This window comes from Botrytis sinoallii, assembly GCF_014898435.1.
Source record: "Botrytis sinoallii strain Bc 23 chromosome Unknown BSIN_043, whole genome shotgun sequence".
Lineage (NCBI taxonomy): Eukaryota > Fungi > Ascomycota > Leotiomycetes > Helotiales > Sclerotiniaceae > Botrytis > Botrytis sinoallii.
Genome location: NW_024066070.1, coordinates 41,120 through 159,141, shown reverse-complemented (window position 1 = coordinate 159,141; position 118,022 = coordinate 41,120). Strand labels below are relative to the sequence as shown.

Below are 118,022 nucleotides of genomic sequence, written 5' to 3'. Positions count from 1 at the left end.
AAAAAAATATTAATTATTAATAAATCGTTTCATCTATCTTTTGTTAAAAACTCTTTTTTGAAATTTAATTAAATTAATAATTATAAAATTATTTATTATTATAAATCTATTTATATATAAAAGAAATTAGTAAAAATATTAAAGAAAAAACTAATATTAAATATTAATATACTCTCTTTATTTCATGAGATTTTATAATAATTTATACAGTATCATAATTAATTAAAATAATTAAATAGGAAATTTTATAATTTATATATCAAATCAAATTCTAAATAAAATTGAGAAATCAAATAATCAATTTTGTTTCAAATATAGAAAATGATTAATAATAAAGAATTTCAGTTTGTAATTTTTTCTTATTAATAATGATATTCTAGAATAGTTCATTTTTTTTATTTTTGATATATTAATAATTAATTATATTATATCTTTTTATAATATAAAATATTAATATAATTTTTTATAAAAAATCAAAAAGAAATTCAGTTAAAATTTTTTAAAGGAAATTCTACATCTATAATCTATTGAAAAATATAATATAAGATAAGATAATTATATTACTTAAGATTCTATATATATATATAAGAGTTGAGGCCCCAGCTTATCGCATACCACCTGATTTCGTAACAAATCCATACAAAAAAAGTCGTTTTCTCATATCAACTAATTTCTTTTTATAATTTATACAATAATTGAAAAATGATTTCGAAATCTTATATATAAAAGACTACTATATTGTAATCTTAAAAATTAAACAGATTATTTTTGATATTTTTTTAGAAAAAGTTGTAGGATTTCAAAATTCAAAATTTTTCAAATTATTATATACGATACTTTTCCTATATAAAAAAATCGATTTTTTTGAAATTTTTTTGAAATTCTAACTTTGAAAATCTACAATTGTAATAAAAAAAATATCAAAAATAATTCATTTTTTTTTCGAATAATTTCAATAATTTAATATAATATATATGATATCAATATCAATAATTTAATCTCTTTATTTATTTAAATAATATATAATTCAAAAATTGAAGAAATATAGGTTTTTGATATGTTTTCGGTTAGTGTGCGATCAGTTGGGGTCTCAACTCTTACTATATATATACTAAGAGCGAAACCTCAACAAAAAGCTATTGAAGATTTTACAAAAGTTTTAAATTTATATGTAATTCCTATACAAATTTAAAAATCGATATTTTGAAGTTCCAGATCTTAATATAACAAAATTCTAAAAATCAGAAATCTGTAAAATAAGTTCAAGAGATTCTGAATTATATATATATATATATAAATTTTTAATAAATTCTATTCATAGATAAATACCAGAATTAAAAATTTCACTTTTGATATAAAAAGATAGCTTAAAATGAAAATAATTAGAAACTAGAGTATTCGATTTACATATTAATAAAATTCTTATTAAAAATATTATAAAAGAAATTCATATTTTATATAAAGAGATTTTTATTTACTTTAATATTATTAATAATTTTGAATATAATTCTTCGAAAACCAAAACAAATTAAATATTTTAAAATAATTCTAATTTATCTATATAAAAAAGTTAAATATAATATTATTGGAATTTTTAATATCTTATTAAATATGAATTATATTGTAATATAAATACTTAAGATTTGTTAATTAACGATTTTTTCTAAAATAATTTATGATTATTATTTAATATTTAGTTTTTTTTCTAAATTTAGAAATTTATCAAAATCATTATGTTTTTCAAAATACATAAAGTGAATTTTTTTATAATAATTTGTTAGATTTGTTTTCTATATTTCAAAAGATTTAAAAAGAATTATGATTTATTATTTAATATAGATTATATTAATCAATAATATTTTTTTAGTTCATTATATAAAAAAAACCCTTTTCAAAAAAACTATTATAAATTCAATAATTTACTTTATTTATGATACAAAAACTATTTTTATTAAAAAATTGGAAACTATTATAAATATGTTAAATATTACAATATCAATTTGGAATATTCTTATAATGAATCAAAAAAATTTCAAGTATTTAATATTATATTAAAAATTACTAATTAAGTTCAAATAATAATTTCAATAATAATAATTATTCTCTCTTTTATCAATACTAAAAGACTGGTAACTGACTGTTTATTTCTGATGAGGAGAAGTTGTTATATCAAATCAAATGCCTTAAATCATTTAATTCTATTCGATATAATGTTTCTGTTATCAAAAACACTGTGTCGGTTGCTCGGGTGTGTCTTCGTCTTTGGTAAACCAAATTCCAATCCTTGTATACTTGTATCTAAATGACCAAATAAAAATATAATAAAGGGTTTTTTTTCAAACGAAATATATTTATATAAATAGAGATTCTTATAACTTTACTATTTATTTATTCCTAAAAAATATACTCAAACTTTCTAGAACCTTAAATATTATTAGTTCTATCTCAATTTAACAGAAAAAAAATTATTTAAATATGATTCTAATTTCGTATATATATAAATTACTTTTGAAATAATTAAATAAATTTATAAGCTGAATATATTTCTATATTTCTTCAAAGATTTCTAATATTAATATTATATTAATTCATTAAATATTAATAAATATTATTATTACTACTATTATTATATATATACTCAGACTAGAATTTCAATATTATTATATACACACTCAAAATAGAATTACTAATAAATTTATAAATTTATTAGGTTTTTTCAAATTCCTCAAATTCTCGAGATTTTTTAAATCTTTCAAATCTTTTAGATTTTCTAATTTTTTTAGATTTCTCAGATTTTTTAGATTTTTCAGATTTTTAGATTTTTTAAATTTCTTGAATTTTTTTAGAATTCTTACATTTTTTTAGATTTCTTACATTTTTTAAATTTTTCAGATTTTTTAGATTTTTTAGATTTTTTGAATTTCTTGGATTATTTAAATTTCTCAAATTTTCTTAAACTTCTTAGATGTCTTAGATTAAACTTAATAATATCTCTAATTTTCTTTTCAAATTAAAAGGCAAAAGGAAAGTGAAGTATATAGACAGATATCGATTATTACAATTAGACTTGTTATCCTCAGACTTTCCAGCTTTATATTTATTATTAGTAGACTTTTTATTATTAGATTTATCATTATTGGAATTACCATTATTGAAATTATTATTATTAGATTTTATCATCAGATTTATTATTATTAAATATTTTATTGAAACTTGGTTAAAAGTTTTTCAAAAGTTCACAATAGATTTACTCCGTTAAGACAGTGAGTGTACAAATCACTCTTTCAAAACCTTTAGATCTCTAAGTAGTTTCCAAATCCCTATTTAAACAATAGAAATCTTCTTGAAACTCAGTATTTCGAGAACTATATAATGGCAAATATAAATATCGATTCTATATAATATTACAAATGATGGCAAATTACTTTTATATCTTTCAAAGGTCTTTTAATTTTTTTTATACCTCAAAATGAAGTAGCGATTATTTTATTTTATACCCTTTAAAATTTAAATAGATTCTATAATAAAATCTATATCCAAAATTGTAGATTCTACTTTACAATAATCCTTTTTTTTTTACAAAAAATGGGAAAATAATATTATATTCATAAAGTTCAGTTCAATATAAATAGAATTCTAACTTTTTTATATAGAATCGTTTTTGTTAATTATAAAATCCAGTTTATAATAATCATAATAGAATACTAAATAAATAGAGTTCTATTATAATAATTTAAAAAACTTGAAATAAAATAAAAGTGAATTCAGAGTATAGGATTAATTAAATGCCTTTTGAAGGGTATGAGAACAATTTGCTATAAAAATAATTTCAGAAGGTACGAATAAAGTTATGATGACTTTTAGCTACAAAGACTGTAAGAAAAAGCTTATTTATATAAATATTTCAAAATAATAATTCACTATGGTGTATAAATGATTTACTCATATTTATAATCGTTTTCCCTCATTGAAAATTCAAATATAGTATGATTCCGAGCTTTTTCCAATTTCGTTATAGATTATATAATTAGAATTTGTTATTAAAATAATAGATACCTTATAGAAATTCTCTAGATCTCGCTTATCTTACTTTTAATTCTTGAATTTTCTAATTATTCATATTTCCAATATATATAATACAATCAATAAATCTTTCAAAATAAATTATTAAACCTTTCAAATTTTATAATAAAGATTCGTTCGGACTGTATAGATATATATTACAAAGTTACATTCAATCATATTAAAACGTGTTAGTTCTAATGATGAGTTCTGGTGTTATTTAGATGATCAGCTATTATCTGTATATAGTGACTGTAGTATATTTGTAGGCAGCTCAAAATGTAAAGAGGATCAAAGCTATTCCATTCAAAGTTACATTCAAAGTGCTTTTTACTGTCATTAGAAAGGCATGGCATCTCACTGCAACTTGTGTTGACTCTGCCATCTCACCCAATCAACTCTTCATTCCTCTCCCTCTTCTACTTTCACTTCCCTTCCTCCACTTCTACTAACCCTGATAGACGAGAAGAAGGACCAAGTAAAGCCAGTTTTCAATCGTTTCAATCTCAAGTCGAAGATGCCTCTTTAGTTAATGAGCATTCAATTCCATTTCCAACCCCCCATTACACATTCTTAATCCAATTTTCACCCGGAACAGAAACCCCATCAAAAGCAAGCACAAATTTAGCCCCTCCCCAACCAACTGAGCTCCCCATCCATCCTACCCCAACAATCCCTCAATCAATCCGCACCCGGAGTTATCACGTGTACACACCCGCGCCCATTCAAACCTTAGGGGTGAAGATTCTTAACTCATTCATTACATTATCAATCTTGAGACCATTTGCCTAGATTCAATGCTCAGTATAAACACAACCCAATCCGCTTTCCTTGCCGTCCATCAGAACCCACTTCTGGCAGAGATCTCTTGCATACCATGTGTCTGTTTGATAGCCGGAGTGTGCGCTTAGAGGGCATAATACACGCTTATCAACATGCATACACCTCACGGATCTCTCAGTACCCCAATGTCAAGTAGTGGGTCCTCGGGAAAAGGAGGGGCAAAGAAGCGACGGACGGTACGGAAAGAAATGAAATTGCACACAAAGAACCATGTAGAAAATCCATAGAGTGGGGTGCATTTCGTATATTTCATTCGTTGATAAGCAACTTGTGAATATCTCTTGAAATCCAATCTACCAGAAGGGCACAAAAGATGACAAGTACTAACTAAGCTAGCTAATGTATTGTGCGGGGGTTAAAAGAAAATAGGTAGCAGGTAGCAAATCAAATGCTGGAAAAAGAGCCCCATTCAATCCTGTCAATCCAGTCCATATACTCGTAAAACCCGTTTAGTCGTGAATCCATCCAGTCGTCAAGTAACATAGGAAAAACAACAGGCAAACATCGGTATTCCGATGCACAGGTATCATGTGAAGGAGCCCAGACCGCAAAGATAGATGCAAGTAGATAGTAAAAACCAAAACCAAATAGAAAAGTGATGCATGCAAGTGAAACCAATATCCATCTCCAACAAATTATAAATTCCAACCCATATCGTCAAAGCCATTATCGTCAAAGCCATTAGTATCCATATTCCATCCACATGATTGACTCGCCTTCTGCGAGCAATGTTCAAACCGCAAGCAACACCCAGCCAAATCAAGCCCCATAACTACCATTAAATGCAAAGATGAAAACACCAGTAATTTAAAAACACAAAGGCGAAGCGAAAAAGTGCATGCAAACTGGTAACCAATTCCTTGTTGCTTTGCCTTAAAAACTGTAAGAAATTCTCCCACACTTGAACAACAAATTGCTCATAGAACAACAGTATAGATTCCTCATTGTCCGAGATCCATGTTGTATTCATCCTCTTCTTTGAAGCCACCAATAGAGCCAGGACCGCTACCTCCACTATTGTGTCCACTCCAGTATTGACCTGGACCACCCATACCAGTTTGACCAACATCTGTACTGCTATGATTGTCTGGGCTCAGAGAGTTGTCGAGCTGAGAGAAGTTGGAGCCACGGTCTGGTTCACCTCTATAATCGGTATGTTTAGGTACCCTTAAACCTGTGCCTGGACGTCGGGTGTATTCGAAACTAGCTTCACCATTCTTCGTCATAGCATCCATCAATTCGGTATGCATGCGCTTCTCATCTTCAGTTTTCTCGTATGGCCATGTTCCTCCCAACTCAGCGATAAGATTGGCTAGATCTTCCATTTGTTGAGCTTGATGATGACACATCCACATAAGATCTCTGGTCCAGCTTACGGCACCATTAAGAATGTCACCCTTATTTGGACCCTTGTCTTTTTCCTCGATCGGAATACCGGTAGTAATATTACCTGTGGCCCTCCTGGCACCAGGGCCAGCAAGACCCGAGGTAGCTTGGGGAGGGCTTATTCCATTTGGTGGTTGTGATACAGCCGTAAGGCTTGGAGACAAAGGAGAGTTGTTCATAATGGCCTTGCGTACTTTCTCATCCTCAAGTCGATGCAAGGGAACAAGATGACTCAATTCCTGAATGCGCTCGTTGATGTTATCTCGCCTTCTTCTCTCAACAAGGTTGTGTGATTCCCGTCGGCGTCTTCTCTTCATTTCTTGGGATTGTAAACCAGGTGCATTCGCTGCGCCGTGACCATTGTTGAGTTTGGTTGGCATCGAAGTACCCTTGAGAATGTCGGAAATTTGAGGATTTGGATGAACTCCTTGGATAGGCGAACCGAACTCAGAACCTGGGAAGGAACCAAGGCTATTAGGTGGCTGATCCCATTGATTAGACGAGGTTTTTTGGTGTCGGTGGGCATGATTGGTGCGAATTGGCTGAGAAGGAAAGCTAGAGTGATCCGTTGATCCAATATTGAGAGATGATATCACAGGAGTTTTCGGTGTCAGTGGACTTCTAGTGCTCGATTGCCTTCTTCCAGATCCCACTTGACTCAATCTTGGCCGTTGTTGCTTGGTAAAGTTGCTGTCTCCAGCTCCATTATGCAAATCCCCACCATTTAATGGCGAACCTGCATATGAAGCAGGGGACTGCAGCGACGAGCCAAAGTTGTGTTGGGTCTGCATATGCCTAAATTGCGCATGGTTGAAGTTGTGGACAAAGGGACTCTGGATAGGATCGCCATCTGGAGTATTCGAATAGCCATTCATGTTTGGGTCAACAGCCAGGCCATTTCCATTATTGCTTGCATAGATGTTGTGTCCGTTGTTGAAGTCGAATTCCATGCCAAAGTCTTGACCTCCGTTCTGCATACCGCCATGAGTGTTCAAGGTGTCTAGACTATCTAGCAATTCGTCATCGCCAAAAGTCGAGATGCCCTTTGAGAAGCTTGCGCTTGGGTTTGATGGCTGAGTTGTGAAGTTGTTCTGGAACGAGGTACCGTATCCACTGTTTGGAATGGCCATGGCATTACTGCCAACATTCAAGTCATTGGGATTGATGCTGCCTCCATGGGAACCGAATTGATTGAAGTGTGTCTGCGTAAGACCGAAGCTTTGTGGGTTCGACATGAATCTTTGGTTGTGGGAGGAGAAGAATTGATCATCCGGCTCGTCTTTGATAAACGGGCTTAATGCACCCGTGCCAGCCATTTTAGCTATTTTGACGCCTGACTATAAGGTCTTTGAGGAATTTATATGTCTTGTACGTGGTTGTTGGTTTGTATTTGTACCTCTTATGAACAAAAGGTGATCGTTATCTATGTGTGTGACAAACGGTAGCCACTGTCAAAGGTTCAAAAAAGCCAATTTCGAATGAGAAACAAGCATATCCCCAGATTTGCCACGGAATTGATACTATGCTTGTAATTACCCTACAAGATGACAAGATATTTGTTCGCATAACCAATGGTCATGCTTTATGACCACAATGCATAACATAGTATTCTGTTTGCCAAGTCGTCATAGGGGGGGAACATGCATAATGGAAAAGGATGCGCACTTACATGCGGCAGACGGTGTCGAGTTTTCGAAGATGTAAGCGGCAATGAAGCTGATGCTGACTCCTGAGTGAATAAATCCTATCGATCGTCTTGTAATCCTTTGAGCTTTGTTGTTGGATAAATAAGGGCCACGACGGTTATGTGGTCTTTGATTTGGCTGATAAGGTAGGTAGGGCGAAGTGATAGGTTTATTATCGCGAGGGGGCCTTGTCCGATAGATTGTTAGTATTCTATCTTTTTTCTTCCTTTGATGAGTCCTAGCAAGGTAAGAAAAGATGGGAGAAGAATGAGAGAAGGATAATTGAGTTGTCAACCCAAGAGGGGAAGGAAGGTTACCTTTTCTAGAGTGCGCTAGAAAAAGGCGGAGAAGTTATGATTGGGGAGAGGAATTTCCCAAAAATGTGTGCCAAAACAGCCGTTGTGTGGGATAACTCACGATATTTCGTTGAAAGGCGGTGGGGGGAGGGAGGGATAACCTTTTCTTTCTAGCTCTCGGTAGTGATGGCCGAGGGTTGCACGGGGTGATTTCTAATGACTGATTGATTTAATAAGTCGAAGAACATTTAATTTCTTTTGTTGAGAATGAAGATTCGAATGTTCTTGTGTGATGAGACCAAAAGTCGAGAGGAGAGAAGTTCCTGTAAGATGTCGATGGAGGAAGAGGGCGAGGAGGATTGTTTCTGTGAGAAGGCAGGAAATAATTAAAATATCCTTTATTGAATGAAATCTTTTTTTAGCGCAGCGCAACGCAACGCAGTGTGAGAGAAAAGAAGACTAAGATTGAATAATTGTTTTGAGTTTTTTCCCCTGAAATTTCCCTAAAGGTTCAAGTGTGAAGGTTAGAATTGAATCGTACTAGGTTGAGGTTGAGGTTGAGGCGTAAATTGATTGCGAAATTGGATGTGCAGTGGAGTGCAGAGAGAGGAGGGAGGGAGGGAGGGAGGGAGGGAGGGAGGGAGAGAGGGAGGTAACAAGACTTGAGGATTTGGATTTACCTAGGTATTCCGTCGTCTGTATTCCGTACCAAGTATTAATTCACTAGATTCGAATCCTTTCTTTTTCTTGACCGGATTCCTCTTCTTGGCCTCTTTTTCCCGTTTCTGAATGGATTTATTGGTTCGGATTCCTCGACAGTGAGTGAAATGAGATTTTCCTTCCTTTCTTTCCCTTGTTCTTTGGAAATCCGGGGTGGGATGGTCGGTCAATTCGGGACTTGGCGTAATGTAATGACGAATGAACCGCGTCTAGCGATGTCAAATCTGGAAATGGAAGAATTGTTCGGTGAATTTATTGATTGACGAAGGGAAAGATACTGTAGGTTGTCGGAGAGGTATCGGATAGTTATCGGATTGCGTTTTGATTCGATCTCCTTGATGTTTCGCAGGAATGTAGGTGGTGAGTGGTGAGTGATGAGTGGTGCGTGGTAAGTGGTACCTTGCTGTATGTATGTATGTATATGTGAATAATTGTAGGAGAGAGTGGGAATGAATTATGTGGTTTATATGTATATGTGTGTGTGTGTATATGTTGTCGATGTGACTACATGAGTCAAGCAAGTATTGATAGGTTTAGAGGAAGTTGATCGGGTCGGGTCCCAAGCTTCTTCTTTATAGATACCTGGTAGAAGCAATTGAGGGGCGATTTCGCTGGAATTAATGGCATAGAATTCCTAACTCGATGTGGAATAGATACCAGCCTTATTATTATCTGTCATATAGAATAGCAGAAATGAATAAATCGCAGAAGGGTAACTCGTCTTTCGATTATTCTGTCCTTCCTTAATAAGTACCAAGGCGATCAAATGCTCGCGTGTAATAATTTGACCGACCGAGAGGGAAAGATGGATGGACTTTCGAAAATGTAGGACAATCTTTCTCCCAATTAGTTTTCTGATTGGGTCAAGAAGAGCGAGGGCTTCTTTATTAATTCTTGTCAAACGTGGTACTGGATGTATATTTTTTGCTTTTGCCAATTCAACGAATGAAATAGCTGGGAAGCTAAGGAAAGAGAGAGGAGCAAGCAAGCAAGCAAGCAAGGGGAAGGAAATTGGGAGTCAAGTACCGTATTTTCCAAGAATATGGAGCTCTTTGCGAATCAAAATGGCAAAGAAGGAATGCAATTTATTATTCCGTCGCCAAAATGCTTCCAAGGAGCTTATTTTGAATGGCGGGGTAGATAGTTGATAAGGATTAGATAGATAGATACCCAGTCGATAAATAGATAGATAAATAAATAAATAAAGCAGATAAATGTCTCCTCCGCAAAATCCGATAATGTTGCAATCAAGGTTCGTAGTGGAAGAAAAGGGTCAAAGGATCTAGGTAGCAACGGAAGCCAAATCTTTATCGGCAAGAAAAGGCAATGTTCGTTTCCCTGTTTCCTTGCTTCCGTGAGAGAGTAGGAGTGAGATCCAGAAAATCCAACAAATCTGATATGTCGCCGACAAGACCGGCAAGACGTGTATTAGAATGGAGTTCAGCCTGTCCGGTGAAACGGGTGCAAGCTTCCACTTCTGAAAAACCTTGAGGAATTCGGCCGTTGATACAAGCAAATGAGATGAGATGGTACGACCGAAAGTCTTACACGATTGGGTAAGACGGGGTAAAATAGGTAGGTAGTCCAACCCAATATCGAAGAGAGGAGTGAAGTGAAGTAAGGTCGATCGTAAGTGTGTAGTATCGTATGTAGCTTGTAGTTTGTAGCTTGTAGTACCAAGACCTCGGCTGGAAAGGTAGCGAAGGATGGGTGATATCAAAGTTGAGTTTGAGGTTATTGATTGATCTTGTAGCTGTTTGTGCAAGTGTACACAAATGTTATGCAGCCAGTATAAAGGACTTCAGGCTGAATACCTAGGTCGTAAGTAGGTAGGTAGAAGAAGTAGACGGTGGCTCAAACTTCGGTAATTTGGTTGGAAGAAGTTGAGAGGTTCAGGAGGCGAGGATATCCTTTTATGTTCTTCACTCGTGCATACAACCTCAAGTCACTTGACTTTGCAGAAAGGTTTGAAAGTAGTCTCTACCAGGTTTTCCAAGATTTTATTAAAAGGTTGGGGAGGTTTCACTCAATCATCAGAAGTAAATGGTATCGAAGACTCATACTTTCCCATCCTCTCGAACCTAGCGAACCACCATCCACACCTTTTCATGCCTCTTCACACCCTCTCGCTTCTACATTTGCAGCTTTACAACCTTAATCAGATCTATTGATCCATGTCCGGTATTTGCTACCTTGCCCAAAAGGATTGCAATGGAGGGTTGAATGTCTCAAAGTTGAACCACACGCTAATACGCAAGCTCGATAAGGTATGTGAGGTAGGGAATCATGCAAGACTTGCGGGATTCCTATGGCCTTGAAGAGGAATAGGCTACGATGCATTGTACTGTATGTAGGTAGACATCTACTCTAAGACTGTGCCACAGTACTATTTTCGGATACAGATATTTCGTACTCCTCCTGCGCGTAAATGTATAATAGAAGACCTAGTACAGTTGCGTCTTTCCACTTAGTTCTACTTCCATGGATTCAGATTTCACCAGATCTGACGACACTATACGCTACTAGGTGAATAAAATACTGTGTGACCTGATTATCGTAGCTAAATCGTTCTTGTCACTCATTAACTGGACTGGCTGGTTCGTCAAGGGCGTCTGTGTACCGGTACATTTCCAAACCCCCTACCGACTAGCGGCATATTATGTGAGATATTTTAGCGTCGGAGCAACAACTTCCCATCATCATAAGCTTTCCCATGATTGCCTATCAACAATCCCACCTACACCCAAACCTGACTCTTCCACCACCATCAGCGATAAAAGGAACCCACCATAATAAATCCAAAATAAAATACAAGGGCTTGTCGCATACAACTTGAGCTCAAAGCTAAAAGAGCGCTTATTGCTCTTCATTCCGATCAATCCTTAGGAGCTATACCACCACACCCCATTCCTGCTGACTGCGACAAACTGTCCTCAGATCCCACCTTCATCAGACATCCATTATTCGATTTCATCATTAAGAGCCTCTAGAGTGGTCACGAGGAGATCTTTCATTGCATAGAGATATTCCATTCAACCAAAACCCTGTCCGTTGAATAGGTCATTGGACACCCCTTTTCAACATTTGCAAAGAAACCAGTCGCATTCTTTCCACGAGGTCGATTAACGCACGACATACCTGCAGACGAATCATACTGAGTAGGACATAAACGGCCGTATTTTCTTCAACAAAATACCCCGAATCGATTGCATCTCTTCGGTCCATCTCTAAACTAGGTTCTTGAACTCGGATCAATTACCTACCTTATCTTGAACATTCACGGCATCTGCGAAAGCAACGACGGGGGTGGGGAAACAATATCAGTACTACATATAGCCATAACTACCGAAAGATCATCGCGACCATGGCTTCCTCCTCTTTCAGAGATTCCATGAATTCCTTAGGCTGGTCGCGTCGCGACCCGGACCTACCCGTAAACACTGCTCAGCAGACCGGTGGCCTATTATCCTCGATAAAATCGCTGAATCCATTTGGAGATAGTGGCTATGTTCGACTGCCTACCACAGAGGGTGCGGGTGCGCCTCTGCCTGGTCGAAATCGCCGCGAAGAAGAAGAAGGATGGTTTGCCTGTAAGTCAACCTACCTAACTTTCTCACTTCCCCACACGTTGCACTGTCCCTGCATCCGCCGCCACCTGGTACGACGTACAGTGGCGTCGTTTACCAGTGTGGCTTGACTGTCTTTTTGTGTTACTTCTCAAAATTGCTTATTTGAAGACTGACTGACTATTGATTTTCTCATACTCAGTGAGTAGGTGGGATCGACTTTTATTATTTGCTGGGTTTAATATCGGCGCATTGGCCTGTTTTGTTATTTGTTTCGTCTTATTCCCGTACTTGATCGTTCTTCCAACCAAGTTTGCGATTTTGTAAGTCTCACTTTCCTTGCCATCTGAAACACATGTCCTGCAAGTTTCGACAAATACGAGTCGCAGTACCCCAAACCTTTAGCAATATCGCGTCCATGCAACTACGCGTCGGGCATTGCGTATGGAGCAAGTTTGTCGATCAGTCATGATACTACTCAAGCATCAATGAATGGTTTGAGACTTTGAAGGATTACGAAGTTAAGATATATACATCTACACCCTCAAAACTAACTTGGAGCGTGTGACATCTAGATGGACCCTAGGTTCAATGCTATTTCTCGCATCATGGGCCGCGATGATGGGCCCGTGGACGTACATGAACCACCTGATATCAGCGCCACGCCTTCCGTTTACCGCGACCTATTTCGGATCTATCGCGTTGACACTATATTTCAGTCTAGGCGTAAGTATTTACATTGATATCTCTTCCCACCATCTTCTCATAATCTAATCTTGTGTGCAGCTTCGAAGCAAACCGTTGACCTTGATCTCGGCGATTATCCAAATAATCTGCTTGACTTGGTATCTGGTCAGCTACTTCCCAATGGGCTCTAGTGGTCTTCGACTGGCGACGAACTTTGGAGTTAATAGAGCAGCTGCGTGGATGTCAGGTTAAAGCCGCGCAACCAAATCAGGCATTCCCTTGAAGCGGCAATTTTGTAGATCTAGCACATACCCATTTTCGTGCCATAGTAATTATTTTGACGTCTCTTTCTATGAGGTTTGTATCAGTGTATCAGTGTATCAATGTACGTATCAAATGATGTGGATATGTCGGGAGTTATCCATGAACGAAGAGAAGCTTTTGTAGCCTTTCACTTGTATGCAGCATCTCGTTTGAAGGACGTGACATGATAAGTTCTCTCGAGTTATGTAGTGGTACCGACCTTCTCTCTGCGTATATGCAGGAAGAGGAGTGGTTGCAGACGATGGTGACACAAGATCTTCCAAATGCTTGCAAGTGTATGCGAGTCGACCAAAAGGACATGTATCGCTGGCGCGGAGGTTACATTTAAGGGAAAGCGCTCGTCAAAGAGGGATCTCAGATGTCGTCATTTGCAGATTAGATAGTTGGCTTCACGAAAACGGGGAATGAGAGATATCGTGAAGAGAGTGTGGGGTTCGGTAACCCGGTGATTGGGATTTGCACTTTACGAATGAATATCTCGGAGCTTGCTCCTTCGTCTGAAGATTCTCTAGAATTGCGGTCTGGATTTTGGTAATGTGATGTTGCTTCATGATAGGTAGGTAACTAATGTGAGATCACTTTAAAGTTTGAACCTTAAAGCACGGATGGATATAAATATCATCATCGTGGAGACGTTACTTCATGATAAATGAGATGGCTTGACATCTTTGAATCAGAAAGAAATGAGATGGCTTTGGGACTCTGAATCATAAAGTACCAATGTAAATGTAGTCATCATAGGTCTATGTACTTTCGCTATCGTATATTTAAGAAGATGTTATCACCTCAAAGATCTACACACAACTTTTTTTTCACTACAGATCTACCAAGTACATTCACCGCTTGTATAGTGTGTAGCCTACATTTCTTTCCGTAGGGCTGCTGAACTCTTTCAATGAGACAATCAGATGCAAAGATAGATCATCATAATTCGACAGCATGAATTTTTCATATTGGTACAATGGGCCAGAATGAGGGGGGGGCGGGCGTGGGCATGATGATTGCCAGACACGATCAATGATACGGTGGCGATGACCAGGTGGATACGATACCATTATCTCGATAATGGAGGGGTAAATTTATTGGTGTGGATACACTGACTTACGCCCGCACACCTTTCCTCCATTTTTTGGATGCGATGTTTTTTTTTTTTTGGTAGGCGCGAGATCCAGCTTGATTGATTACAACATGGTCATTTCGATACCGAATTCCAGGTCCAGAAACTCCGGTGCTATATGTAAGTAAGTATGTATGGAGCAAGTACGTATGTAAGACTTGCTCTGGTTTCAGATTTCTCGGGGAAGGGATGTACGGCATGTGTGTGGTTTTTTTGTGGGGGAATGAAGAATGAAAGGTGGTAAGTGGAAGTTCATGAATGTGAGGTTAGAAGAGAAATGGGAAGGTTTAGAGAGTCGCCAAACCTCTCCAATGACAAGGCGGGAAACCAGATCCACTCTTGTATGCAGGTAAGAGAAAGAGGAAATCACCTAGGTTGACATTGACAAAATTGAATGAAGATTTTCAACCCCTCATTACATTGTGGCTGGACTTGAAAATGGGGATGAGGGTAGGGAAAAGAAGGGAAGGAAGTATTTACCTGGTTATCTTCGGCTACTTATCAAAGTTGTTGTTATAATAAAGTTGTTACAAAGGGATGGCATCAGATGTTTATTGATGAACCGCAATAGCAATGGCAATAATGACAATAATGACAGTACATGAGCAGCAGCGTCATTTCATTCAATAAATAGTATGACTTTTTTCATTCAAGTAGGTAAATATATGGTGATAGTGTGATACTCGAGTACAACTATCTCACGTTTGTCGAAAAGAGTGAAGATGTAAAAGCATTGTTCGCACGCTCATTTAAACGACCTCGGGAATCCAGGTACTTCGACCATGGCAATGAAACACGATAACATCGATGCGAGTGTTTTATGTGTTAACACTCGTAGTAATCATAATGAACTTATGTCATGTTGGAATGGCCATTTTGTATTGATGACTGCAGGTGGCCATCATATTGAGTGCAGATACTTATTAATACTGGGTTTATAGCCCTGATGACTGAAGTGCCCAGGTAGGCTCTACGGTGGGCATATCGTTGATTAGATAGGAAGGAGGAGGGGAAAGATGGACGAAGGTAATGTAATGTTTGAAGTCTGCAAGGCTTTTCCCTCTGACTACCAGTGACCAGTGACCAGTGACTGGCTGTTTGTCACCAGTTGAATTGAATCTGATGGGCTCACAGAGGGAACAATGTATCGCGAGTAACATTAAATGATTGATCCACTACCGGTTCCTACCAGGCCAGGTAGCTTGAGCCTACCTAGGTACAATGCATAACCGGGTATATATATATACAGGTAATGTGGTAATGTACCTAGGTGATGTAATGGAATGGAATGATATGTATGATATGTATGATATGATACCTATGATATGATTGATGATTAATCCATATTTCACGCAGAGACCGAGGTTTGCATGTATACATTGTGTATATATCGTACATATATATATATATACATACATACATACATACATACACACACATATATATAATATGCCTTGAGGCAATACCTAGATCTGGTAGATGTGTACTAGGTAGTTATTTCTGGATGAATGGACTGCTGTCTGTTATCCAAATATCTATATAGGCGGTAATCTATATACTCGAATACATTTACATATATACACTCACACACATACATTCACATACATACACTCGCATACAGAATCCGAATTATCTACAGTACTAATAATGCCATCTCAATTCGAGGGAACAACATAATCATATTAGATCGTATGTACTCGTATAATAAATAATATAATTGAATATCTTTGGCTGTGACTTTTTCTCTCCAATTCCAAAATCACACCAACGGAACTTTCACCCCAAAACCTTCCGTGAAGCGGTTCACTTCAGCCTTCATCATAGAAATTTATCATCATTTAACACTTTGAACACTTAAATTTCTCAGCCGAGAAAATTAAAATCCACTAAATACTGAATCGAACAAAAAATTATTCCCTTCCATTCAACCCTAAAGAATCTGCCTTCACAATTTTAATCTCCATTTTTTTTTCTTCCTTCAACCTCTTCTTCCCTTTCGACCCATTTGGTACCTCTTCTCATAAAAGTGGTGTAGAGAACAAAAGGTCTTTTCTCATTCGAATACTTACTTTTCTATTCCAAAAAGAAAAAAAATCTTTACTCTGAGTTTAGAACGACAACCTCAAAATAAGATTTCATAGGCAAAGAAGACAGTAAACTGACTGTAATAAAATTGTCAAACTCTGGGGATCTTACAACACTGCTGGCTTATTTTCTCCGAATTTGAATAGTAAAAGACTGATCTTACAGGATTGATCTTCTGCTACTTCTATTCTCTTCGAAAGGTGCGTGGGGGAATTTCGATGTTCTATTTATGACATTTACTTTTGTGCGGCTTTACTTCTGCGCCATTGCAGATCAGACTACTCGAAGAAGCTGCGTCCCATGTCATATTGATTCGCAGAATTGGTCATATCATGTTGGAATCATACAGCTAACATTCTACAATAGATCATAGTTTCCATTCAGTTGTTCGAGCTTACTTTCGCGTTGCCGCCAGCACCACCTGTGCCATCAAACAAATCTTCCGTTTCGTTCCACGAGTTACTGCCCACAGTTCATAAAACGTCGAAACTTGTCAAAGGATCGGTCCTTGATTCCTTTCTTGCATCTTCAAGTAATTTCTTGGACTTCGATACTTTGCGAAACTTGCGCGACGAAATAAGTCTTCACAATCACGCAGATACCCCTCATCCACTACAAACAAGGTTTCAGCAGCGATCACCAATCCTCATTTTCGCGGTCTGCACTGAGTCGCTTCGATATTTCTCGAGACGTGATATCTGATCAGCGCATCGGGATAGAAGTGCGGAGAGGTCGAGTCAACCTCTCCGGACGTCCATACTGAGGTTGAAACTTTAGTCACCTCTGTGTATCTACTTCAAGTATTACAGGTACCCATTCGCAAGAATTGGACTTGCTTGATTGAACGAAAGAGTCATACTTTTTGTGATACAATTCATAATGTCATCGGCAACATCGAAATCCGAGGGCACCCCTACCCCGCCTACATTTTCATATGCGATGGCCGCAAAAGGTCGCGTAACTTCAACTGCAAATTCCGCCATGCAATCAAGCCAGGCATCAGCTTCTGGTGTCAGCACACCTGCTAAGGAATCGAATTCCGTATCAAATACACCTTCAGCATCGGTGAATGGGGCAGCAGCATCTGAAAACGGAGATCGAAATACCAATGGTTCCACCGAAGTTCCAAGTAAGAGCGATCCGCTAGGAGTTGGATTAAGCACAGATGCGAACCCAACATCACAAGTAAGCGCAGGTTCCATTCCAGAATCGCCAAGTGTGGTTGCTACTTCGAATGCAACAATACCAAAGGAGGAGGAGCTCGCTTTGAACGTAGCTGCGGATGATTCTGAGCAAGGATGGGAGAAAGCTGGGCGAAATAGAGAAGAAAAGCCTTCCCCGGAGGCGATCGAGGGCAGAAAGTCTAAAAAGTCCAAGAAGCAAAAGAAGGACGACAAGGAGGCAGAAAAGGAGAAAGAGAAAGAGAAAGAAAAGGAAGAAGTAAAGGTGCCAGAGGTTCCTCTGGTACCAGCTCCGCCTCCGGCTGTAAATTTCTGGGAGCAGCGCAAGGAGGCACAAGCCGCAAAGACAAAGTCGAGCCCATCAATACCTCAAATAGCAAACTCCTTTGGCGAAACCTCAAGTTCCACTCCAACTCCAAAAGGTATCGAATCTAGACGAAAGGGAAAGGCTTCTGTTGAAGATGAAAAGGCATCGCAGACTGGCAAAGATTCTGTCTCAAAGCAGGGCCAAAAGAAAGGTACAGATAGTCTGACTAAGGGAAAGGAGGATTCAACCAAACGACCTGCAAGAGGCAGTAGGAGCTCTGAAGATAAAGACAGGAGTGCTACCAGTTCATTGCCCCCTCCAGTCGAGGACTCTTTGGCATGGCCAACACCGGAAACTGCATTAGAAGAGGAGAAGCGAAAGCTTCAAGAGGAAGACAAAGTAAAGAAGGATGAAAAGGATGAGAATCCCTCCAACAAACCAAGGACGAAGGAGAAGTGGGTCCCAGTACCATATACTCCATCAGTCACATTCAATACCCCGCTACCTGTTCGAGGTGGTCGAGGACGAGGTGGTGCTCGTGTAGGTCGTGAGGGTGGACGTACCAGTCATGTGCCAAATGGTACCGCTGGAGAGAAGTCGCCAGGAAGTGTCACTAAGCCTGCCGAGTCTGGTGAAGAAGCCGAAAAACGTGGGGTCAGATCATCATCACTTCCACCAAACTCTTCCAAGAGACTTTCAAATGAAGATGAAGTCAGTCGTGATGCACGCAAGCATACACCAAATGCAGAGAAATCAAAGGGGGGTGCCAACAAGAATGAACCTGTATCACCAACTGACACTGGGCGAAGTTCAACTTCTCCGCAAACCGATAAGGATAATCAAACCAGCCAGAAAGGACAAGGTGTTGGCGAAGGACAATTCCCAGCAAGATCTGGCTTTGGTGACCGCAGAAACGATGGCTCCGGAAGCTCTGAATTCAAAAATGGAAGCAAGGATCAGAGAGCTGAGGGTCGAGCAGAAAGAGGCCGTGGAGGTTATCGTGGCAGAGGCGCTCACAATACTTTCGCCAATGGCCATGCTTTTGCCAGTGGCCATAACACGATTCCTCCTTACCAAGGGCGTCAAAACTCAACACCATACAGTCCCCCACCTCAAGGACCCTTCAGCCACCAATACGCACAAGCTTCTTCCCGTGGCCGTGGTAGCTCGAGATCACAATCTATTCCAAATGTTGCCATGTATCCAAGAGGTGGCTATACGAATGGTAATCAACAGATTCCCGCTCTTCAAACCATGTACGACTATGTACCAATGCAGGTCATGAGCGCTGTGCCATACGGTCCTTTTGACGGCCAGTCTGCTACTGTTTTGTCAATGGTGAAGATGCAATTGGAATATTATTTCTCGATAGACAATCTTTGCAAAGATGTCTTCTTACGGAAACACATGGACTCTCAAGGATTTGTGTTCCTACACTTTGTGGCCGGGTTCAAGAGAATCCAGTCTCTTACATCAGATATTGACATGTTGAGATACGCTTGTCAACAGTCTACCGAGATAGAGATAGTCAAGGGCGAGGATGGTGTGGATAGAATTAGAAGACGCGATGGCTGGGATCAGTGGGTCATGCCATCTGAGGAAAGAGAAGAGTCAATGAAGCACAATGATGGGCCAACTACACTTATTCGCGACAACCATGGGCCACCAAGCCATATGGGCCAAATGATGATGCCAGGTCAAGAGATAGGCTCACCAGCCTTCAGCCCCGGTGGAAATGACTTCATGCGATATGGAAACGAAGCCACCCAAGCGCCTTTGGCCAATGGCAACAATACCCACTATCACGAAGAAACACCACTTTCAGCTGCCGTCCCTAACTTTACTCCTGGCCTGTTACCTTTAAACGGAAACACCGTTCCTTCGCCCGATCCTTTAGCACCAGAAACCACGTTCACCGATGAACAGATCGAGGATCTAAATTTAGTGTTTGCACAATCTTCCCGTAAGACGAGCGATCAAAAACCCGCCAGACACCCATACCACAACTCGTCCTCAAGAACTTTCTCCAATGGGTCAATTGATGGTAGGTCCATCAATGAGGAGTTGTCCGAAGAGCGCCAAGGTCGACCCTTGGTCAATGGGTCAAATCCACAAGAAAGGTAAATAATTATATGCCACCCTGATTTCCACGTTGATTTGCCATTCTGACTCGTGTCATTTTAGCTCCTTAGAAGGCAACTTGAGGGCAATGTCTCCCCATTCAAACTACAGCAATGCCCCAACAGTCATGTGGGTCAAGGATCAAAGACGACAAGCAGCCATCTCCGAATCCAACACCATTGAAAAGTATGCCGTCTTCCGTGAGAGAGCAACCAGACTCCGAGAAGCCAGTCAGCCTGGTGAGACTCATACTGACATGGAGCTTCTTTACAAGTTCTGGGCCCACTTTTTGTGCAGAAATTTCAATCCAGGCATGTACTACGAGTTCCGCAAATTGGCGCTTGAGGATAGCCATAACAATGCTTCTACCGGAATGGAGCAATTGATTCTTTATTACGATGAAACCCTCAACAACAAAAAGAAAACTATCAACGAGGTCTTAGCCGGACATTATGTTGATGTTGTCAAGGGTGACGATTCTCCAATCCAGCGATCCGCATTTGCGAAACTTCGAACTTCTTTACGCAACGGTGCTCTCGATTTGAAGAGCCGAAAGAGGATCGACAATCTGCTAGATGCCAAGTTGAAAGAACTACTTGAGCAATAAATTCCCTTCCTAATCTTCTCGATTTCTGTCTCGATACCCTCGTAGCTTGGAGTCATGCTTGGCCACCGACCTTGAAGTTACGTACGTGGTTTAACATCTATGTTCTACCTATATCACTTTTACCAATTAGCCCCATATCTTCTGAATCGCTTTAACGTGGCACGACTGTTCATCGCTCCAATTCTGCAACGTTGGCTTTCGCTCGTATGACATGTAGCGATACAGATATTATGATCTGAACAACTTACGTTGACTGTATTTACGAGTTTTGACATGTGGTTTCTACGGCGTTTAATAGGAGCTATCAGAGGATTGGAGATCTCTGGGCATCAACTACAACTTGAGCTAAGAAGCTTCAACCTTTTTTTTCTCGGCAGAGTATTGGGTGGGTATGACGAATGATATGGCTTTCTCCTTCATTCATGTTTTGCTTTTTACATGTTCATATTCTGGCATAGCCACGGCATACTTTTTAGTTTCACCACCACCAAAAGTCTTCGACAGACACGTTGTCAGTCGGGCGTATTGCTTTTTACGAGAAAAATTTGGGTTTTATGCACGCGATTAATGGTTACAGAAAATGGCTTTTACACTTTTGGCATGTGCAATTGGCAAATACAAATTACATGTTGCATCCTCTTCTTTTGAATGATAGGAGTGAGGCAACCAACCAATTGTTCGTTACATAAGATAGAAAACACAAAATTTGCTGCTACTTTGTACCATAGAAAATTTGATAGCAGCTCTATCTTATATTTGATTGCAGTGTTGACATATGCTGTGTCATGTGATTTTGATGAACCAAGGGTTTAATAATGTCAGGCTTATAAGTTCCTTGTGATATGATATGATATGATATGTTGAACACGCAAAATGGCAGCAGCAATGGTGCACTGAGGTTGGTGAGTTGGTTGGTTGTTAATGTGCCTTCCATGTTTGTCAAATCTTGAAGGGAAACTTTTAATGAACTTTGTTTGATCTCAGTGTAATACATTAACCATCCATCTCCCCCGTCAAGAACCTCACAAGAATAAATCAGTTTTTACAAGTTGTCCCTTAGTACGCCAGTTAAGTTCATGTATTGAAGACCATCACATTGGATGCTCACTACCTTTTCAACAATCTCCAACAATCTCGAGTCTTCCTTTTTGAACCACCTTAACATCTCTTCCCACATGTTCTCACCAATTCAATTTCATAATACACAGGATTTATACTACTGATCTGATTCCAAAAAAAGAAGAAGAAGACAGAATCCGGATAAAGCTATTCATCTTCCAGGAGTGTCCTCCCCCCTCGAACTTTCACTTTCTTTTTGTTTACTTGGTCAATGAAAGACAAAATAAGAGAACAAATCTTTGCCATTGAAACAAGAGCGCCTTGAGGTTCACCTTATTCTCTTGTATGATCCAAATTTCAATTTTCACTCTCCTTTTATTTCCAAACATTAACGTCCTTTCAAATATTTGTCTCACCAGCGACAACTACGCCAATTGTTGATATCTATCAACAGTTTCCTTTCAATCATGGATCCCTCAACCAACAATGGCTTTCTCCTTTCTGGTGAGCTTGATATCTTCAAGAACAAACTAGCTACTTTGAAGGACAATGGTAAGAATCTGAACATCGAGGATCTCGCAAAAGAACTGTTCGGTCTCACCTTGGAAGACGCATCGAATGATTTGGGCATTCGTGATGGTCCCAATGGAGAACGTCCCACAAAGGCATCGCAGCTGTTGAAAGTTTATTTGATTCTGTCGGATGAGGAGTGCAAGAGAGTTGTGGAGCTCCGCAGCAGGGTAAGATATTTTTCGTTGACTCTTTAAGATTCATTGCTTCAGTGCTATCTTGTGCCGTATTAATTACAAACACGCGTTGACTTACAGACCATTGAATTGAGCCTCTCTACTATTATTCTTCATCTCGTTGATTCAAGTTCATGTGCGGCCACTGATTAGCGTGTATAGGGATGGCATGACAAGAAAGAAGACGGCGATGCGCACTTCAAACAACAACGAGAGCGCGCCGACTCAACCACACCAGAGGGTGAACGTGGCTTTTACAAGATGATGCAACAAATCGGAGAAGAAATGCACAACGCTCACAGTATCTTCAACATACCTTTCGTCCCAGATGGCCAGGTCAACGTACTCGATCTCTGCATGGCACCTGGAGGTCACACTGCAGCAGCTCTCGATTACCGCAATAGCTTCAAAGCATATGCCATCACATTGAACCCTGCTTCTGGCGGGCACAATGTTATGATCGACACGAGCCGCCTCCAGGGTCTTAGATACTGTGATATTACAATGTTCACGGAGTTTTGTCCAAACGGTAAAGACATCCCGAGGATTTAAAGTCAAAATTTAGTGACATCAAGCCCTACACGTTTATCAAATATCATCTTGTGTTTGCCGATGGCAAGACTCTTCGTACGCATGATCGCATTAAGGACACCTACAAGGCCAACCTTAGTAAGGAAACAGTACGATTACAAACTTCGCAACTGATTCTTGCCATGAATAGGATGCACAATGGAGGTACTTTGGTTATGTTATTACATAAGATTGACACATGGCACTCAGCATTCATGTTGTATACATTTTCGAAATTTGCTAAGGTTGAAGTATTCAAGCCTGTTAAGAAGCATGCTACAAGAAGTAGTTTCTACATGATTGCGAAAGATATTAAAATCAATCATCCAGAGACAATCAAGGCCATTGAGGAATGGAAGGAAGACTGGGTGAGTCCATCAATTTTTTAGCTATCATACTATATTATCTTGCCCATGAATTCGCGAGATGACTCTTTGTGGAATTTTATTATATCAACACGACTAACAAATTACCTACAGTTTTATGCCACATTTGGAGGTCCAGATAACATGGGTTTAGCCAAGGAGGAGCCAACAAATGAAATAGTTCAAGAACTACTGACTGAATTCGGACCAACGCTGATCGAATTGGGACACAAGGCTTGGATGATCTAGGCGAATGCATTGAGTCACACTAGTTACGCAGGCTCAACGACTGATGGTAAGCTTGAGAGAGTTTCTGGTGAAATTAATGAGATAAATGAGAAGCTTAACTTGGAAGTGAAGGTCGAGGAGATTGCCGTGGGCTTGGAGAATTTGATGGATAGTGAAAACGCAGCGAGGCTTGGGAGATTGGTTGAATGATATTAGTCGGTTTTAGCATTGCTTTCATGTTACTTTGTTTGCTATCCCGGGAGTATTTACTAAGATCACTCTGCGTTGCCTTTAGGAGTCAAACAAGGGTTAAGAAAGCGGATTTGGTGTGGAATAAAGGGCGTTTTTAGGGATCATCATGAGGGCTTCAAAATGGAACGTGGAATGGGATATTCTCCAACTGGTGGCAGAGGAGCTGGCTGCTGGTCAGTGGCCAACGATGGTCAAGTTATTCCTGGTGAGAAAGCAAAAATCGATGATGAGGCTACCGCTCGTTGCGACACCAGTACTAATGGGGACAATCGAGCCATTTTCATGATGGGAACTTAGTGTGTTGCCATACTTGTGACCGATTGACTTGTTCTGGGGTGGTTGAATCTGATTTGTGTGTCAGGATGACTGGAATCATAATAGGACGGGCGAATAGTTGGTAATAATCTGTTCAACTGACATGAATATCAGTCTTGCATGTATATTCGAGCAATACTGTCAACTAATGTGAGATTATGGGATGGTGATCGCTATGCCACGTTGATTTGCAAATTAGTAAGCCTAATTCAGTTGTATGTTGTAACTGCACTTGTATCTATCAATTGCAGTGAGGCAGTCATTCCCCAAAATCTCCAGATATCTGGAAACTATACTTGGATCCCTGATACCATGAAAGTTTATCACCTCTCTGATCCCATAGGAACGCTATCTCTGAGTACTGCTGTCTCTACAGGATTGATGAGCATTCAAGAAGTCCATTCTCTGCCAGTTATGCTTGATCTGGAAAAGACGAAATACCTTTGAGTGCATTCGAAGAGACTTGTTCATTTCAGGTGTTACACAAATTATTCTACAGCATTGAGAATGGCTCCCAACCTGGGCTGATTATTATTCAGTGATACTCCGATTCTTGATTATGGATGCTCTACCACAAACACAACCTTGACCGGGAAGTTTGCACTTGTTCAGCGAGGTGCACGCACTTTTAATACCGAAGTTAAGCATCTTGATGCAGGTGTATTATCTTATGTTGTGTTTTGTTACGAATATTCTGGTTTCTGCAATAAGATTTCGTTTGGTGTAATCATTGACTGTCACTCCATTAGATTGGAGTTATGGAAGTGCGACACTGTACCCTTATTTAACTTTGGTTGACCAATAAGGTGGCGAGTTTTCAGAGATCTATGGACTTCGCTCTAATGCATATGTGTGATGAAATTGCTGGGGAGATATGTAGTAGAAGAAGTAAATGTCTACCCTATGAATCATGCAAATCTTATCCTGAGCGAACATAACCCCTCTCAACGACACTACGAAATTTGCGAAAAAGTATACTTTCACAGTCACGAACAATGGCAGTGAGGTTGAGATATTTTGATCAAGTGACGATCCCACTATCAACATCTATGTCTCCACCACCGACAAAACAATCGCTTTGGCTATCTTCCCTTTGTAAATTGACAACCGTGAAGTCCTCCCGCGCGATCCTCACATCTTCATTCTTCTCTCTCCTCAAAAGAACAGACGGAGACCCCTCTCTATTACCCTATCATCTAGTCTCCTTATCGTCCAAGTCTCTAGGTATCTATAGTAAATTCGCGAAAATAACTTCTTCCACCAGCTCAAACGAAATGGAATTTATCAAGTTCCTCAGGAGGCCGGGATAGCACCTTTTTTTCTCCCTCCTCTCTCTATAATGTCGTTCTGGGCTTCGTATCCCCCAAATTCCTGTGCTTGTACAACCATCAATTCGGGAAATGTAATACCGATTGATATGTCTATGAAATTTATGGACAACAGGGCTGAGAAAGAGAGGTGGGTATTTGAGGCTGGGAAATGAGAAGTATTCAGTGCACGGAATTTCCAGATGAGGCGAGAACAGGAAAGAATAATTTGTTGGAGAGAGGCAATGATTTTTATTAATTGATAGTGAAAGGAATGTTGGTTTGAGCTGTTCTCTCAAATATTGAGAACAATCGTACACTCGTACAAATCGGATGTCCCGTTCTTGGCAGAATGTGTATGTTAAGCGAAGCGAAAAGGATCAAAAGTCCTTATTCAAGCTGACGATAAGAATTTCTCAGAGGCATATATCACTTGGAAATGATACAGATTATTCAAGATTGTCTGATTGAATGTTCCTTTGCCCAACCCCAATGCTATTGAACAGCTATCCTATTTTATGAACAAATACAGAGAGGGTAAAAATCACTCGATCGATATTCTCGAGAGTGCATTTTCCTTGAACGCCGCCGTTCAACCCTATTTTCCTCCCATAATGAATTACCCAATCCATCCCCATTGAACGCCATCATCAATTCATAAATTCGTTCAACCTTGTCCCGTTCGCCTATCCATAATTTTAACCGACAAATCCCTTCTAGCATCTACACTCCAGGTTGGAATAATGTCACTAATCCCATCGCAGCCGCTGCTGCTACACCCCCAATGAGAACCATTTCAGCAGCACCCCAGAAATTGCCTCCTATACATTTCGCTTGGAAACCTGTTATCATGCCCGTCTTGACATATCCAAAGATGAATAGTGTTATCACCATAACCCCGACAGAGATATATAATCCCTCGGCAACCGTGGATACCAAAAAGTAAGGCAGTAAAGGTAGTAAACCACCGAGGAAGTATCCCATCGAGATCGTAAGAGCAGATGTAAAAGCGCGGGATGTAGCAGGTTCTTCTTCACAATATTGGAACTGCATTATGTAGTCGGTGAGAAGCTCTGGGTGCATTTGAGCAAGATGAGTTGATTGGCCGGTGATAACTTCTTTGGGAAAGTCGTAAGGTTCATACTCTTCCATGAGATCGTTTAAGACGCCTTGAAGATCGGTTTCTATTCGTTCGAGGGTCTTTTCTCGTGTAGCATGATATGATGCACTAATGTAAATATTAGTCAATCTGATCTCAAATTTGATGACACTCCGTTGGCCCTCCGTGCCGTGGAGGCAGACTCATTGATGATGACAACTTCATTCCTTCACTGGATGCAATTGTGGGGTAAACTCACAGTTCACTCTTAGCAGCAAGATATCCACCCAAGCCCATAGAAATGGCCCCTGCAATCAACTCGGCCATTCCTCCCCCTATAACGATTTTCGAATCGTTAAAAGCCGACAATCCAGCCGTCAATGCAAATGGGACTGTCAACCCATCACTTAAACCAATGGTTGCATCCGAAATAACTCTCGCATCGATTCTCCATCCCTTCTTCTTTGAGGACTTCTCTGATCTGGAATCTTGAGATTCTAAATCTAAAGTACTTTCATCATCATCGTGAGTCCCGTCGACCGACCCGGAGTTGGAGTTCGTGTTGCTATTTGGTAAGAGAGGTTGTCTAGATGTAACGAAATCGATCTTTGGTACTCCTCGTTCTCGACTTGATTTGGGCGATTTGGGAGTGACGGATTGATAGAAAAAGATATTTTTAAGGACAGCTAAAACCATGATTTCGGTTGGGGGTGGTGTGTGGCTTTAAGTTGTGTTGGGTTTCTTCTGAGGAGACGTTGTACTTGACTTGTGATGTCATTCAACGAAGATATGTAGTAATTACCTAGTACTATCTCCTACAATTGTACATTCAAGGGAAACGAGGTTGATGGTTCTGATATCAAAATGGAATCGAATTGAGGTTGTTCTGATTCTTGATCTCCAACTGTTTGAGAGGTTTGTACCTTTGGTTGTTGGTATGTATGATTGGACTGATTTTCTGGTTAAGTTTTGGCTCAAGAATTAGAAGTGAAATGAGAGGAACTTCTTGGATCTTTATATGTGTTGGATGGATGGATGGTATGGTGGTAGTTATATTCTAGATGTCATTCCCTACCTCTTCGGAAGCTACCAGGTATTTAGGACAACATCTCCATTTACATTCAAGGATTATCTCAGTTGGTTTGATAATTAACCACGGGCTTGATTCAAAGGTTTCTAAGCTTGTTTGAATATTTTAGGATCTTGCTGACCATTAATTACCTTGATTCTGATTCGTCCAACGTGGGTAATATCTCAACAACGATTGGTCGGTTGGATGATGGATTGATTGAAGAGTGTCGATATCCATTTGACGGGGCTAATAGATTGTTGGTTAGTCTCGAGTTAGTTTCCTTCTACTTTCTTTGTGCATGGAGTATTTCCGTCTGATTGCGCTTATCCCAAAGGAGATAAGAGGGTATAATCTTCCAAAAGCGGGGAATTCGGCGATAGCGATACCAATACCGACCGTACAATCATTGAAAATGTACCATAGATATGGAGGCATGGAAAGCTTCAATTGGAGATGGTGATATCCCCTATATCTCTTTGGAGTCACCAGGAACTGGAACTGGATTTGACGTTGCTTTCTTCCCTTCCATATTTATTCAATTGATCATTTCTATCCAAACTTTTCCTGCTCTGGTTCCTTGACTCCATGGTTCATGGTCCAAGACACCCGTGGACAACACCAGCAATGTCCACCCTTAACACAAACGCTTTGATCAATCCGGAGCTTCAAATCAGAACACAAACTTCAGGGTTTTCAGATGTCTAGCAGCTAGCTTCTCCAAAACCCCGTCGTGGTTGCTAATATCCGTGGTTTCATTGGCCGTTTCAACGGCTTTATTACAATGTCGGTGACTGGATTGGTTGAGAGCATTCACGCACACAATTTCAAGCTTTCTATGCCGCAAATAAGGATGGGACGGGCGCGAAAAAGTGGCCGAGAAGGCTGACACATCCGTCCTTTCTAGAACATTTTTATTATGAATTGAATTTTTTATATCCTTACCGCTGCAATGCTATAGCAAGACAAGACTAAAAGTACGGTCCCGAGATAGATGCTAGGGGAGGGGTGTCACTCCGTAACTCCGAAAGGCCGGAGGTCATGAGGGGGTGCAATTGTTCGGATTTCACTTGTAAGATGACGGAGATGCATAAAAGAGGGAGAGTGATATCATTAATGCTATATGTATGCAAGTTCCTCTAGACATCTTAATCCTCCAATATCGTTGCTTGCCCAGGTGTCTCTCGATAGTTCCCTGATGCCACTTCATTCCTGATTTGCCACTGGAGAGACGTGGCAGAGAAGTCTCTCCATGTTGACGTCTGTCTTCCTATCCATCCTAAGCACCGCCTTCTCTCTTCGCATACTCCTCCTCGATTCTTTCCTCGTACAGTCTGTCCGCCTCTAGTTGAGCCTCGGTCTTCTGTACTGTCTCGGTAGATTGATTTGAGGTGTCGGCCGTAGTGGTGTTTGGGGCCGCATTGGCTGTGGTTGAGGGGGTTTCGGTAAAGGATGGCATTTTGTGTGAGGGGTTGTGAATGATTGAGAGTGTCTTTTCTGTATCTTCTGCCTGGTAATGATCTCTTGTAGTATTAGAGAATAAATGTAGTTGCTGTATGATAATAAAACGAGCTCGAATTCTCCATGAAGAGCACCCTTCTTATGTGCCAGGTGTGGCGGTGGCTGTGCACTGTGGCACGAATTTATTATGTAATAATGAATGATATTTTCATTCCTAGTGCTTCCTTTCGAGTGAAATCGAGAGTCTCGCCCTCCATGAATCCCCGATTCCTTCCGCTGGTATCATATGATGATGCGTTAGTTGACTCCATTTGGTCTTGTAGCCTATAGCTATTAGACCCATGTTAAATAAAACTCATACATGTACATATCACGAGCGAACAATGAGGAAAGCCACTATGTTTTATATCCTGCGAGAGGAATTTTTAGTTGTATGTACCCAAGCTTCTCTTATAAACAGCCTTACAACACCAAGAACTCGATGCTTATGTACAAATAGGTATCAATCATCGTGGTCCTATTCTTACTTTCACCTATGTTCGCCTGAAGTGTTGTCTTTGCGTATCTCTCCCTTGCTTCCATTCGATGCTGAGTAGTGACCTCTCCATCTTGTATATGATTGACTTGACTCCTTCTCGCCATTATACGATTGACTTGACTCCTTCTCGCCATCCTGTATATGATTGACTTGACTCATCCTGAACAGGCCTGTGTAGTGCTGCTTCGTCGTGTAGTTCTTGTCATCCTCATCTGGAAGTGGCATAGCGGCGGCGTCCCCCATCTCCTCGTGGTAAACCTTCAAGAGCTTCTTGTAGAAGTAACTTCGCCTTGATGGAGCTCTCAGTACCAGAGATCAGGTTATATGTCAGCCTATGTAGTGGATACAGTGAGCGGTATCTCTTTGTCTGGAGCGCGAGGGTCTCTTCTTCGATATTGTGACCTTCTCGCACTGCCTTCAGTATCGAGGCACCAAATTTTCCGAGACCACCTAAACGAGTTGATATGATTCTGCTGTCAAGACCGGTATATTCATTGCTTAAAATGTAAAATAAATATGGTCTGCTCGTTGAATGCTGTGCAGATACTATGGGAGTGCTAGGCAGGTGGCCTATCTCATAGGCGCCGCTTTCTCTGCCGAAGACTTTGGTCTCGTGAAGCCAAGAGCTTTGGGAATACCAGCCAAGACCAGCGTCAACAAACTCTTCATCAATCCCATTCTCTTCAATGAAGATGTTCGGAAAAGAAGAGAGGGACTGCACAAGTTGCTCGAGCTGCTTCCCAAATCTTGCAGTTGGGACTGTATACATACTTTTGGAAACTGTCAACGAAGAAACTCGAAAGGGTTCAGGATCTTCAATGATGCGGAGCGGCGCTAAAGCTATGGGTACACATGAACTCCGGTGGCTTTTTCGAGACCTGAAACTGTACTCTTCCAAGCATGATACGGGCAGCTTCAGAGAGGACATGTAAAACTGAGTCGTTACAGCTTGTTGAAATAGTCTAGCGGGATGACAGAGACCAGTTTTTCTTCCAATATGGTCTGTGCAGTATGTTCCTAACAGCGGTAACACACCTTGGCATGAATATTCCATCATGACAATCGATCTTTTATTGTACAAAGTGCGATGAGGGTAGAGATACAAAGGATGAGATGCACGTTCGAGAGAGTTCGAGGCGAAGTGGTGATGTAGTTTAGATATTGTGAAAAAAGAGATTTATGGCTAATTGTGATGGGATTTGTAGTATCCGGAAATCTTTTAAAAAAATAAACAGCAGGTCAATAATGAGCTGAATGGAAATGAAGTTGAGAGAGTTGCAAGCTTATTATGAGTTCAACGAGATTACTATAGGGCATGGAAAGTAAGGTGGTAGCAGATCCTCCTATCAACAAAGAATTAATTCTCTGGTGTGACAGCTCATTTTCTCGTCCGTGTCACAGCAAACGACGAGCGGTGTGTAGCAATAGGTCTAGCAAACAGACTTGAACACGGAAGGTTGCAGCTAATGGTCGAAACCAAAGCCACCTCCTATTTGGACAAAGATAGGTAGGTAACTTGATGTAATCTTCAGATTACTGCTATCTTACTTCGGATTGAAAACTTACGAAAAGTTAATTTACTGATCATTATGATCATTATATCGAGAATGATGGGGGAAGGTCGGAAATCATGCCTGAGATTCGTACGTTTTGAATACCACAATGAGGAATGTTATTCCTGAGCCAGTAGCTTTTGCTGCATATCTCAAAGTGACTTCCCGTGAGTTGGCTTTTTCAAATCCCTCATCATGCAGCTTAAGAGTTGCCTTCCGTTCGATTTGTAACGAATGACGCTTGCGTGTTTGTAGCCTGTGGAAGATAACCCAGGTATCTATGACCTAATTGGTTTTAATTGCATGGGGTATAGCTTTAGTCGTGTAGCCCTTCGATTGCACCTCATTTACTGACTCGTATCGCTAAAGCTAAATATCCGGGTCAGATATTCAGAGCCACAGGAAGGTAACCAATGTATGGAAAAGATCTTCTTAGTTATAGGGACGGAGACTTATAAGCGAGTCTGAAAATTTGAAGCATTTATGATACATGATACAGAAAATGTGATCAAACTGAAACTAGCTATCTGAAAACAATTTCTTGGAATGTAAACCATCCAATATCTAGATGGCAAAAGAAGAGAGCCTCATCCCGTCCCGATATCCCAGGATAAGAGAATGCAAGAACAAATGTATGCATAAAAGCAGCCTGGATCCAGCAAGAAGTACCACAGTAGACTTCACTATAAGCCTCAATGAATCATTTGATTGGTAAGTACTCTTATTGGTTAGAGCTCCAGGCGGGTAAACCGTCATACTCTACTCCACATTAGTGAAATACCAAAGTGTATACTGGATCATTATTTGCCCATTTGAAATTGGGATGATATTTGTGTCTTGAGAGCAGACAAAAGGAGACTCATCTCCTTCCTACCTGTGAAGTTTTCCTCTTTTGATCCTCAAGAAGTTCAAAATATCATACGAATTCTTGCAGATCTTTCTCATCAGCCGATTTTGGACGCACAGGATCTTTTCTGTTACCACAGCATTCATATCATCCATTTCTTGGAGCGTTTGACTTCTTTCTCATTGTTCATTGGGATCTCTAGAATACTCTTGAAAACCAAACATGACTTTTCAGGAAAGGAAAGAAGGAGCAAGAAATTACTGCATTTATATCTTTCATAACCGCTTCCCTCAGTCCATTGCACAAATGTGAGCAACAGAATATAAGATATTAGTTCCTTCCGTTCTAATGAGCTTCTACCCATGCTTGTATCACACCCCTCCAAGAAATATTCTAAATTCATATCTGTGTTCCACCAACCGCCAAAGATGGTTCTGACGACGGTTCACTTCTAGCCCAAGAGTCCGTACCACCACGTTTCTCTCCTGTTCCTCACTCTTCACGACATCACTCTTCACGACATTACTGTCCACAACATCTGTGCCTACTTAAGCTCTCTCAATAAAGTTGCAATGAACCAGAACATGAGTAATGAACTACACATTCTCCAGTTTGTACTCATGATGCACCAACTTCCAAGTGTGCAGAGCGAGCAGAGCGATCAGGACGTATCATAAGCGAGGTAGGAAATGCGAGAAATTACAACGATATCCCAAGCACGAGATAAAATCATCATGACTATCAACTGTTTATCTGATCTCATCTTTGGCTTCTTAAGATAGGTACAACCATCCCATTTCATTCCTATAGCAAATATACTCTTTCATTCCTTGTAACGCTTGTATCTTTTCCCTTCACTTCAATCCCCCGCCCCCGAACACAACACTCTCCCGTAGCCACCACCCAAATTATGACTCACAATCACCCATTCCACCGAATCAGAGTAAACCACCCATATGCAAAAGTAGATGCATTCTCCTCGCGCTCGCTCATCACATGTAATAAACAATTAAGCAAGCAACCGCGTGCGCTCGAATCCGCCAATATATGTATGTGAGTTGATTTGCAAACACAAGCCGTATGATAACCATAAAAGCCAAACCATCTACTGTATCATCCATCCATCGCCGCGACGATAAAAAGCACCCAAACGCCCCTCCGTCCACCCCTCAGTCTTTTCATTCAAGATTATGCTACGAAAAAATCTCTCCGTTGGCTTCTACGCTCATAGGGCTTCCTCCGTTGTTTGCCAACGCTCTTGGATTCCTCCTCCGTGGCTTGAGTCGAGCACTCGCACTGGCGCCACCAGGTGCAACATCAATACCCTCATCACTATCCTCAGCATGCTCCAGCGCATATGCGGTCGCTTCATCCAACTCTCTAACCTCATCTGGTCGTTTCCTCAACCAGCCCATTCGAGGACCACTTCGCGCTCTCTCTGAAACCTTGAATCCGTAAATTTTAGGTTCGTAGACTTTGCCTTTGCCGAGACCAGGTGCAAGGTTTGATGCATTCATGCCGTTGATCTTTTCCTTTTCTTCATCGTTGGAGTGTTGTAAACTTCTGCCTCCATGCCCACTCAATGCTTCTAATCCCTTCTTGCTAATATCGTAATCGGGGAATGTGAGGAGAAAGAGCGCCCCAAAAGTTCGTCCAAAGTAGGCACCATCGACCGTCTGGAATCGGGAATTTGGAGGAACGTATACGTCGAGACAGGAGGGACAGAACAATTTGACGGTGTCTTCACCTGGTACATCAGATAATCCTACGGGTAATGTGCGGACTTGTTCGCAATGTGTTCGTGGACAGACACCAAAATGGGCAAGGTCGTACTTCTCCGACATTTGTTGTATACCAGCTCGAGAACAGATAAATCGTTGATGGATAAGACCATAGAGCATCTCTGCGGAGGATTCTATAATTGATAGATCGCTTGCCATTCGTTGATGTCTTCTTTCGGCTGCAGCTTTACGTCCTGATCGATCTTCGCCCTCAATAGATGCATCCTCATCCTCATCCTCATCCTCGTCATCTTCGTCCTCATCTTCTTCTGGCTCGACATCTAAGATCATCTAATAATAGGTTCACGTTAGCATGTTGTCAAGATACATGAGTTATGTATTGAATTACCTCGAGTGCTTCCTTATACATAGCTACTTGTGTTTGTAAACCTGTCAAATTGAAGTCATCCTCTATGAATTCCTCCGATATCTCTGCAAAGTATTCATGTCCCAATAATGCGCAGAAAGAAGAGATCCAAGATTCTGGAGTACCAGAAGAGGAAGACATCTTGTGGGGGGTAGCTGGGTAACTTCGAGTAAGTTAGGTTCAAGTTCCAAACCCAACCTGTTGTTGAATGTCTGTTGAAAATCCGTGACAACTAGTATCAAGATTGACGCAGCAGGCTTGCCAGTTGAGTGAAACCGAAAAAGATGTGACGTGAAGTTTATGACCGCTCCAATATACCAGAGCTCGTATGCTTCGTAGGAAAGGCACTCTTAATGACGCGGTTGAATGTATCGCACTTCCTATATTGATCCAGAAACAGTCGTGTATACTGGCAGAGACTATCCAGTAGGAGGTATCAACGTGGAGCTGTGGGTGTGCGAGTTGCAGATTACTTGGTACTTTAATTAGGTATCCCACTCGAGAGTATTCGTTGTATTGCGCTGGTCCGTCTTTGCGCACGGTATGTTGTTGAACTGGTTTGATAGGGGGTAAATGCTATGTATTCTGATGATAGAATTTCTTCAAATTACTCTCGATCACAATTTGAAGATTCGTGGTTTGATGTGGTTGCGAGGGAAAGTCCTTTCAGCTTGTATCTTCCAAAGTGGAAATCAACTATCGACCGCTGTTGACCTTTTTATCAAAAGCCTCGTCTTCGAGATTAAACTTCAGCTTCAGGCATCTACAACCCCGCTAGGCAATCATTTCTGAGCCTTTCTAAGCCGAGGTCAGGCCGATCACGTGAGGAACTTTTTGGTTTGCTTTCAATCACTTTAACAGGCAAGAAATCATTTCGAGTTTAAACTACAGTAGTCTGATTGTATCTAGAAATAGTTTCGCGGATTTGAACGTCGAGAACTATTTTCATATGAGTCTTCGTATTCCCAAACTCCATCCTCTCATGCCATTTTGCAGCGCTAGAACTCCAAGACAATGCGTCAAATGCTTCATAGCTACAACTCTCAATGATACGATGGATACTTCAAGTAGCGTATCATCATGATAATTCACCAAGCAATAATCGATTCTCTTTCCTCTCTTGTACCATCTTTGTTCTGTAAGGATCTCTTACACTTGACCATAATATAACGATCCGGCATATGGAAATCCACAACTACTAATTGAAAGCGCTTATCTTCTGGTACCATCCAGACCCTTTCTTGTCGAGGCATTGGAAAGTGTTCTCTGATGGGTGGTGTAAGAGCTTGAGCATATGGCGAAGGAATTTGTGGCACTGGACTCTGCCTTTGTGATAAATAGGGTGCAAAGTTTTCCTGGATCAAGTCTCTATCCTCAATCGTTTCGCCATTGTTCCAGCATCCTGGCGATAGAACACCATTGTGAAATTGTACCGATCCCCCATTTTGGAAGATGTGGTTGCCGTAGCCTGGCTGTTTGTTGGGAGGTTCGAGTATCCCGGACACATCCAATCCATCTTCTTCGCAGCTCATTATCCACCGGCCAATCCTAGCACTTAGTACACCATCCCACATCCCTTCCTGCCTTGGACTTCTGAAAAGCAGATCAATTGCCTTTCTTCTGATGCTTGGTTCCCTACATTTGGTCGCTACTACATGTAATGGCGGAACAATCCCGATATCGAGGCTAAATCGTGATGAATTGATAGCCGAGGGATTCGCCTCACATGTTGTAACGAGCTTTTCCGCAGCTCGAACTATGTACCGAAATTCATTCAGGAAAGAATCATAAACCATTTCTGAGGAAGATGTGACAGCCGATAGTGTTATGGCTGTGGCCTTCAGATGGGCGATAAGGACAATAGCGGCCTGATTAAGCACCTTTCCTTCAGGGGATATAGATAAGCTCAATATAGGTTGGAAGGCTTGCTCGAATTCATCTAGTCCTGTGACATAATCTGCATATTGCCGGGCTATTTCGCTAGGAGTATCACTTTTCGCACTAGCAAACTTCCTGTCGAAAAGTGTTCTTCGATAGTATTGAAGTGTTCGGTCCATTAAAAAGTCCCAACAGTGCTGAGCTTCAGAAAAACTTGTGAATACTTTTGGAATGGGAATGTGATGTGCAGAATGAATGTCCCAAAGTAGGGGGGGAATACCCGGTGTCATACCGAAGAACACTACGATAAGAAGACAGTCAGCATGTGCCAAAGTATAAAGTTAAGAAGAAAATAGAATTGTCCAGATCTGTTCAATCTTGGTTGGACCGAGAAAAACAGAAGCACACTTACGTCCTTGCCCATCCAGGCGGACGAATGCTTGTATTATAGTTTCCTCCAGGGTAAAGTCGTTGTTTAAAATGGGAGGAGTAGGACTTCTCGATTGAAGAGGCCGCTTTCGAGGATTCGTGAGCACAGGTGGGGACTGGGAAGATCTATAGGTAATAGGCGGTGGTGTATTACCCATGGAAGGGGGAGTATGAAGTGACTCTGGAGTGCAGATACTGGAAATTGAATGGTTGGATGATGGCCTTCTGCCAGGGATTGCAATTGGCATCGCAATGTTGGGCTTTTGTTGTTCGCTCGGGGATATATATTCACTGGGTGTTTGGTACGCACTCGGATAATCTTGAACCGGTGTACCTGACAGAGAGCGTTGCTGTTCCAATGTTAAGTTTGACTTGTAATGTGATGGAATGGTCATGGCATCTAGTCGTGGACTGTAATCTCTTTGTGGTGGTGTGGGTGTCCTATCTATCGTGGGGGTATGCGCAGGTCGAAGTGGCGGCTTTTCAGTTTCCAGATACTCTTCGATATGTGATGAGATAGTGGCTGATTTGGAGGAACCATCCATACCTGGCCGACTGTGAACTTTGGCTATAACCTTATCAGTCTGGGGGTTCGTATTGAACCCTGCTGAGATCCGCCGCGGAATCCAGGGTTTCGATCCAGGCTTTCCAGCATAATAACTCCTCAATAGCTTCAAGCCTCCATAAGTTTGCTGCACCGACGAAGCATAACTTCCTTGTATGGTTTCAAAGCAAACAAAAAGTAAACATGCCATAAGCGCTGTTCTCAACTGAGGACCATTAGAGGTAGATATGTACTGGTTCAAAGCTTGAATGGCCTTGAGATGTTGTATGACGGCAAATTCAAGATGCCTTTTGTTTATATCTTGAATGACGTTAACTTTCAAATGTGGTCCAGGTGCTTCTTCAATGGCTTTGTTAAGAGCTGCAATAGCGATTACTGCATGTCGAATTGAAGTGACATTGTGACTCTCTCGAAGAATAATGTGATTCCAAAAGGTGGGATCAAAGAAACCAGGCAATTGATACGCTGTTCGATCACAGAAATATTGGAAATACCGGCCTTCCTGCTCTGTTGCTGCAAGAGAAATACTTGGAGTATAAATATCTGCCGTTGGAATTCTAGGTTGGATTGGCATCATGTTTCCTCGTGATCGAATCTCGTGAGCGTATCCATCGCATGTTCGACCGAACTTTTGACATCGAAGACATTGTGGTTTCGTTTCTGTTGATCATTCGGAAGGATTAGACGTAAATTATGTAAATTTCTAGTAGCTTCGAAGGGAAAATTAAGATGCTGCTCAATTCTGGTACCTTGAAGGAAATTGTGAAAAGTCCATTGAATTTAGAATTACGAAACAACTTACCGTCACATTTAACACGACGAGCCCTGAGAAATCAATGTCAGATATCTGCGAATATATGCCCAAGAAGTAGAAAGGTAGACCAGAAGGTACTCACTTGCATGTAATGCAGCCTGACTTAACTTTAGGTTTGCTCGCTCTAGCTCTTTTGGACGGTCGTGATCCATCGTCCCAAGTCGATTGCCGTTCCAAGTCGTCGGGGTTGGTATCCATGAATGAGACTTTAGAATCCCGTTTCATCGAAACCTGTGTAATCGAAGATCTGGAAAGCGCCATCACAAGGCAAAAACCAGTCTGGAGTGATGTGTTTGATGGGATGTCTAATTGGACATAGGCGAGAAAATGACATTGGATTTGAGGACTGAATATACATGGAATAATTGTTGTTGTTTCTTGAAGTAGTACCTTTCTCTTCCATGACGATATCCAAGAATGAATATAAGGAAGAAATGATGTCCATGATGAACTGTTGGGGTCCTAATTTGATGTATCCAAAGGGTCGCTAGTTCATCGGACCCACCGATAATCTATTGCAGAACTGACCACTGAAGAGTAAGATCTGAAGCCCTGTAATGATCGTTAGTAGACCCGAATTCCAGGCAGAGCATAGACCACAACGTGGAAAATGCAAACAAGCCCCGCGCTCCAGACTGCCGAACGTCACCCTACACATGCACGATCCGGGCGGAGCAATGCTCTCTGTGGCTGGGTGAAGTTGTTCTCACATATTTGCAAGGCTTCTATGGTATAAAGGGAGAGTTCATCATCAGCCCTGTGGGATAAGTAATCGTCGTTTGTGGCTTTGAAAGCTACTAAGGCAGCTACAAAGTAGGCACATGTGTAACATTCATGGGGTCTAGAATCAAATAGCATATTTTGATTGAAGCATCGAAGAATCACCCTGGGATTTGTGCCAGTTGTCATAGCTGATTTATGAATTTCATAAAATCGCCAAATATTGGAAACGAGCTTCCCCGCTCGCCCATACCCTGACATTAACAAATAAATGCACTGATATCGAAGTCGAGAACGCTCTAATTGGCCCTTTATACGGTATCGCACGATCATTCGTGGAAAAGGGGCGCCCCGGTAATTTAATCACCCTATCACCCTATCATGCTTCATACCTGCCCTTATTAGATCCGAAGAATAGTTGCCAAAATTGAGCCGCAGGTTACAACGAGCCTGATCCGATGTGCATGGCAATCGTGATGATGTTATAATAACGATCGATATCATGATGATGTTTGAGAGGTCGTTTACCTTCCAATCCAAGGCGTCCATACCCGATGGTAATATTTCTGGAAAGGCAATTAGAAACCACTGTTTGCGTAAAGTTGCCAATCAGAATGCTGACATCAGATGTTCTGTACATAAATGTGCGGCGATATGCCCGATGCTGTGCAAGCCTCTTGATCGGTATAAATCAGCCACAAGCGGGTAACCATCCATAATCACATCTGAGGACCCAAGGCCGAAATTTCAAAAACTTGGGATAGCGATTGGTAAGGCTGATGATATTCCGGAGTGATCGAAAGTTTCGAGAGGGAAAATGGTTCCTATTGGTAGATATGACGGAAACGGCTTCCAGAATCGTGTCAGACCTCCGCGTTTCATCACCACATTTTACCCCAAAGAGAAGTATTGATATTTGACAGTGGGATGCCTATGAATCCTCCATGCACGTCGTTCTTAGAATCTGACATTACCGAAGATCCAAGAAAACCTGGTAAGCTGTAAGGATATCATGAATAAAAATAGTATGGTGCACTTTTGCACTCAGTCACTGAGGTATGAAAGCACAGGTCGGTCGAGCAAAGAGACATCGAAAACCTTGATTATCATGTGTTCTGACTGAAGTACAGGAACTCCTAACTTTGCTGTGCGAATTCAATTGACAATTAGAACTATCGAAGACCCACGTCAATGCAAATGACGAATCGGGGACCAGCCAGCACGGGCTCAGCCGTTGTATATCCAAGCCCTTGATCAATAAAGTTATGTGGAGTCGTGGTCCCATTCAAGTCTATAACGAACAGGCCTTGGAATGTCACATTCGTTGATAAGGTAGCAATGCTTCAGGATTGCAATGAGACAAAGTTTCCCGGCTACAGTTTCCTCCAGGCAACTTTCTCAAAACTTTCAAGAGATGATAAATGCCAGGGTCGTTTGCAGATTCATGGCAAGTCTTTTAAAATTGCTCCCATGAAGATATTAGATCGGGGAATTGAGAAATTTACTCTCTTCCTGGATACCAAATTCCAGTAGTATCAAGAGGGACACGCGCAAGTAGTCAGGTTAGTTTCAAGGCTCAAGCAGTACGTATGTCTAACCTCCCGAGACAGTTCTGACGTAGGGAGATAGGACGGAGACAAGTGTGAACAAGTGTGTTCCGTTCCCGAAAAGCGGAAGATACCTTGGTTAGTAATCTCCGAACGTGTGAGTAGAGGTGTATTAATGCTTTTAAGGAGCCAAATCGACTTGCAAATGCTGGTGTTGGTAATATCAGATGTAAATGCTGTGAGGACCTCGGAAGCAATGAATCTTTCTACTCGAGTAATGATTGGTGATTGATTACCTAACTCTTCTACCGGCTGACATATCACAATTGGTCACAAAACTTGCACCATTTTTTGTGGGACCATTGCCTATTAATTATAGCATCATCGTCTAAGCTGATATTGAAGAAGTATATTTTCTGCATTTACCAGCAACTCAATCATCTTTTCACACATTGACTTTAGAGAACAAAAGTCTATCAAATTCTATACTCAAACCATTACAAAAAGCTCGTGATCATGGCTGACCCCTCTCTCTACACCTATCCTTCACCTCTTGAAGGCTATGAGAACTTGGCTCCTCTTGGAACTGACGTATCACCTGATGGAAAAAGTCTTTTAAACCCGGAGACTGGAATTAAGAGCAAGAGTTATGAGAAGTTCACAGAGCCTTTGGATCGTGGAATCCGGGGCGCGTTGTAGGTTTTCGCTAATGACCATGCGCAATAAAAACGAAGGCTAAGAGGATCTAGCGATGTACATATCTATCATTTCCAGAAGAACAAGGAGCAAGCCAAGTTTGCCAGAGAATTGTGGGAGAGGATTAGAAGAGAATGTAGGATTCTATCTCTATAGTCAGTCCCGTGGATTGTTGCGTTCGTACTGACTCAGGATATAGTTCCGGAGCTTCGCATCTATAGATTCTGGGAAGAACCAATTGGACCTCATCCTGTTGCTATGTTCGAAGTGAATATTTTCACTCCGCAACAATTTGGCGCTTTCATACCTTGGCTGGTGATTAACAGGGGTCCGTTGAGCGCGTTGGTTCACCCAAACACGGTTGATGAGAAAGGAGAGGTATTAGATGAAGAGAGAGACCATACGCAGAGAGCGATTTGGATGGGAGAAAAACTTCCACTAGATTTGAGTTTGTTTAAGAAGCTAAAGTAGCAGAAAGCTGCACAATAGGAAGATATTCTTGGTTAGGGATAATGAGCAGCAGGAAATATCTGTGCAACTGAAGGTTAATTTGCAAAAGGGGAATGCAAAATCATTAGTGACAGAAAGGAGAATGTATTTAGATACCATGTACTTCACCTGAACCACCAATTTACCGATACGTTAATTCCACTCTCTGAACTTCTTATGCTATGCCACCATCCTTTTGGTATGAACAACGCATCCCCGGGGCCGACCTCTACCTCGAAACCCTGGTCTGTGACCTTTTCTCCCCAAATACGATCCTCAAGCAGAGATCTTTCTGGACCTTCCATCATCTCCTCACCTCTCATGCTGGCAATTCCCGATGCACCAATACTTTGTTGTACATTATGATATATCCCCACACCAACTGCTGGTGGAAATAATCGGACTCTTTTCTTGCTCACCAACTGTATGAAGAGATTCGGATTAGGATCTTTGTGTAATGGTGTATAACTTGTTGATATACCCATCCATATATTAGCATCGTAAACATCGCCTTTCCCAGCTTCTTTCACCAATTTGGGTGTAGGCAAGTCTCGTTGTAATTCTGTCGGCAGATCCGCTATTTGAGCCTGTGCAATGTAGAGCGGGAGAGAGTATGCCGGATGAGTGGCTGCTAGAAATAGAGAAAATGGTGCGTAGAAATGATAGAATGACTTTTTGGAATCGTAAGGCTCTAGTGATTGGCGTAATTGCTCCGAAAACAGCATGTGGTATGTATTGCTGGGCTGCATAAGCCGCTCGAGTCGCTTCCGCAAGGCGCCAGAGTCGACTGTCAATTCGTAAGGGAGGACAGTGTCTGCGAAGCTATGGAGATATTGCGATGGCAGAAGAGTGCTAGTCTCAGCAGGTGGAAGCACTTTTGCAAATTGTGACGAAGGAACGTGCTCGAACCATTTCGCAACTACATTCAAAGACTTTTCACTCCCTGAGATCGTCGATAATTTGTCTTCCACGGATTTCATGAATATAGGCTTCATGGGAATGAAGGCTTCTTGTCTGAATTCATCGAGGTTGACATCGTCAAAAGAGGAGTTGATTGTTTGAACGGACGGTAGACTGTGGTATTTGCGCACGGCAATTGATGATGAGAGTCCTCGTTTGCATTTTGTTGTTTGACATATTGTACTAGTTAGACGCAATCGCATGTTGTGTGGTTGATGGTCTAATAATTGTCACCATGCAATTGAAGATTGACATTTTTTTCGTAGGGATGACCTTAGCACGGCACTGCAAGTTTGCGGCCAATGCACATGCTAAACTGACGGATAGCACAGACCATTTGAACTAGCACCACTGGCTGGCTCGGGCCGCTCGGCCGGTAATAATTAATTAATATAGTATTACGTAAGTCTTCCTTCTGTCAAAATAATATCTCTCTTCATAACCTCTGTGATTTGAACCTTTCTACTCATCAGGAAATGATGTCTTTTGCTCTTCGAAACATGTGTGTCTTGCTCACAATTAATTCTCTAAGTCTTTGTTGTGAACTTGAGAAAAGATTTACTAAACGGCTTCCGCTTCTCTAAAGTGATGACATATGCTATTGAAGTATTCATATATGCATGCGGTGCTGACACCTCGGCCCGCACACCAAGCAGAGACACGAAGGTCGTATCAAGTGGCTGGCTGAATGCCGAAGCTTTCTCGCAGACCCCGCGCGCGAGAAGACCCTTTCTATTTCCTATTTAACCTTTAAAATAACATGATTCTTCGTCATTGTGTCAATTAGGACCTTCCACAAGCTCAGCTCCTACTTCTCATCAATTTCGACATACTTTGGGAGATCGCCCGATCTACTGTGTCAGTGAAATCCTTCGTCTACTCCTCATTGAAGCTCTGGGAGAGCCATTTACTAAATTTTCGGAAGTGAGCCGAATTCATACGGGTATTTAGGTCAAAATGTCTACTCAGACTAAAAGAAATGTCAATCCTGTCGTAATTACCCCTGCCTATCCTTCTTGCAACGTTGCAATATAATAACAGCTAACACACATTTCATCCATTTATAGTATGGGAATATTGTCCGGATCAATCATGAAGCCCACGAGTATACATATTACCCCATTGCTATCATCGGTGCTGGTGAATCGGGTATTGCTATGGGATGTCGTTTGAAGGAACTCCTAGGGTTTGATCAGTTTCGCATATTTGATAGGCAATCGGGAATCGGGGGAACATGGTGGATCAATCGCTACCCCGGAGTTGCTTGTGATATGTCAGTTTCTCGCCCGATGAGATTATATTTGACAATAGATTCATGCTGACACTATATGATAGACCCTCAACATTCTATTCATTCTCGTTCTGCCCCAAGTACGATTGGTCATGTTTTTTTCCAGGGGGCGCAGAGATGGCCGAATATCTCCAGACTGTTTGTGAGAAGTATGCAATTGTGGATAAAATACAAGTCAATACCGACGCCAAAGAAGCACGCTGGCTTGAGAACGAACAAGTTTGGGAAGTAACATTACAACACTTGATGGTTGGTGCTGGAGATTTGAGTGAAGAAGATCGAGCACTCAAGGTCAAAGAGCAAGGCCATAGTGCCGTTTATACCTATGAAGAGAAGATTCGATGCAAAATCTTAATAAGTGCTGTTGGAGGACTCGTTCAACCAAAATCTTGGCCCGAGAGTATCCCCGGAAAAGATAATTTCAAAGGAGAGATTTTTCACTCCGCTCGTTGGCGATTTGACGTCAATCTCAAGGACAAGAATGTGGTGGTTATAGGAACTGGTTGCAGTGCAGCACAATTCGTGCCGAAACTCGTGACTGAGTATGGTGCGAAGTCAGTAACTCAACTAATGCATTCTCCTCCATGGGTTTCACCCAAAGTCATCCCGCCACTAGGAGAGAATTTGTGGAATAAATGGTCACCAACATTGAACACATACGTACCCGGGTTCAATAAAGCCATGCGTTATTCGTTAGGCGCAGTGCTTGAATATGATTTTCGAATATTCCGATCCGGCTCTTTCGGCGAGAGAGAACGTAGAAAGTTGGAGGCTGAATGTTTGGCTTACATGAAAAGTAAGGCGCCCGAGAAGTATCACGAGATTTTGACTCCAAACTATGGAATTGGTTGTAAGAGGAGGATCTGGGATCCGGAATGGTATGCAGCTCTGAATGACCCGAAAATTCATCTGACAACGCTTCCACTGAAGAGCCTTGAAGAAGATACTGTGACTTTGGGACCTGGTCGTAACTATCCACCTGAGAACGTAGCAAGCTCCGTACCAACGGACAAAATTACCATTCCTGCTGATGTTATCGTTCTTGCAAATGGGTTCCAAACAACGAAATGGTTCCATCCATTTAATGTCTACGGCAAGGAAGGAAAAACATTACAAGACGTATTTGAAGAACGGGGTGGTCCTCAAATGTACATGGGGACTGCTATGGATGGATTTCCAAATTTCTTCACTTTGCTTGGCCCGAATTGCTTTACTGGTCACACATCTGTTATTTATACTACAGAAAGTATGGTGACTCAAACCCTCAACTTTATCAAGCCTTTGCTCAATGGCAATATTGCCAAGTTAGAGGTCAAACAAGAGGCTCAAATGAAGTGGACTACTCAAATTCAGTCTGCCTTGAGAAGTATGGTGTGGGCAGATACTCGTACGAAGAATTGGTACCTCCGTGATGATGGATGGAATTCGAACACTTACCCGTATGACCCCTTTTTTTTCTTACTCCCATCTATGAACTAATCGGTTACAGATACACTCAACTTGACTTTTACTATCGCTGTTCGTTCCCAACTTGGAGACACTGGAACATTGCATATACGCGGAAAGGCTTCCTCAAGAAATGGACTAAGAGAACATTTGTTCTTCTGGTTTGGACAGTAGCTTTTATCGATATTTATAAGAAGAGGACGTCAGGCGGTGGGTTGGGATTGAATGAATCACTAAACAGATGGTTCAAGAAAGGTCTTTTGGTGACAGCTTCTACGCTGACAAAATTAGCAAAGAATATACAGTAGTGGGCTGTAATAAATTCTATCACACATTGTGAGAGCATTCATTTCAAACGCATAAGGCATATTCCAAATTCAACTCTATCAAGACGAGCCTACTCGCGTGGTGAAAATGAGAGATATATACTTATGCTGCCACCACCTGAATTCTTATATACTCTGAATCTTGCAACTTCAGAATGATTTGATTTATGGAACTTGAAACTGTTCTTGTGGAATGAAAACACGCCAGTGCCTATGACCATCCTTGAACATCTAGAATCTTCATTGCTGCTTCTTCTTGCCGAATGAATTTCAGAGCAATCCTTGATGCACAGCTCTAGAGATTGAACACGTATAGACCACTGGACGTGAACAATCGTTGTTATCAAATTCTTAGAGAAATTTATCTGCATAGATGACCGCTCAATTGTCCCTCTTGGGGTGAAGCATTACTTCGGCAGCTAGGTATCTCGATATGTAATTCTAAGCGCTCACTTGTTCACGAACACTCAACGAATGCTTGGATCAAGATTTGAATCAAACTGTACAAATTATCAGTGCATGATTGATTGGCATCATGTCATGTCACACTCCCACTTTGCACGGCCTCTACGGCTCAATTTGAAAGTCCAATATCTTGCAATACAATAAGTTCTGGTTACCATGTACGAAACTGTTTATTCTTAATTGTTTAAGTACTCAAAAACAGTCTGAAATTACTTTTCCTTCATATTCGGAACAACCACATCATGAACAACATTTTTATCTGCAACTTAAGCCATCTTATTTACCGAACTCGAAAATCTAATCGCTAGAAGATCTTTCCACACTAGGGTGAAATCTTCCTTACTGTCTCAAACATCGATCAATAAACATGTCAGATATCGTACGCCTCAATGAGGCTCTACAACGCTTGGATGATCTACGAAGGCGTAACCGACCCAATCAACGGCGAATTTACAACTTACGACACACTTCTGAAGCTCTTGACGCTAACGTATCCTCGCGTGCAACAACTGGTTCTGGAACTAGAAGATTTTCTCTCACCATCGTTAATGAGACTAAATGGATCCGGGAATGTCGAATAGTGCGTGAGGTTGTGTATGCTAGGACACAAAAATTACTACGCCAAGAACTATCGGCAATACAGCGAGATCAGGCTGAGACGCTGGAACCAGGGGGCACTACAAACGACGAGCCTACATCACTCACCGGTGATTCTCCCCAGAATTTAGAAAGTCTCGGGTCTGACACAGGCCAGGATACTCATATCAAAAGTTTAGACTGGTATTTTCGCAAAGCTTTGGTCGATGCGTCTCTTCGTCCTACTCAGAAGCCTTTGGAGGAGATAGACCCGTGCTTTTGCGGTGACCCATACGCGATTGAAACCGCCAATGGGGAATATTATGAAGCTGTCAAAATGCCAAGGTGCTCGCATATTTTTGGACGCTCTTGTATTGTAATGTGGCTTCAGGATTGATTGATTGATTGATTGATTGATTGATTGATTGATTGATTGATTGATTGATTGATTGATTGATTGATTGATTGATTGATTGATTGATTGATTGATTGATTGATTGATTGATTGATTGATTGAATTTACGTCCACCTTCAGTCTAAGACTATATAGGACGACTAGGCCTTAAGGGCCTAGTAGATAACTTTTTATTTTACAATAATAGGAATAAACAATTTGGGGAAGTGCAAACGAACATTGGGGACCTAAGCCCACTTACTATACGTATAACATATAGTAAGACTTGTGTGGCTTCAGGAGAAAGATACCTGTCCGATGTGTAGGCAAAAGATTGTGATACTACCTTTGGAATGATGGCCTTGCAATTGTGTGAGCACTGGGTATTAAGAGGGGCCTTGACTCTTCACCTCAGTCGCTAGATAGAAAAAGAGGTACGAATGAAAACTGGGAGTGGACCTTGTATAGCAGGTTTGCATGGAAAATTGCGACTTAAGCGTTTATCTGGCATAGGGAGCTGGGAAATATAGATCTTTTAACTAGGATGTTATTTAGGAAATTCATTTGCTGGCCATCAGCAGAGAAATATTTGGATTTGATTATTAAGAAATTTTTAAATTTTTTAAAATTGACCGCAGAGTGTGAGACTGAATTAGCGGGAGAAACCGGTGATAATCTTTCCAATGAGAAGGGAAGGCTAGATCATCATAATCGTCAAGTACTTCTTTTAATGGAGACAGATTCGCGAGTCTGAGATTCTCGCTACTTATATATTCATGCCTATGGATTTCTCTTAATCGCTGCATGCTGAATTAGACACTAAAGCATGATCTGGTTTCCCATTTCCATCAAAAGATGGTTGCTATCTGACTTTCACTGTGAAAATTCTTAGCATCTGAACTAGTGATAAAAGAATGGAGTTGGAGATGGAATTGTTCGCAATACGAATAGTACGGCCATTAAAAGGTTATTCATACGTTTCAAAATTGGTGACTGAAGCTGTATCGATGAAGCCGCACCTCAACACACTGTATTGCAAAGCTCCCGTATTGGTGAGTGATGTACTGATTTGATTCCTAGCGTCTATATTATCGCTATATATATCATTCTCTCGTTCGTCACATCCCACTTCATTAGAATCCAATCAACTATTTGAAAGACCCCTATATCAAATCACCGCGAATCTTTCCATAACTTTGACAATTCACAACAGCATCAAAATCACCTACATAGATCTACCATACAGCTTTGTAGACGTTTAGTGGTGTATTTTGTTACTTTTCTAAAGTACGAGGTTCAATTAGAGAAACCGGTACATACAACAGCGACTGAAATATCAAAAAGTATCAGCTACTTCAGAAAATTACCCTCTAGAGACGCTACTCACTCCAGCAGCCCAGTATAGGGATTTCCACCAGACTGAAACCGATATAACCTCGGTATAATACTACCAATGAATCCACTTGACGCAGCACAAGCGGAAGGCGCAGCTCCTATCATCATCATCGTAGAACGCGAAGAAGGAAACGCGGCGGTCCATCTAGATCAATATTATTTTCTTGGTGACGATTTACGATTGCAATTGTCAAATACAGGAGTACTACCAGATAGCATCCCACTTTCCTCTCTCCCAGCAGACGTCGCTAATCGCATGCGACAAGAAGCACAAGAAATTGAAAACGAGAATATCCCCGCCCTTGAGGATCCGGAACAGAGAAGCCTTGAACTAACGAATATGCCTACGTCTTCGGAGAAAAAGGGTGCAATCAGAGCACTTCTGAAACCAGTCAAAAGAGACACAGATGAACTAAGTCCTTGTTTCTGCAACGAACCATACGCAGATGCTACGGCGAAGATAGATAACAATTCGCACGAACCAGTGAAGATGCCAGATTGTCCACACGTTTTCGGGAAATGTTGCATCGTACAATGCTGGGCGAAAATAACCCCTCGACTTGCCCAATGTGTAGGAAAGTGGTTCATTTACCAAGCGATAGACCAGTAACGCGAAATGTGATTGACGATGTTTATAGCATCATTGACTATATTTTCTGAGTCGGAAAGACGTGGTAGATGGGGAGGAGCAGAGTAGATAGCCACTTGATAAGCGAGATAAATTGATTAAGTGGTGGATTGTATCACATTTGGGGCCAGCAGACGGAGGGGGTTCGCATTATTCAACTCTGAATAATAAAAAGCATACCCTCCATGTCACTTGATAAAATCCAATGAAAAGCTCTCTTTTGCTATTATTCTGTTTACGTGATTATGATATCTGAGACCTTACAATTTGAGCCAATATAGCCATTAGAAAATATATCTAGATTTCTTGGCATTATCGATCACATGGCTCGTTAACCCCCTTTGAAAATTGTTAGCGAGTAAAGACGACAGAAAGCTAGTACAAAGACTTTCTAGAGATTAGGTGCGGAAGGAGAACACAATCAAACTTTAGATACGGTTATGATACGTCAAGAGTAAATTATTGGTACGGCAATACTACATTAAAAGTAAATTTTGCGCCGTAGCAATTCCTAACTGCTACATTGTATGAGCAGTACCATGAACAGTACTATATTGTAGGATTCAAGAAAGGTTCATGACGCTAGCACACTAGTACTGGCCATACTAGAGCTTCATTTCATATATAGGCAACAGAAAGTTCTTCCCAAAAACATCCATTCTCTTTCCCTATCTTTCTTCTACATATTAACATCTACAATAACATCTTGACCATCTCTATTTATCTGGACTCGAATTCTTCAAGAGACTTTTAATCTTTAGAAACCTTCAAAACATCTCCACTTTAACTTTTTTTTTAACCAACTCGTTCACCATGACTAAATTCTCGGATTTCTTTCGTGACGTCGGCGGATCCATCACTGGCGCTTTCTACATCAAGAGCGGCAGACGCAGCCACAAACCTACCAGCACCAAACGCCCAGACACTCCTCCCTGCTATCAAGATCTTTTTGGACCATTGACTCAGGTTCCAACAGCCTTGGACGCAGCTGCAGAGCATGAAGCCTTCTTGATGCGAATCGCTCGCGATCCATCAATCCTTGAGCACAATCCAGACTCGGAGGGAGATTTCCCACAAGAAACATTGTCAGACCGAATGGCACACGACCCATCAACCAGAGAGCGCCGCGTACGCCCGAACCGAATCACAAACCATATTCCTGTCGCTTCTCGCATCTACTCAATGTTACCGCAGGTAATCATTCCTGTTTCACAAGCTGAGGTACAGCCGCGCGAAGCCACTCCTCCACCATATGACCATAGTGATAACTTGGTCATTCCAGAGCCAGAAGTTGATACTGCTGAGCCATTTTTACATCTTGTCGAGGAAGCTATCACAGCTTCATCTCCCCAAGCCAGAGCAGTTACTCCTGAGCAAGAAAACACTCATCAGGAAGATACAATTGCCTCCCATTCTGGCCATCAATCAAGAGTCAATACTCATCGTTCATCCCCAGGTCGCTGTATGAGTTCTAATAATACCGAAGATGCTCAATTACCACCAAGAGTCGTCAGCAACCCGGAGCCACGAGCCTCAGTATCCAGACTTCCAGTTGCAATTAGATCCACTTCATTGCAAGATAGATCCACTGCTACTCATCACCCAAGCTCGCGACCAGAGCCTTCTAGCTCACGCCGAGTTGGAGGCCAATCAGCTGCTCGCGAACATGGTGAAACATCTCATGTGCAGCCAAGAGCTGTTAGTACTCCCCAGCCAGCCGCACGATCATTTATCCCAGTTGCTGTTAGACAATATTCAACACAACCAAGAAGTACCCATGATTATGGAGATATCATTCAACGCCATGCACGTGTATCGGATCATCATACTAGCTTGGTAAGAACCACAGAAAGCACAGCGCAACAACTGCCAATGCCAAGACAGCGACCACATCTTGTTGTTGCGCAAGATGAGTCGGATGAATTAACAGGAGAAGAAAATCCTGTTGAGATCCAAAATTTCCTGGCTCGCGATCGATCTGCCTCTGATAATGGCCACCAAAATTCTCAGGGTGCTTCATCTTCAGGAGATCTTACCACTTTAAGATCAGGACATGAATCTCATCGGGATACTGCATCCGGTACTCAAGAAGATCATCAACGAAGCGCACGCAGCAATGAATCCGATACTAGATCAAGAAATGAAGCTGTTCATTCTGACAGATCCAGAGATTCCAATGTCGGATTGGATACACAGAATAGACAGCCCAACACAAATGTCTCTAGGTCTGGATCTTCTGAAACTTTAAGACCTCTGCCTGAGCAACGTGATCCAGTTCACCCAGGTATCACCTCTCCTCTATTGATCGCAGAACTTCACCATGGTAGAGCCAACGGAGCAACTAGACCAACAGTTATTGGTCAACATCTTGCTGAGCAACTTGATGCCGCACGAGCTGCACGTGGCCTACCTAGGTCGCCACGTATGTGGGATATCCCTACACCAAATGATGAAATCAGCAATCCTGTTCATCCGGCAGACTTCCGCGAAGGTGGGTATCAACCAACTAATAGGGACCCAATCTCACGCGCAGAGCGTCCACCTGCTCGGTCAAATGGCACAATGCATGGCGAACACAGACAACGCTATGCGAGACATCAAGGCGCTATTGATAGTATGCGCAGTCGAGAAATGGAATTTGACCAAGAGCTCAAAGAGATCCGTGAACAGGAGAGACAGAGAGCCATCCGAGAGGTAGAGGAGAGAAGACAACACGAGAGAGAGAGAAGACACAGAGAGAGAGCACGCAGAGCAAGAGAGAAGAAAGAGCGCCAACAGAGAGAAAGAGAGGAGTTGAAGGGAAAGAGATCAGATGCCGTTGATAGTATTCTCCAACCCATCCATATCGATCGTTGTTTCTGTTTTGAGGAATTCGGAGATGGTGGCTCGCCCCATGAGCGTGTGAAGTTGGCGCACTGTACACACGTTTTTGGAAGAAGTTGCATCAAGGAGTGGTTGATGAAGAGTGATACCTGTCCAAATGTGTGGCTGCCCACTCTGCTCTGAGTGCTTTGTCGCAGGAGGCACGAGCATTGAGAACTCTTCAAGAGGAATAGTAAAGGTTGGGGAGGATCATTCAACGAACGTAATCTGGGCGGGGTTGATAATGATGAGTTTAGGCAGATGCGTTCGGTAGGGGGGAATTGAAACTCTGGGAAGGTAGCTTGCGATGGCTTTCACGAAAGGTTTTCTACCGAGTTAGCGCTTGCTAGAAACCTGAAGCTACCGATTTATTCACAGTGGGGTTTAGTGATGGAGAGGGAAATGACTCATAGTTAAGTATATGAGAATAAGATCGACGAAATATCTTCTTTGATATCGACATCGTTTCTGTCGTTTCTGGATCATGGAGGTGAAAATCGGTATGGATGTTGATACCAATTTTGACAGCACATTATGGCTTCACTGGGCCTATAACAGTTTCTTTGCACTACTTTCTTCTTTAGGATAATTTGCAAGCATCTTTTGAGAAAATTACTTATATGCATGTGAATTAGACACAATGACTTCTTAGAATTACAAAGCTGCTCTAAAACTACCTAGGTAGCTAGGTGTCTGTGAATTTGTGAATTATAATTGCTTTTTCACCTTGTCGAACCAATAAACAAGCTGAATACTTCATATCACAAGAAAATAGATCATGATGAATATAAAAAGTAAAACAGCTTTCCAGAAGGGAAACTCAAAGCATGAGTACATAGTAGAAAACGTTGTTGAAAAGATCAACTGATGTGAGCTTGTGTAATAAAGATTAGGATTAGCGAAGCAACAATTAGATTGGGGAATGAAAGACACTATTTTTCATCTTGATTATACAATGAATTTTGGGTATAAATAGCTTACAGTTGCTGAGAATAATGGAATTTTATTATTGAATGCACTTTATGAAGTATATAAAGAACTCATCGCTCGAACTGAATGCCTGATATCTTTCATATCTGTTCTTCATGGCCTCAGAATGAAGACTGCCAGCAACTGCCCTAGCTATGACTTCTTATTGTCCTCATAGCAGCCACTAAAGATACTGTAACTTTAGTATTACTTGAGCATATTGCGGGGAAATAGTGAGATCCAGAATATTTATGTCTACAGAGGTAGTTACCCGTTTAGTAGGATATTTACAGAAATTATTTTCTCAAAGATTCAAGTCCACTACCTAGGCAAATTTTGGCATTATTTAGATGAACCTTTTTGAGTGAAATTCTCAGACTCATAAGTGGTTGACCTGCAACTTGTAGTCTTTGAGATGCTCAATTTTTATACAAACATATAAGTCGGTTAACCGATATCCCTACTATGTGCACGGCCCTACTATATGCACGCTCTTATTATTTATATAAAATGTTTATATTAAATTGAATTAAAAATTAAAAAAGCAATGAAAATATTTGAATCTAGAATTGAGATAATTTGAATAAATTAATATAACATTTGAAATAAAAATCTGAAATTCAGAAAGTTTATAATACTAATATTAATAAATAAGATATTGAATTTTTATATAAGAAATATTTACTATTAATATATCTTATAATAGAATCGAAAATATAAGTTTTATTTAAGGAAATTATGAAATTCTTTATATTATAATATAAAGTAATAGAAAAGATTAAACTTTTTTATTGAAATTCTGATAGTTTTCGAAAAGAAAATTTATAAGAATTAATTATTAATAAAATAATGAATTTATAATATTTGATTTTATTTTGAATCATATAATGATAATAACTTTCAAAATAAATATAAATATATTAAAATCTATAATTTATTAATATTATATTTAATTAAAGATTTAAAAATGAGTATTAAAAATTTAGTTTAATATAATATTAATTATAATATAAGCTTTTTATGGATTATTATTGAAAATTTGATTTTTAATAATTTTTAGTTAAATATGTTTCATTTTAATATTAAAGAAAAAAGTTATATTAATTGATTTTTGATTTAATAAAAGATTTAAGTATTTTAATTTTTAGGATTTATTGATATCAAAATGATTTCTATTTAGATTTCCTTTTTTAAAAATTAATTTAATAATATTTTAGATTATAAAAGCTTTCTTCTTGAGATTTTTCATATTATAATAATAATTTTCATAATCAGAATTTCATTATATATCATAAAACTAAGATTTACATAATTTCAAAAATATAATTTTAAAATAAAGATTTATTTAAAGGATTTTTTTTTTGGGATACGATGACTCTCACCTGTACGTGGTATATCCTACAAAACCTTCGATCGTTGCGATCGGAGAGCTAAATAGAGTCAGCTGGAGCCGGATAGTGATTATACACTAATCGAAGGCTGTACTGAAAGCGAAGATATATATAGCTAATCATCAAAGAGTGATCGCGAAGGATACTCGGACCAAAAAATTATCAATAAAACGGAAATGAAAACCATTCAATAGTAAAAAAGAGATGAGAGCGGATTGATACGGAATCATGCCTTTACAAATCTGTATAAAAGCAAAACCAAGTATATCACAACAAAACATTTGTAAAGCAAAACTAGCCCTTGAAATAGTAGATAATGAAGCTTTTATAATATAACTGAGTCTAACTGAAACCTATATTAAAAAACAAAACTGATATTCTTAATTTAACAAACAAAAATCGATAAAACACCTTTGGAGCATTAGTGTGCAGAGTTTTTATAATCTAATAATATATACAATCTATAGATATACTGAATCAAATATGTTATAACTAATAAGGGAAGTAATAGAAAGTATTACAAAGGCTAGAATAATATCTATTAGGGCCGGCGGGGAATATATATAAAATAGGAGGAGGAATGTTTTTAGTATCTTATCTCCAAGTACACAAAAGCAGTATAGTAGTGGAGGAGTTTCGATATAGAAAGGATACTTTTAGTAAATCATATTCGACAATACTCGATTGGTATTATAGCAATAAAGGATTTCAGGTAGAAACCAATTCTACAATATACATATATAATATATTCCTAGTGCTCTATTTTCAATTATAAACTATACATTAGGAAAATAGATTTTATAAGTAAAGCTTTAATTAGTAGATTGGAAATATTATAAAAGGACTATCTAACTAGAAATCTGAAATAACAAGTCTGTAAAACATAGTTGGTCTTATTATATAGGAAAGATTTAATAAGGTAATGCGAAATGGTTACTAGCTGTGAGGTATAGCATATAATAATAGTGATAATGATACTATTTATATAGCTTGAGAGGATGGATATGTATATTGATTTATAATCGGATATTATAGGGCAGAGGGCATAATAAAGATATTAGATAGGCTTAAGGAATAAATAGGAATGGAGGTATAAAAAAATGATTTTAATTCTGATTAGAATTTCTGAAGGTAATTATATAATAGGTGGTTTAATATAGTTAGAAGATTCTATAGAAGTTTAGTACTAATAGCTTTATCATAAGTAAGCTGGGAAAGCATCTGTAGATATAGCGAACCTACTTTGTATTATAATATATTCTAAAAAGTAGTTATAATATAATTCATTTCTGTCCCCGTGGTGGACCGACGAGTATAAGGAGGCACATCGAACATACACACAAGCCAGGAGAACTAGAACTGCTGACGGAATGGCAACTGCCTAGTAGGACCTACAGAGAGTTATACGAGTATTGAAACGAGTCTATTGGATTAAATATTTAAATAATATACAAAACGATCAGGAATTATACAAAGTTATGAATTAATATAAGCTAACCCTAGAAGTAGATTTCAAAGCCTCTCTTCTAATGATTGAAGGCTAGAAGATTATTGATATTAGGGAAAAAGCTGAAGTACTTTTTATAACGATATTCGATTGCTTTAAAGTATTGGATGATTTATAGTATAATTCTTTATAGGAATAGGGCTGTTAGATGATTTTATTATAGAAAAGAACGATTATTATTGTCAGAAATAGACAGCAAGTTACGCATAAGGAGTAATATATTGAAATATGTATATCCAATCTATATATCCGGGAAGTCCAAAAAAGGAATTTTATAGTGGTATGCACATACCACACACGTGCTACACATGTGATTTCCAACATTCTCCTTATAGTAGGAATCTATTATCTAAATCATATAAACTCTTTATATATATATATTTGTGAAGAGCCTTATTAACTCCTGCGACAGTGTCAATGTTCCAGAGTTGTCTGTGGTGTCTACATCTCCAGTAGAGTTCGACAGCTTTACGATTTAATATCGTATCGCAGTACAAGAGTACTCTTTATCTGAATCCTGTTTTCCCTGTTTATATCAGGTTGGATCCAATCCATCTAGTAATTCGAATATCAATCTGCTTTCGTAAAATCCTCTTTGTATATATACTAACGAATTACTTCGAATTTATTATCTTCAGATTGTAGGGTCATCTTTTTAGTATAGTAAACAATCTAAATCCAATCTCATGTAAACAAACCTCCAGCTTATCTGTTACCCTATATGGTTTTCTTAAAATGATCAATTTGGTTAATTTGGTCAATTCATAATAAATTGACCAATTCGACCAATTTGGACAATTTTTGATAAATTCGATAGATCTGGTGAATATAGTGAATCTGATGAACCTGATGAAATTGTTGAAATAGGTGTATTTGATGATTTTTATCAATTTGATCAATTTGGTCAATTTAATCAATTTGGTCAATTGGTCAATTTAATCAATTTGAGTTAAATCAACCAAATCAATCAAGATGACTGATTTGATCAAATACAACTATTGACTCTCTTTGACGCATTCGTATTCAGCATTCCAGATCCAATTCTAGACCTTTTCTATAAATTATAAAGCCAGAGTATGTGAGCTGTTTTATAAGGATATCGGCTATCTATTCAGTTCCTGGAATCTATACGATATATAGTCTTTTAGTATCAACCATATCTTTTCAAATATATGCCATCAAATATCAATATGCTTTGCTTTACTATAAAACTTATTCTCTTACATCCAATCAACTCCACTAGCATTATCGCAATATAAAGTTAGGATAAAGGGCTTTTCCTTAGAGCATTCTCCTAATCTTTTACTAGCTTTTCTATTCAAACTAATTCTTTTGCATTCTTGTTTATTGCTATAATCTTAGCTTTTATTGTATAAAGAGATATCGATTTCTGTTTTGTTAAAGACTATATTATAGCTCCTTTATATCTGATGAGAGCTATTCCTTAAATAGATTTCCTATCAGCTACAGATCTCCAAATCGAATCTGTATAAGCTCGATATTCGTATACAAGCATATTTAATCGATTTGAATAGATTATGTCTATTGAATATATGCTAATAAGATATTGAAGCAAGTGTTTTGCAAGTACTAAATAACTTTCCTCTGGTGTATATATAATACAAGCAAGCTGGCTAATAGTGTATGCTATATTAGATCGAATACAATTCGAGAGATAGATAATACTATCAACAATCTGAAGATATAATATTATATCGTTTTGACAAAGAAATTCATTTTCGTTTGCATCTTGTACAACTATATCAGGAGGTAAGAGTAAATCTTTCATATCAGTAAGATCAATCCCAAATCTTTGCAAAATCTTTTTTATATAATTCGATTGATGTATCTTAAGTGATTAATCTCATTGATATTGTTCTATTTGAATATCTAAAAACATATTGGTTTCGCCTAAGTCTTTGCATTTCCATCGACTTCCGATCGTCTTTTTCATCAAATTCACATTGATACGATTTCCTATTATCAGCAGATCATTTACATATAATAGGATATACACTCCCTTTCCTATAAAAAGATTTGGATCTACTATCGATTCTTCAAGTTCAATCTCTTTAAAGAATTTTCGAATTATAGTTCACTAAACTCTTGGTATTTGTTTTAAATTATAAAGTGACTTTTTCAATTTGAAATATAATTTGCTTTTGAGTTTAATTTCAAGAAAGATTTCTTTGAAAAATTTTGATATTTCTATAAGGATTTCTATATTCGTTAGTTTATTATTTAAGAAAGTAATATCAATATCCATATTATCAATCTCTAGATCTTTTATTATAACTTTTGTTAATAAAATACACAATATCGAATACCTTACTACATCAACAAAAGTCTCTTAATAGTCTATTCCATATTCTTGAAGATACCCCTTGATTATTAGTCTTGTTTTTCTTCTAGCTAACTTACCGAAATAATCTAGTTTATTTCTCAGAACGTATCTGCTATTTAATAACTTTCGGCCTGTAGGTACAGCTCTATTTATGATTTCGAAGGTACTATTATCCTTGAGACTCTGTAATTCATTTCTGATTGCTTCTATCTATACTTGGGCGTTCCCTTATATAATGTTTTCGAGCTCTACTGATTCCTCAAATATTGAATTATAATTATTAACTAAAAAATCTTCAGAATATATAGAGGCAATATATAATGCAATTACATACTAAACAACCTAATTACTAAAAATCTTTCTCAATTATTTCTTATAACTTTTATTCAAAATATTTCAAACTAAAGTAATTATCAGAACAGACCTAGCTTTTGAAATCTCTATAACTATTTATACTCTTTGTCTTGAAAATAGAGGTACTTATACATTTTATATTAAATATCCAGTTCTCTATAGTTATCGTTACTATAATATTTGCGAAAAATAAATCCGAGCTTTCTCTTGCTTATTTTGGATCTGAACTTTCTTTTGCTTATTAGTATATATATTTTCTTATATATTTTTTTATATTATCAATTGCACTCTTCTTTTGTAGCCTTTTACTTATTATATAAATAAGGTTTCCTTTTCTTCTTTATCCCGGGCAGTTTTGGAATACTCTTTCTTTGAGTTCTTTAAATGAATATCTATATTTATTGAAATCAGTATCTACTGTTCTAGTAATAGTTTTAATATAAAGATTAAGAAGGCGATAGATTTTATTTCTATTCATTCCAATTATAATATACTTTCCTTTAAGTACTCTAGACTCGAATTTTTTAATTATCAGGTCTAATTGCTAGGGATTCCTGGCCTATACTTTATAATTGAATATCCTGAGCTTCTTAAAGTCAGACTGTCTGCTGTATATAGTCTTATATAGTGTTATCGATATAAAAAGTGTTTCTGTTTCTTCAAAAGGTAATACTTTGATAAATAATCTGTTTTTCAGATATACAATATGTTTGATGGTGAGTTTTTATATATTAAGTTTGATATCTGATTCGCTTAATAGCAATCTCGCTGTAGTATTAATATCTTGAATCTTTTTTTCGACTATTCTATTTATAAAATACTTTCTAAGAGATAAGGGTTCGAATATCAATCCTCTCTTTTCAATCTCTATTTGAAAGGATATTCCAAATTCATCTTTCTTGTTGTTTGCTTTAATAATAGTAACCTTATAATTGAACTCTTTCTCAATCTGATTGATGAGATTTATTAGTATAGGTATAACAGTCTCTACAGATTTATTCTTTGTGAATTTAAGCCAAGTTTCTCTTATTGTATTATCAATAACTACAATAAAGTATTTATTTTTATTTTCAGAAGGTTCTTGAATTCCTGATAGATCTATATATAAGCATTGTAGTTTTGTAAATATATGGATAGCTATGTGTTTATTGAAATGCTTATTCATTCTCCCTGTGAGACAAGGCTTGTAAGCTTTTCGATCAGTACTTTTCTTTCTTTTAGTGTAGTACAACTCATTTGAAGCTTTCTTTAGCTTATCCATCTAATTGTAGTTGAGATAATCTAAGCATTAATATATAATCTCAGCTTTATTGTTATTCGTATCAATCTCTTCTGTTTCTGAATTTGTATCCACCATATATACTTATTAAATAAATGATTATCGAACGATATAACTACTATTGACACATCTTACAGCTATTTCTAGCTAACCATTTTTCCAGCATAACGCTGAACCCCCTTCGAAGATGACTTTTCTATCTATTTCGGTAAGTGTTCCAACTGAAATGAGTTGATTATTCCGAAAGTCCTTGATATACCAGACATCTCTCAATATAGAGTTTCCAATAATGACTGTTCCGTATGCAATACTTATAGAATATATATTGTTCACAGTTTTGATTTTTTGTGGAATATCCCATTATACAACATTAGAGAGATTTTCAATAAAACCAGTAAAATGATGAGAGACTCCCGAATCAAAAATCCATATATTATTTTGGACTTTGATATATATTACAGTATTAGGATATAGGAAACTAGTATATTTGTCTGCTATAACTATTTGTACAAAACCATCATTCTTAATATTTTTATTTGAATACCAGGCTTCTCTGACTTTATTGTACTCCCAACAAACATCTTGCCAGTATCCTTTTTTCTTATAGAATTTGCAAGTATAAGATCTAGCCTTGATAGTTTTACTAAAACTTAGCAAAGTATTATTACCTTTTTTAAGTATATATTTTCTTCCATTCCTATAATATTCTCTATATCCTTTTCCGTTTCTTTCTCAAGCTCTCTTATTATTTTTTCCTCTTATATTTCCTTGTATAGTATTAGCTATTGCTGAATGACTTATTGTATCTTGAGGAATTCTCTCAGCTTATTATAGAGTATATAGTGCATCTCATATATTCATATTTGATGATGTAATAAAGTTTCGCTATGTTTATCAGATTTCTATATCTAGTAGTATATTCAAAAGATAAAAGTAGATCTCTATTTCGGATAAAGATTGTGTTATTACAAATAATTTATATTAATAATCAAGAAGTCAATCAAAGAAGAATTAAATCGTCTCTGTTTTAGAATCGAATTGCTTATGGATAAATTATTGCTAGAGATTCTGAGTATATTGAAGATTCGCATTATTATTAAATATTAAGAATTTCGCCCAGATTTCTGTAATATCTTCTGCATCGATTGTATACATAAGTTGAGAGTGGTATATAAGAATAATATAGGAATTAATGATAGAGAATACAATTCCTGCTTTTTTATTCCATTCAGCAATATCGGCTCGATTGTTTGCTAGTCTTATACTTCTCCTTGTGCATAGGGATAGTGCAAATACTGTTATTATAATAGTTTGAATAGTTTTATAAAAGTCTATCTAGTTATAACCGTTAAAAGTGATTAGTGTTTCCCATTTTGTTTGAACTGTATCGATAGTGGTCTTGCTTGTTATGATATCAAGAGTGAAAGTAGCTGTAAAGGAATGAGAACTCGAAACTTAGGGGATATAGAGGTATAAAATGAAGTTTATAATGACGCGGCACTCATAATCTGTCAGAAATAGACAGCAAGTTATGTATAAGGAGTGATATATTGAAATATGTATATCCAATCTATATATCCGGGAAGTCCGAAGAAGGAGTTTTATAGTGGTGTGCACGTGCCACATACGTGCTACACATGTGATTTCCAACAATTATAAAGGAAATGGAAAAACATATAATAAAAGTCAGGAGTATATTATTCAGAATCGATCAAGCAATTGTTTGTTTTTTTAAGGTATGCTGGTCTAGTATAAAGAGTATAATACATGAGATTTTCGTAGCCTGCTTTAGGTTTAGCTATTATTTTAATAAATAAAACTTGTTGAAATAATTATATTATTCAAGATTAATAAGAAGGATAGAATGTTTTTGAGATTGTGGAGGTTGATTATATTGATATTGTATATTGAAAAAGGATTAGAAAGATATATTGCTAATCAAATTGTATGGATAGCTATAAGATATAATATTATTAGCTTTTAGTATTGTAGAGTGTTGTTGAAAAAAGCTGGTATTAATCTTATAGTTGTCTTCACCCATAATGCTGAGCTTGTTTTAGTAATTGGCAAAGTGGTTATACTAGTAATAATGGATGTATAAGGTATTTATAATATATTTTTTAAAAGATGGCTTCTATAATATATAAAGAAATAGGATTAGTTTATAGTGTTCTTGCGATTTGTTGATTCATTTCTAATTGAGAGATGTGTGTATATAAGGCTTGAGGGGATTATAATATAGGATTTCCTAGTTGTATATGATATTCCTTAGGGATTGCTACTTTCCTTTATTCTGTATATTCTCTATTTTGCTAAGCTTTTCAATTAAGATAGAGTATAGTGTTTTGGATATATTGATAATATAGCTATATATTATATGTTTAAGGATCTATTCATAAATATATATATACTTTACTGAACCATTCGATATATCCTACAATAGAAAAATCAGAATAAAATCTTTTTGCTTTGGAAAAGTTTGAGTTATTTTATATATCGAGGAAATATGAAATTGCAAATTTGGTTATAAGGATAAATCAGGATCTAATCATTATACTGATCTTTTTAAGGCTTATCAACAAAATACAATCAATCTTACACTAGCTTAGCATCTTTTTTGATTAGTATTTAACATTCCTATAGTATATCAAAATGCACATTGCGAAAGCTATATGTGCTGCATCCCACATTCAATCAATAGCTTATATAGTCTACAAACTATCTGCAGTTTGCCTACGAAAAGCGATCATTATCTATGTATTTCCTGTTGTTCTTTTCAGTTTTGAAGTATGGTTTGATGGGCTATACAAATAACACTCAAATGCAGGCTATATTCCGGTTGGCATTAGGATTAAAAAATACGTTGATTTAATTAGCAAGATGATTTATAATATGGTATGGGGAGCTTTATTTGTTTACAAGACGATCCCAACGATTGTACTCTTTATAGAAGCTAGTCTTCTAACTGAAATTGTTGTATTAAAGTAAGCCAGATTGAGGTTCGTGTTTCGGCTTTAGATAGTGGATATATAATATTTACTTATAAATCAATTGAAACTATATATCAGAAAGAAAGGATAAGGTATAGATACTCTGAAAGATTCTAATATAAAACTGTAAAGAATAGAATGGGCGATTTCTGCTATTAAGTGCTTTAGACTTTTATAGCTTTACTTCTTTTCCGAATGTTGTATTGATTTAATGAATAGTATGGATAAAGAGGATGTCATAAAAGCATTCAAGGAATAATGGGATTTAATCCCTTAAGAAAACTATTTTATATTTTTAGATAGGTCTGAATAATACAATGAACACAGTTATTGTGTAGGGTATGGCTTTATAATCTATTATAACAAATAACAGATCGATAATAGCTATGGCTGTGTATGCGAATAGTTATATATTTTTGATGCTGAAGTAATTAATGTATAATAAGGATTAAAATACCTCCTAAATATTATTGATTGCTTTTATTAAAAACGAATATAGTTATGTATTGATAATATCTCAATAATCTGGGGAATGCGAGAAAGCGTTGCTACCTCCTCTTAATAGATATATTATAAGTATTATCAAACAATAAACACTACAATATTATAATCAAATAGTTCTTTAAGCATATTGAGATTAAGAGCAACGAGGCAACCAATTGCCTTACTGATTAAAATACAATTGAACTACTTGACCCTAATTCATTCTATCTTTTCATAATCAGTAGCTCCTACTTTGTTTTTATATATTAAATATTAGCATTTTGAGAGTAGATAGTGAAAAGAAAAAAAAAATCTAATCTCCGAAACGTATAATATATGGAAATCGGTATATAATATCTCGAAACCAGGAAGTTTCAAGTTTTTTTGTAGAATATTATATAGATTTATAATAATACAAACCGGATATAGTGACTTTGCAGCCTATTATATTAAATTCAATTACAAAAATAGTACAAATATCTGTATATATGGGATTGAGAAAAGTCCACTATACTTTTTTCAATATTCAATCAATAATCAGATGTACAGCAATTAACCACTTATATCAAATCGATTTCGATCCGAATGGAATGCGATAGCATATATCAACCGTATCCTGCGAATATAATATAACTTTACTAATCTTCTCATTAAATCCAGATTCTATATTAGGATATGCTCAAACTATGCGAAACTATACGAATTCCAATCTATTCCAATATCCCAAGAATAAGTTCTCCATTTTAATCAACCTAAAACCTATACCAACCAGTTATAAGTGCTCCGAGCGCTCTCCTGATCAATAGCGATCAACCTAATTATCCGCTGATATTTGGATGATATACAAAACAAGATTTTCTGAAATAGAACTATAAATTCTTAAACAAAACAATCGTAAGATCACCATAAGCGATACTGAGCGGGGGAATACTAGAAGCAACAAGCCCCTGATTAACTAACATTATACTACTATAAGCAGCTGGAATACTAGCAGCCCATAGGCCCGCTCCTTAGTACATCTAGAATACCCCTTGGGAAGTCAGATATTAGATGTTAATCACTATAAATAAATAAATAAATAATATTTAAAGGATTTCTTTTAATTGATCTATAATTTATATATTTTAATATTCAATAAAATTTATTTCAAAAAGATTATAATATTCGAAGCTTTAGTATTAAATATAAAATTTAAATTCATTTCAAAATTCATTTTAAGTTTTTTTTAAAACAATAAAAATAATTAGAAAATTCAATAATCTATATTAAACTCAATTCTTATTACTTTTTTGATTTTTTTTGATTTCTTTATAAGAATATTAATATCAAAGAATCTATTAAAATATTTTCTAATTTTATAAACAAACTTTAATATATTCTTTATTGAAATTTATATTTTAAAATTATATATTCTTTTTATTTTATTATTTAATTGGTTTCTATTTTAATAATTTAAAATTTTGAAAAATTAAAATAAATAATATTATTCAATCCTCAAACTAAATTTTATTTTATTTTATTGATTTTTGAAATTTAAATTGATTTTTATTTTAATAATAAAGAACGTGCATATAGTAGGGACGTGCACGTAGCAGGGATATCGGTTACCCTACTTTCGGGCCACCAGGGTTTTGGGCCACCCTTTCACACCAAAAATCACTTTTTAGGCCTATTAATATCTCTATCAATATATAATATAATTTGATAAAAAAAATATATATATAATTTAGATCATTTTAAGCCTATTATAAAATTCTTAGATATTTAGGACTATTCTGGATTGAGAGCTAAAGGTTCAAAATATCGATTTTCAAATTTGTATGGGAATCATATACAAATTTAGAATTTTTATAAAACCTTCAATAACTTTTTAATAACAATTATTAAAAGAAAACTATATATTTTTTTGAAAGATTTGAACTTAAATCTATATAGAAATTCAAAAAAAAAATTAAGAAAAATTAACCGATATAGAGATATAGTATACAGTGAGTTTAGAGTAATATAAATAATCCCTCGACAAAAAGACCATTATCCTCCGCAAGGAGCCCGGCTGGTTCAGTAGTAGAGTGATCGGGCCACTCTCCCATTGTTCTACGACTTAAGGCTATAGCAATCTGATCCATATGGATCCACTCTATATGTCGCCTTATAGGCTACCTTAGTGTAAACCTCTTAATACAGCTCCACTGAGCTCTAACAATCTACCATTAATCCTAATAGAGCTTTTCTATTATAAACCGTAAAAGCGATCGATCGAATACTAAAGAGGAATTGATCCCCCCTCCAACCACCATCACTACACCTATGCGCCATTCTGCTATTCAGCGGAACCATTATTCCAGCTGCTTCTCTCGAGCAGTCTAATAGCCGAATCCTCCGCTCCTATAGAGTACTATTATACATATACCTACTTCTTTGAAATAATATATCTATACATACTGCTCCTATCTATATAGTTTTATAATAGAAGTAATCATATAATCAAAACGCTTTTCTCCATAAATAATAGGAAGTGTTAGAAATATAGAATCGATCAAACAGTCCTATTTACAAACATTACACTAGCTTATTTAGAATATATAAAAGGAACTAGGTTTACCCTATGAGGTTTTACTAGCATACACATTAGCGCCTTTCTGTATTTGTAACTCTAAATCTAGCCACATCTTTCATACCCCTAGGGAGGTCCCCCACAAGACGTTAATCACTATAAATAAATAAATAAATAAATAAATAATCCCTGTCATTTTGAGGGTATTCCTATAAATATTTATTTATAAGAAATTTTCTATTTTTTCTGAATCTCTTATATTAAAAATACTATAAATTTATAATAAAATTTCATAGTTTATTTTTAGCAATTTTTATTAAAAAGTTATTAAAGATTTTATAAAAAATTTCAATTTATATGTGATTCCCATACAAATTAAAAAATCGATATTTTAAAGCTCTAAATCTCAATACAGAAAAATCCTAAAAATCTAAAAATTTCAGAATAAGCTTAAATCAATCTAAATTATATGTATATAAATTTTCAATGTATTCTATTTATAAATAAGAAAGTTAGAAATTTCATTTTTGGTGTGAAAAGTGGTCGAAAAGTGGCCCAAAACAGGGGTGGCCCGAAAGTAGGGTAACCGACTTACGTGATTATTTCAAGCTCGGAACGGCAAGTTCAAATTTATACATAAACATCTTCGTTGATATCTAAACTATATCATATCTAATATTTCGTATATAAAATTCATGATTATGCAAAGTATCTCTTGAAATCTAAGATCTTCTTTGTGAGCTATGTTCAAATTTTTGGTCACTGATCTCCTAACCCCCTTGAGTATTCACTTTCATCTACTCACTTTATCAGCAAGAATACAAACTCTTGCATACTTGTTTCTAACATAAAAGTTGTCCAATACATAGCGTCAGAGCTTTGGCAGACTGCTGTATTAAAAGTCGCTTGTTTTATATCGAACTCTTTTTGTGATATTTAAGGATCATTTGTTATGAGTGTAATACTTCCATCTTCCTCACAAATATCTCTCATCATAACATTGTTCTGACTTAAAGTATTCAACCATCGACTGAACACTTCATACTCTCCTGGCAGCTCAAAAATTGTTCGAGATATATCAAATCTACAATAACACCAGAAAATTAAACTGTTTCCACTCTTCAACTTTCGAAACTCTACACACAGAAATTCCCATCATTATGTCTTCTGGGCAGAGTAACATTTCGGCCACTGAGGAGGTAGAAAGATCTGGGCAACAAAACACTTCTGGAAATGCTGGATCTTCTGTTGTTGAATCACTCGCTCTACATGAAAATATTCTGCAAGATGAGGCTCCAGCAGATACTACTTCTTATGACACTCCTGAAGATACCGAGAGTAGTGACCCTGCCAACAACGAAGAGCTTTCGGGTGGCCTTACCGATGACGATAGTTCAGGCACTTCTTTACAAAATGTTGTGCCACAAGAAGCTGCTGCTGAGGATGTGGAGTCCATTAATGCTGAGATCTGGTCCCGATTTAATCGGTATATTCGAACCAGGTTTCCAAATACCCACATGAATAATCAGCATGTAGTGGAAGCTCTCGTGCTCTTCAGGCAACAACTGAACGATCGTAATGGCAGTGGCACCACTCCAGCATCGACAATTGATATTCAAGACGGAATCCCGGTTCAAACGATACCTATAGAAATAATATATGATTTCCACTGTTTATACGCGGGCATTAGACCACGTCATTCTCATGCAGATATCGAAGAAAATCACAGAAACCAGGCCATCGACGAGCTTTTGACTCCAGTCCTTATTGATGAAACGCAAACGGAATCGGTACCATGCCCAATCTGCAACGAAAAATACGACTCAAGTCCAGAAAATGGTGCTTCTCATGGCGCTTGCATGGTACCAGGCTGTAAGCATGTCTTCGGGCGGGAGTGTATCAATATGTGGCTTAAAGAAGAGAAAAAGAGCACTTGTCCAATGTGCCGCGGTAAACTCGACATTCCCACTGACTCTTCGAATGTTTACGACTATTGAGTGGACGTACTACATCAGAATTGGAGAAAGTGAAGAAGCTATTTAGGGAGGATAATTGAAAATGTCAGCTATTCCACAGAGTTGATAAGCATTGGTAATCTCAGAGGCCACTTGTAGCATTCTGGTGGGATGCAAGCGAATGTACTTCTCTTCGAATGCACAATTGAGCGGTTGAGTGAAGGACTTTCAAGATAGGTAGATGAAACAAATACTATACAATTAAAAGAAAGCCAAACGAGACAGACTCGATTTTCAAACTAATCTTACTTGACAAAGTGAATTTTAGCCATCGATCTAGAGAATGACTTCCTTCACTACTCTGACGGCTCCTTGAGCTAAACTTAGACTGGCTACTTCAAAATTCACTTCTTTGACAGCGGACCTGGGATCTAACGCCGAAACTCTTACCGCACGTTTTACAGGTCTATTGTCAGCTCTTGGGATTTTGGCGTTCAAGCTTGATGTATGCATATCACTGTCGCCAGGAACTGCAGATACACTATATATCAATCGATAAACTGAATGCAGATAGGGAAGGGTGAGGGGGAAAGCGAACAGAAAAGGAAAGAACCTCAAAAGCTTATTTGGACTCCCTTCGATACCTATTGAAAGTCACAAATGAATGGAATTTAACTTAATTTTCTTGAAAAAATGTAGCATATCTTCTAGACTCTCGAATAGAAAAATTTAAAGAGGACCAAGTATCACTAGTGGCCCACTGAGTAGTCCACTGGCGCTTATGATCTTCCACACTAGGATATGACTAGAGATCATTTTCATAGGAATATCACAGAATTCTAATATAATAATATGTGTACAACCAAAAGTTGAGGTGGAGTAAGCATAGTACTTTGTATCATTTTGGGGTGTCGCACAGAAAGCCGAAAGCCAAAGCAGCTTCCCGATCTTGTTCACTATTCGACTGATAAACTTAGTGCGCGTCTTTAAACTAAAGAATTCGAAGAGACTGGATCGTTTTCAAATTAAACTTTAAACGGCGTGTAGATTATTCTAGTGCTTAAACCAGTGGATTGAGCCGCGCTGGCCATTTCTGAACATAAAAAGGTAAAGTACATTCTACAAAATTTTCACACAAATCATCTCTTTAACAAGTTGGAGAAATATTAATACAGGTCAAGGAATCTCAAATTCTATTCATTAGCACTTCTCATACTCAAACGATATAGAAAGAACTCCTCCAAGAACGCACTCAGCCCAATCACTAGTATAATTTACCAACACACAACAATTATGGAAAATTCTCCCTCCCCGGAAACTGAGTCATCGTCGGACGCCCAGCAAGATGTATCTTCTGACCAGTCTACTCGGGCTGATAGCCTCAGACAATCTCAACAAATGGCTGAAATTATACAGCATTTAAATGGTGTTAATGGCATATATGGAAGACCAGGGGCAGGGGCATGGGCTACGCGGATTAGAGCACGAATAGAAGCACTAGTGTCATCTGAGAACGACGAGGAATTGGTGGGTTCTCAATCCGAGGGTGAAGAAGCACGACAGGCATCTGAAAATCACACGGAAGCAATAGCGAATTCTCAAGCCGAGGACGCAGAAGCTCGACCCCTGGAGTTTGGGGGCCTACCTAATCCTCCGCCTTTGATCTTTGAAGATGACACGATGATCAAACGCAGTTGTTATGAGAATTTTCGACTTGAAGAGATTGAAAGTTATCTTTCTCCCGTATCTGCCGGCGAATCAGACCGCTGTCCTATTTGCCTGGAAAAATACAATGAAACCTTACATGCTCCTACTGTGGTCAAGGACATACGCTATTGCAATGATTGCCAGAGACTCCATACTATGCGGCCAGACACCAGCAACTCTCACATAGCTTGTGCAGTGCCAGTATGCTCGCACATATTTGGCAAACACTGTATTATTCAGTGGTTGAAACACCACTCTACCTGCCCTCTGTGTCGGAATAGGGTAGATCTCGAATAGAGAAATTTCATCCGTGGAGGTCTTCAAACGTTTTGGAATATGAATTACAGCGGGGGTTTACCTTTGATCGAAAAGGCCCAGTGAGGGTTACGAACATTTCCAATTGTTCAGTTTCGTGCGTAGGCGCAACAGAATATTGAATCAGCGTTTGGTTGGTGCATTTAGCAATGGTTTTCTTAGCGATCAAGTGGGGTATTATCCAGGGATAATTAAAATGCGTAGAGAATTGGATTATTTAAAAAATCAAAAGAAAAATCACATACAGAGACATTGAAAATTATGACAAGTCACTGGCACGCCCCTGGGGTTCGTAGATTCTATCATATAATCTAAATAGAGTTTATCCTAAACTGTATCAAAATTTGAGTTCCAATAATCATAGACTAGAATCTGAGTTTCAAGAAAGAGAAAGAAAGAAAGGCACATGATCGTGGGTTCCACCGTGAAATTTATTCTTCTAATATAGAACCTATCCTTATAGAATCTACCCCCCTACTCCTTAAAATAAAACACATTCCTTTACTATATGATCCAGTATTTTATTAATCTTTGTCCTTCACATGAACCATATACATTGGAGTATACCTGACAAATACTTTAATTCCATTAGATCCAGGGCCCACATGACGATGCCTTTATATATACATCATCCCCCATGATCTGACTCGGTCTCGGCGTGTGTAACACAAGAAACAGATACACGAAAGTAATAGATTTACCTTGATAAGATCACACCACTTTTCAATTCCACTGATTTGAAGCGGGAGATCAGTTGACCTTTCTTTGTACCAAATTAAGCAGTAGAAGTCATATTTTGTCCCCTGAGGTGCACGCATAGCATGATGGACTGTATTTGCGCTCACTGTTTCCTGTATCAGACAGACCGTATCGTTGATGATATTGGAACAGTATGAACACAGTAGCCAACTTATAAACAAGTCTAGTAACTGGGACTTCCTCGTTTCTCTCTTCATTTTCGATCATCAACAACAAGTAACGTTTTCCAACCAACTCACAACACTTTCTCGACATTGGATCTTGGAATACCATATAGCACATCTCTTTCGGAAACATAAACACTCACCTAATACCAACCTACAAGAAAGATATAACGAATATAATTTCCATCCTCCAACAAACCGGAAGCACCATGCCTCCTCATAGACTTAATTCGCGCTCACACCGCATCCCACCACGTGGTTTCCGAATTCCTGAGAACACGACAAGACCCCCCACGCCAATGACACCATTGAATCCGATTCCCGCAATGATATCAACTATGGTTGCGACACATGGAGTCACAATCGAAGTTATTTCCCCTAATGGCGACATGAGCCGTACCAATCCAGAGTTCGAAAACATTGCAAGAGCCGCGATTGACATCGCATATAGCGATAGCGATGGTCCGAGGATATCTTCTGGTGAAATTGACATTGAAGAAGATTTGGAAGAAGAAAATCGATTTCTTGCAGCTCTATACTATGATGATGGGAGAATGAGAAACATGATTGTGAAAATCTTATTCGATTACACGAACCGAATTGAGGCTATCAATGAGATACTCGAGTCTGTGGATGTTGAAACTCTTGATTCGGAGCATTGTAGCATTTGCATTGAGTCATATACCACGGCTGCCACTCTAAGCGAGCCCGAAACAGTGGTAACCAATTTGGAAGCTACTTCTGAAATTACGAACGGTTTCGAAGATTCGATCGATATTTCAAATGAATCACATCACACTGCAGTGAAAATAAAGAAATGTGGGCATATTTTTGGTAGGCGGTGTATTACACAATGGTTGAAGGATAATAATACATGCCCAATGTGTCGTCGGAAAGCGTCACTACCTGTGCCATTTCATCTACAGATGTGGGTAGAATAGGGTTTGGAATGGCGAACACGAGGAATATCAGGCCAGGGACTGATAAGGATGGATATTGATTCGTCATATAGTCCACCAACAGAGATTGGAGGGCCTCAACATCAGGATGATCAGTTGGGAATACTTTCAGCCCATTTTGAACCTCTACCTATGAAGCTACTATAAATAACAGAGCTCAGTCAGTTTAGATGGAACTGCAATGTAGATGATAGATAGTTTCCAATATATCAATAAACTTAAAGAAACTTTTGAGAACATCGAACAGTGAAATACTCTCTCAGATACATGAGTGAAAAAGACAGCTTAGACAAATGATCTATAAATATAGACGAGCAAATGAATTTGCGAATAGTCGTGCAGTTGAATGTTTATAAGAGTAATATAAAAACTTGTGAATGTAGATCTTTAATTGATGTCACCATTAATGTTCGAATTTCATGAAAATAAAGTATAAAGCTTCAAATTCCATTCAGGTGATCTTCTATCAATAGAATTCGGTTTGCTCTACTAAATCAATCCCAATACTGACCCGAAGTCTGTATCAGACTGCGTAGGGTACTCAATATTCCGGACTACAATCTAATAATAAAGATTATCAAATCCCCAAACCAATTAGAACATTCAAATCATTCATGATGTCGAATTTCATTGGAATATTGAAATTTTTAAGATTTTAAGATTTTTAAATGCTTCTAGATATTCAGACCCTTATATTGTTTGACTGTAGTCTAGACTATTGAATACACTGAGACTGCGCAAAAATAATATACATGTACAGATGATCTACGAACAATTTGCTTTACAAATGATCTATTGAAGGCTCTACCAACTCTATAGATTGTCTATGAACTCCATTATCCATTTTACAATATTATGTTTATTTCAATTCAGTATAAAATTCAGCTTGTATCAATAATAGATTCTGAAATGATTTGTATATAATCTGTTCGAATTTTTCAATTGTTTGCTCTGTAGGAAAATAATCTGCTCTACATGTACTCTTTACGAAGTCTCGTTTGTATATAAAATACAAATGGAATTCAATTTCTGACTCACTCTTACGGCGATTTTGTAGTCGCTTCTCACGCGAGTGAATAGATAAAATTAACGAGAATGATAATAGTGAAGTCAAACGACAACATGGAAGCCCGTAATGAAAACGTATCTTGCACCGTAGCAGCCGTAACATTTCCAAATATCATGTTCTAACGACAGTAATAAAACTTTGTCAAAGAGTGTCTGAATGATGCCGTAAGAATGATTTATCTAGCTTATAAGGAGCATCTATGCCTGTCAATAAGAGTTTCTATCTTTCTATAGATCCATCACAAATACTTTCATCATCCAATAAGTTCAAGGAGTCGAAGGATAACAAATTTCAGAACAGTAACCACCCAACCTCATCAAAATCTCAAATCAACCCGAGTTTCTAGCAAAGTCAATCTACTATGTCTTTAATGGAAACTATGCTTTCACGATTCCGCAACGTCCGCTCTTCGTCGTCGACCAAAAATACCTTCTCACAGGAGATATTCAATCGTCTTAACCTCACAAGACCACGAAGACACATGGATTGGCTCAATCTTTCTGCTCAATACGAAGAGTCTGGTATGACACTCGATATTGTGTCTACCGGGAATTTAGCATTCACGGGGCAAGATTTCGATAGTCTTGAGGATATTGTAGATTTTGAACCGGAGACAGTCCCATTACTTTCAACTGAGGAACTTCGTAGAAATCCCAATTTGGATGGACAAAAGCGGTTTGCTCTTCTAGGAAATTCGGATGGCACAGTGAAGTTCATTGTGGTTGAGATTAGGAAGAGCTACCACGATCGAGCCAGAGCTATCAAGGATATGCTGCCACCAGTCGATGCTGCGACATTAGACTTTGAACAATGCGGTATCTGTATTGAGGCATACGCTGAGGCTACCATTCCCCTTGAACCCAATCACGAGCCTTCAAAGATGCCAAAATGTGGACATGTATTTGGTAGGGATTGTATCGTTGAATGGTTGAAGAAGCATGATACATGCCCCTTGTGTCGGGATGAATTGATCCTTCCGGTTGCGTATAGACTACGTGTAAAGATGAATCGGAATCGAGAACAAGCTTGAATCAATGCTTGATGTTTCTGACAGCCATATATCGAGGAAGATAGAGCGGCGTTTGAGTACTCATGCATCGAGGAAGATAGAGCGGCGTTTGAGCACTTATGCATCTAGGTGCAAAGACCAAGGGGCTTCGGGGTAACGGAGGCACATGGTAATTTGAACTATCAGGGAGGAACAACTGCAGACATTTGTAGTCCTTTTTACAGGTTGGTTTTGGGAACCAGTATAAAGCACGGAGTATACCCACTCGTTGCAACTGTTCGAGAAGGCGATCTCAATTGTGGTACGAGAACGCCACTTTAGCGCTAAATCTAGTACCTAGTTATACACAAAGAACTCTGCAATATAATTCTGACATATCTTGGTGACCTTATCCTGATTAAAACGTGAGAATGACCTATTGAACCTTCTGAAATCGCTATATGAGAATAAAGAATTAATATGTGACCATAACTTAGACGTCAGAATAGCTGCCCCCCCGGGTTATAGCAAACGTCTGGACATATACTCGAGCATCTAAAATTAAACTATAGTTTAACCAAGACTCAACATGAAATTCAGTTGCGAAGCTTAAATTGGATCAATCATATGCATTTTTACTATCAATATAAAGACCAGTATGCCACTCCCAGCCTAGACCCCCAGCTTAGACTTCTCAAGCATGAACCTCTGACTTACGTTGATCGCCTACACAACACAATAGTCTCTTTGCATAAGCTGCTTCAGGTTCATATTCAAGAATACATAATGTTACGGTTTGTGTGTTACTATACACACGGTGCCGTATAGAAGATGCTTGCTGTTTACAAATTAGTGCTGGCCGTATGCGTTGTACCATGCTGATAATAAATATCCTCTGCTTGAAAACTAGAGCCGGAGTCATAGAAAAGACCGTATTATACCTCATTGTATCATCTATCATTATTAAAAGATCATCTCTGGAGTTGAATTTCTTCTGAAAGATAAGGAAGTTTGCACAAAATAAGAGCAAAGGCTTTGTCGATAACATCTCCATCAAATCTTTCTAGAAACCACCAAAGTGTACCTATCAATATGCATTTATCAGATAGTATTCAACGTAGTTTCAAAGCTCGGGTCAAGCGTAGGCGTCAAGGCCTCAATGAAAGCAACATTTTTGGAGACGGAGCGCCTTCCACAGAGGGAGTTCAAGAAAGAACTCCCGATTCTTCCGAAAACGCCAGGCCATTCGAGGCACGCACATCCGAATATCTTGGCCCTTATCCATATGAAACATTAGATGATGTCAACGATGATGTTGACAATGATGGCAATAGCGAAGAGAGCTGTTTTACCGACTTATCATCAGAGAACTCTATAGCCCGTTCTGTTTCAAATAGTACATCTCCTGGTTGTTCAACCGCTTTGTCTCCTCGTCCGCAATCATGGAGTCACCGCATTCAACAGGAAACTACTGTTAGCGATCAATTCGTGAACGACTCTCAGCGGAGTCATGATCATATTCGCTTAGATAGCGACAGCAATACCTTAGCAGAAGACTTAGAAATATTTGGTTCCCCTCTAGACAGAGTTAAAGCTAAAGAGGCTTATCCAAGCTCGAGTTCGAGAATGCGAGATCCAATTGGTCCCCAGATTGGAGAAGATGTTAAAAAATCAACTTCTAGCTCCAGACCAAGGAATTTACATTCCGAAGATATTTTCGCTGCCAATAACTCTACTGGAATGGATACCCTACAGCCGCTCTTTACATCTTAAGAAACACAAATGTCACACCGACAACAAAACCCTGAGCTTATGATGGTACCTAAACCTCGATGTCATCCATCAGAGCACCCTCATCGTCAGATCGGCTTCTACAATGGCATATTCTTCGATCATACTTCTAAGAATCTTAATTTCAAAGACGATGTTCGAGATAGTGCGATTAAGGAAATCTAGTTAATAAATATCTACAAGAGACCCTCGAACGCTAAGGTTGAATTAAGCGAGAATTCATTCCAACAGCCGCCACGAGAGCACTTTAAGTATCATATACCAAGACCATTACAGTTTGGGAGGACATTCACCAGGAAGTGTCAGATATGCTGGAATATTGTTAAGATTGCATTTGTTCAAATGACATGATCATGTCACACTTGTTAGGACAAGAAGGCAAGTTTTGGGTAACTGGATCAGAGGAAAATGATCGGAGCAGACCGGAAGATATGTATCATAAAATAATCTATTAAATTTGGCTAACCAAGCTTTTGTGACATTAAAATTCAGTAAGGTCAAATTGCTAAAGTGAGTTGCATACTGGATATTTTTTCGACGTTATGTTGGAATCAAATTTCGGGTTTGGAAGCTTATTATAATTGAGAGACTCAGTATTATCTTATTCAATGCATCAAGAACGGTTTATTGAACATAGAAAGAAACAAGAGTTCCACAAGTTATCATTAATTGTGCATCAAACAGGCAAGTAATAACTGATGTAACTTTGTCAGGTCGCAGTGGTTGTAAGTTTTAATGTATATCTAGTAGTATTACCCTAGAATAACCTGGAACTTCACCTGTCACTATTGTCCCAAAGCACGAGAATACTTTGAATTACCTTTTCCATCCATATCTTTAGGCTCAATCATGCACACTTTGGAAACTCTGCCCTTTAACTTAACGTATCTTCATAATACGTCTTAGCGTGTTCAAGTCCTTCATTCTGATGTAGAATCAAAGGAATTCAAAGACTAAGAGTCTTAGACTTATCAAGAGGGTTTGAACGAGTCCTACAGGTGTTTCAAAACCACATCAACAAGTGTGGTAACAGTTAAGTGGTAATTTGAATGATGCAATGTAAAAAATAAAGAAAGTGAGGAATGCAATAGATCGTTCCTAAACCATATTCTCCGAATTCGCTAGCAGAGAGATTATTAAATTGTCATCGACCGTAGCCAGATGGAAAGAAAAAGAGCTACACCCGTACAAGCGGCCTGGCATGTAATAGGACTATGGGGTCATTTAAGATTAGTAATAAATATCGCGTGGCCTGCTGAAGCTCAATGCCCACAGGAGCGCTCGAAATGCTCAAAATCAAAGCCGTAAACTTTGAATTAGACGAGAAAAGATTCCAGATATTGGTGGCCGTGGATGTAAAAATCAAGTTACGGACGTCAGTATAACGTGGAAGATCTATTGATTGATTGATTGATTGAATTTACGTCCACCTTCAGTCTAAGACTATATAGGACGACTAGGCCTTAAGGGCCTAGTAGATAACTTTTTATTTTACAATAATAGGAATAAACAATTTGGGGGAAGTGCAAACGAACATTGGGGACCTAAGCCCACTTACTATACGTGGAAGATCTATAATCGTACGAGGAATCACAATAAGCGATCGTTACTTCTTAGAGAGTAGTGAATCACTTGACGCTTGATGAGAATCATTGTGCCGATTTACTCTAGGGTCTCCTAAACATCTATCCCATGGACTCGGATTGCAAGTCACGTTATTCGGTTCCACCTGGATAGACCTTTCCTAATATATGCAAGTGAACGACCAATATAAAAAGCACGATTTGAACATGAATACATTTCGTACTTTACTGATCCTCAAACAATTAATGTTTCGATACTGTCACTCAATCACCAAAATCCAGCAGCGAGGTACTGTTCAGCCGTATTGGACCCGTACTCAATCACAAATCAATCATCCCATCTTAAGCGATACAGAGAACCGCACCACTCAGTATCTACCTAGGTACTTAAGCTATCAGCTTTGCAACATTCCCAACTTCCATTTTCCTTCTTCCATTCACAATAAATTCTCCTACAAAGTTACCTCAAAGTCAAGATCAAGACAAACTCAAATCTCGACGTCCGATTTGAACCACAACTTCAACCAAATAAACCTTTCCACCACAAGAACCTCAAACTTCTTTTCTACAACAACCAACTTCCAAAAAACAAGGTCGATTATCTACAAAAAATCTTAATCATGCCGCGAATGCTTGACTTGCCGGTTTATTACACTGACGCTCAATGGCGCGCATTGAAATCCAGTACGTTTAAACTACTTCAATCATTAATCCTCCACCTCAATTCCACAAGACCAGTGAAGTAATTCAGCTAACGTGAAATTAGAAGCCAGAAACAACCATCCATCTATTACAACTAGAAATGCGGAGATCATCATGGAAACTATTAGAGTCTACGATGCTATTTGTATGTTGCCCTACCAATCCTTTTGTCGCACATCTGTTGCAACCTCTGTTTTTTTGCGGACAGAAATAAAATTACCAGCCAGAACTAACTTTTGTGTCAAATTTTAGTGAAAGATAAGGATCCGACACCTCTTCCTGAATTTGCGGATTCTATCACATACGATAAGAGACAAGTCAATAAGTTTGTACTCTATGATAGACGTACGTATCTCCTTTCTTTTATTTCAATACTCCGCCTACAGTCTAGCATTCTCCCTTGACCTGTTGTTTCAATCAGTCAGGATATCCAATAGTTTGGATCGGCAGACTGAATACAACTTCTCGGCGTTTAAAAAAGACCACATCATTCAAAATGAATCCAATATTCCAGACTTCAACCCATAATATTAGATTGTGGATATTTTCCTTACAGGACTGCAATTTAAACTATCGAAAGTCCTGCCTCTAGCCTAGATGAATCTCGCACGTCTTGCCTAGTCTCCTAATAACTCACTCATAGACACAAAACACGGATATATTACCGTCATGAGCCCTTGCTACCTTCCAAAGCGTCGCCCTGACGCTCGCGTTGGCAAAGTTCCGAAGCAGGTTGACACGATTATCAAACCAACAAGAGATCCTAGAGGATCCACATTTGGCTTTATTAGAGAGCCCGAAGTTGCCATTGTCGAAGAAGAAAAAGAAGCAGAGGAATTGACTCTAGAGGAAAACAACGCTGTCGGTGGGGAAAAGGTTTCGACCAAGAAAAGCGGCCCGGCTGGGAAGAAAACTCTTGCTGAGAAGAAGAGAAGTTCACGTTTGAAGTCGAAATTGAGTGCCAGCGAGGACTTTGTTAGAAGAAGCTCGAGAAGAATCGGTGGTGCAGCCCCCGTGAGTGCTGTTCTTGATATTAATGAGGGGACCCCTGTAGCAGGAATTGCAACTCGGGAACTGAGCAAGCTTGCGGATTATAACTCTCCGGGGTCAAGAGAAGGTTCTTCTGAAGGGGATGAGCTGGCCGGTGACTTAGATTTTATGAATGGTCCTCCCATTCCATACAAATCGCTATACAGTCATCCTAAACTCGTCTACCAGTCTCCATATGCACCCATTCCAGATGCCTATGGAAACGTAGCAAGCCGCGAAGCCACCATATCAGCTCCACGCACAATTACTCCTGACGCAGACGACAATTTCACAAGTCGCCAAACCTCTATATCAGCCCCACGTGTAGGCATTTCACAAGCTGGCAACAACTTTATAAGTCGGGATGATACTATCTCGTATCCAGGTGTAGTTATTCCAGACATCGACGACCAATTCCCAAGTCGCCAAACCACCGTATCAGCTCCTCGCACAGTCATCTCAGATGCCGAAGACAACTTGGCAAGTGGCGATACCACCATCTCGTATCTATCCCAATAGTGCTAATTCCATGATTCTAGAGTCGTGCTGGAAGACCAGTCCCAGATAGTTTAGTTAGTTGACATGTGGAGAAATGGACAGTTCTTTCTAGGTTTCGAACATCAATCACTTTATGTTGACGCCGAATCTTGAGTGCATTAGGTAGATATCCCGATGAAGCTCGAGTGAATTCTTAAGTAGAGACTATGCCAACTATTATTAGATAGTCAAACATCAATAACCAAAATATGATTCAAATATCAATCATTAAAATCCTACTCTGAGTTGAAGACCTTTAATATGAAGTGCCTCCCTTCTATGTTGTGTTCATTTCCACAACTTGTGATTCGCGTATTTCTTTTTATTTTACCTCTCTAAACTTCACGAGGCTGGCCAGGGAGATTCCCAACACCCTTCTTTAGCAAATTACCATACTTCGCTTCCCATAGAATTCCGATTTTTCAATAATAAGGTATCATCTCACACATCAATTATCTCGATAAATCCCAGAGCAAAGACGAAGAGGCACCTATTAAAAGTGAGTCAAGGGAAGACAAACCGAGTCTTCGATTTTCTTTAAACAAACACCTGCATCTCTAAATCGCTGTCAAGAACCCGGAAAGGTCTACACTGATGTATTATGTATATTACAGTAAACACATGGAATAGCGACAACAAAAGTATCCGAGAAATGACGGCTTCACTAAGGAAGTGACAGTGAGGAAAGGTGATTCGACAATGAATACTCAAATTTCTAGTAGAAAATGAACCTCCGAGGCTGGAATTTACCACACAAGGCGGTAGAACGGAGCGAATATTTTCACAATCCTCATGTGCTTCGCCATCTTCGATTGCGCTTTCTTCTACCTGTATTTTGAGTGCAACAAAGGGAGATATTTATACAAAAGCATTGAATATTTCCACTCCACCAGTAAATAGCCCAATGTCGCAAGAACCAACAACCTCAAACCGGATCCCACATTTAACTACCCTACGAATCTCACCCACCCACTATTTAAACATCCCACGCAGACTAAGTACCCGCCCTACAAACAAAGTCAAATGGTTTTAAAGACCATATGTTGTGCAGGTTCATAATGCATCAAATAACCTTACTCAAACTAGCCATTCCCTCCCGGACACATAGTCTAATCTCTTTCTCGAGAGTCGAGACGTTGTCAAATCTAGTCATATTAGACGAATACAACTATTCAATATGGCAGTGAGAAATAAGCTGAAGTGATGATGAGAAGACACTCACCGGATCAGGACATGACGAAAAGAGAGCACAGCGACAGCGAGAAGAGAAGTTAAGCGAGCAAAATTACTGTAGAGCTCTGATGGACTCTCCTTGGATATTCTACGTGAGAAACATTAAATGCAAGAGTAGATGAGACAATCTCTAGACCAGTAGACCCATCCCTTGTTATTTAGTGAAATTGAAGTTAGTAGCTCTTAGGGATTTTGAAAAGAATGTGTGGCGTACTTATATAACGAGAGCTCAATATTCACCGTTCGTAAATAAGCGGTATATCACCCAGCCTAAGTCAGCATCACATAAAAGCCATCTGAATATAGTGTAAATAGGTGTACATATTGTTTTATGCGCTTGGATATCTAAGTCATATAATATTTTGGTCCCCCTGAACCTTCCGGAACACTCCAATTGATATCCTGATCCGGTACCTTAATATCACATGTTTTTACAATGAATACAACTGAGAGGGATTAGTATCAAGGCAAAATGTTGAGATGAGAAACTTACTTTTGCGCATTGATTTGAAACCTCACTCCGATATCCTTTGTTGAATCCTCAACATACTCGTACACACCGGCCGGACAGAATCTGTTTTCAATACCCTTGTACTTTGGGTATTCCATCTCCGCATGCTTATCCCAATCCTTGACCTGCAAATGAACTGGTTGATCTTCCTCGTGATTTGTACCGGTACGACTAACACTTGTCAAGATGTCAAATGAGATTTTGCCATCGGGTTTCTCATATTCAATCTTTGTACATTGGTCGGCAAGCTTGGTAGCTGCAGCATCAGTGGATTTATGCTTCAATGTCCAGGGGACTTTACCCTTGAGAACATATGCTTCGAGTCCGGAGTACATAATACCACCATATAGCTTTAGTGGTGAATGGAATGAAGGCCGCATATTTCGTACCTCCTTCAATTCTTTCCAGATGTAGGATTTGCGCAATGAATCTTCATAATCATACAAGAAAACGGACGCGTCGTCGTTTTTCTCCAATGCAGTCCATGTTGCCTCTGCAGCAAGCATTCCAGATTTCATAGCGGTGTGGGTACCCTTGATTTTTGGAACGTTGAGGAAGCCTGCAGTGTCACCAATTAAGGCGCCACCAGGAAAGGCGCATTTCGGTATCGATTGGAAACCCCCTTCATTGAGAGCACGGGCTCCATATGATATGCATTTCCCGCCTTCTAAAACATCTCTATAAAGTGGATGATGCTTCATCTTTTGAAACTCTTGATATGGTGACATCCAAGGATTTGGATAATCGAGTCCTACCACAAGTCCTATACTCACCATATTGTCACCAAAATGATACATCCAGCCACCGCCATATGTGTCTGCTGGGAGAGGATAGCCCAGGGAGTGAACAACTTGGCCCTTCTTGAACTTTTCAGGTTGGATTTCCCAAACCTCCTTTATACCGAGGCCATAAGTTTGTGGTTGGCTATCTCTACGGAGATCGAATTTCTTGATGACTTGCTTTGTGAGACTTCCATGGCAACCTTCTGCGAACAGGGTTATTCTTGCGTGAAATTCCATTCCTCTCTCGAAACTATCCTTGGGTTTGCCACTCCTCGAAATACCTAGATCATTGGTAGCGACACCCTTGACAGATCCATCCGGCTTGTATAAAACTTCTGCTCCTGCAAAACCAGGATAAACTTCAACTCCAACCTCTTCTGCTCGATCTCCAAGCCATTTTGTGAATTGATTAAGACTGACGATGTAATTGCCATGATTGTTCATCTGCGGCGGAGCAGGTATAGGAATTGCGCTACCTTTGGTAAGGAAACGCATCTTGTCACCCGAAACGGGAGTAACATTTTCGAATCTATTCTCATTGTCCTCCGCGAGCCAATCTGGGAATAATTCGTTGATAGCCGTAGGTTCAATGACCGCGCCAGAAAGAATATGTGCCCCAATTTCACCCGCTTTTTCTAAGAGTATGACCCTAAAATCTTCATTCCCTGCTTCGTTTGCGAGTTGCTTTAATCGAATCGCAGCACTTAAACCAGATGGACCTGTGAATGTTAATAAAATCCCTTGGCATGTGATAATATTCTTACCTCCTCCAACTATACATACATCAACCTCATCCGACTCTCTCTCCACCGATTTTGGGTCAAAATCCTCTGCAACATCTGCCAATCGTCGAGGGACTGTAAGAGAGAGAGCGCGTCGTTGGCCAGCAATTAATGATGAGGCAATGCGGGGTCGCGATGTGGGATGTATGAATGATTGTTGAAGAATTCGCGGACATTGAGTCGCAATCCTGGAAGCATTTTGTCGCGCGACGTTACGCTGCAGACATGCTGTGACAGCCCTTGAAGAAGACATGATTATTGTCACCTCATATCAATTGTTCTTTCTTAATTTAAAGTACAATTCATTTGCCTCTTGACTCACGAATGCGCTCAGAGTTCGAGTTCGGGTTCGGGCGAAATTCTTCAAAGCTTCTCGTCTCGGCAATACTGTAAAGCTAGAACCTCGGACCAATCATGTGTCACCCGATTGAAAGCCATTTCAGCCGTAAGCAGCCAATTGAAAGCAGTTAATTGACTGAACAACATCAAAATCATCACGAAAGCGACAACATTGTTATCGTTGCAAGAGTCAGGGAAATGTCTATCATTACTATTCGGAGATTGGGTACTTGATAATCTGGTGGATGCGGAAAGATGGGAGTGTTATTTTTGGTAACGAACGAAGATACCTAGGCATTCTCGGTATTGTACTATAGCTCGTGTAGTACTCCCTCGGAAACGGTTCAGCGGGGTCGCAATCGGATCGGAACGAAACCCCCTCACAGATATGTGTTAGTTCTTCACGAATAGTATCATCTCCAATGTCAGCATTGTTTACGGCTGCTTGAATCTCTCCAAAGAGTACCGCTTCATCCATTATACATCGGACTCATGCCAAGAGATTAGAAATGCGGGTGTGAGTTATGAACGTTATCTTGTTTGCCCCGCGGTACTGATACATGCAGGTGTCGTGGAGAAGATCGTGATAAACAGAGTCCGAGCAAAGATGTTATTTCCTAAGACTGAATCTTCAAGTCAATTGGGTATTTTTCATTTACTTACCTAGGTACTCAACCACAATATCAATGTTCTGGAAGAACTTGCCATGCGTGGTCAACTGGTCCACTGGCACAAAAGCCGCAGAGAGATCGGTGTCAAGGACCCATCAAGTAAATTTGCTCAATTCACCATACGTTCAACGACTCCAGTGCACTTCTATGTTCTTTTTCGAGTTGAACATATTATGTCTTCCATCAAGACTTCCATTAACCTAAGAACTTGGCGAAATATACGAGCCAAGGTATGTTTCTCATGTACAAGACTTGGGATGAGAGTTTTTCCATTATTCAGATGTACCAAGCATTTGAAGATGATACAAACTACAGTTTACGTCTCTTAAAATAGGACACTTGATACTGTGCTACCGTTACACTTCCTTTTTGGGCGCGGTATTTCACAGATCCGATGATCTTTGCTGGGGCCCACCCGTCTCGGAAGTACTTGACACCTCCTTTTCGTTTGACGCTGTAGCCGAATTGGTTTAATCGACAGTTTGAAACCCCGGTTTCTACACTACCGAATTCAGAACTATCTCGATTCGGTACAACTGTCCACCCCGATTTTTATTTCATTCTTACGAAAGATCTTTAGATTTAGTTGCGAAGATACACCCCACTTGAGACGATTGATGCTTAAAAAGCTTATTTTTTGTCTGGAACTATATTCCCGACGACGCTAACCTGAATGCTATTGTAGTTCACTCTCCACGGGTGTGGGCGTGGGTACCAGAGAATCCGGGTTTCGTAGAATAAACTTTATTTCACACAACATCTACTAATTTTCGTATTCTAAATATGGTGCCTTTCATGATTCTTGCGTGAAAATCGATACTATATGGAGTGTGATGGGGTGTTTGACAGCACACGGTCAACGAAATAAACTTTCAAATAGATTGAAGATCAGACGGGCTAAGCATGAGCTGATTATCTTCCCTTTGTTTGGCGTCTCATGGTTTCAAGAAGCTCGAGATTCCATGGGGTCCAGATCAGCCATTGTTGTCGAACTTGAAGATAAAAGCCTCCAAAGCCTCAAGATTTATATCTTCATTCTACATCAACACTTCATCTCTTCATCTCTTTGTGTGTCTATTTCAATTCCCTTTACATTTACATTCTTTCAAGAGGTAAATCTTCCTATTTTGATAGACTATTGGACAATAATAACAATTCATAGCTGTGCTTTCTTACTTCATTACTTTTTCCTATAGACCTAACAGCTTGACGCTTATCACCATACCTCTTTCATCATGAAGAATTTCGGATCCATCTTAGCATTCATTGCTATTTCTGCCACACTCGTTTCTTCTCGAGCTTTGCCAGAGAGCGATTCTGATCTTATTGCTAGAGCACCAGTTCCAAATGGTTAGCCAATAGCACCTCACGGGAAACAAACATAGCTAACAAGATCAGTATTTGAGTTCTATTCTCGATCACCAAAAAACAAGCAAAATGACGGCGACGACGACGGAGATGACAATGGAGACAACGATACCGACGATAACGACAGTGCTGGTTAGTCCTTTGGTTTCATCTTATATCTTTCATTCATACTGACTACCACTTCTAGCTAATGCAACAACCAATGTGAACGCCGCAGGTTCAACTGGAACTGGAAACAAAGGCAAGGGAAACAAGGTTTGTCCTACCATATACTTATCCCTCTGTCTCATGATACTAACTCATCACAGGGAAGTGCAAAGGAAACTGGTGGCGTAGCACAAGCAAGTGGTGCAGCGAAAGCAACTGGTACAAAGGCAAATGGTGCAGCAAAGGCAACCGGCGCAGCAAAGGCAACCGGCGCAGCAAAGCCAAATGGTGCAGAAGCAGCGGCAGCTACCTCAACGGCCAAGGCAGGCAAAGGTGATGCCGATCCCGCTGATGCCACTGGTACTACTGGTGGTACCAAAGCTGCTTCGACCGGTACTGGAGACAAGAAGGGTAAAGGTGCTAAGGGGGCTGCTAAGCCTACGGGTGCTAGTGTAGCTTCCGGTGCTGCTGCGTCTGCGACCAACTAGCGTGCCTTTCTTTTTCTTTTTTCTTTTTAGGGGGGTGTTTGAAATGGATTTGGGAGGGCTTGGTTGAAAAATCAAAAATTGGACCTGGCGGTTTGATACCAGTCAACTGGGTTGATGTCCACAAGTTATACTTTAGATGATATAGAGTTCTGAGCTATAGACCGAATGAAAAGCAATTTTTAATCAAAATGTATTCTATTTGTTAAGTAAAAAGTTGTAGTCTCGGATTATCCATTTCTTCTCATCATAGTAAACTCGATGAATCTCACACTTCCAAGTGGAGTTTATTAGGTTTTCGCTCGAATAGCTTTGCCATGCGATAATAGAAAACTTTTCACTGCTTCCTATACTCCCGTTTTGGTCGCCTCTTTACGATAGGAATTACCCTAGTACTTTACTCCATGTTTCGCAATTACTGCATAAATAGTACTGAGCCAGTATCATGATGTATCGCTATCATGAGAAACAATTTTCCACCGCCCATAAAAATTGTCATGAGTCACAAGCCACATTTACCGCGAAGTAGTATAAAATGATCCCTTCATGCAACCATCACACTCCCAGACTATCTACGCGTTGCGCATGGAAAACGTTGGATGTGATCTTGGATGTGGATTGCTAAATGCGACTTCTGCACACAGTTATATGGGATATATATCGCTCGAATTCAAGTGAATATAAAGAAATCGGTACACTATTGAAATTTCTATCCGTCGTCGATGGTGCATCTTATTGTGCTCACTGCCGGTCAGATCTACCACTATCAATAGCTACTACTGCTTTTCAACATGCCGGGAGAGTATAACCGATAACGCAGATAGAGATGCAATACTCAGAGTATAGATCCAGCAGGATAAAATGTTCTCAATGACACACCTAGCTTCCGTTCCCGTGCTTGGTATGAATAAATTGTTGAAGTTGTTCTTGGGCAATCACTGGGAGGATTAAATGCTCGCTATAAATGCCCTCTTAGCTTTCTGTCAGAGCTTTAGATACTTCCATTCCCTTGCTATAAAAAGTGTATCTCTGCTTACTTTAGTCTTGTCAACTGAATGGATGGTCAAGGCTTAGAAAAACTGTGCATGGAAACTTTGGTGACTAATCGGAAGTAAAATATCTTTCAGTTGTAGATCGTCTGCCTGGTATGGAGTCAGAGTTGGGTAGTTGTACTTTGGGAAATAGAATCTGTTCTTTTTGTTCGTATATTTCTACTGTCGTTCAGGTCAACCTTGGTGTCGCTACGTTACTTCTTGTGACTCCAGGCTGTGATATCGGATGTTGAAGAAATCGAAAACATTACCGCATGAATTGCATACCCAAATAATCAAAGGCATATACTCAATGCAATTCTAGAACTAGATTGTAAGTAGCTCCTCTCCAGGATTATCTTGAATTCTTTAGATACAGTCAAAATTTCTTTAATTTTCAAAACCATAGAGCTCTACTATTTTTAAGTAATCTCTACATAGATTATTCTCAGCCCCTGAACTCGAGCTTCTTCACCAGCACGTCATCATGTCCTTCTGACCCACTCCCTGTTTACGTCTAGCCTCTTGTTCACACTGTCAGATTCACTCACTACTTTGATTCAAAGCTCAAGTTATATAAATCCTTTTATATCCTCAAATATCGACTAGCAGGAATCTATCACGGCCTTGATCAGTTGAATGGGCTTCCATTACAAAACTGCCCAGGAAGCTACCGGCAATAGACTTTATATGTTCTTGAAGAGTAATGTGTACCGAGCGTGAGATATCGGAGGAAAATTTCGGAAGCAAGTTATCGCAATAGGTGTCGAGCATATTAGACTATCAATAGGCATTATTGTCATCGGATGTTTGACTGAGTTGTCGCTGTCGCCATCACCAAAATCCAATTCATATCATCCGATTTTCACTTATCACATAGAAGTTCACTCTGCTCTTCCAAAATTGCTGAAAATACCCAATGAACGAGAACTATCGAATTGTAGACTGATGATTCTATAAAGTTCATGTTCCTCCCTCCCAGCAAAGCAAATCATACTGATGCGGCTGTTGATTTCTAAGCCTTGTGTGCCCCAGTTCACCGAGTCTCATATATTTAAGTCAAAGAAGATGAAAACTTTCGATGATATTCACTTCATTGAAGAACTTGTAGCCATCAGCTCTAACGATTGCCCCCTCTTTCTAGTTTTGAATTCTGCGCGTGTAGTATCCACTTCCAGCCCGTAGATTTTATCAATCTCATGATCTTGGTTTGGTCTCTAGCTTTCTATAAATGGCTCTCCGTTGTTTTTTCTTTAAGGACAAAATCTCTTAAGTACTGATCATCAATGGAGCCGAGAACTAGATAAGTCTATTGCCGTTTGCACTATCTTTCAATTCTGGGAAATTTTCCTGTAAATACGAATTTGTTGCGGACTTTCTGCCCCCTGATAATGGCTTCCAAACAGGGTATCTGTGAGGATTCATAATAAGTCCACTAAATCACTTATTAATATCTTACTAAATAAGAGATATCTTGATGACTAATACACATATAATATGATCTTATATTATAAAATCATATTATCATATAGTTGTATAATAGTATCTCTTATCAAATTGATTTATAATGGAATAGAATGAAATGGAACTAGATGGAAGTATACAGGAAATATCGCTAAATTGATTGGTTGTACTTTCTTTTTATTATCTAAAATGATTCTATAAGATACGATTTAAATCGATCTTATTTATAAGCATAGAATATACTAGAATTTCATTATAAACTATATAAACCTAGAATATTCTTTAAAGAAAATCTAGGAAAAAGCAAGCAATTCATCTCAACTCAGCCTAGCTCTTCTAAATTGACTTCAATTCAACTCTTATTCTATATATTCGATTTATCCCTCAAGCTTAAACTGACTAGATCTTCCACTATCATTATAATAATACTATTCCTTATTATTATAAAAGCTAACCTCCAAGAGTATCAATAATATCGGTCACCATTTTGGCAGTCAATTTCCTGAGGGATAGCTTCTGTTATTGTCGTTGGCAAACGTTATTTCTCTTTTAGTGATAGCCACATGATGACTGCATGAAAAGTTCAGACCAAGATTATCGGAGTCAATTCGAAGGATAGACCAGAGCATGCCGAGATGTGTCTCTTGTGGTATAGTAAACACTGGCCTGTAAATGGAGAAGCAGCGATGATATAAATACCGGGAGAGTAAAACTCCAAAACTTTGTGACACTTGAAGTTGATCTAGAAGCCTCGTCTATTCATGGAAAACTGTCTTCTCCGTTGATTGGTCAAACCTTCACGTAGGTATTCACTCTTGCTCCATATTTATTGACTGCATCTTGAGACTCCGCAGAGAATCTCCAAGACTATCTGCAACAAAATAAACCAATGGCTAAGCCTTCAACTTGGTGCCGAAGAGGGTACTTTAGAACAGAACCGGAAAATGTCCAAGGGTTTATCCTATTGCTGCCTATTACTCATAACTTACCCTTGGCTGCTTCGTAACACCGGCGCATGATATGTTCATTTTTAATCGGTAAATTTCGTCAGATAAATGTCTCATTGTTAAACACTATTACCACTACCACAAAATTCGATTCTCCAGACTATTTTCTTTTTGCATACCGGTGTTGATTATCGGAAACCAAACTACAATTGTGTAGACAATTCCAGATTGACTTGGACTCCATTATACTAAGCCTCCTTGTTGTTGGACCAAGGCTTACTGGCGCTCTGAGTTTGACGCTTTGAGTTTGACTTTTTATACAGTGGGAGAGACCCTTCCACAAGGAACCAATAATTCGGTAGTCCATAGTCCATTTTGTCTAATTATTGGATTCTTCGCCACAATAAGTGTGGTCCTCACATCTCTCGCTCAAACCATTCTTTCACAGCATCTCACAAATATACTATAAAAGCCCCATGCAGTTGACGAATTCAATCACTTCTCAAGCAAAGGAAGATGGACGGCCGCCACTACTTCACGAGGTAGTTGGTCAATTTTTCACCTATCATTGAGAATGAAGTGGATTTACATTCGTTTGCGGCTCGTCGATAACTTTCCATCTCTTGTTATGTAGATCCGAATCAATTCATCAGATGTACTCTTCTGGATTTTTGTCATTGTGTGAAAGTATATTGGCGCTGTCATGAAACAGCGCCAAGAAGACAAGAGCAGTAAGTTCTACAAAATACATAATTGCTGTTAATATAATACAACGACATTGTAGTGGATCATCAGTAGCCATCTTCAAATCTTATGACGAATAATATTGTCCGGATATCCTCTCCAACATGGACCGGGGCACAAATCGCAATTCTTGAAGATTCATTGCATGACGAATGGTTGCTTGATCCCTAATCGTAAGAGTTGTTGGAATTCTTCACATGTTTACTATTAGCTAGAAGATCCACAAGCTCCTTATATATCGAATAATGGAAGAAGTATATTTAAGATTCCCAACGAGATCCTGAAATTCATCATATTCAACAAAAATAGAAAACCATTAAGGTATCAAATGATTTTCACATCCACACCACTCGGCAATTTCAAAGGAATGCAATCAAGGCACGTCGCGCCCCGGCATCCTGAATCTTGATACCAGCTTCGGATATACAAACAACCGTTGTGAAAGATTCTATGCGATTAAAACCAACAAAGAAAGCCAATTGGCTTTGAGGTCCAAGGGAACATGTAGATACTCTTGAGATGTCAACCGCTTCCTCAGAAAGTTGGTATATCAATATTTTGAACGATGGATCAGATCATGTAAGCTAGTCCCGCTATATACGATAAGAGATATATTTCGTTTGAGATATGATAATGAGCGTTGACTTTATGTATGTGAATATGACAGTATCACCACTAGTTGATCGAACTCGGGATAGAACAACAAAGCTATGTTATAGGACTCACGGTGAAACTATTCTATTGGAGTATACATTGTAGGATAACTTAAATTTTTGCAGTATTTTCACTGTTACTATTGGTTTCTAATGCCGCTGCATGATACTTTCATTATCAAGAGCCTCTCGATCTTATATTCGGAAACGGTTCCCGAATATGTACCCCCAGAACCATACATTTGGAGAATTGTGATTCCTTCAGATTCCGGTCAAGAGCTACGTGCCATCCTCTGATTAGTCTTAGAACTGTCTTCTCCTCGACACGCTTGTATCTAGAATCGCAACTACACTGTATCTGTAATATTATATACGGGGTAACTACGAAAAATTCTCGGCTCTTGGCTCTTCGGAACCACTGCAATGAATGGTCAATCCAGACAAAAAACGTACACCCTCAACTTCTCTACACTTTCCATTTTCACTACTCATCACTTAGCCTACTCACATTACACTTCTAATACTATGCCTAAGATAGCATGCTCAATTAATTGCATTAAGAGCAGTATAAAAGGTATCCATCTCCTATCTATCGAGAGCATAAATGTATCACCTAATTTCAGAGCAGCAGGCTCATAAGGAGAAAACGGGGATTAAGTTCGTCTGACCCCAAAGGTAGCAAGTGGTGATCAATTGATTGTACTTTGCCCCTTAATGTTCTGCAAACCAAGGCTGGGTATGATCATGAGGTCTCTCATCGCTTGAAGTCCTACGCTGTCACTTATGATGAAAACTTGCATAAGCAACGAAACTTTTTGCCGCCATTACTTTTCCAAGCACCGCTACATACAACAAATTTCGAAGAAAACTTTTTCTTTGAAATACAACCCTTTCGCAATCGATTTAGATTATAGTTATTAAACCAAATTGATTACAATTGCTCCTAAATGATTTTGATTAGTAGTTGTTGTAATATTATTATTAGTATTCCAAATACAAAATATATACGAAAATTCGTATAAAATTTTCATTTTAAATTATCAAAATAAGAATAAAACCCTCAATATGAATTATCTCAATAATCCATCAATACTTGAAGATATGATTATAATGAAGGCTTTTTCTGAAGCCTTCATTATACTAAACACTTATTCTATTATTATTCTAGGTACCCCAATACCTTTAAGCTCTTCTTTGCTTTCTGAAAACTCTCAATTCGAAATCTCTAATTCTATTCTACCAATCAATTAGCTAATTAATTCTGGAAAAAGAATTGAAGAGTTCAATCTACTTAATAATCTCTTTATTATTCAAAATACAATTAATACTATTTATATATTCAATCAGAATAAGAAACAATATTCTACAATATTTTTTAGTAATCAAAACAAACAATTTAGAATACAAAACAAAACAACTATATCAAAAAAAGCAATCCTAAAAGCAAGAGATCTTATAATACTAATCTCAACTCTTTTTCAATCACATAATAAACAATCAAAGCTATTAGATCTTCTAAAGATTTTTAGAGAATATATCGAAAAAGGAAAGCTTATTATAGCCTTCAATATTATTGCATTCCAAATCACTTACTTTGAATTAGTTATACAGAAAATCGAATCCCAAACTAAAATACTAGTCAAAAATCTAATCCCAATTATTACAATACCAATTAAATCAATTTTTGTAATTATAAAAAAAAAAAGAATGAAATCTAGTTAATAAAGAAAAAGCTATTAAGTCTATTCTAATAAACAAAAAGATTAAAATCACTCAAAGATATTTAATCCTAATCAAATTAGAAATCCTAAACTCTATTTCCTTTTCCCCCTTAATTATTCAAAACAAAATAAATGAAGCTTTTCAAAAAAATAGAATTAAAGAATTAGTTATTATAATAATTATTTTATTCTTTAATAATAATATTATTATTATAGCAAATAATCTTTTTATATTACAATTCCTTTTAGAAAAGAAAACTATTTAGAATAATATTATTAAATTCGAAAGGATTTAAAAGAATCAAAAATAATATAAAATCATTATCCATAAAATTCCAATAAGAGAATTCTCAGAACCAAAAGAAATGGATTTTATTTTAAAGGAAATCAAAATCTTTAATCCAGATTTCAAATTAATCAGAACTCCCTTTTAGCTTATACTAACTTCCAAAAGAGTTTATTAATGAAAAGAAACTATAATTATTGCTTTTACTATAAAATCAGAAGTAGAATTAACTATTCGAAAGCGACTATATATTGTTGAAAGTAATATAAAAATAAAAAACTTCTATAAATCGAAATCAACTATACAATATCAAAAGTGTTAAAGGTTTAGATATCAAAATACTTACTATAAAAAAAACCCTTTTTGTAGTTTATATGGAGATAAGTATATTATATTAATATATTTGTATATAATATATAATATCAAAGGAAAGTTCTATTAATACTTAACAGTGAAATACTCGAACTGTCAAAGGAACTATATAGCAAATTCAAAAACATACAAAACCTATCAGACTATTCAACAAAAATCGAACAATACTTATTAATAAATCACATTAATATTCGAATTATTTAAATAAATCTTAATCGGAATTCACAAGCTATAGAGAATGTTCTATAGTTTGTAATAGAACTCAATATCGATCTTATTATTATTTAAGAACCTTGGATTATCAAAAATGAAAATGATTATTCAAATATAAGATCGATTATATATTCTAATTTCATACAAACACTTTCGAGATTCGATTCCAAATACTAATTACGAACATTATTATATACCTCAAAAACCCTTCAATTCATAATCAATCTTTCTCTCGATTCTTTAAGAAATCTTGATATTCAGATTTTTGATTATCGAAATAGAAATAAAACCTTTTAAATAATTAATATATATAATAAAGCTAATCAAGCTAAAGAAAAGAACTTTACAATTAAAAGATGTTTATACAATTCAATAATTATACAAGAAATCATTCTCCTAGATGATTTCAATTTTTATTATTTATAGTAGGATTCTTTTTCGGAGAAGAGTGGAAATGCTGATCAATTAATCAAATGGTTTGAAAATCAGAATCTTATTTTTTTTAACAAGTCTGGTTTCAGTACCTTTTATTGTACTAATTTCCTCAATCCAAATATCATTGATCTTATATTAGCCTTAAAAGGAATTGCCTTTCAAATCCAAAATTGGCAAATACTTTTAAATACAGGATCCGATTATACAGGAATATTATTCGAGCTAAAGGGAAAAGAAGCAAGTCCTCTTAATACAACATCGCTAGCTAATTAGGATAAATTCGAATCGATATTGAAATCAGAATCATTATATTCTTTTATTCTCTCTACTTTGATATCAATAGTTTTATTTGAAGAGGATTCACTAAATGATTTGAAAGAAAGAAATAATTATTCTAATCTGAATCAAGCAACAAGCAAACTTATAAGGATTATTCAAAAAGCTATTGAAAATTCTATACCTAAAGCTTTGTCGATTAGAAAAGCAAAGCTATGATAGACCCCCGAATTAATAGATCTTTGAAAAGAGTTAGAAAGAGTAAAACAATCAATTGAATTGGATTTGGAGAACTCAAACCTTAAAGAAGAATATCGAATTGCTAGAAACAAGTATTTTCAGACTATTAAAATAACTAAAAAGAATTATTAGAATAAATTCCTAGAAAAAAAGAATATACAAACAATATTCAAAGCAATAGCTTATATAAAGGATTATCAAGACTAAAGAATATTAGATATTTCAATAAAAAGCTTTTTTTAAAGGAAAATGCTCTATTTTTAGATTAACTCTATTTCTATCTCCTTTTATCACTTCAAAACCATAATGGAAAGAATACAAGTAATCCAAGAAATAGAAATAGCCTAATCTTTTACAAATCAAATTAAATAATACTTACTCAGCCAAAATCTAAGGAAAAACCTCTAGTCTAAATGGAATCACTTAGGAGATTATTATAAAAGTATACAAAGTAATTCTATAGATCTTTTTCAATCTATTCAGTAATCTAATCAATTTAGAATATTACCTATAATGCTGGAAACAAGCTATTAGAGTGATTCTAAAGAAACCTTTAAAACCTGATTATTCAGCTCCAAAAGCATATAGAGTCATTACACTTCTAAATTACCTTAGAAAAATTAGCAAAAGGATTTTAGTTCAAAGATTAGGCTATTTAATAGAAACTATTAATCTATTATATAAAAGTAATAAAAAGATCATTATTCTCTATAAGGAGTGGCTGGCTCAGTGGTAAAGTGATCGGTGCCCATTTCTGCTCAGAGCTATATCCCGATCGATATCTGTCTTTTCGAAGCCTAGTCACCTACAAATCTACAGCTCATTATTTATATACAATCAAAGAAAAACGTTGTGCTCCTTTTCCGATTCTCTAGCCCCAATATAAAGGAGCCTCCGCTCCACCACTACCCCACCTTCCTATTGGAAAAAGTAATTCCATCTATACCCAAATAATCACAAACTATCTCCCTCTTTCAACAATAATAATCGCCTACTTACAACAATCTACAATCGCCTTGATTTTCAACAATTTAATTACTCCAGCCTTTATCAGTTTATAATTACCCCAACCCTTATCAGCTAACAACCCCTGTCTTTTTACAAAGGCCCCGAATAACCTTTGGACTCCTTAGTATAAAATGAATTGGATAGCCCGAACTTACAAATTAAAGTAAAGTAGTAAGAGCACTCGTAGTACAGCCACCCTGTTCGCTATTAACATTACAGTCATAGAAGAATAGAATGCTTAGCTATGCCAGTAATTGTATGTATATAGAATTGTTAGTTTAATCCATCCCTAATACCCCCTGGGAGGTCATGGCGAGCCCCTGTGGCTTGCCCCCCGGATGTAAAATAATAAATAAATAAAATAAATAAATAAATATTATATAAAAGTCAAATTGAAAGCCAACAAAAGAAATCAGCAATTGATACAGCCCTTTTTCTAACTACTAAAATCAAAAGAAATAAGCAAATCCATAAAAAGACCTCAATATCACGGGGCAGGCGGGCGGGATAGGGTTCTAATAACTTTGCCCTAATCTGGCAAGGTTATACTGATTCGGGTAGACAAAAAGACCATTGTCCTCCGCAAGGAGCCCGGCTGGTTCAGTGGTAAAGTGATCGGGCCACTCTCCCACTGTTCTACGACATAAGGCTATAGCGACGAAATTTTCGTATATATGGGCCAATCCCCATCTTTGGGATCCACATGGATCCACTCTATATGCCGCCTCATAGGCCACCTTAGTGTGGACCTCATAACACAGCTCCTCTGAGCTTCGACAATCTACCGCTAACCCTAATAGAGCTTCTCTATTATGGGCCGCAAAAGCGATCGATCGAGTGCTGAGGAGGAACTAGTGATCCCCCCTCCAGCCACCACCACTGCGCCTATGCGCCACTCCGCTATCAAGCAGAACCACCGTTCCGGCCGCTCCTCTTGAGCGGCCTAATAGCCGAACCCTCCGCTCCTCTGGAGCACCATCACACACACACCCGCTTCTTTAAAGCGGCACACCTGTACACACCGCTCCTGTCCATAAAACATGGTTCTATGACAGAAGTAATTGTACAATCAGAGCGCTCCTCTCCATGAGCAGAAGGAAGCGCTAGGAATATGGGGCCAATCAAACGGCCCTATTTGCGATCATTACACTGGCTTGTTTAGAATATATAGAAGGAACTGGATTTACCCTATGAGGTTTTACTAGCGTGCGCATCAGCGCCTTTCTGTATTTGTAACTCTAGATCTAGTCACGTCTTTCATACCCCTCGGGAGGTCCTCCACAAGACGTTAATCACTATAAATAAATAAATAAATAAATACTGATTCGGGTAATAGATTCAGATTGAGGATTAAGATATAGCTCAAAGAGCTATGATACAGAATCTTTCAAGTTAAAGATATACAGGATTTTGCTAAGCAAGCTAGCCTAATCGAGCCCTAGCTTATTTATATTCTAGTACGAATACTCAATTCGATTCCTTCGAGGGGATCAATATGTTATGTGATCTTATATCATGATATTATTCTTCTTCTAAAAGCCAAGCTTTATTGAAACAAAGATATTATAGTTCGATTGTTTGGAGGTAGGTAGTATTCGATTAAGTAGATCCTGGTTTATCAAGATATCTTTAATGGAAATTGCAAATCAGTTTTTGTATGTCTTTTAGGTAGCTTGCAGGTTCCTTAATCGGCATATTGTAGTCGACCTAATGGATAGTATATTTTAGATGAGATTCTTTATAATCTCTTCTTTTCCAATAGAAGTTCAGGATTTTGATAACCTCAAAACACTCGAGGCTATCTATTTCTATAGAAAATAATAACGGATTATACTGCCCAGGAACAAGATTATTATATATAGAATATAGCAAATTGATATAGAAAACAAAATGAATCTTTATTAAGACCAAAAGCTTCAGTTTATAGATATAAAGATTTATTAGATTCAGGATTTTAAAAGACTTGAGATTCTTTCAATCGAGCTTTTTCTATAGGCACAGGATCTTGATATTTCTGGCATTCAACCAGATCAGGTTATCGAGTAAATATTTACAAACAGAAGAATAACAAATATCGATATTCTTCAAGTATCAAGCTTAATTAATAATTAGTTTGGTTTATAGATATAAGAAAATAGTTTTCATTTTAGTAATGAATTCTTTAATATCTTATATAGCAAAACGGTTATTCTGAAACAATACAGACTTAAAGTTCAGGCAAAGATGAAACCTGTAATTCAAAAAGAATAAGATTATTCAAATACTTTCAGACCAAATATTATTGATAAAGAATTCGGCAAATAGGAGTTACTCTACTCAATCGTTTTACAGATAGACTATATATAACCAAAGATATTATTCCAATATCATATTAGCTTTTTCGATTTATTTATCAATTTCAGAATAATAAATAATTGAAAGCTTGATGGCTATATCTAAACGCTTACAAATATATTTCCAGAATTCAAAAACGAATTGAGCTTTACAATCAGATATAATAATTAGAGATAAGTTATAGAGCTTTTAGATATTCTTCTAGAATAAGCAGGCAACTTTTTAAAGTTATAGATATTATAGTAAAGCAAGAAATATTTTATTTTTGTTAATCAATCGATTACTATTATAATAATATTGAAACTAATACTTTCGAGCAAATATATAATAAAATCTATTAAAATATCTTGCCAAGCTCTTTACGGGATCAGAAGCGGATAAAGAACTCCCTCCTAGCCTTTGTAATTCAAAGCAATACAATAACAACTATAGCAATTACAAATCCATTGCATAATATAATCATAGTATTCAGACTAGTAATAATTTCAGAATAGTAATTCGAAGGTTCGAATATAATACAGATAACTAATGGCGGGCGATTCGTGGTACAAACAGAACAAATAGGTTTTCAAGGGATTGTAATCGGGAATATATAGTTTCCCTCAATAATATAACAGATTATTGTTTTCAATATATTCGGCAAGAATGATTTTCAAGTATTTCAGGGATCCTTTTCATAGGGATTTCAGAATAGATTCGAGTACAGAGTCAACTTAATAACCTTCATGGAATAGGGTAAGCAGATCAACAGAAAGGTTTAAAAGGTTTTCTAAATTCTCTAATTGTATCGCAAAATTGGATATAAATATAACACATAGGATTGCAGACTCTATAACTTTATCATTTTCTGGCAAAATTATAATATCATCAGAATCCAAGTGATTAATAATATCAATAAGATCAGGGTTTCTCTAACTACAGATAATTATAACGAAACATATTTTCTTGATAATCTTGGATTCGATTAGGGTAACAATAATAGAAAACAAATCGGGATTCAGATTCTCTCGTTTCAGAATAATATAACTTTAATACAAAAAGCATTCATTCCTCTCCTTAAAGAGATCTTCTGACCTCCTAATCAGTACATCAGATTTGACACTTAGCTTTCTGAAACAATAAATGATTTGGAAATTAAATCGAAACAGAAATTCAGACCAGCAAGCTTAATAATAGTTTAATAGTTTCATTATGATGAAGTATTCTAGATTTCTATAATTAATAATTACTTAAATTAATAATACAGCACCTTCCAACTCGGAATACCATTCTTTGAAGCAATAGATAATAACTAGCAATTCTTTATTATAAATCTTATAATTGTATTTAACTGCCAAGTGTTTTTTAGAGAAAAATATAATAGATTTAAATATTCCATTATTATTATATTAGAAGAGTATTCTGACAAATATATAATTGGAGATATTGATTTCTATAATTATTTTCTTTTCCTAATCAAAGGAAATCAGAATAAATACTTTAGTAAATACTCACTTTAATCAATCGAATGCTTCTTGATAAACAGGGCTTTATAGAAATGAAATATTCTTTTTAATCAGATTTACTATCGGATTAATAATCTTCAAAAAATCTCTAATAAATTATTAGTAAAAGTTTGAAAACCTAATGAATACTTGAATATCGATTATACTAGTAGATAGTTTCCAATCTATGATTGTTCGGATTTTCTTTGAGTTTATTTGGATATCATTGCTTTCTATAATAAAGCCTAAAAACTTGATTTCGGATTTCAGGAATTCGCACTTTTCGAATTTAGCAAACAAGCCGGCTTCCCTCAATACTTATAGGACCTTCTAGATATAACAAACATATTCCTCTCGAGTTCGGTTATATATCAGAATATCATTTAGATAAATAATGCAAAATATATCTAGATATCCCTATAGGAAATTATTAATAAACCTCTGAAAGGTTATAGAAACCCCTATCAACCCGAACAGCATAATGTCACGGTGTGAGATCACGTGACATATTGGTCCCCTCGGAGGGGACCGAATTGGGTGCTCGCGCTGAAGCGCAAGTGAGCTAGGGCCCGATCGGGCTAGCTCGCTTAGCAAAATCCTATATATCTTCAACTTGGAAGATCCTGTATTATAGCTTTTTGAGCTATATTTTAATCCTCAATCTGAACCTATTACTCGAATCAATATAATCTTACCAGATTAAAGCAAAGTTATGGGATGCGAAGACTCAACACCTGTACGCGGTGCATCCTACGAACCTCCAGCTCTTCTTCAAGAGTCTGCAGAGCTAAGATTGAATCGCAGATAGAATCGGAAGAATTGGAAGAAAAGGGGTTTTGGAAGATATAGGGAAGAAAGGATTATATTACGATTTTGCGATAGCGATTTCTACGAAAAGATGAATACCAGCAAAGCAATGCGGATACAAAGGTTATAGAAGTTCCAGTCAGATTCAACATCTGCCTTTTATTATTACCTTTATAGATACGATACGGAAAGTTAGTCTTTTTTCTTTTTTGAAAGAGTCTTTTCAATATAAAGCTCATCGCCGCTTTCTTCGAATTACAATCCTTTTTTTCTTTTTAACTTTCAGCCATTCGAATACGACTTTACGATATAAAGAATGCTATTGCCTTTTAATTAATTCTATATTCTGGGTATCGATACGATACAATATTTTTCCTTCGATTTTCGAATTTTCGAATTTTTCGAATTGATTTGTATATGGGTTATAAGGCTTAGGGTTCGACTCTACCCCACTATTTTCAACAGTTTCGATTATATACATCTAATAAAAACTAGAGAATATCAAGCTTATAAAGGTATATAAAAGACTAGTTTAAAGAAATAAAATTAAAAGAAGAGTAATACCTTTTATTTTCATCTTACTAGTAAAAAGACCTTTTGCTATACTAAAGGTAACTCAGAAAAGAATAACTTTTGCCTTTTATAGAAAAAAGGGATAGCAAATTGAATTCCAAATTTGAAAAAGAATTAAATATCGAAATACTTTAATAGGATTAGGGGTAGAGAAAAAAGGAAGAGAGAAAGGTCCCAGTGGATGAAGACATTATATCTCTATTTGCACTCCGAATAGAGATCGGGCAGAGCACCCCAATATTTGTTTTTACTCCCCCAAAATTGATCATATCTACTGTAGATATTCACTAGCATTGCTAAGCTTTTAGAGCCTAGCCGTCTTATATAGTCATGGACTGGAGCGGGACGTTAAACTAAATCAATCAATCAATCAAAGCAAAGTTATTAAAACCCTATCCCGCCCACCTGTTTCGTGATATTACGTAGCTCCTACCCATTAAAATATCGTTTTCGCAATGATTGCTCCACACCTGCCTGGCTGGTCTGGGGACTCTTCAGAATTTGGCGCTTCTGTATCGAAGGATCCCTAGGTTTGATATTAATATCTCTAATCAACATTTGCATATTATATCGAGCTAGAAGAAACCAATAGATCACTCGAATGCGAAATTTCCGAATTCCTAATCCACAAACATATTCAAGCCACTCTACATAAGCAGATTGCTACTCAAAACGCCTATCTACTCGATTGCCTTACCAAATCTACACCTACTATACCTGCTTGTTTGGAAACTGTATCCCCCGAAACTCCTGCTAACTCTATCCCCAAACCCACTGTACCTGCTCCGATCACTTGATTGAGTGAGCATATCCCCAATCCGAAAGAGTTTAATGGTACCTGCTTCGATCTATACAGATTCATTCAATAAATATATAGAAAATTGAATACAAATAATGATAGATTCCCAATAACTTCTATCCGCTTGACTTATATTACTGAAAGATTTACTAGAAAGATATACAAGCTTATACTATCTAAGATCTTTTATAGGATTTCTTAGTTTACTAATTATACCACATTCCTTGAATATTTTGAAATCACCTTTGGGGATTTTGATTGAATACAAAATGTATAGAACAAATTATATATATTGAAATAAAGATATCTTGATTTTAGCACCTTTTTCATAGAATTCTAGAAATTCATTCTAAAAAAGGAGATGCTTAATAATACTCTAACTTCACTCCTATTTCAAAGAATCTCTTGTAAACTATAAGATATACTATTGCATAACCCCACTCCAACCTATGAATTTCATTAATACACTAACCATTTACAATAATTCGATAACCGATTCCATTAACACTAATAACAAGTTCATCGTATTTGTTCTATTACTTTCGAAATTTCACCCCGGAGAATAATTATTACTTTATTTCTACGATTCGTTAGCCCGAAGTCTATTCTTAGAGACCCAATAGATCTGAGCTTAGGAAAAAAGGAATACACTGCTAGGAATCTGGATTCGCAATGAGAACACAGCGAATGCTATTGCTGTGGCTCTACTAGCCACCTGATATGAGATTGCCTATACTCCAATATTTGTTTTATTCAATTTTGAGTTATTACTATTACAACCAACCCTACAAAAACCAGCCTTATACCAAACAATCCTTCGAAAAGCCGAGTCCCTATCCATTCCCTACCTCGCTCTCCTCCCCGCTTGCCGACTAGCTCAATCAATTCGAAAAACGAGATATGCCTGATCTAAACCACAATTAGGATAATCCTCCGCATACCCTCCGCTTATCTGTTGCTATTATTTATAGCCTTTCTTTAAAAAATAAACTAAACAATCATATAGATCTAATAATTCTACCCATCACCCTGCTCTTGGAAAAAGACACTTTCCCGATATATACTATAGTTGATAGCAAATATGAAAAAATTGCCTTTACAAATCGAAATTGGATATCTTCCCAGAAAATACCAATATATCAACTATCTACAGCATTCGAAGTTATAGAATTCAACGGAAACACCCTGCCCGACAATCGAATTACCTTCTATATTCGAATAGGACTCAGAATCAATAATTATATCAAGAAGAAGATCGTTTTGTATATAACCAAACTAACCCATTATCCTATTATACTAGGGATAGCTTGGCTTAAGAAACACAATCCCCATATCGACTTCGCAACAAACTCATTCCAATTCGATAACTCGTTTTACTATAAATTTTGTAACACTCCATCCCACTTGTTTTGTATAAAAGCTCTACCAAATATTTCTTTAAAAGCCCAATCTGTACATCTACCTGCCCACCCCGAAGGATTAAAGAATAAGGATATAGCCACAATCTTTTTGAAAGTCTGTTCAGCTTATACTCACCAGAAATATGAAATGTTCCAGATATCGATCGAACAAATTGATAATATTCTAAATAAGAAAAAGAAGATATTCGACCTCAAAGACCTATTACCCGAATTCCGAAATTGGAAAGATGTCTTCTCCCCAAAGAACACAGAGAAGTTACCCCCTCATCAACTATACAACCATAAGATCCGTTTCAAAAAAGAAGCTGTTTCTCCTTTCAATACCTTATACTCTATATCCCACCCCGAATTAAAAGCCTTAAAAGAATAGCTGGAAGAGAATTTTAGAAAAGGATTCATCCAATCAAGCTTTTCCCCTACCGCTTCCCTTATTTTGTTTATCAAGAAGGCTAATGAAGGCCTCCGGTTTTATATAGATTACCACACTTTGAACAACTTATCGGTTAAGGATTAATACCCCTTACCATTAATGAAAGAATCTCTGAATAATCTGAAAGGAATAAAGTATTTCAATAAGATTAATATCATCTCTGCCTTTAACAATATAAGAATAAAAAAAGGGCAGGAATACCTAACTGTGTTCTGTACCCAATTCGGACTGTTCGAATCCTTAGTTATGCCGTTCGGGCTGATAGGGGCTCCCGCAACCTTCCAAAGGTTTATCAATGATTCTCTATAGGGATACCTGGATGTATTTTGCACCGCTTACCTGAACGACATTCTGATATACAGCCGAACTCGAGAGGAACATATCCGCCATATCCAGAAGGTCCTGTAAGCACTGAGGAAAGCCGGCTTGTTCGCTAAATTCGAAAAGTGCGAATTCCTGAAATCCGAAACCAAGTTCCTAGGCCTTATTGTAGGAAACAATAATATCTGAATGGATCCAGAGAAAATCCGAACAATCGTGAATTGGAAACCGCCTGTTAGCGTAACCGATGTCCAAGTATTCATTGGGTTTTCGAACTTTTACCAATGATTTATTAAAGATTTTTCAAAGATTATCAATCCGATGGTAAACCTAACCAAAAAGAATATTCCGTTTTGTAAAGCCCTGCCTATCAAAAAGCATTCGATTGATTAAAGCGAGCATTTATCGAAACACTTATTCTAACTTCCTTTGATTAGAAAAAGAAAGTGATTATAGAAACTAATGCCTTCAATTACGTATCCGTCGGAGTACTCTCCCAATATAACAATAATGGAATACTTAGACCTATTGCATTTTTCTTTAAAAAACACTCGGTAGCTGAATGTAATTATGAGATTTATAATAAAGAACTGCTAGCTATTATCCATTGCTTCAAAGAATGGCATCCCGAGTTGGAAGGCGTTGCATTACCAATTCAAATAATCATTGATCATAGGAATCTGGAATACTTTATTATAACAAAGCTATTAAATCGTTATCAAGTCTGCTGATCCGAATTTCTGTTTCGATTTAATTTTCGAATTACTTATTGTTTTGAAAAGCTAGGTGCTAAACCTGATGCACTGATTAGGAGGTCAGAAGATCTTTTTAAGGAGGGGGATGAATACCTTCTATACCAAAGCCGTACTATCCTAAAACGAGAGAATCTGAATCCCGACCTATTTCCTACTACTATTATTCTAATCGAATCCAAGATTGTTAAGAAAGTACACTTCGCTATAACTATTTGTAGTCAGAGAAACCCTAACCCTACCGACACCACCAACCACTTGAATTCCGATAATACTATAACTTTGCTAGAAAATGGCAAAGTTATAGAGCCTGCAATCCTATATACTATATCTGTATCTAACTCTATAATACAATTAGAGGATCTAGAAAACCCTTTAAATCTTTCTGCCGATCTGTTTACCCTGTTCCATGAAGGCTATCAAGCCAACCCTGTACCCGAATCTATCCTGAAATCCCTATGAAAGGGATCCCCGAAATACCCGAAAATCATTTTTGCTGAGTATACCGAAAACAACAATCTGCTGTATTACCGAGGGAAACTATACGTTCCCAATCACAACCCCCTGAAAACCTATCTGCTCTGCCTGTACCACAAATCACCCGCCGCTGGTTACCTGCACTGTACCCGAATCTTCGAATTACTATTCCGAAACTATTACTGACCTGGATATTACAATTATATTATATAGTGAATCTGTAACTGCTATAATTGCTACCACACTACCCCAAATCGCAGAGGTTAGGAGGGAGTTCTCCGCCCACTCCCGATTCCGTAGAAAGCTTGGCAAGATATCTCAATAGATTTTATTACATACCTGCCCGAAAATACCGGTTTCAATACTATTATGGTAGTAGTTGACCAATTAACGAAAATGAAACATTTCTTGCTTTGCTATAGTACCTACAATTCCGAAAAGGTTGCCTGCTTGTTCCAAAAGAATATCTGAAAGCTCTACGGCTTACCCCTGACTATTATATTTGATCGTGGAGCTCAATTTGTCTTTGAATTCTGGAAACATATTTACAAGCGCTTGGGCGTAGCTGCCAAGCTTTCAATCACTTATTATCCTGAAATTAATGGATAAACCGAAAGGGCTAATGCAATACTGGAACAATACCTTCGGTCGTATATAGCCTACCTGCAAGACGATTGGGTAGAGTGGCTTCCACTCACTGAATTCTCTATCAACAATACTTGATCCGAAAGCACCCGAATAATCTTGTTTTTTTTGAACTACAGGTTTCACCTCTGTTTAGACTTCGAACCTGCACCATCCCAGAATAACCGTTTTGCTATACGAAATGTTGAAAAATTCGTTGTTAAAATGAAAGCCATCTCCTCACATCTACAAATCAAACTAACTGCTAGTCAAGCCCAATACTCGAAAAATACCGATACCCGTTGTTTCCCTGTTTATAGATATCTGCCCAGTGATCTGGTCTGATTGAATACCAGAAACATTAAGATCCTATACTTACAGAAGAAGCTTGATTAAAAGAACCTTAGGCTTTTTAAAATCCTAAACCCGATAGGCCTCTATATCTATAAACTGGAACTCCCGGTCTCGATAAAGATTCACTCTGTTTTCCATATCAATCTGCTATATCCTGTACACAATGATTCTATTCCTAAACAATATAATCCATTACCATCCCCTGTAAAAATAAACGGCCTCGAGCGTTTTGAGATTGCCGAAATCCTGAACTCCCGCTAGAAAAAAAGAGATTGTGGAGAACCTCGCTTAAAATACACTATCCATTGGATCGACTACGATACACCGACCAAGGAACCTACAAGCTATCTGGAAGACGCACAAAAACTGATTCGCAATTTCCATCAAAGATATTCTAATAAACCAGAACCCACTTGATCGAATACTACCCGCCTCCGGAAAATCGAATTATAATATCTTTGCCTCAATAGAGCTCAACTCTTAGAAAGAGGATAATATCATGGTATAAGATTACATAATATATTGGTCCCCTTGGAGGGAACCGAATTGAGCGCTCACGCTAAAGCGCAAGTAAGCTAAAGCCCGATCAGACTAGCTCGCTTAGCAAAATCCTGTATATCTTCAACTTGGAAGATTCTGTATCATAGCTCTTTGAGCTATATCTTAATCCTCAATCTGAACCTATCACCCGAATCAGTATAACCTTGCCAGATTAGGGCAAAGTTATTAGAACCCTATCCCGCCCGCCTGCCCCGTGATACATAACTAAGAATTCGAATAGTCCAAATCGAATACAAAATATAATCAGGTATTCTTATTCTTCTTTTATTCTTATATTATTAAAGACAAAAATAATATTAATTTTACTAAAATATTTTATTCCTTTTAGATTATTCAGAAATTCTTTTGTTAATAATAAGAAATATCAATCCTTAACCAATAAATTATTCAAAATATAATAATCTATATAAAATCAAAGGTCTTTATTGACCTTCTTGATAAATAAGATAAGAGAAGCGGTAAAGAAAAAGCTTAGTCAAATAAACCCTTTTCTAAGATTCTCTTCCAATTATTTTTTTAAAGCTTTTAATTCGAAATAGGATATAGAATATAAAACATTGAAAGAAGAAATAGTTCCTTTTTTGAAATGGATTTTATAATTATATAATCGATAAGGGGGTAGCTTCTCTGTATTCTTTAGAAAAAAAATATCTTTCCAATTTCGGAACTCGAATAATAGATCTTTAGGATCAAATACCTTTTTCTTTTTATTTAGAATATTATTGATTTATTCGATTAATATCTGAAATATTTTATATTTCCAATAAATATAAATTAAATAGGCTTTTAAGGAGATTGTAGTTATATTTTTATTCTTTAATTTTTTAGAACAAGTAGGCAGATATACAGGTTAGACTTTTGAAAAAATATTTGATAGAGTTTTTATATAGAATAAGCAAAATAAAGTATTATAAAATTCATAGCAAAACGAATTATCGAATTGAAACGAATTTGTTGTAAAGTCGATATAGGAATTGTATTTCTTAAATCAAACTATTCCTAATATAATAGGATAATAAGCTAATTTGGTTATATACAAAATAATCTTCTTTTCAATATAATCGTTGATTCTGAGTCCTATTTGAATATAGAAAGTAACTCGATTATTGAGCAAAGTGTTTTCATTGAATCCTATAACTTCGAATACTATAGATAATTGATATACTAATATTTTTTAGGAAAATATCTAACTTCGATTTGTGAAGGCAATTTCTTTATATCTGCTATCGATTATAATATATATTAAAAGGATGTCTTTTTTCAAGAACAGAGTGATAAATAGAATTATTAGATTTATATAATTATTTAGTTCATCTTTCAAAGGAAACTATAAGTAGTAGTAGCAGATAAACAGAGAATATATAAAGGATCGTTCTAATTACAATTTAGATCAAGTATATTCCGTTTCCCAAATTGATTAAGCTGATCGGCGAGCGAAAAAAAAAACAAAGTAGGGAACAAATAGGAACTCGGTTTTTCAGAGAACTGTTCGGTACAGGGCTGGTTCTTGTAGAGCTAGTTGTAATAATAATAACTCGAAATTGAATAGAACAGGTATTAGAGTATAAGCAGTCTTGTATCAGGTGGCTAGTAGAACCACAATAATAATATTCACTGCGTTCCTACTGCAAACCCAGATTCCTAGCAGTATATTCCTTTTTTTCTAAGTTCAGATCTATTGGGTCTTTAGGAGTAGACTTCGAGCTAGCAAATCATAAAAACAGAATAATGATTATTCTCTAAGATAAAGTTTCGAAAACGATAGAATGAATATAATAAACTTGTTATTGATATTAACAGAATCAGTTATCGAATTGTTATAAATGATTAGCATATTAACGAAATTCACAGATCGAAACAAAGTTATATAACAATATATCTTATAGTTCACAAGAGATTCCTTGAAATAGAAACAGGGTTAAAGCATTATTAGATATCTCTCCTTCTAAAACGAGTTTCTGAAATTCCATAAAGAAGATATTAAAATTAAGATATCTTTATTTTAATACATATAATTTGTTCTATACGTTTTATATTCGATCAGAATCCCCAAAAATGTTTTTGAGATATTCGAAGAGTATGATATAGTCAGTGAACTGAGAAATCCTACAGGAGATCTTAAATAGTATAAGCTTGTATACCTTTCCAATAAGTCTTTTAGTAATATAAATTAAGCAAACAAAAGTTATTAAGAATTTATCATTATTTGTATTCAATTTTCTGTATATCTATTAAACGAATCTACACAAATCGAAGCGAGTACTATCAAACTCTTTCGGATCGGAGATACACTCATTTAATCGAGTGGTCAGAGCAGGTATAATGAGTTCGAGAATAGAATCAATAAAAGTTTCGGGGAATACAGTTTCCAAACAAGCAGGTATAATAGGTATAAATTCAATAAGACAATCGAATAGACAAGTATTTTGAATAACAATCTGTTTGTGTAAAACGACTTGAATATATTCACAAATTAGGGATTCGGAAATTTTGTGTTTAAGCAATTTATTAGTCTTTTCCAATTCGGTATAATATATAAATGCTAATTGGAGATATTGATATCAAACCTAAAGGTCCTCCAATACAGAAACACCAAATTCTGAGGAGTCCCCAAATTAGCTAGACGGGTATAAAGTAGTTATTGCAAAAGCGATATTTTAATAAATAGAAACTATATAATATCATAAGGCAAACGGATAGAATAAGATTCTAATAACTTTGCCCTAATCTAACAAGGTTATACTGATTCGGGTAATAGGTTCAGATTGAGAATTAAGATATAACTTAAAGAGCTATAATACAGAATCTTTCAAATTAAAGATATACAGGATTTTGCTAAGCGAGCTAGCCCAATCGGGTCCTAGCTCACTTGCACTCCGGCGCGAGCGCCCAATTCGATCCCCTCCGAGGGGACCAATATGTCACGTGATCTCACACCGTGACACTCAATTCTATTTATAAATATAAAGAGAGTCTTCGATTATATTTCAAGAAATTGATTATTAAATATTTATAAAAAATTAAAACTATTAATGAATCTCATTTCCTGAATAGTTTCTTTTCTATAACAAAGACAGCTAAAACTTTCTTTCAATAATCAAATCGAATCCTTCAAGCCTATTTCGATCGGAATACTACAAGGCAGTCCAATTTCTCCAATCCTTTTTTTAATATATATTAGAGAATTATTCCTTTCAAAATCGATTAAATTTCTCTTCTATATTGACGATATTGCTTTAATCACAAACTCATCCTTATAGAAAAAGAATATTAGATTTCTTGAAAAAGCTATAAAGCAAATCTATAAACTCAGCTCGAAAAGTATAATTCAATTTGACTTATTTATTTATTTATTTATTTATAGTGATTAACGTCTAATATCTAACCTCCTAAAGGGTATTCTAGACGTACTAAGGAGCAGGCCTACAGGCCGCTAGCGTTCCAGCCGCTCATAATAGTATAATATTAGCTAATCAGAGACTTGTTGCCTCTGGTATTCCCCCGCTCAGTATTGCTTATAGCAATTCTGTAGCTGTTCTATCTAAGGGTTTGTGGTTCTGTTTTAGAGAGCCTTGTTTTGTATACTATCCGGATATCGGTGGATAATCAGATCGATTGTTATTGATTGGGAAAGTACTTGAAGTGTTTATAGCTATTCAATACAGATCTTAGATTGATTGGAGTGGAGAATTTATTCTTAGAGTATTAGAACAGATTGGAATTCGTATAGTTTCGTATAGTTTGAGTATATTCTAGTATAGAATCTGAATCTAGTGAAAAGATCAGTAAAGCTATATTGTATTTGCAGGATATAATTGATATATACTATTGTATTCTATTCGAATCGAAATCGATTTGGTATAAGTGGTCAGTTGCTGTACATCTGATTATTGATTGAATATTAAAAGAAATATAGTAAGCTTTTTTCAATTTTATATATACAGATATTTATGCTATTTTCGTAATTGAATTTGATATGATAAACTGCAAAATCACTATATCCAATCCATATCGCTATAAGTCTGTATAGTACCCTACAAAAGAGCTTGAGGCTTTCCGGCTTTGAGATATTATATATCGGTTTCTATGTATTATATATTTCAAAGATTAGGCCCCTTTTTTCCTTCCATTATTTGCTCTTGGAATATCGATATTTGGTATATAGAATAGAGTAAGAGCTGCTAATTATGGGGAGGCAGGATGGGCTAGGGTCAAATAGCCCAGTTGTACCCTAATCAGTAAAACAATTGGCTGCCTCGTTGCCCTTAATCTCAATATGTTTAGAGGATCACTTGATTACAATATCATAATATTACATTGTTTGATGGCACTTGTGATATACCCATTAAGAGGAGGTAGTAGTGCTTCCTCGTATTCCTTAGATTATTAAGATGCTATCAATGTATAACCATATTCGTTCCTAATAAAGACAATCAATAATATTTAGAAGGCATTCTAGTTCTTGCTATGCGCTAATCGCTTTAATATCAAAAACATATGACTGTTTGTATATATAGTTGTAACCGCTATCAATCTGTTGCTTGTTATGGTAGATTACAAAGCCATATTCTATGTGGTAACTGTATTCATTGTATTATTCAGATCCATCTGAAAATATAGAGTAGTTTTCTTAGGGAATTAAATCCCATTATTTCTTGAATACTTTTGCAATATCCTCTTTATCCATACTATTCATTGGATTAATATAGCACTCAGAAGAGAAGTGAGGCTATAAGAATTTGAGGTGCTTGGTGATAAGAATCGCTTGTTCCATTCTTTGCAGTTTTGTATTGGGATCTTTTAGAGTATCTGTATCTCGTTCTCTCTTTTTGATACATAGCTTCAATTGGTTTACAAGTAGGTGTTGTGTATTTATTGTCTGAAGTTGAAACACAAATCTCAGTTTGACTTGCTTTAGTACAACAATTCCAGCTAAAAGACTAGCTTCTACAAGAAGTACGATCATCGGGGTTGTCTTGTAAATAAATAAAGCTCCCTATGCTGTATTGTAAATCGTCTTGTTAACTAGATCGATATATTTCTTAATCCCAGTATTGATCGGAATATAATCTGCATTTAAGTATTATTTATATAACCTATCAAACTATACTTTAAAACCAAAGAGGGTGATAGGGAGTATACAGGTAATAATCGCTTTTCGCAAGTAGGCTATAGATAATCCGTGAGCTATATAAACTATTGATTGGATATAGGATATAATATGTATAGCTTTTGTGGTGTACATTTTGATATGCTGTAGAAATGTTAGATATCGATCAAAAAAGATGTCAAGCTAGTATAAGGTCGGTTGTACTCTGTTAATAAGCCTTAAAGGGATCGGCATAATAACTAGATCCCGACTTATCCTTATAGCCGGGTTTGCAATTTCATGTTTCCTTAATATATAAAATAGCTCAAACTTTTCCAGAGCGAAAAAGACTTTATTCTAATCTTTCTATTATAGGATACATCAAATGATTTAACAGAGTATATATGTATTCGTGGATAGGTCCTTAAATATGTGATATATAGCTATATTGTTAGCATATTCGAAACGCTGTGCTCTATCTTGATTAAAAAGCTCAGCAAGGTAGAGGGTATATAGAATAAGAGAGAATAGCGATCTCTAAGAGATACCGCATACAACCAGGAAATTCTGTATTGTAATCCCTCAAGCCTTATATGCATATATCTCCCAATCAGGAATGAATTAACGAGTTACAAGAGCATTATAGATTAACCCTGCTTTTTTATACATTATAGAAGCTGTCTTTTAAGGAATATATCATAAACACCTTGTACATCCATTGTTACTAGTATAACCACTTTGTCAATTACTAAAACAAGCTCAGTATTATAAGTGAAAGTAGCTGTAAGATCAATACCAGCTCTTTTCGATAATACTCCGTAATACTAAGGACTAATAATATTGTATCTTATAACCATCTATACAATTTGACTGGCGATATACCTTTCTAATCCTTTTCCAATATACAATATCAATGCAATTAGCCTTTACAATCTCAGAAACATTTTATCCTTCTTATCAACCTTGAGCAATATAATTACTTTAACGAGTTTCTATTTATTAGAGTAATAATTAAGCTTAAGGCAAGCCGCGAAAATCTTATATATTATACTCTTTATATTAGATTAGTATATTTTAAGAAGGCAAATGATTACCCAATTAATTCTGAGTAATATATTCCTAACTCTTATTATATATTTTTCCATTTCCTTTGTGATAATCATTCTTTTCCATAATAAGATCATCTAACAGCCTTGTTTCTGTAGAGGGTTGTACTGTAGATTATTCAATATTTTGAAGCAATCGAGTATTATTGTAAAGAGTACTTTGGCTTTTTCCCTGGTATCAATAATCTCTTGGTTTTTAATTACTAGAGGAGGGGCCTTGAGGTTTACTTCTGGGATCAGCTTGTACTAGTTTATAACTTTGTATAATTCCTGATTGTTTTGTATATTGTTCAAGTGCTTAGTTTAATAGGCTCGTTTCGATACTCGTACGATCTTTTATAGGTCTTGCTGGGTAATTACTATTCTGTTTGTAGTTTCAGTTCTCCTAGCTTGTGTGTATATTCGATATGCCTCCTTATACTTGTCAATTCATTATAAGAATAATCAATAGGGTTTATAGTCTTTCTGTCTTATAGCTATTACAGAGGTGCTTAGTGTGTTTGTGAGTCTGATGATCAGTCTATCGATATTATAGATAGATTGAAGATCTGGGTTCTGGAGGTTTACTAAGCGGTTGATTATTATATCTACTAGATAGGGTAAATCTGAATTGTATATCCGGATGTACATTTATTTGTATTCAGAGATTTCTTTATCCAAGATAGTAGTGACTTGAATAGCATAATTAGAGCTGCTGTACAGATCGTTATCGATCATCGTTATAGCGATAATCAGATTAGAAAAGGTCAGGTTCAGAATGTATCCTCTTGCATATATAGAGGCACCAGGAGTCCTGATATATTCTATTTTCTGTTCGGCAGTTTATTGTACAAGTATATCACCTTGATTAGCAATTGCTATTCTGGGTTTCTATAGATTATACTTAGCATTAAAGTTACTTCCAATAATTATACCAGTCCCTAAAGCAATCTCTAGTTCAAGTATATATTCTATTGTTAGTAGATCAAGCGGGGTACGATAGATATTGAGGATCGAGTACCCGTTAATATTGATTCAAAGTAGATTCCTGCTTCCAATCTGCCTCATTTGTCTGATCTTCAAGTTGCCTTTTTTCATACATAGGTGATTACTTGTAGTCTATGCTCAGGGCCATCAGCTGCTCTCTAGGTGTCGATTGGCTGGTATTGGTTATATGCGGTATGATTTTGGATTGCCGAGTTATTGTATAATTGGGGTTTTTGGATATAGATGATATCCATATCAGTCTTTCCAGCAATCTATAAAAGGGTAATATGATTGAAATATCCATGCTCTATATTTGCTTATGTGATTGTAAGCCCCCTTCCCCCTATTGAGTTTACACTAATTATGCGATTTATATAGGGATGGTGGTGGCTTTGTCGGTGTTTGATTTATTCCTCTTGCTTATTTCAGAGTCAGGAGATAAAAAGGCTTTTTCAGTTATAACTATTACATTATAGTTTACCCCTTTGTTAGCGCGACATAAAGGGTTACAGCCTGGAATATAAATCGAACTGTTAAAAAGGCCCTCCCCTAATCAGACTTGTTTAAATAATCAATTTATTAATTGCTATTCATTCTTATAGGCAGTGATACAGGCTCTTGGTATAAGGGGTTTGGGGATAATCATTTGAGGTTATTTGGCTAATATTGAAACAGATGCCTTTTTTTTACATACTTCCTAAATCTTTCTTTAACTAGCAATTCTGACTTCTCTCACTTATCGATAGGTAAGCCTGATCAGTTTTCCATTAACTAATCGTAATGCCGCAGGGCAGTTGCTGTGCGTGGATCGGAAGGGTTCTAGGCATCCTGTATATTGAGTATTGTTTTGGTATTGCTTATGGATCTTTCTATCAGTATGTTTAGTAGTCAGTTCGCTGTATCTAAACAACAAGCTGGACGATAATATACATATGGATTACAGTATAGCTGGCACCCATTAGAGTGCTGTTGTAATTAAAAGTATTATAATCTATTAAAGGGCTTCGAGTATTTATTAATATTAAATAGCCGGAATGATTTTACTATCTTCTTGAAATTAATAATCCAATTGGCCCTCCCTGTAAAAGGATTCACCTTATACTTAGAGACTCTATATTGTATTGATTCCTCTTCTACCTGTATCTTAATCTCTTCTTGGATAATCGTGTCTAGAAATGTTATAAGCACACCCAATGTATTGTAAGGGATTTGAGGCATAATATAGTTTGTATTAGGTCTCTGTGGCTTGAGTATTATCTATATTAAGCACGGTAATCAATCATATGCAATTTTCGTTTTGCAAGAGGTTCTTATATTCCTCTAGCATCTTACATCCCAGAGTTCACTCTATTTTATTGTAATAAAGCAAAAGGATTAATTCGAGCCTTAATTCAGAAACTGCTTCTATAATCTTCAGTTACAGTTTGAAGGGATTATTAGCGATTATCTATTACCCATTTTCCATTTTTATAAGGATTATGCGGCTATTTCGCTTCTGTCGTTCGCGCTCCTATATCGTCTCCGTCGTTTTGGGCATGCTCGCCTTGGTGCTCTTCGGTGCCTGAGGCGCCTTTTCAGTCTTGAGTATATTAGTATAGGATTTAGTAGTTCCCTCTAGGGTTGTTCTTATAATTGGTATAGGGATTCTCTGTGTAGACCCGGCTTATCTTATAGTCTTGATTATACCATCGATGCATGTAGACCTCAATATATCGTTATAGCTTAGTTTCGTTTTGCTCAGGGTTTTAATACACACGTTGATCGTGTTTACAATCTTTAGGGTTACTTATCGCTTTTTGTCCTTCTTATAGAATTGATTAGTTATTACTTTATAAATAGATTATATATTATTATTTCCATTTGCTTTAGTTATCGATGTGGTTGTCGTTGTCGTCATTAGAACGATTAGATCGCAACCCGATATGTTTGGCGGTGCGGACAGATTGTTTACAACCGTATATTGATGGTATTATGGTATTGTAAGATTCCTTCAATATGATTTGTTATAATATAGCTAGTATCCGTTGTGAGACAGCTATATATAACTTGTATAACTGCCTTTGTATTAGGGCAATAATGTTAGTTTTATATATAGAATGACTAGCCTTTTTATAATCTGTTCAATTTGACTAGTATAAAAACAGAATTAATGTATTTCTTAGCATCCAAACTAACCAAGAACTTCTTAATCACATTATTCAATTTGGATATTATTAAACCTCAATCTTTAATTAGATGATTAGATATATGATTTGATTCAAATCTCAAATTCAATTAATCTATTAATATCCAAATTATACAAGCAAAAGGAGCCTTTTATTGAATAACTTGACTAACAAATATTAAAAAGATCTAAGTTCTAAAGCTTTTCAATAATTATATATAGTTTGTGTAACTAGTATAACTGATTACAAATCAATGATTTGGTGGAGAGGATAAGTTCACTTTAAGGATAAAATATAAGCTCTTCAAAATCTAGCTTTCCGAAAGATACTAGGAGTTTTCAAAACCGTTCTAATTCTTTTAATAGAAATCGAATCGGGATAAAACCAATAAATATCCGATTAGACTCAAATATCAAGCAATACGCTTTTCGATTAATAAAACTCTTATTCAAATATCCAATCAATATCGAAAAAGCTATTTTAGCATACCAATACATTAATCGGGAAGTGATTAACACTCTTCAAAGAAAGCTATACAAGCTAATTCAACTCGATAGAATTAGGGAATCAATTGATAAAGAATTTGATTCATTCTCTTTTGAAATTCGATCGCGACGATCACGCCGCTGAAATAGTTCCTTATCTTAGCACGTCTAAATACCCTTAGGGAGGTCCAAAACAGACGTTAATTAATATAAATAAATAAATAAAATAAATTCTCTTTTGAAAAGATTATCTATTTTCACTTCCCTTTATGGAAAAAGGAAATCCCTTTCAAAGTTAATATTAGTTAGGCTTCAAAAGAAAATGTAGTAATACTCCACAATATTATTCTTAAATACAAAGATCAAAATACTATTTACATTTATACAGATACCTTTTCCACTAAAAAGGGAATAGGTATTGGTATAGGGATAGTATCAATATAATCGAATGATTAGATTTTATATCAAGAATAAATCAAATATTAAAAGCAATCAACTAGTTTATAATAAAGAGCTATATAGAGTTATCCAAGCTATCGAATATACTAGTTCAATTACTAATAGTAAAAAGAAGTTTAAGGTTTATTTAGATAATCAAATAGATCTTTTTTGATTGAAAACACTCTCAGATTATTTAGGATAAGTATATCAATTCGAGTAATCAAGATAGCCAAAGCTATTATAACTAAAGGATCTGAAATATCCTTGAATTGAATATCAGGGCATATATTAGTTAAAGAGAACAAATTAGTAGATAAGCTAGCAAAAGAGATTACTATAATATAATCCATTTCAAATAAAACCAGTTTCGGATTGTTAGGAATAATAATCAAAAATTCTCTTTTGATTAATAGAGTTCAATTCTCAATCAATATAAACTTAGATCCAATCAATCGGCATTAATTTATTCAAAGCTATTTCTATGGAAAATCGGATCGAAAATTAAGCTACTAATTAAAACCAGTCAAAATACTATTAGTGCATTTTTCCAATTAAAATTAGGTTATGGATATATCAAATTATATCTATATCGATTCAATTATTTCAATAATAAATGTATATATGGTAATATTGAGATACTGCAATACTTTCTGATTAGTTGTTCTATATACAAAACAGAAAGAAAAGAGATATTCCAGAATATATTATTATCGAAAATCATTATACATCTCTATTATATATTAAAATAGATATCGAATTAGCTATCAAATTTATCAATATTATCAAAATCGCTATAAGAATATAGCATCTAGCAAGGATTTTTGAATAAGAAGTAATAGAGGAAGGAATAATAATGGAAGAGGAGAGAGGAGAAGATAATAAAGAAGAAATAGTTAAGGAAATAAAAGAGGGGCTTGATCTTCTCATAATTTTTTGATTATCAGAATTTTCTTATTATATATAATATATATAATGAGCGGGCACTATTTCTTAATATTTGTTTTTATTTTCTTAATAAGAGTCATAACTAATATTATAAATCAAAAAGTTATCTATTGGGCCTATTGGGCCTAGCCGTCCTATATAGTCTAAGACTGAAGGTGGACGTAAATTCAATCAATCAATCAATCAATCAATCAATCCAAGCACCGCCGTCAGCCATCAACATCCCAATTCATATGTCACACACCGCATCAGGGAAGATAATGTCTCACACAACTTCCAACAAATAGCGAAGAACGCTTTCGGTAGTGGCACTTCTTTGACCGTATCCTCAACGGACTTTGAGACGGTTAAGTATGTGTTCACGATACCGAAAAAGAATACCAGAAGTCTATTCTTATGGAACAGCACTAAGATCTAGACTAAGTACATCATGCAAGGTATCATTCACTTCTTCTCAAACTTACGTACTGCACTATGGCGCTGAACCTCCACTGATTCTTGTCGGTCCACAAGCCGATCCAACCCCCTCAAGAGACCGATGTTCTATCTATAAATACGCATTCCTTTCCACAAATCCACGACAGCAAATGTAAAAACTTGTCAGATGTTCCTAGCCTTTCGAAATGGTCACAAAAAGACCAAGTAACTCGACGATGTAACATGCCACAAGTTGAGTCATTATCTGATAGGAGATATGGCGTCCACCAGCTTTCTTAAGATATCGTG

The 118,022-nt window shown here is 37.4% G+C and overlaps 23 protein-coding genes across 23 annotated transcripts; 15 read left to right on the top strand and 8 right to left on the bottom strand.

The window, feature by feature from the left end:
• Positions 1 to 5,846: 5,846 nt before the first annotated feature.
• EAF02_012189 (uncharacterized protein) lies at positions 5,847 to 7,607 on the bottom strand (the record flags this gene model as incomplete). Its single annotated transcript, XM_038908237.1, has 1 exon — positions 5,847 to 7,607. One exon carries the CDS (start codon positions 7,605 to 7,607, stop codon positions 5,847 to 5,849), a length of 1,761 nt encoding a protein of 586 aa, XP_038752020.1.
• A 4,082-nt stretch (positions 7,608 to 11,689) lies between these two features.
• EAF02_012188 (uncharacterized protein) lies at positions 11,690 to 14,018 on the top strand. The gene is made up of 4 exons (XM_038908236.1): positions 11,690 to 12,582; positions 12,761 to 12,881; positions 13,134 to 13,284; positions 13,345 to 14,018. Exons 1-4 carry the CDS (start codon positions 12,357 to 12,359, stop codon positions 13,495 to 13,497), a joined length of 651 nt encoding a protein of 216 aa, XP_038752019.1. The 5' UTR covers positions 11,690 to 12,356; the 3' UTR covers positions 13,498 to 14,018.
• Positions 14,019 to 17,650: 3,632 nt separating this feature from the next.
• EAF02_012187 (uncharacterized protein) lies at positions 17,651 to 20,987 on the top strand (the record flags this gene model as incomplete). The annotated part of the gene is made up of 2 exons (XM_038908235.1): positions 17,651 to 20,379; positions 20,444 to 20,987. 2 exons carry the CDS (start codon positions 17,651 to 17,653, stop codon positions 20,985 to 20,987), a joined length of 3,273 nt encoding a protein of 1,090 aa, XP_038752018.1.
• Positions 20,988 to 22,513: 1,526 nt separating this feature from the next.
• Positions 22,514 to 24,504, top strand: EAF02_012186 (uncharacterized protein; the record flags this gene model as incomplete). The annotated part of the gene is made up of 6 exons (XM_038908234.1): positions 22,514 to 22,786; positions 22,955 to 23,307; positions 23,328 to 23,730; positions 23,842 to 23,907; positions 23,977 to 24,022; positions 24,251 to 24,504. The coding sequence occupies 6 exons, from the start codon at positions 22,514 to 22,516 to the stop codon at positions 24,502 to 24,504; spliced, it is 1,395 nt and encodes a 464-aa protein (XP_038752017.1).
• A 2,048-nt stretch (positions 24,505 to 26,552) lies between these two features.
• Positions 26,553 to 27,624, bottom strand: EAF02_012185 (uncharacterized protein; the record flags this gene model as incomplete). The annotated part of the gene is made up of 2 exons (XM_038908233.1): positions 26,553 to 27,057; positions 27,188 to 27,624. 2 exons carry the CDS (start codon positions 27,622 to 27,624, stop codon positions 26,553 to 26,555), a joined length of 942 nt encoding a protein of 313 aa, XP_038752016.1.
• Positions 27,625 to 29,276: 1,652 nt separating this feature from the next.
• Positions 29,277 to 29,456, bottom strand: EAF02_012184 (uncharacterized protein; the record flags this gene model as incomplete). The annotated part of the gene is made up of 1 exon (XM_038908232.1): positions 29,277 to 29,456. The coding sequence occupies one exon, from the start codon at positions 29,454 to 29,456 to the stop codon at positions 29,277 to 29,279; it is 180 nt and encodes a 59-aa protein (XP_038752015.1).
• Positions 29,457 to 30,204: 748 nt separating this feature from the next.
• On the bottom strand, positions 30,205 to 31,050 carry EAF02_012183 (uncharacterized protein; the record flags this gene model as incomplete). The annotated part of the gene is made up of 1 exon (XM_038908231.1): positions 30,205 to 31,050. The coding sequence occupies one exon, from the start codon at positions 31,048 to 31,050 to the stop codon at positions 30,205 to 30,207; it is 846 nt and encodes a 281-aa protein (XP_038752014.1).
• Positions 31,051 to 33,589: 2,539 nt separating this feature from the next.
• EAF02_012182 (uncharacterized protein) lies at positions 33,590 to 34,685 on the bottom strand (the record flags this gene model as incomplete). Its single annotated transcript, XM_038908230.1, has 2 exons — positions 33,590 to 34,468; positions 34,527 to 34,685. The coding sequence occupies 2 exons, from the start codon at positions 34,683 to 34,685 to the stop codon at positions 33,590 to 33,592; spliced, it is 1,038 nt and encodes a 345-aa protein (XP_038752013.1).
• A 713-nt stretch (positions 34,686 to 35,398) lies between these two features.
• EAF02_012181 (uncharacterized protein) lies at positions 35,399 to 38,708 on the bottom strand. Its single transcript, XM_038908229.1, has 4 exons — positions 38,313 to 38,708; positions 38,219 to 38,241; positions 36,835 to 38,076; positions 35,399 to 36,723 (listed from the first exon to the last, which is right to left on the bottom strand). The coding sequence occupies exons 1-4, from the start codon at positions 38,489 to 38,491 to the stop codon at positions 35,633 to 35,635; spliced, it is 2,535 nt and encodes an 844-aa protein (XP_038752012.1). The 5' UTR covers positions 38,492 to 38,708; the 3' UTR covers positions 35,399 to 35,632.
• Positions 38,709 to 41,013: 2,305 nt separating this feature from the next.
• Positions 41,014 to 41,664, top strand: EAF02_012180 (uncharacterized protein; the record flags this gene model as incomplete). Its single annotated transcript, XM_038908228.1, has 3 exons — positions 41,014 to 41,192; positions 41,247 to 41,329; positions 41,393 to 41,664. 3 exons carry the CDS (start codon positions 41,014 to 41,016, stop codon positions 41,662 to 41,664), a joined length of 534 nt encoding a protein of 177 aa, XP_038752011.1.
• Positions 41,665 to 41,807: 143 nt separating this feature from the next.
• On the bottom strand, positions 41,808 to 42,845 carry EAF02_012179 (uncharacterized protein; the record flags this gene model as incomplete). The annotated part of the gene is made up of 1 exon (XM_038908227.1): positions 41,808 to 42,845. The coding sequence occupies one exon, from the start codon at positions 42,843 to 42,845 to the stop codon at positions 41,808 to 41,810; it is 1,038 nt and encodes a 345-aa protein (XP_038752010.1).
• A 530-nt stretch (positions 42,846 to 43,375) lies between these two features.
• EAF02_012178 (uncharacterized protein) lies at positions 43,376 to 45,687 on the top strand (the record flags this gene model as incomplete). The annotated part of the gene is made up of 5 exons (XM_038908226.1): positions 43,376 to 43,500; positions 43,568 to 43,635; positions 43,710 to 43,915; positions 43,978 to 45,372; positions 45,423 to 45,687. The coding sequence occupies exons 2-5, from the start codon at positions 43,600 to 43,602 to the stop codon at positions 45,685 to 45,687; spliced, it is 1,902 nt and encodes a 633-aa protein (XP_038752009.1). The 5' UTR covers positions 43,376 to 43,500; positions 43,568 to 43,599.
• Positions 45,688 to 46,537: 850 nt separating this feature from the next.
• EAF02_012177 (uncharacterized protein) lies at positions 46,538 to 47,143 on the top strand (the record flags this gene model as incomplete). The annotated part of the gene is made up of 1 exon (XM_038908225.1): positions 46,538 to 47,143. One exon carries the CDS (start codon positions 46,538 to 46,540, stop codon positions 47,141 to 47,143), a length of 606 nt encoding a protein of 201 aa, XP_038752008.1.
• A 1,450-nt stretch (positions 47,144 to 48,593) lies between these two features.
• Positions 48,594 to 49,145, top strand: EAF02_012176 (uncharacterized protein; the record flags this gene model as incomplete). Its single annotated transcript, XM_038908224.1, has 1 exon — positions 48,594 to 49,145. The coding sequence occupies one exon, from the start codon at positions 48,594 to 48,596 to the stop codon at positions 49,143 to 49,145; it is 552 nt and encodes a 183-aa protein (XP_038752007.1).
• An 831-nt stretch (positions 49,146 to 49,976) lies between these two features.
• EAF02_012175 (uncharacterized protein) lies at positions 49,977 to 52,169 on the top strand (the record flags this gene model as incomplete). The annotated part of the gene is made up of 1 exon (XM_038908223.1): positions 49,977 to 52,169. One exon carries the CDS (start codon positions 49,977 to 49,979, stop codon positions 52,167 to 52,169), a length of 2,193 nt encoding a protein of 730 aa, XP_038752006.1.
• A 14,887-nt stretch (positions 52,170 to 67,056) lies between these two features.
• On the top strand, positions 67,057 to 67,893 carry EAF02_012174 (uncharacterized protein; the record flags this gene model as incomplete). The annotated part of the gene is made up of 1 exon (XM_038908222.1): positions 67,057 to 67,893. The coding sequence occupies one exon, from the start codon at positions 67,057 to 67,059 to the stop codon at positions 67,891 to 67,893; it is 837 nt and encodes a 278-aa protein (XP_038752005.1).
• Positions 67,894 to 69,144: 1,251 nt separating this feature from the next.
• EAF02_012173 (uncharacterized protein) lies at positions 69,145 to 69,855 on the top strand (the record flags this gene model as incomplete). Its single annotated transcript, XM_038908221.1, has 1 exon — positions 69,145 to 69,855. The coding sequence occupies one exon, from the start codon at positions 69,145 to 69,147 to the stop codon at positions 69,853 to 69,855; it is 711 nt and encodes a 236-aa protein (XP_038752004.1).
• Positions 69,856 to 71,005: 1,150 nt separating this feature from the next.
• Positions 71,006 to 71,737, top strand: EAF02_012172 (uncharacterized protein; the record flags this gene model as incomplete). The annotated part of the gene is made up of 1 exon (XM_038908220.1): positions 71,006 to 71,737. The coding sequence occupies one exon, from the start codon at positions 71,006 to 71,008 to the stop codon at positions 71,735 to 71,737; it is 732 nt and encodes a 243-aa protein (XP_038752003.1).
• Positions 71,738 to 73,203: 1,466 nt separating this feature from the next.
• EAF02_012171 (uncharacterized protein) lies at positions 73,204 to 73,854 on the top strand (the record flags this gene model as incomplete). Its single annotated transcript, XM_038908219.1, has 1 exon — positions 73,204 to 73,854. One exon carries the CDS (start codon positions 73,204 to 73,206, stop codon positions 73,852 to 73,854), a length of 651 nt encoding a protein of 216 aa, XP_038752002.1.
• A 1,050-nt stretch (positions 73,855 to 74,904) lies between these two features.
• EAF02_012170 (uncharacterized protein) lies at positions 74,905 to 75,585 on the top strand (the record flags this gene model as incomplete). Its single annotated transcript, XM_038908218.1, has 1 exon — positions 74,905 to 75,585. The coding sequence occupies one exon, from the start codon at positions 74,905 to 74,907 to the stop codon at positions 75,583 to 75,585; it is 681 nt and encodes a 226-aa protein (XP_038752001.1).
• A 2,221-nt stretch (positions 75,586 to 77,806) lies between these two features.
• On the top strand, positions 77,807 to 79,436 carry EAF02_012169 (uncharacterized protein; the record flags this gene model as incomplete). The annotated part of the gene is made up of 4 exons (XM_038908217.1): positions 77,807 to 77,870; positions 77,953 to 78,033; positions 78,141 to 78,233; positions 78,532 to 79,436. 4 exons carry the CDS (start codon positions 77,807 to 77,809, stop codon positions 79,434 to 79,436), a joined length of 1,143 nt encoding a protein of 380 aa, XP_038752000.1.
• A 1,596-nt stretch (positions 79,437 to 81,032) lies between these two features.
• On the bottom strand, positions 81,033 to 83,285 carry EAF02_012168 (uncharacterized protein; the record flags this gene model as incomplete). Its single annotated transcript, XM_038908216.1, has 3 exons — positions 82,745 to 83,285; positions 81,207 to 82,699; positions 81,033 to 81,101 (listed from the first exon to the last, which is right to left on the bottom strand). The coding sequence occupies exons 1-3, from the start codon at positions 83,013 to 83,015 to the stop codon at positions 81,033 to 81,035; spliced, it is 1,833 nt and encodes a 610-aa protein (XP_038751999.1). The 5' UTR covers positions 83,016 to 83,285.
• Positions 83,286 to 84,969: 1,684 nt separating this feature from the next.
• Positions 84,970 to 85,775, top strand: EAF02_012167 (uncharacterized protein; the record flags this gene model as incomplete). Its single annotated transcript, XM_038908215.1, has 4 exons — positions 84,970 to 85,122; positions 85,171 to 85,272; positions 85,328 to 85,395; positions 85,449 to 85,775. The coding sequence occupies exons 1-4, from the start codon at positions 85,008 to 85,010 to the stop codon at positions 85,773 to 85,775; spliced, it is 612 nt and encodes a 203-aa protein (XP_038751998.1). The 5' UTR covers positions 84,970 to 85,007.
• Positions 85,776 to 118,022: the final 32,247 nt, after the last annotated feature.

What these genes read in the sequence shown, in the direction of transcription:
- EAF02_012188 (XM_038908236.1), top strand. Translation starts at nt 12,357, where the DNA reads ATGGCTTCCTCCTCTTTCAGAGATTCCATGAATTCCTTAGGCTGGTCG. An exon ending in AGAAGAAGGATGGTTTGCCT is followed by an intron (nt 12,583 to 12,760) that starts GTAAGTCAACCT and finishes TCTCATACTCAG; the next exon opens with TGAGTAGGTGGGATCGACTT. An exon ending in CACTATATTTCAGTCTAGGC is followed by an intron (nt 13,285 to 13,344) that starts GTAAGTATTTAC and finishes TCTTGTGTGCAG; the next exon opens with CTTCGAAGCAAACCGTTGAC.
- EAF02_012181 (XM_038908229.1), bottom strand. Translation starts at nt 38,491, where the DNA reads ATGGCGCTTTCCAGATCTTCGATTACACAGGTTTCGATGAAACGGGAT. An exon ending in TCGTCGTGTTAAATGTGACG is followed by an intron (nt 38,077 to 38,218) that starts GTAAGTTGTTTC and finishes AATGATCAACAG; the next exon opens with AAACGAAACCACAATGTCTT. An exon ending in CCGCCTGGATGGGCAAGGAC is followed by an intron (nt 36,724 to 36,834) that starts GTAAGTGTGCTT and finishes TTCTTATCGTAG; the next exon opens with TGTTCTTCGGTATGACACCG.